At 39.6% G+C, this 135,000-nt stretch overlaps 6 protein-coding genes across 12 annotated transcripts in view; 4 read left to right on the top strand and 2 right to left on the bottom strand.

Annotated features, from left to right (window-relative positions):
• The window catches only part of ndufs1 (NADH:ubiquinone oxidoreductase core subunit S1), a 15,617-nt gene extending 10,116 nt beyond the window's left edge, over positions 1-5,501 (top strand). The window contains exons 13-19 of the mRNA XM_083896974.1: positions 2,831-2,960; positions 3,144-3,304; positions 3,679-3,833; positions 3,932-4,107; positions 4,213-4,347; positions 5,048-5,120; positions 5,207-5,501. Of these exons, the coding sequence (XP_083753100.1) occupies positions 2,831-2,960; positions 3,144-3,304; positions 3,679-3,833; positions 3,932-4,107; positions 4,213-4,347; positions 5,048-5,120; positions 5,207-5,298 (922 nt within the window). The 3' untranslated portion in view covers positions 5,299-5,501. The remainder of the gene's footprint in view (positions 1-2,830; positions 2,961-3,143; positions 3,305-3,678; positions 3,834-3,931; positions 4,108-4,212; positions 4,348-5,047; positions 5,121-5,206) is intronic.
• A 511-nt stretch (positions 5,502-6,012) lies between these two features.
• On the top strand, positions 6,013-9,742 carry LOC310930915 (ras-related and estrogen-regulated growth inhibitor; the record flags this gene model as incomplete). The annotated part of the gene is made up of 7 exons (XM_083893978.1): positions 6,013-6,064; positions 7,208-7,264; positions 7,352-7,425; positions 7,500-7,638; positions 8,483-8,576; positions 8,892-8,963; positions 9,634-9,742. 7 exons carry the CDS (start codon positions 6,013-6,015, stop codon positions 9,740-9,742), a joined length of 597 nt encoding a protein of 198 aa, XP_083750104.1.
• Positions 9,743-15,842: 6,100 nt separating this feature from the next.
• creb3l1 (cAMP responsive element binding protein 3-like 1) lies at positions 15,843-64,571 on the top strand (the record flags this gene model as incomplete). The annotated part of the gene is made up of 13 exons (XM_083897317.1): positions 15,843-16,021; positions 30,801-30,933; positions 38,580-38,666; positions 49,824-49,978; positions 50,076-50,157; positions 50,419-50,612; positions 53,464-53,610; positions 54,365-54,423; positions 57,200-57,268; positions 63,155-63,257; positions 63,938-64,091; positions 64,286-64,445; positions 64,535-64,571. Exons 1-13 carry the CDS (start codon positions 15,911-15,913, stop codon positions 64,569-64,571), a joined length of 1,491 nt encoding a protein of 496 aa, XP_083753443.1. The 5' UTR covers positions 15,843-15,910.
• Positions 64,572-65,946: 1,375 nt separating this feature from the next.
• harbi1 (harbinger transposase derived 1) lies at positions 65,947-73,273 on the bottom strand. Of its 3 annotated transcripts, none has more exons than XM_083886585.1 (7): positions 73,219-73,270; positions 72,307-72,472; positions 71,875-72,077; positions 69,920-70,007; positions 69,607-69,814; positions 67,987-68,162; positions 65,947-67,268 (listed from the first exon to the last, which is right to left on the bottom strand). In XM_083886585.1, the coding sequence occupies exons 2-7, from the start codon at positions 72,469-72,471 to the stop codon at positions 67,068-67,070; spliced, it is 1,041 nt and encodes a 346-aa protein (XP_083742711.1). In that variant the 5' UTR covers position 72,472; positions 73,219-73,270; the 3' UTR covers positions 65,947-67,067. The 3 variants fall into 3 exon arrangements, with proteins under 3 accessions (XP_083742711.1, XP_083742712.1, XP_083742713.1); XM_083886586.1 differs by having other exon boundaries at positions 69,944-70,007; XM_083886587.1 differs by lacking the exon at positions 72,307-72,472 and having other exon boundaries at positions 73,219-73,273.
• A 250-nt stretch (positions 73,274-73,523) lies between these two features.
• atg13 (ATG13 autophagy related 13 homolog) lies at positions 73,524-88,566 on the top strand. 5 transcript variants are annotated; one of them, XM_083893234.1, is made up of 18 exons: positions 73,524-73,670; positions 74,064-74,144; positions 74,547-74,627; positions 74,720-74,839; positions 75,069-75,115; positions 76,851-76,991; positions 77,131-77,171; positions 78,064-78,160; positions 78,291-78,398; positions 79,773-79,866; positions 79,994-80,092; positions 82,608-82,676; positions 83,136-83,245; positions 84,763-84,904; positions 85,019-85,096; positions 86,328-86,435; positions 86,598-86,726; positions 87,479-88,565. In XM_083893234.1, the coding sequence occupies exons 2-18, from the start codon at positions 74,076-74,078 to the stop codon at positions 87,554-87,556; spliced, it is 1,611 nt and encodes a 536-aa protein (XP_083749360.1). In that variant the 5' UTR covers positions 73,524-73,670; positions 74,064-74,075; the 3' UTR covers positions 87,557-88,565. The 5 variants fall into 5 exon arrangements, with proteins under 5 accessions (XP_083749360.1, XP_083749362.1, XP_083749363.1 ...); XM_083893235.1 differs by lacking the exon at positions 73,524-73,670 and adding an exon at positions 73,840-73,976 and having other exon boundaries at positions 87,479-88,566; XM_083893236.1 differs by lacking the exon at positions 82,608-82,676.
• Positions 88,567-88,983: 417 nt separating this feature from the next.
• Positions 88,984-109,969, bottom strand: kpnb3 (karyopherin (importin) beta 3). The gene is made up of 26 exons (XM_083893222.1): positions 109,868-109,969; positions 107,395-107,475; positions 106,638-106,830; positions 106,419-106,521; positions 104,917-105,013; positions 104,653-104,757; positions 102,910-103,032; positions 102,690-102,810; positions 102,520-102,607; positions 101,808-101,914; positions 101,238-101,362; positions 101,033-101,122; positions 100,668-100,841; positions 100,368-100,586; positions 100,174-100,257; positions 99,927-100,059; positions 98,720-98,841; positions 98,548-98,644; positions 97,910-98,082; positions 97,677-97,788; positions 93,989-94,044; positions 93,777-93,899; positions 92,807-93,026; positions 92,489-92,717; positions 92,266-92,407; positions 88,984-89,899 (listed from the first exon to the last, which is right to left on the bottom strand). The coding sequence occupies exons 1-26, from the start codon at positions 109,943-109,945 to the stop codon at positions 89,813-89,815; spliced, it is 3,282 nt and encodes a 1,093-aa protein (XP_083749348.1). The 5' UTR covers positions 109,946-109,969; the 3' UTR covers positions 88,984-89,812.
• Positions 109,970-135,000: the final 25,031 nt, after the last annotated feature.

The following is a 135,000-nucleotide window of genomic DNA, read 5'->3' as shown; positions in this document are numbered from 1 at the left end:
GAGTGCGATAGTAGTTTTGCCAACTTGGCGACTTTCCAACTCCTCCTTGCCACTTTTTTTGTCAAAAGCCACTAGTGACAAATCTAGCGATGTTTGGAAACTCTCACATGAAAGCATGTACCCCCTATCCCTCGGCAGTTACTGTGCTCGACAAGCATATGCAGAAAGTGAGCATATATTTATAAGAAGGAAAAAAAAAGAGAAAAAAGCAATACTGCTGCAGCAGCAAAAGAGCCGGAGCTTGTGGGGCAGAAAATTGCTGACGAGACAATGCGCGAGTATTAAAAAATAAATGTTTTGATTATTCCACTTATTCAACAATTATATTCCATATGTGTGTTTGTGCGCACAGGCACCAAACGAACTTGGCAGCATATGAAGTTGAAATATGAAAATGTAGTTCAAAGAGAAGTACTAAAACAAAATTTAAACATAATAGTCTCTCAAAGATCAAGTCCTCCTTTGTCAAAATGGTAAAGGAAAAGTGTACACTTGCTTGTAAGAATGTAAACAAAATAGTGTCTCCAACTTGAGAACTAAAGTTTGAAAAAAAGGTAAAAGGAAAAAACCTTTTTGGAACCAAAAATAAATAACTCAAAAGAAACAAAACGCCACTTTTATGACTTATTTTCATTTACTTGCTAAACTCCAGCTCTATATGATCTTGAACATGTAACGTGGGTAATACCTCAAAGCAAATGTGTGTTGTGAAAAACATTTTTATTCTGCTAAATTAAATGTAAGCACGAGTCAATGTCTTGACCTTGTTCTGTACTTGGATCAAAATATACTAAGTATTAGTACTTTGTGGCAGAAAGAAGTAAAAAGTATACTAAAGTATAAGCTTTAGTATAAATATAAGTGTAAGTGTAAGTCTTAGTATTAATGTACTTAGTTTTAGACCTATGTTTATACTTTTCAGTACAAGCCAAGTATACTTAATTATACTATTCCTAAGTATATAAATAATAGTATATAAAAAGTAAACTTGAAGTATACTGCCTCAGTTTTAGTATAAAATAAGTATACTCGTAGTTCACTTGAATAAACTACTTTTTTCTCAGGGAGTATCTGCGCCTTGACATCAGCTGGCTCTTGAAGAAAAGGAACCGAACCGTGCATATTGGCCATGTATACTTACGTATATTGGAGTTTAAGTACTGCATTTAACCCATCCGTGAATTAGTGAACACACACAGCTCACAGTGAGGTGAAGCACACGTTAACCCACACACGCTGCCCCATAATGTCTGCCACTGCCTTCAGTTTGCAGGCTTCAACTTAAAAGCAGGACAAACTCAGGGTTAGTTGAAGAAAACCTGCCAGTGAGCAGGTTAGGTTCACAGAGTATGTTTCCAGGATAACTGACTCAGAGATAAGCTGAAATGGCTTTTTGAAACCGAAAAAAACAGTTTCTCTCATCTCAAGGTTAACTAACTCACTTTCTGAAACGGGCCCCCTGTGTGCTAATCAGTTGTTCTTAACTCCTAAATAAAATTAATCTTATCTTACTTATCGTTATCGAGGTGAGCTGCTCAATATTTTGTGATATTGATTTGAGGCCATATCGCCCAGCTCTACTCACAAGGACTCTCTCTGTTGAATTACGATGTGGCGTCAACACGGCATCTTTTATTCTAAAAATGTGGTTGAACCAAGAAAGTGACTATAGCCCGGGCGGAGCCAGCTGGTACGAAAATTCAAATGTAATGGGAGGTGTTTACCAAGAGAACGCAGTACATACACCAATTTTTTGGTGTGTGTCTGCACAATTACCTTGTTTATGAAGCCCTAAAGTTTTGAAAACAAACAGTTCACACTGCTAAGAATGCTGTGTTTTATTGTATTCTCGGGCCCCGCAAGTGATCTGAAACCGGGCACATCCGGTTGCGTACATTGAACCGTAGAAGAAAAAGAACGTCCGTTGTGGAGGTGTTTCAGGAGCGACATTGTCTTCTGACTCTGGGTCTGACTCCGGGTCAAAGTCATAAAAGGGACTGTGGCAGGGAGTCAAGAAGAAGCCATTTTGAAACATTTTTAAAACAATGTTTTGATAATGAGTAGCAGTGCATCCACAGAGGGGGAGCTGTGCTTCTGAGAGCTCATATGCTAATTACGCACCTTCCGGGTACCTGGCCATTCACAAGACTGTTGTGAAAGCTCTTGTTGGCTGGCCAATCACAACACAGTCTGTCTTCTGGGGGTGAGATTTCTGTCTGAAACTTTCATTTGCAGCAACTAGGAGGTTTTTGACCATAAGAAAAATTTAATATATGCAAGTAGACCTTCATAACTCGCATATAATAAATGTGCGATAGGACCACTCTATTGGAGCTTTAAAAGGCAAATAAATAAAGCAGATATTATCTGAAATTAAAACATACAATTCACATCAGAAACAGTAGATATATTATTTTATAATGTATTTACAGCGTATTGTATATACAGAATACGTAATTCAAATACTTTACACAGAACTACCAAGAATTGGACCTGGATAACTAAATAATATTACTAGATAACAATATACACTAGTTTTAACCTAATAAAAAGTGGTTTAGGGGTTTAGTTACTAAATGTTATATAAAAGCTGAAAATAAAATTTCCCATGATGCAGCTCTGTCAGCTTTGGTTCTGTGAACCTCAACTGTGAAACTATGCAGTTTTTTTATGCAAGCTGGAGCCTTTCTTTTTAAATTGATGCTTTGCTCTCTTAAAACCAGTCAATTGCTACATTACATATTTCAACTTGCTTGATGCAGCTAATTGTGAGCAAAGATGATAGATGGCGTTACAGTAACCAGCCTCTTCCCGTCTTTCCCCTCGCCAGCTGGCTTCATAATGAGCTACGTGTCGCTATGGTCGGTCACAACGTCGACCTGAGCTACACATATGACCATCTGGGAGAGGACACTTCAGTCCTGAAGGAGCTGGCTAACGGGACACACCCCTTCTGCCAGGTAACACACACACTTCATTTTGCAATGTGCCATATAAATAAAATGTATTATTATTATAATTATTATTCTTCTTCTTATTATTATTATAATAATAATAATAAAAATAAATAATCATGATCAATTTGAAGATCATTTGTTCAAGATGATTCATTGTTTCTTTGTTTCCCTTTTACCCATCTGAAGGTCCTTTCAGCTGCCAAACGCCCAGTTGTGGTCGTGGGTAGCAGCACCCTGCAGAGAGACGATGGAGCTGCCATTTTGAGTGTCGTCTCCACCATCGCTCAGAATGCCAGAACCAGCAGTGAAGTGGAGGAGGGATGGAAAGTCCTCAATGTCCTGCACAGGTAGAAGCTGTGAAGTCATTTTGAAGTATGACCTACATTTTATGGGTTGTCCAATGTGCCCAATTATTTATTTATTTTCAGTTGCACCTATTTTCTTTCCTTAGTCACCCTGGCTTTCTTCATTCTGTCTGTTTCTGTGATTTTAACATTGTAATGTATACTTATTAGAATAAAACAGTTTGTACAATGCTCAATGTACAAATCTCTGGTTTTAACATAGCAGTGCGACACTGCTGGCGTATGTACTACAGCGTTTACAGCTATTTTTTGGGGTTTCATGTGGATAACGACATTACCCGAAACAATGCCGTGTTTATGGAATAAATTAAAGAAAAAGACATCTGCTCAAACTACTTGTGTTTGTGTGTTCGTAGAGTGGCGAGTCAAGTGGCTGCATTGGATCTGGGCTACAAGGCTGGTGTAGACGCCATCAGGAAGAATCCACCCAAAGTTCTGTTCCTGCTGGGAGCTGACGCCGGGTGCATCACCAGAGCTGACCTCCCCAAAGACAGCCTCATCATTTACCAGGGTACACACGCTGATACTCATATACACACACACACACACACAACACAGCTTCACACATTTAGTAGATGATAAATCCATATGCACCCTCACCCTCACCAGGTCACCATGGTGATGTAGGAGCACCGATGGCAGACATCATCCTACCAGGCGCTGCATACACGGAGAAAAATGCCACCTACGTAAACACTGAAGGAAGGAGCCAGCACACCCGGGTGGCCGTCACTCCTCCTGGAGCAGCCAGAGAGGACTGGAAGATCATCAGAGCTGTGTCTGAAGTACGTTATTCACCAAGCAGAAGACGCTAACGCTCACTCTGCAGTAAAGATATATATATATTTTTTTAAAGATTTGACCAGAGAAATGTGTCCATGTCTTTACAGCTGGCTGGTGTGACTCTTCCCTATGACTCTCTGGACGAGGTGCGGTCCAGACTGGCAGAGGTTTCTCCTCATCTGGTCCGTTATGATGACGTGGAAGAGGCAAACTACTTCAAACAAGCAAATGAACTTGCTGCGGTACATACATAACACACACACAAAAATATGTTCACTAGAGATTTTAACACATTTTTGACCAGTTTGAATGGGTTAAATTAGCATGAGCTCTGTTAGTCTATATGGTGATGTGTCCTTCGGCAAGACACTTAAGACCAATTTGCTCTTGGCGGCTGTGCCGGCAGTGTGTGGGTATTCAATGAGTAGTAAAGTTGTGTGATGGAAAATGCGCTGCTCAGATGAGTTGTGCGAATGTGTGAATGGCAAAAAATGGAGCCTGATTTATTCAAAATTATTTTTAAAAAGTCACATAAAATATGTGTCCATATTTATAGGCAATTTCATATATATGTATATATATGTGTATATATGTATATGTATATGTATATGTATATGTATATATATACATATATATTTATATATATGTATATGTATATATATAATTTAACATTCAAAAGAACTAAGCCAGGTGTATTTACAGTGTTTTGTCACTCTCCCGTGAGAAGTACAAACATTTTATAAGCCATATTGCCCAGCCTTTACCAACACACATTAATTTTTTGGCTTGTAAATAACCATTTTTACAAAAGAAAACATGTTATGTCACTGTATTAGTGCCTTAATGTTCACTCACAACAGTGAGTGTTAAAGTGAAATGTTAACAATTAGAAAAGATTGAATGGTTTTTCAGACTTTTAATTCAGAGTCCTCACTCTCTCAGGCAGTGAACCAGGACCTAATAGCAGCTCCTCTCATCCCACCTCAGCTCACAGTTAAAGACTTCTACATGACAGGTATGTGTTTTATATCAATAGTGAACATACAAGTAAAAAATAAAAAATAAAACTAACGTCTGACTCTTCCTCCTCTCTGTGTCCAGACTCGATCAGCAGGGCATCACAGACGATGGCCAAATGTGTCAAAGCCATCACAGAAGGAGCTGCTGCAGTCGACGAGCCATCAGTTTGCTGAACGCCCATATCCTCGCATATAAACGATAACAAAACTCTTATCGCTGAAAAAAACATACACACTCTGAAACAGCTTGGCGTTGTTCCCTTAAATTAAAGTTCTTGTCCTTGATGCTTGTACACACTTAAATCGTTTTCAGTTTTGTAGAATACATAAAACTGGGAATCGTATATAAAATATAAATAAAATCTTACTGATGTCTGTACTCCAGTTTAGTTGTTTTATCTCATTGTGTTTGTTGTTTGTGTGTATGTTGTTTGGGTGCCCTGCTACTTTTTGGTTTTGGGTGAGCCTTTGTTGTTTCAGATAAGGGTCACTTTTACCCCCATAAAAAGTGTTTATATGTGTTTTGAATGGATCCAGAAGGGGACAGTGGTGTCTGGTGTTGGACATGGCCCCTTCAAACAAATGGCTCCTGTCATGTACTGTTCCCAAAGTAAGAGAGAGAGAAACGCACAGAGCTCTTAAAAGGAAACGCAAGCACAAGAGAAGACGGTCTCATCCCTTCCTTCCACATCTGCTCATTGTCTGACCCTGAACACTCCATAACTGGAATTAATTTCCTCTTTAAGGTCAGTATAAATAGATTCATGGTTTTGCTTTCAGCTCCATACCTCCCATGTACATTTTGATGTAAATATACTGCCACTGATCATCCTCTGCTCTTCGCCGGACAGACCCAGATGGAGGACTGAGAGTGAACGCGGCAGGGAAATGGTTTCAGTCAAGCTCCTCATCCTTGGAGCTCAGAACACTGGGAAAACAGGTGAACTACCACTAAAGGATGTGACGGAAGCCTTTTTGAACCTTTGGAAAATTAACCCACCATAGGATAAGTTAAGGATTAAATTCTGATTGGCTTTATCTGAAAACCTTGTCTTGGTTTGACCTCTAAATGTATGCTGTCACATCCACTCAGGCTCTTTTTTAAGAGCAATCTGATGTAAGCAGGTTAAGGCTGCTTCTCGGATCTAATCTGTTATGACTTTAGTGATTGCAGATTTTTAAATCAAAAACTAAATGCAGTAGAATACTAGATTAATGTTATGTCCATATATACATAGTTGATGGTGGTATCGGAAAGTTTTGCTGCACTGAATGCTCATGAATAATTTTATTTTTGTAGCACCTTTTAAAAACAGAGATTACAAAGTGCTTTCACCGGCCAGATAATAATAATATAATAATAAAAGCCAAACATGACTATAGACAAGAAACAAGCTAAGGTAATAAAAGTACAACGATTAAAATAAATGAAGCAGTTGAGGACGAAGTTTTTTAATGCGTCCTTTTAGTTGATCATAATCGCTGCACTGATCTGCATATGTGTAAAGAGTTTTCATGTAGGGCTGGGTAATATATCGATATTATATCTATATATCCTGGCATGAGATATAAAGATATGGATTTTGGATATTGTGATAAGGTGTCTGTGATTACTTTTCTTGGTTTTAAAGTCTGTTGCATTGATAATCTTATTTATATTGAACTTAGTATATTGAAATTAGTGAAATATGCAAGCTATTATAAATTAAATATTGTTTATTGATTAAATACATAGAATTTACAAAATTGCTATGAAAATGAACATGTTTGATTTTAAGCCTTATTATTTCTCCATATTTGTAGACAATTTAATTGTTTCTAACACATGTAAATATCCTTAACCAGGCTCAGTGAATATACAGTGTCTTCTCACTCTCATTTGAGAAGCACCTCTAGCATGCAGCTTTATATATCGATATATCTTGTATATCAGGACATAGCCTACAAATATTGAGATATTTTTTAGAAGCCATATCGCCCAGCCTTGCTTTCATGTGTTATATAAAATAAGTTTAAGAGTGTCTGTTGTTCTTGTTTTTTTTTTTTTTGGCTCCTGTCTCTTGAGTCTGTTTTCTGTCTCCAGCACTGTGTGTTCGTTTCATAACAAGGCGCTTCATTGGCGAATACGACCATAAAAAGGGTGAGCCCTGAGTGTTGATGACAGTGAATGGTGCAGACATGGAGAAAATAATTGGATTCATGACTTACTCCTGCTTCCCCACCACAGATATCACCTACAGATGTAGTCGGGTTGTGGACCAGGAAGCTGTTGGTCTGGAGATTCTGGACTTGGCTTGTAAAGTAAATGTTAAACACAGAACATATGATTTCCAAGACAGACTATTATTTCACACTTGATACATTAACCTCTCCAGGAGAGTGCTGTGGCTTCTCTGGAGGCATCTATCCGCTGGGCTGATGGCTTCCTGCTGCTCTACTCCATCACACATCGCCTCAGCTTCCTGGAGGTCCCACCACTCAAGAAACTCATCGACCAAACCAAACAGTGTCTGGGTGAGGAGCGTCACTCCCACTTCCAAGTTCTGAAAATGGAACACAACGTATTTCCTTTCGTGTTTGGGAAAGGGAGGGGCAAGATTTGTAGTGGAGTCCTCTTTTTGTTATGTTATGTTATGTTCTGTTATATACTCTGTTTTAGTTCTGTCTATTGTCGTCACACACGTGGTGGAGACCTGCATTCCATCCTCTACATCACGTGTCAAACTCAAGGCCCGGGGGCCAGATGAGGCCCGGGGGCCAGATGTGGCCCGCCACGTCATTTTATGTGGCCCGCGTGTGATTAATTGATCTTAAAAATCTGGGTTAAAATAGGTCTGTGCTGCTTTAAGGCGTGCATTGACCATAAACTACATTTCCCACAATGCATGGTGATTGTGTTACCTGCAAAGTGACAGCACCGCCACTACATCGCAGTGTATCAAATGCATCATGCGACGAGTGAAATTGAATAAGTAATAAATACAGAAAGTTATTTAGCAATATGTTACTGAGTAGTTACCTTTATTTTACATTATATTTGGTTACAATTAGTTACATTTATTCTGTATGACAGTGACATCTGGCCCTTTGAGGGTAACCATTATGTTGATGTGGCCCTCAGTGAAAATGAGTTTGACAGCCCTGCTCTATATCGTTAACATTTCAACATGGCTTCCTTTTTTCTTGGTGTGTGTGTGTGTGTGTGTGTGTGTGTGTGTGTGTGTGTGTGTGTGTGTGTGTGTGTGTGTGTGTGTGTGTGTGTGTGTGTGTGTGTGTGTGTGTGTGTGTGTGTGTGTGTGTGTGTGTGTGTGTGCGTGCGTGCGTGCGTGCGCGCGCGCGCGCGTGCGTGTGCGTGCAGTGGTTCCTACAATGCTCATAGCGAACAAGTTGGATCTGGAAATTGGGCGTGAGGTGACAGCAGAGGAAGGACAGAGCCTTGCCAAGGACTTAAGGTTTGTATACATATGGGTGTGTGTTGTATTCTAAGCGAGTCCCTTTAGCATTATCCTTTAGCACGAACATGTGGCAATAGTAAGTAATATAATCCCTTCAATCGAGTGCCTTAAAGTCCAGAAAATGCCTTCATCCTTTTACAATGTACATATTTCATTAATTAAATCCTGCCAAATGCAACCTGCTTGTTCCTTGGATGATGCAAAGCTGCAAATATATTGTAAAGATGACTGTCTATATTACTGTTTCATTTGTCTTGTATATTTTTTGATCATTAGTCTTTATTCATCTTTGTTTTCTGCTTGTGTTGGAAGATGTGGTTTCGAGGAGCTGTCTGTGGCCGAAGCTGCATCAGCTGTGGAGGCAGCAGTGTTGCACCTCATCAGGCATGTATTATTATTATTAATGTTATTATTTTATTTAAATCTATATTCATATGTAACTTCACACAGACTGTAGAGATGTCGCTGATTGCATGTCAAGGTATGTCCTTGCTACAATAAGCATTTTGCATTGTGAGCCAAAACAAATATCGTGAGCAGACTGGACTGCAATTTATTCAGATAAACACACTGTGATTTAAATATTTAGTAGATTACAATGCAATACTATTTATATACAAATAAAAAGGGGAATTACCACCAAGTATCCACATGCTGGTTAAAATGAGGGACAGTCGATACAATTTAAGAGGAATATATATATATATATAAAAAAAGAACTTTTGTTCATATTTTACTTTTTTTAGGTTTGTCAGTCAAGAGTGTAGAAGTGAGTGTCATAACTTTTTTTCATAACATGCAGTGCACACAATATCACTACACAACTCAATAAGAAGGATTAAACTTTGCAGTTTATTGTTAAAATGTTCAAGAAAATATGAAAAAAAAAAACTAGAAACAATCTAGCATACTTTCTTTTGTTGACACCATAACCATGTTTTTTCACCTTCCTTTTTATTCATGTATACTTATCATATTTACACATAATTTGAGTGTAAAGAGCAACATTGTGCTACAGACAGACAGCGATAATACATTTCTTGTGTCCTGTCAGGCTGGTGTTGGATCAGCAGCGCCCCCTGCCTGACCGCCGCTCCTACATGTTGACCGTCCGCCACGCTCTGACCAGGAAATTGACCAGATCCAAGACCATGCAGTGGTAACTGAAGCAGGCAAACTGCTGCTCAGTCCCAGCAACATTGTTTGTTGTGTTTCATCTTCCAGTAGAGGGCAGCACAATCATTTCATCATTTCATATGACCAAAATGTGGACACTGTGGTCTAGTTTAGCGTGAAAGTGTAAAGCACTGATGAAAAGCCTCCACAGAAGAGTGAATAAGAGATTTTATTAACATGAAGTTATTGTTTTTCAGTGACATCTTTATTCAGAACTATATTTGCTTGTAATGTTATTGTGTGTGCTCACTATTGTCTCTTCTGTCAAGTAAAAAAGAGGATTTTTGGGAAACAAAGAAAGCCAGATTTTCTGTCTGTAATTTCAGAATTATGTCTTTTTTTAATTTGTTTTTCAGAGAATTATGAGTCAGAGATCTAACTGCTACGTTTACAGGTCATACCACTTATGTCATATTTGTTTCACAGTAAATCAGTCATGCGCTAGCCTTTTTTCTTTTTTTTTTAATTTCGCAAACAGAAAGTGGTAAACTTTACTCCAAGTTCCAACTTACAAGTTCCAATGTAAATGGAATGCCATTGCTATATGATTTTTATCCATACATGTTGCTACGCTGTTAGTGTGCACAAAACACCATGTAGAGCAGGTGGCAATGCTAACAATGGCTATGATACATTTGGGTTTTTGACTTTTGCTCGTGTTGCTAGCAAAACACCTGCAGTATAGTTACATTAGAGCTTTAAGGAAGTGACCATTACGTTTCAGAGGCAGTCCTAAATATGGCATCCAGGATTCTCTGATGTAGAAATAATCCTTTATTAATACATTGATAATTCAATAAATAAAAAACAGCAGTTTTCGAGGCAAAGTGACAAGTCACAAGCAGGAACAATTGAAATAGAATATAGTATATAATATAGAATATTACCTATAATGACAGTAATTACAGTTCTGGTGGTGTGAATGCTCATGCTCCTTTTCTACCTTAAAACTGCTGTAGATGCACAGTGAGGACAGCAGAGGAGTGAGTGGTGGCAGTGACATCACAGTGGTCACCATAGCAACAAAAGGTCAGATCCCCATGACATCTTGGTTAAGAATAGGCCAGTGAGTCATAGTTGCATCATCACATCAGCAGCCAATCAGGGAGTGGCTATAGGTTTGTACAAAAATACATCAATACATGAATCACTTGTGTATGTGTTACAATGAAGCAAATGTGTGCTGCTGCCCCTCTACATTATTTTTGTGTCCACAAAGAGGTGAACACAAATGTAAGTTAAAGGTCTGGTGTGAATTATTGCCGACATCTCCCCAAAATCTATGGATACAAACATTGATCTAACAATTGATAGCAATGCTCTACATGCACTCGCAATAACAGAGTAGTATGTCTGCAGTTAAAAATTAAACGGTACTATGTGTGCGACTGATTTAATGTGAAACACGGTTATTATCTGTTAAAATAGCAGCGTTTGTATGATGGCAGCCATCTTGGAATCCTATGGCAGGGATGATGAGGTTGCTCCGATTTTCCAACTTCCAAATTTCAACTACAAATTGAACGCATTATAATCTGCTGCCTCAAAACTTGATGCTCTGGCTGGTTTGCTGTAGAAGAAACATGGTGGTGCAAGATGGCGGCTTCAGTGAAGCAATGCCTTTTCCTTAAGTACATGTAAAAGGTTTATTCTGAAGCTAAAAAAACAGTTTGATTTTATTAATTTATGGATTTTACTTTGCTAGCACTATCACTTAACAGCACTCGACATGGTATTTTGTGCGCACAAAAACAACATAGCAACATGTCTCCAGTTAAAACTGAATATGTATACCACTGATTTAATGAATACAACAGAAGTGCTGTTAATGGAAAAAGTAGCAGTGTTTGTATGATGGCAGCCATTTACTTTTTTATTTACTTACTTTAATAATAATTCCTAATAAAGAATTTCACAATGGTGGACTTCAAAAGTCATTAATTCAATCATGTCAGTTGTGATTAGACTGGTGACACATGTGGCAACAGATCATGTCCGTGTGACAGTTATAGTTTGTATATTTTGTTTTCTTTAAAGGTCCCGTGTGTAAGATTTAGGACGTTTTATTGTCAGAAATGTTTTGAAAGTTTAAGCTCTTTGCACACGTTGCAAATATACAGGACCAAAGGATAATTTGAATGCGAATTACAATGTACCCTCCTATGCACATCAAGCATGATGTCAAGAAACAAATAAATTATGAGGATGAGTTGGGAAAATTCGCATCACAGTCTGTCTACAACCAGAGCAGGACACACATGCTGTTGCTGCTGCAGCTGCAGAGATAGCAGCTCAGAGAGAACGACAGTGAAAACTTAAGCTTGATTTACACAACCTCCCTCCACACATCTTGTAATCGTTTAATAGTTTTGTTTTCTTGTTTATTAATAAGAACAGGGTTTTGGGAAACATACACAATCAAGTGATCCACTACCTTGTTTAATGTTTGAACTGTACGTCACCCACAACACTCATTCGGATTGGTTACGTCACCTGTACATCATCCAGAACACTCGTTCTGATTGTTTAGCAGTGCAGTTGTTGGAAAAAAGAAGCTGGGGAAAATTGACCACCATCTGAAAAATAAGACAAAATGATGCAGCTGCTATCAAAGCTGCATTGATTGGACACGTGTGAAAAATATTTCAAACGTGCAAATAATTTGCCCTGAAGAAAGGTGTCTGGTTTACAAAGGCCTATAGAGTAAACCATGTGATCTTGAGCAGCCATGTTTCTACGGCAGCCTGAATGGACTAACCAGAAAAAGTGTGTATTTTGTATTTTGAAGCAGAAGCTTGATATCCAACCAAAGAAAGACATCATCCTTTCTGGTACATGAAGGCCACCGTAGTTCCCTGAGTCTCACAAATTCAAACACTGGCTCTTTAAGACTTTTGTAAAGACCCTTTCAAAAATAAATCAGCTATGTAAATGTGCTTATTGTGCTATTCTTTGCTTCATCATTATGACTTTAACCATAAATATAAAGAACTGTCCATTGTGTTAGTGATATCGAGTTATAAGAAATCCTTTACTTACAAAGGTGAATTATATTTTATCTGGTGACACCTGTTGTGGTTAGTGGAAGGTCACCAGTTGCACACCAATGTGTGAGAAAACAACAACAACAAATAAACAGAGTCACCCTGTGCCCGAAGTTAGGACGCCTCTGTAAACTGATATTTGAACGGGCAAAAGGAACACACTGCAAAAACAGTCTTATTAAAGTAAGACAAATATTCTTAAATTGTGAAGAATCTATTCAGTAGAATTTGTTTGTATTTGCACACACACCAATTAGTGATAGTGAATTTCAATTCAGTATTTAACACAGGAGAGAAGAGCAGTCTCCCACTTCTCAAAAAGAATCTTGCTGCTCAGTTGGGATTTCATGCAAACCATTGTTAGCTTGTTGAAAGTTGAGGTCACTTGAACTAAGATGTAATATCTTATTAAGACAAAGTTGAATTTTGTTTTCTCATTCAAAAGTTAATGTAATTATGAATTTGAAACTAAATATAGTTACATGAAAGTTTAACATAAATATTTAAAATTGCTTTTTCCCCCCCAATTCTTTAGTGCATGTTGTGCATTTTATATGGATTTTCATATTTTAAAGAAATATATTTCAGCTCTTATTTAAAGGTGCATTATGTAATAAATCTAAAGCAACTGGCCGTAAAATCCTCCTAATATGTCACAGAGACTCAGGAATAATGTTCATGTAACAAACTGAACTCACCAACAACAACAGTACAGACAAAATATTTGCATTAAAAAAAATATTTTACATGTTTTGGCATATGGCGCCACCTACCACGGTATACCAATCATTGCAGTCAATAGAGTCTCAGCTGCCGAGCAACCACGGGTTGCCAGTTACGTCTGAGCTACAGTGGCGGAGAAAAACGGAACCTGAAAGACCTCATTATTTTGAATTTGACTGTAGTACCCGTTTTTGGCCACATTCTTACATATGGCGCCTTTAATGGAACAAAAAACCTCAAACCAATGCCCAATTTACCATTGATAGGTTTTAGTTTCTTTTTATGTGATTGATATGTGTTTCTTTTAGTCCCTTGATTCACACAAATGTTAATATTAAGAGTTTTTTTTGTTTTTTTTAAACAGCTTCAATGCCCTGTGTCACACCTTGATTAAAAATCAATGCAAAATTGTGGAACAAAAACACAAAACAGGAAACACCTCTTTAGTGGGTTATTATATAATGATGTCATCAGTGCAAGTGCCTTTACCTGGGATAGTTTGGCTTAATTTATGTTAAGTGGGATGAAGTGATTATTTTCAGGCTATGGAACACAATAAATATGATGCTAATGCTGAATCCCGTCAGAAATTAGCCAACTATTCTTACATTTTGCTTAGTTAAGATACTAGCATCTACATTAAATGTTTACTTAAAATGAGTCTTTCTTAACTTAATCAAGCTGACTTTGCTGTTAGGGTTTTATGCAAACAAAGTGTTTAGCTTGTTTCTGGTAATTAAAGTCTGAGTTGAAAGATAAGTTTATTTTGTGTTATTTTGTAGTGCAAAACTTGCTTGCCAAGATTAATTTTCTTCATAGACAAAACAAATTTAAATAATGTCCCAGAAAGGCAGCTTATTTTACTTTATTGAGAACATTATGGTTTATAGCATGTGTCAAACTCAAGGCCCGGGGGCCAGATGTGGCCCGCCACGTCAATTTTATGTGGCCCACGAGTGATTAATTGGTCTCAAAAATCTGTGTTAAAACAGGTCTGTGCTGCTTTAAGGCGTGCGTTAACCATAAATTACATTTCCCACAATGCAAGGCGATTGCGCTACCCGCAAAGTGACGGCACCGCCACTACATCGCAGTGTATCATTGTATATGCATCATGCGACGAGTGAAATTTAATAAGTAATAAATACAGAAAGTTATTTAGCAATATGTTACGGAGTAGTTACCTTTGTTTTACATTATATTTGGTTACATTTAGTTACATTTACCCTTTGAGGGTAACCATTACGCTGATGTGGCCCTCAGTGAAAATGAGTTTGACACCCCTGGTTATAGTGTAACTGAAGCAGAAAACGCATAAAAAAGAGAAGCAGGAGGAAATGAGGAGGAAAGAGGCTGCAGAGTAACAGGAGATCATTACATAACAGGTAACAACTAGCGAATTGAATAGGAACATAAAAACAAACACCTGATGGTAATCATTGCCATTCATTATATGAAAAGTAGCTGTGTCTTTTCAGCTGGACCACACCCTCTGTTTGACCCTGTTTGAACAGTGGTCAATCCTCCTCCTCCTTTAGTTTAGTTGAATTAAAAACACTTGATTTCACTTTACATTACAATTTCACCACAATCCAGCCAAAAAATGTTCAGACATTCAAGTCAAAACCACAAATGTCAGCCTCGTGGACGTGCTTAAAAAACCCCACAGGGTTTTCAGGGTCAGTGCTGGTTTAAAAGAAAATGCAAATAAATAAATAAACAGTGAAATCTGTAGCCAATCAAACACACACATGTCACATGAACCATGACAAAATTTCCAGTATTGATTAAAAAAAAAAGATTTCATGCCTAATTATAGCTTTGAAGTAATGCAAATTTCAATGACTCCCTCTCACCTCTAGGGGATAGTATTGCCCACAACTCACATCCCTCTCATTCATAAATAGTATCATCAGCTATTGTCACATTGTTTCTACTGTTTACATTGTATATTGGTATTGTATTCAATACTTACTTGAGTAAAAACTACAATAGTTCCTTCACAAAGTATTCTCAAATGTGTCCTTAATTAGCCTTAATTGCCCATTATTCGACGCGAGGGGGGGCGTGTTTTTCTTAGAATATTCATTATCGCGAGGGGAGACAGCGCACGCGGACAGGGAGACAGGGAGGCAGCAGCTGCACACTCACAGCTGGATGGAGCTCATATTTGAAGTTTGTTACAGAGGACAGAGCAGAGGACAGAGCAGAGGACAGAGCAGCGGGAGAGCAGCGGATCGAGGGGACTCACTTTGCTCCACGTTCAGGTGCGAGGTTAACGGGAGTGCAGCACCGCAGCCGCCGGGGAAAACCGCCTCATATTAATGAGCGGGTTTAAAAAAAGATTTTGAATTCACACAAAGCTACTGAGTCCAGACACACGGAGTCATGATGGAATCTATCTTGGACAGTTTGACAGCGGATAAACTCTATCCGTCTGCAGGAGCCAACCTGTTGGACCTGGAGGAGCTGAGCGACGGAGATTTTCTCACTAATGTGGTGAGTCTTCTTTATGCTAATGACACACAGCTAGCTCTACTTTATTTAGCTTCCGTACACTGCGTCACGTTATGACGCATTTAAAGTGTACAGTCACACTGTTAGTTTGTGTAAGACGTCATTTAAAGTACCTTTAAATCAAACGCACTTCTACTCTGTTCCGCCCGGAGCCGGACCTCGGCAGGGCGGTGTGGTTATTAAGATCCTGACTGACATCCGGGGCTGTGTGTGTGTGTGTGTGTGTGTGTGTATGTCTGTCTGTCTGTGCGCGCGTGTGTGTGTGTGTGTGTGTGTGTGTGTGTGTGTGTGTGTGTGCGCCTATGTTGGAACACACACTGACCTGATGAGGAACAGTAGTCATCGTGGAGACCAGAACCTGGTCCTAATATGGTCGAATCTAATTTCAGAGGAATTAGTTAAGTTTAGAGCTATGGTTTGTATTGTATTGTGGTTAGGTTAAGGTTGGGGTTAGACCTTAACTGGTTATAGTTAATGTTATGGTAAAGGCTGTGGTTAGGTTGTCCAAATGAATGGAACTCAATGCAAACCTTAAAATTGATAGAAATAGGAATGTGTGTGTGTGTGTTCTTGTATGTGTGCTTTGCTAGGACCTAGGACCTGGGTGGTCCTCACATCTCTAAAGGGCCTTTGGGGTTAAGACCTAATTTTAGGTTTAGAATTGGGTTTAGGTTTGGGTAAGGTTAGTGATAACATGGTTAAGGTTAGGGATAGGTTTATAGGATTTTGGTCAGGCTAACCCACAAACCATCTATTACTTTTCAATTCACCACATCTTTGCCACAATGGGTCTTTAATTATATCTAATTAAAGATGAAGTAAGTAGTTTATAGTGCCATCTAGAGGAGAGGCTGAAATTTACAACAAAGAACTGCTCCTCAGCTCACCCCCTCCCTTCCCTGAGTGCTACGGTATCCTCAGCCGGTCAAATGTCGTCCTCGTCGTCTTTCTCCGTGTCAGCAGATGAGGTTTGTGAGGCGAGGGAGAGGGCGAGCTACCACGGCTGTAGCAGACGAAGCGGAGAGAGAGGAGGCGGGGGATTTCCGCTACAAGTAAAGGGAAGCTTGATTTGTTCTGTCACGTTTGTCCTTACAGGCTCCGGTAGAAACATGGCGTCTCGCTGCTAACAGTGTCAATGCAACCGCGGCCCGCGACCATGTTATTTTACATGACTTTTTGAAACAGTACGAAAATGAAACAAAACTATTATACAGCGACTAGACAATGCAGGAGCACATTATATGTATAAAAGAGTGGATTTTGGGTCATATAAACCCATAAATACTACACAGTGTCCCTTTAAGCACTTTAATTGATAAAGCAAAAGTCTTGATTACATTATGCAAGTCTTAACAATATATAACATGTCTCAACAATATTTTAAGTGAAGTAAAATGTAGTAGTTGGCTGACAGAAAAGTATTGAACCGTCATTTTGTTAATAATAAAAAAACAAATCTGTGAATGTCGGGTTGAAATTTAATTGCTTGTCTTTTCAAATTAATAATTAAATTAAATCACTTTAACATAAATAAATGGCTTTCAAATTATTCTTGAACATTCATTGTTGACCCATGAACTTGATTATCTTGAATGTAAGTCTTTTTTAATCTTGGAGGAAACGGAGGGAAGTGTCACCATGCTACAGAATATTAAAATGTTATATAATATAATACAATAATAACTCAATATTAGGGCACACATTTGTTTGATTACAAAATAATTTTCATTTTTATAAAAAATATACAAAACAGAAAAATGTTTCAAGGATTCGAAAGATTAAAATTGTAAAGTGTTAAAATTTCTGAGGTTCCTTGAAAGCATCTCAAAGCTCCTAAGCTCTACATGGCATAGATCCCACACAAGTGAGGAGATTTACTGGGGTGTTTGAATGCATAGCATTAGCCGTCCCTAATAGCGCAACATACTGTGATGCCTGCATCACTGTCACCTGCATGGGTTAGTGGGTTAACCCTGCCTGCATCACTGGAAATCCTGAATCATCAATTAGTATTTTTGCTCGAAACGCCCAGCCCAACTCGACAGCCATACATTGTTCGCACCATGAAAAATCACAGCAATTAAATTTTTTCTGAGCCGCCCCTCAAACCACCTGTTTCCACCTCTCCCAATATCCTCACGCAAAAAACCACAGGGCAACAGCTGCACACATCTCCTCCCACTGCACCTGAGACACTGCGTCTTTTCATTTCAGTGGACAGGGGAAGAACCATGGCTGTAATTAACCACAGGAAGGGGCTCAGCAGTATCATGACTGCTAATCAAGACAATCCTCACATAGGTGGTTGTGACAGGAAACAAATGTTTGTCAGTGATGGGAAATAAAAATGTCATAAGTACAAAATACAAAAGTGCACTCTGAGCATGGCATGCTTGACCCAGCTTTGCACTCGTCGACATCATTAAAGCAGCACAGACACACTGCTGAAGCTGAGTGAATAATATCAGTCACCAAGGGTGTTAGCTCTCTGTCGTTTTCCACTCCGTCTTTCTCTCTGTCCTTTTTTAAAACCGTTTTGTCTGTATTTCAGTGGTTGAGTCAGCCGAGCAGTCTGCCTGTGGTTTATACCCCTCTGTCTCAGTTCTAAATAAAGTAGTCCACTCCGCTGTAAAGCCACCAGGCTGGGTTGTGCCACTGAGGACATGGGAAGGGCCAACTGATTCATTCACATCATGGCTGATCCATACAGCACAACTGCAGATTATAGACTCTTTTAAATCTCCTCATTCCTCCTGTGGCTCTAACTTTGTGTTCATTATTTCTTGTTTGACTTGTATGGAGAAGGAGAAACAATTGTTTATTTGACAAATGCAGAAAGAAAGAATAAGTCAGTTGCACATAATGGGAGTGCTACTAAAGTGATTTAGAACCTGAAGTCAAACAAAGTGAGTTAATAGAAAAAAGACCATTTTTATATAACTTGATCAATACCACCTGCTGAAGACTATTGTTCACTCAGAACACTCGTATTGTCCAAAATTAAAAGGTGTGTTTTGGTCCAAACTTGGAACTTATAATGTTGCAGAAGTTTCAGGTTCATTCAGGTCCAAAAGCCATTGTAACCATGGAAACCGCTGTCCACCATTTTATTAACCGTCTGATAGAAACACCATTTATAATCCACGTGAGGCCTGATATACGAACACTGGCTGTTTTGTCTGTAAAACGTTAGAACACGATAAAAAAATGTGATCTTATAGGACATCTTTAAATTATTTGTTATTGTAATAGCTGTCCAAAACCTACAGAAAAATATGTATTCTATTCTCCTTTCAGACCCTGTACTCCAGCTTTAAAAGACACACCCATCTCATTTCCATGCTTGCCTCCGATTGGCTGCCGAAAAGGAATGTGAGCAGGCATGCAGTGGTGCGTGTGTGTGTGTGTGTGACAGAGAGAGAAAAAGAGTTGGACTTTGTGAGAGAAGGAAAAATACTCTTTTGCCATTTTAAGAGTTACAGCTTAGGTTAATTTACATGCACACACGGGCGTGCACACGCGCGCACACACACACACACACACACACAGAGTAACCTCAAGCTGAAGTGAAGCCAAACCCTCTGCAGCAGCTGCACATCACCACATGAAGACAAACACAGTGGAGAACATTGCCATTCTCTTATCTGTGGTAGGCAGCATTGTAAGATAATGACACCATGTCTTTAAAATTTCATTTTACACTGCAAAAAATTTAGTGTGGTGTCTGAGTGACATTTATTGTCACTCAGTTAAAAAGTGTCACTCAGTTAAAAAGTTTCAAAATACTATTTGAAACTGGTTAAAAAGATTATTTTAAAAATGGATTTATAGGTACGGTGTGTAACATTCATTGGTGAAGTTTCATGTTGCAGCTGTATACTAACATCACTCTTTCCTGCCAAGTGTGTTTGAGAACCTATGTAGTCTTCAGTTGGCATCGAAACTCAAAAGATATTTAGTTTGTCCATTGTGGGTTACTGTAAAATCTAAGGCAGCCGGTGAACACAGAGGTTAAGCGGGCTGCACGTCAGATAAGGCGCCGTAGACTTGAGACTTTTCACCCCACTGCCTCCGGGAGGTGTTACAGGTTTCTCGGCACCCGAACCAGCAGGTTGAGAGTAAGCTTCTTTCCTGCAGACGTCTAGCTCTGCATCTCGGTGACAACCAGTGTGGGGGTAACGAGTTACAAAGTAACGGATTACAGTTACAATATTACTTTTTTGGGGTAACGAAGTAAAGTAACGTATCACACTAAAAATATAGGAAATTACACTACTTTACTTGACTATAGTAACGCGCTTTTCTGCGTTACCCATGCCGTGTTTGCCTGTGTGTAAAGTTCTGATCAGTTTAATTGATGTGTGTGCACGCATGTTGCTTGTCTGTGCTTACCTGGGCACTGTTGTCATAGAGCTCGATTTGAGTGACGTAGCTGCTGGTGCGAAGGAGGGAAATGGAGATGGAAAGGGAGACGCCGGAGAACAGGCTTTTAGCCAGCAGGGCATCCGAAAATAATAAGAAATTAGAGGCCCTACTTTTAGGCAGGACGCCCTAAAGATACCCTATTTTTTCCTCCCCTTTCCCGGGGGAAACGATGTTGTGATGACACACGCAAAAACTGCGACCAGCATGTGCCTGTCTATACCCGCTTAGAGTCTGTCCAAGATCAGTTTGGAACACCAATAAAACGATTCCAACAAGAGGTGAGTACACGGTGAAACAGCACCTATTAAGTGCTTGAAAGTCTTTTTGAGCAAAAGCGAAACTTGGCTGCAAACAGCACAGATTATGAACTTTCCGCGAGAGAACTCTCTTCTCTTTCTCTTTGAACAGTTAACTAAAGAGATCAGCTCATCTGATGCATCTGTTATTCCCTTAATTACAGCGCTAAAGCGTCTTCTGCAAAAAGATTGAGACCACGGAGTGAAAACAATGAAAAGTGCGCTCTTCAGAATCTGTCAACACGTTTTACTAAGATCAACTTGGATCCCCTCCCCCCGCCAGGCTAAGCTTTGCTTGTTTATTTGTTGTAAGTAGATTTTTTTTATACACCACATATTTTTCTAAACCGGGTAACACGTGCCCCCATGTAACCAGCGAGCGCCCCCATGTAACCAGAGAGCGCCCCCTTGTCCAGGTGCTGATTGAAACCCAAGTCACACTCAAATACATCATTGCCAATTATTATTATGGTTACATTGTTCTTGTCAATAAAGATGTTATATTTAGGGATGCACCGATGCATCCGGATGCATCCAAGTGGGAGCCCACTTGGAGACGGATAAGCGCTTGGCGCAGGAGAGGGAGTACAGCGTAGGGGCGGTGTGCAGTAAATAAAGGTCTGTCTGTCTGCACCAGATGAGGGTGCACTACCACTTTTTTATTTATGTTGATTTATTTTACTTTTAAATGTGACCAGCATTGCATGGCTTGTTTTAATATTCACCGGCTGACTACTTAATTAGGATTTAACTTAAGTGAAAACAATTGACAAGTCAGCAGGTTCAAGAAGAAAGTTGCATTTCATTAATGGTCATTTTATTCACTGACACAAAAAGCACACACTCTATGGTGGTAAAGTAAGTGGAAAAGGTAAAAAACGGATTTCATAGGGCCCTAATTAACTCACTCATACAACCACACTTTTAAGTTTATCAATTTTGATGCTTATAATTGTTGTTGAGACAGTAAAATCTTTATGAATTATTTATTTAAACACAAAGGAAGTCCTGCTAACTTGATGGAGCACTCATTGATCTCTGCTTTAATTTGGTTTCTTTGATCTAAATAAACAAGGATCGATTCTGAATAAAAACATAAATTAAATAAAAACTGATATTGTTGAGGGCTTAATCTAATGCTTGTTGCGAACATTGTCTTTTCAGTGTATTTTCCACTGGCATTTTATATGATGTTCTGAAGATTTTTACGATGGTTTCCACCGCAGTGTTCATGCCATAATGACTTACACTGTTTGGCTTGCGTGGCTCTGGTTGTGCTTTCTTTCATCACTGTGTTGTGGAAAGGAAATGTCCCTTCACTGCACTGAGCACCAAAGCAAGCTTCAACACCAAAACCTGGTCCTTTCCTTTTTGTCTCACCTGAACCAGTGAGGCATCCAAATGAAAGGAGAGGAGAAGCAGCCTGTTAATTATAGGCTGCATTTATAATTACTCCTTGTGTCTCTATTGTCTGGCTATTTCACTCTGTGGATTTCATCCCAGGCCCCATCCCCCTAAATGACATACCAGCACTGAAATAAGCCATAAAAACTGTCAGCTGGTTTTTAACACTTCCTAATGTGATTCTTTTCCAGCAAAGAGGGCAGTGTTTCAGGTAATGAAAGGTCCAGACTTTTTGACTGCAGGTGTGCCACTACCAGCTATCTAACTCTGAACCCCTCTGTCCCAGTCTCTATATACTGTACGTCAGATACTCTGACCCAGTGTTTGGGAACCACTGCCGTACATCTCAGTTTATATTCTGTTTCAAATTCTGCTATAACACAAATAATTTGGCTTGAAATTAGGGCCGCAGTTATCAAATATTTTTGTAATCGAGTTTAGGCCCATATTATGGATTACTGACGTCATTGTTGCGTAACATTTATTTTCATTTTACGATCTTTTGTCAATAGCCGGCCGGTGCGGACAAGCGATCGTTTGCTATGGTTTACTTTTCAATAAGCCGTGGTGTGTGGTAACTGTCAGCTGAATATGTCTGTGGTTGTGGTATTTGTATGAGTATCATCTTATAACTAACTGACAACTTAATAACTTGACTGACAAACGGATCGTAATAAATAATCGTGGCGTAAATGTGTTCTTCTTCTTTTCACGTTATTCTGCCCCCTACAGTCTGAAGACGTTTCTTCGACCGACACCGCCTCATAACACAAAAACATACCGTTTTTTCTCCTTGAAGCACAAACATGTACTCACCTTCCCATCTTACTTGAAACTGCCTTCCAAGGTGCATCTTTCTCTTCCTGGACGTTTTGGGATTATTTGTGATGCATTGTGGGAAATGTAGTTTATGGTCAACACACGCCTTAAAGCAGCATAGACCTTGCGGGCCACATTAAATGATATGGCGGGCCACATCTGGCCCCTGGGCCTTGAGTTTGACACATGTGGTGTAGGCAATAATACTCTATTCTCTATTGCTATTCACCATGAATACGTTTATTATTTAAACAATTCAAAGCTTAACATCATATCTAGTCAAATCGCATCTCGAGACACGGCATTACTACAAATACAGTACACGCCAGTAAGCTACATTAAATGAGCTAACATCAATGTTTATTTTAGCGTGTGCTAGTGACTGCATGCTGCAAAGTTTGGTTAAAGCCCATTTCAACAAACAGCAGTAGCACAAGAAGGGACAGCACTGCTGATTGCGAGCGGCAAGCTACCGCTGAATATTGACTGTAATAAAGTCTTTTCTCCGGAGACCTTCGACACAAGGATCAAGCCGAACAGTGCCTAACTGTAGATCATTTAAAATATTTGACAATCCCAAAAACGTGGGTAATCTCCAAAAATTAGGAAATGTCTTAAATCTCAATATTTAACACAGTAGTCTGGTCCGCGACTGGCATCACGCTGTCGTTGTAGTTTAGTCCAGAGACTTTAAAATTATGAAAATATTCCAGAAAAAGTCCCCACACTTTTTGAAACTTTTCTTTGGAGTTACGGATTGAATAGTGTATTTTTTCAAGACATAACATCGCTCAGCTACTGAGCGTTGGTGGGCGGGACAGCATCTTTCCATCACGGCAATATTGCACGCCTAGCCAGAAGGGAGGCGAAAGACAGCGCTCGCCCTTTTAGCTGGGGTCAGGCGCACATCGACCTCACCCATGGTTCCGAAAAGACCGACCAGAGGGTGAATTTGCAAATCTTTAAAACAACACTCTCAGTATCATCATTGATGCTATATATTACTCGCTCTCTTATAAGTCAAGTACAAGTCAAAAATGTGAAAAAATAAAAACACCAGTAGATCAAATAATGTGTACCCTTGCACATGTTAAATATTATTTCTTAGCACTTTCAGCTCATCTCAAGCTCATCCATCTCTCTTTCCTCTCTGGATGACTTCACTTATCTGTCGGCAAGTAATCCACCAGAGGCTGCCAAATATCTAGAAGAAATGTTGTAATTTCCCTTTAACTTAACCTTTAACTTTAAAAAAAATCCTTATCCCTTTGAGTCCAGCCAAACATACACGATTATACAGAAGTCTGGTTCTCTTTACATCCATAACTCTGTTTATGGATAGGAGCCCCAGTATAAACTGGCCTGGTTCTTTACATATCATTTGTTTAAAGATCCCATGACATGCTGCTTTTCGGATGCTTTTATATTGGCCTTATGGCCCCCTAATACTATATCTGAAGTCTCTTTCCAGAAATTCAGCCTCAGTGCAGAATTACAGTCACTACAAGCCAGTCCTTTCCTAAGATGAGTCGTTTTTTGCCTGAAGCTTTAAAGGGAAAATATGTAGTTTTTATGGGTTTATATTACCCAAAATCCACTTTTGTATACATATTATGTGCTCCTGCATTGTCTAGTCGCTGTATAATATTCTTTGTTTCATTTTCGTAGTGTTTCAAAAAGTCATGTAAAATAACATGGTCGCGGGCCGCGGTTGCATAGCCACTGTGAGCAGCGAGACGCCATGTTTCTGCCGGAGCCTGTAAGGACAAACGCGAGAGAACAAATCAAGCGTCTCTTTACTTGTATCGGAAGTCCCGCCTCCACTCTCTCCGCTTCGTCTGCTACGGCCGCGGTAGCTTGCCCTCTCCCTCACCTCACGAACCTCATCTGCTGACACGGAGAAAGACGACGAGGACGACATTTGACCAGCTGCGGATACCGTAGCGCTCAGGGAAGGGAGGGGGTGAGCAGAGCAGCAGGTCTTTGTTGTAAATTTCAGCCTCTCCTCTAGATGTCACTATAAACTACTTACTTCCCCCTTAAATATGCAAATGAGGAGGTGAGTGGCAATTCAAGCTGGAGGGTGGGGGTGGGGGTGTGGCCTTACCCGGCTTGCAGCCACGGTACCATGGGCGCTAATGTTAACATTGGATGTATCGCAGTGGCTCGTAGACTCACAGCGGTTCAACCGTTCCAGTTTGACCCAGAATCTGAAGCAACTGAAGAAGTAGAAACTCAGTGCCGGTGCAATCTGTTTTTCTGTGTGTTTTTAGTAATTGTTATTTTGGTGTGTTTGAGTGCTCATTGTTGCTATTACAAAGCAAAAGTTCAGTGACATTTGTATTTGTGTATGGTATAAAGCAAATACTGATACTGACACAATGGCATGCAACACATTTTCATGAGTCCACAGAAACGACTGTTGTGCAGCTTTATATCCCAATATATCTTGTTCAACGTTCTTGGCACGATATTGGTATCGGCAGATACTGGCTTTGAAATGTATTATCGATTATCAGCAAACATGCAAAGATACGATTACTGTCTAAAAGCTGACCACGCTCCGTATATAATGAAAAACAACAATTAATACAATCAGGTGGTGGTAAAAAAAAAAAAAAATAAAAATAAATAAATAAATTTATCTTCAGTTCTGCTAAATATAATAATAATAATTATATGTATATATATATATATATATATACATATATATATATATATATATATATATAAATTATTATATATATGTATGTATATATATACATATATACATATATATATATATACATATATACATATATATATATATATACATATATATATACATATATATACATATATATGTATATATATACATATATATACATATATATATATATATATATATACATATACATATATATATATATATATACATATGCATATATATATATATATATATACATATATATGCATATATATATATATGCATATATATATATATATATATACATATACATATATATGCATATATATATATATATATATATACATATACATATATATGCATATATATATATATATATATATACATATACATATATATGCATATATATATATATATATATATATATACATATACATATATATGCATATATATATATATATATATACATATACATATATATGCATATATATATATATATATATATACATATACATATATATGCATATATATATATATATATATATATATATACATATACATATATATGCATATATATATATATATATGTATATATGCATATATATATATATATATATATATATGTATATATATATATATGTATATATATGCATGTGTATATATATATACATATATATATATGCATATATATATACATATATATACATACATATATATAATAATTTCACCTACATTTTTCACACTATATATCCACTTCTGCTGTGACACGAGTATGCAAAGTATGATGTTTATTTCACTACTCAAGAGACTAAATTACCTTTGCAGATGGGCACAGGGAAAAATGTCGGTATCAGTTATTGGTCTAAGCACTTCCGATATATCGGCATATAGAAAAGTCCAGTATCGTGCTTCCCTAATATCTCGTAAATTGGGATAATGCCTAAAAATATTGAGCAGCCTTATAGAAATACTGATTTGATTTATATCACTCTCACATCCTCTACTGCTTTATCTTCCACATGAGGATCTCAGCTGACATAGGGCAAAAGGCAGGGTACACTCTGGACAGATCACCAGTCCATTACAGGACTGGAGACAAACAACCATTCACTCTCACGGTCAATTGAGTGTCCAATTTACCTGATCCCCGTAGTGCATGTTTTTGGACAGTGGGAGGAAACAGGAAAATGGTCCGACCGGGTCACAAACCCAGGTCTTCTGGCTGCAAAGGCAAGAGTGCTCACTACTACTGATTTATATCATAATATACATTTCTTATAAACAATTATATATGAGGTACTTTCTTGAGTTGGAAACTCTACTAGGTCCCTAAGTCCAGCAAATTTAGACATCCAGCATTGGTCCAAAATCTAATGAAGCCCAGGCCCTTAAATGTTTACTGAGTAAGGCTAGTCCTCAGAAAGTACCTCTCAGAGAATGAATGATACAGTGTCTTATGTAAGCAGTGGGTGCTGCAGTAGCACAGTGGATTTCTCCGAGCCTCTGCTGCCTGATGTGATCGAAGTATGTGTTGTACAGAGCCAAAACAATGAGCCAGAAGTGGCTAAAGTGCTTCACAGGGCTAAGGGAAAAAAGACTTGAATTGGCAGAGGTCTCTGTCAGTTCACCAGAATTGACCCCTTTTTTTCGCCAACGTCATCCATTTTTTATTAAAAAATAAAATAAAATAAAAAAATGTAGGTCTACATTGACCTGTTATTTCAGCTGTGCCTTTATTGTTGCGACTGGACTGATATAATCTGCTCTGACACTCAAGAATAAAATGTGCAAATCAGTATCTGTATTTGCTGTTAATAAAATCTGATTATTGCTGCGTCCTTGAGACTACACACACACACACGCACACGATTTGATTCAAACCCCTATTTACGTATGTCTGCTTTCTAAGGTGACACATGAAGCAGTGAAAGCAGATCACCATTCAGTCCCAGGCTTCCAGAGCATTTCTCCTTCTCAGTGACTCATTCGTCCAGACTGAGAGGCAGAGTGTTCAGTCCATTGCCTGACTCTCCATGTCTTTAACACATTCTACTAAGCCATGTTTTCACAGAGTGAAACGGTTTTGTACTGTACTGAACTGTACTGTATGGTACGTACAGTGGTGGTTGCTCTAAGACAGCAAGGGAAGCTCAGCTTAATCTAAAATGTGATCAAATGTGTACTGTGTTGTATTTACATTTCGATGCTAAACGTGTGGTAGAACGTGATTAGAACGTGTCACTAGTTCGTTCAGAATCATCAAAATGTTGTATTCCTGGAGCAGCCCCCGCACACAAGCTCAGCTTCAACTGCTCTCTATAGGAAGTCATTTTTCACTTCGGTGAGTTCGACGGTGATTGGACAAATGTGGCAAAAATGTCACTTCCACAGATGCTCAGCTTCAACGACATTGTATGACGTTTTATGATGACTAGAGGAAATGTTTCTGCAAGTACTTTGTTGATTTTGCAAGGGAAGTCTCTAGACAAATAACTGGTTGCTGTGTGTTATTTGCTCAATGAGGTTGCCCATTTCTGTTTGTATTCACAGTAAATAAAATCACTATGTAGCATTACCTTATTTTATGTAATTGACGTGATTCCTCCTTCTAATTGTTAATTTGTTCATCCATTTTTATCAACATGGGTTGAATTTATGTATAAATATCTGTGTCTGAAATTAGCTTCTTCTGTTTCAAAGACCAGTAACACCACTGGGTGCGTATTTTTGCGTTTCCATTAATAGTAGTACCAAAATAACCAGCCCCAACGGTTCCATTCTTTGGCACCCTTCCCTTGGGGTACCATCAGCGATATTTATTTATGTATTTATTTTTTTTAAATGATAATGACACATAGACTTTCTAATAGTATTTCATTTTCAAAAGCAACCCAACCACAATAACTTTCACAGCGCTTATTCAGTCCAATGCTAAAAAAATTTCCTCCGTGACAGTGAAGGGAGGCCACCAAAAGACCGCAGCGAAATCTCTCGGCAAATATGAACCATGCAAAGATACAGAATTACGAGATCATAATTAAAAAGTGACCAAACTACTTGCATGAAAATGAGCTAAACTCAGCTGACCTTCTGTAGCCTGCTACATAGGGACTTAAAGGGATACTTCACCGATTTGAATGTGGCTTTGTATTGCTAGAATAGCAGTAGTATTTTTTAGAAAATGTGCTTCCCTCCCTCAGTTTTTCCCTGACTTGTAAAAAAATCTGTTTTCCATTTTCAAAATGTGCCCTACTGTGATGCAAAACGCATCATTTGACTCACAGTAGGGCACATTTGTATAAGGGAAAACAGATTTTTTTACACTGCTGCTATTCTAGCAATACAAAGCCACATTCAAATCGGTGAAGTATCCCTTTAAGGCCACATTATACTTCTCCGACTGCGTAATGCGTTATCCGACTGCGTAACCACGGAGACCACTCGAGCCTTCATACTTCTCTGTCATGGTGACGGATACGCACTGCAATTTCCCGCCCGGTCAGTGGGGGTCGCTACGCAAGGTTGTTGTGCTTTTGGCTACAGTGAGCAATGGCGTCCGAGAGAGAAAGACTGTTGTTGTTGTTGTTGCAGCGGAATAACATTGAAACAGTGGCCATTTCTCACTTTTCTGTGTCCCGGAACGCAGTTTTAAGATAATTTGAGGCAAGACATTAGCCATTTAGAGTCTAAACATGTGCTGTGTGTATTAAGATATAATGTATTTATAGTTTGGCAGCGACGTTGTCGGCAGTGATCAGCTCCGCCTCTGTGGACGCTCGGTGCGCACTGTGAGCCGGCACAAAGCATCGTTTTCTCGGCCTGTCCTGAGGACCAATCGCAGCTCTTGCCGTCTCCGTTGTCGTTAAAAAATATTTTGTGCAGTCGGTGATGACGCAGAGGCTCCCCGACAGGCTTTCCGTCGACGCAGAAGGCTCTGCGTAACCTATGCAGAGCACTTTACACAGGAGTATAAATTGGGCTTTAAACTTGGTGCTCACTTTAACATCAATCAAATGCATCAAGGGACATGTGGTCAAGGTTCTGTGTCTTGTCTGTTGTTCTGAAGGCTGAAATCGCGCTCTGCTGCCTGTTGTAGCCGTCAACCAACATCTGGTTATAAAAGACTCCAGTCCCATTATTTGCTTTGATTCAAAATCTAAAGCTTGGTGCATGAGATGCATGAGACACCAAGTTATTACTTCCCAGCTGATTCAATTCAGTTCAATTAAATAAATGTATAGCGCAGAATCACAACATACATTATCTTAAGGCACTGTACATAGGCAACATTAATGACATCTCCTGGTCAAAAATAACTCCAAGGTTCCTCACAGTGGAACTGGAGGTCATTACTAACTTTAATTAGTGCTGTTTCTGTGCTATGATGAAGAAGGGGTTTAATAATTGCCTATTTTGGGGAACTTATCCAGTTAATAAGGATGGATTAATTTGATTTAATATAGAGCTGTTAATTAAAGGAAACAAACCTTTAAACAGTTTAGGGGGGATGGGATCTAACTGATAGGTTGAGGGTTTGGATGATGAAATGAATGATGTTAACTCAGGGAGATCTATAGGGGAGAAACTGGTTAACTGTACACCTGGGGTCTGTTTCACAAAGCAGGTTCAACAAACTCTGAGTCTAACCCTGAACTCAGAGTTGATCTAATCTGAGATAGGAAACATTTTCGGTGAGAGATAAAATTTGTACAACTGACTAAAATGTACTCATTTATAAAATGTACTCATTCTCTGTCTGACAGTATATCAAGAGAGATGGAGATCGGGTTGAGCCTTGTTTTTACGGATAACTGAAATAAATTACCTTTAAAAAGTCAAAAAATTAGCATGAAATAACATCAATAAATGACATGTTGGACCAAGTATCACAAGTGGTTGTGGTCACGTAGTTTGAAACCAATGGTCTTCTCATTGGCTGAATTTTAAAAATTAATGTTGTCGGACTATAGACCAAGCACAGTGTGTGTGTTATGTTAATGATGGTTTGATTAATGTAGCGTTTAGTTTATGTAGAGTAAACCCTTGTTTGATTAATATGAAAATGTGTACAAGCTATATTTTAAGTAAAATTGTGGAATTAAAGTATTTTTTTTGTCTCCACACCTTGCAGCCTTTCTCAGGTGACCAGATGGATGACTTCAACAGTGAATTATTCAGCAGTTTCTTTGAAGATCATCTATTAGAGCGACCCCTATTGGCAGACAGACCCTCACTTTTACACATGGACATTGACAGCAGCCCAGGTCAGTTCCTCTATCTTTTATTGTAATTTTTTTTTTTACGTGGATAAATATACTATATGTAATAATACAAACACTGAAGTCCTTTACAAATGATTTCCCTCCTTCTAATTATGATGTATTTCAACTTTTTATCTCTTGGTGCATTCCATTTGTAGTCGAAATTGGGAATTTACAACTTTTCCAACTGTGACCTCACCAACCCCAAAATGGGATTCCAAGATGCCTGACACCATGCAACTGTTATTTTTTACCATTAATAGCGATATCGTATTTGTTTCACAGTAAATCAGTAGTACACATAGGGCCTGATTTACTAACACTTTGCGCATGCAAAAACGTGTGCAAACTGGATTGCACACGCAGATTAACGTTGATGCTGATCTACTAACAAGACGCAACGAGGAGTGCGTCCCTCAGACGGGCAAAATAGCACTCGCAACCCATTTAGCGTTCTTGCCTTAATGCATATGTCATGTGGGGCGTTTACACGCAATTCTGTGTGTGATGGGAGGAGAAAATTTAAATATGTTATTTTAGCAAGCGCAAAGTGATTTATCAAACCTGAAACTGACTGCGGTGCTTATTTTTGAATCTATATTTAGCACGTTTGAAACTTAACTGGCACAGCGGTGCGCACACATGGCTGCGGTTACGCACATATCCTCTGAGAAATCCATAAGTAATAATACTTTTTGTAAATCAGGAAATTACACTTTTCCTGAGCATGTTCAACTACGCGTTCACAGATGACGCACATTCATTTTTTATTTGGTATATCTGAATAAATTAAATATAGATATCCAGAGGAGAAATGTGTGATTGTACTGGTATGGGCTTACCTTGGTCTGCAGTTTGTGGTTCAAGGAGGGGTCGTACCTATGTTCCCCGGTTAAGACCTGAGGAATGGGGAACCCCGCTTTACCTTAACGGGTCCAGCTCTAACCTGGTCTACTCTCGGTGCACGGCGAAGCGCAGGTGACACATTTAAATGCAATAAATAATCACAGCAATCACTATTTAATGTAACTGTCTGAATCAGCTATAGATATATCATCTATATTGATTGTCCCGTCGCCTCTGACGTCAGATCAAAGGCTGTTGGCACGCATAATGGAAACTCAGCCTGAAAAAGCCGTTGTGATGATCTGCTTTATTTATTTATTTATTTATTTACTTATTGACAAGAAAGTCACTCATCCATTGAAAGTAGACCTATGTGTAGTCTTGAGAGAAACAGCAGAACTCGCTCCCTGGCAGCTGTCAGTGAGCTGCAGGTGAGTCAGGAGGAGAGCGCAGCACCTTTTTTTTTTTTTACGGCAACATCCATAGTCCATAGTTTTCTTTGTTTGATACGTCAGGTAATGATGAAGCTGTCCAAAATACCGACGCAGGATTAAAATAATAATAATATAAAAAGGTCCTATGGACCCGGGGAACAAGGACGTCATATATCCCTCGATCCCAGTTATCTGCTCATCGCAGAACGTCGGCTCTACTTTCAGTGGCTTCTAATTTCATTCTGTGCTTCCGTTGAGTCTGCTCTTTCTCCATGTGGACAACTCTTGACTCGCGCAAAATCCTCATTTAAATAGGGCGGTCTTAACCACTTCTGCGCCTGTAGTCAATTGCGGTCGCAATCTTAGTAGTTCACCCGCAAAACGTAATCCAGTAACAGGCGCAGTCTTTCTGCTCGCGCACGCAATTTAGCGCTCTCTATTTGGAATCTTAGTAAATCAGGCCCATAGTACTGCTAATTATTAACCATAGACATGTTGCTACACTGTTTGTGTATAGAGCATTGTTATTGACCGGTATTGCTAACAATGGCTAGCCCTAATAATGTGTTTCCGACATCTCAACTGGAACACTGTGAACTCTGGGTTAACGTCACCCCCACTTCCTATGTAAGGGGCTGTCCATACGAAGTCGAGGTGAATCCACTGGTTTTCTTTTATATTGTATTGGAATTCTATCCTCACAGAAACAGTGTTTTGGGAGCTGTTATAGGAGGACAGGTCCCACAGTGTGAACATCTCAAAACGGCACCCTTGCATTTTCCTGTAGATAACCAATACACTACTTTTGGGAAACAATGATGTCATTGTCCCACCTCTCGCTTGCTGTGGCATTTGCCATTGCTATCTTTGTCGTCGTCATCTTTTGGAGATTGTTTGGTCTGTTTGATTTATGTTAACTAATATTATCTTTCCTGTGTTGCTATGGCTTTCTTCAATCTGATGCTGTTTCTGTCATTGCATTCATTATATTGTATTTTATTTAAAAAAAAACATGCAGCACACGCTTTATGCACATGCAACATCTTCCTCTCTTTTTGGTGTAGCAGAGTTACCGTGCCACATACAGGCCTGGCATATGTACTACAGCATTTAGAGTTGTTTTAGGTTTTTTTTGTGTGGATGAAGACATTTTCTTAAATTATGCCAGGTTTACGGAAAACTTTTTCAAAGCAAAGAAGGAAACAAATCATTTACAATTGCTCTGTTTCTGTCTCAGACCTAAGTTTAATGCAGCATTATGCCCAGCCATTGTCTTGATTTCGTTGCTTTTGAAATTCCTATTATCTTCAGATGTAAATTACCTTCTTGTTTTCTTGAAAAACCTCCCACAATGCACCAGTCACTTGTTGTAGCCGTCAACCAACATCTGGTTATAAAAGATTCCAGTCCCATTATTTGCTTTGATTCAAAATCTAAAGCTTGGTGCATGAGATGCATGAGACACCAAGTTATTACTTCCCAGCTGATTCAATTCAGTTCAATTAAATAAATGTATAGCGCAGAATCACAACATACATTATCTTAAGGCACTGTACATAGGCAACATTAATGACATCTCCTGGTCAAAAATAACTCCAAGGTTCCTCACAGTGGAACTGGAGGTCATTACTAACTTTAATTAGTGCTGTTTCTGTGCTATGATGAAGAAGGGGTTTAATAATTGCCTATTTTGGGGAACTTATCCAGTTAATAAGGATGGATTAATTTGATTTAATATAGAGCTGTTAATTAAAGGAAACACACCTTTAAACAGTTTAGGGGGGATGGGATCTAACTGATAGGTTGATGGTTTGGATGATGAAATGAATGATGTTAACTCAGGGAGATCTATAGGGGAGAAACTTGTTAACTGTACCTGGGGTCTGTTTCACTAACCCTGAACTCAGAGTTGATCTAATCTGAGATAGAGTTTAGATAGGAGGAGATAATCCATTTTTTCTGTAATTGGTATTATTTTAGTCACAAAGAAGTTAATGAAGTTGTCACTGCTCAGTGTTAAAGGAATAGGTGGTTCAGTAGAGCTGTGGCTCTGTTTGTCTGACTACCGTGCTGAAAAGAAACCTGTGATTATTCTTATTTTCTTCAATTAAAGAAGGAGAATAGTAGGCAGCTCTGGCTTTAATTGTACTGTATTGGCTTTCTGCAACAAGTGGAATTCTATGGTCCTGGAGTTTCATTTCTGTTGCCAGAGTCTGGGACTTCCAAAAACAAAATAAAATGTCAAAGCAGCACATATTGGAGGTTTTCTAGAAAAAAGCGAACGTGGAGGGACTAGTGGTAGGTTTGGTGCGGAATGGGGGTTGGATCCTCCTTTTTAGGTGAAAAGGGGGCATTTTAAGTCCCCCTTTAAAGGCCAGTTTATGCAAAAGACAGAGACTTTGTGTTAGTGGCAGTACAGAGTCAATAATAAAATCAATCAGGAAAACAGGATGAAGTATGGTGGCCCAGAAGACCAAAAACAAATGCAAAAGCGACAACACGATATACCCAATATATTAAAATTAAGAAGAGGATTATTACCCAAAAAAAGTACATTTATGATGATAACTTTGTCAATCCTGTTCCGATTTGAACCAAACTTCCTTGGACCGATGACAGTCCAACCCTAAACAAGTCTACATGTAAATATTCACGTTAGAAAACAGCACCCCCTGGTGATAGCAGACATAACTACATTTGGCATTTGAACGAACTTGTCCTAGAGCTTTTGTGCTATCACCTTCAAACTTGGTGAGGTCAATGTGGACAAGTTAAGGATCAAAAGTTAGTGAAGGTTTTTTAAAATGTCGCATGGCGTACGAGATAGGGGGCGCTAAAGTTAGCAAACATTCTGATTTGTAAAAACAGACAACGAAACGCTTATAACTTTGCGATGGAGGGTCCAATGTCCTTCCCTGGATTGATGCCTTGGAGTAGTCTATATAACAATATTCAATGTCTTAACGACGCCCCCTGGTGATGGCAGACTATGCCATCTACTGTGCAACACAAAAGAAACTGGTATAACTTTGTAAATCCTGTTCCAATCTGAACCAAACTTCCTTGGATTGATGACAGTCCAACCCTGAAGAGGTCTATATGAAAATCTTCAATTTATAAAACAGCGCCCCCTGGTTGCTGGATATAACATTACATTTCACACTTCTTTATGCTGCTATAACAGGGATTGTTGTATCCTCCTCATACGTGATATGTGGGACCACAAAACCGCTCCGACCATGTCAGCAACAGACGACTTCCTGACAGGAAGTGGATCCGCCGCAACAGGAAGTAGAATGTAACTTTGCCATACATTGCCCGATCGCCACGAAACATATGTGAGTCAATAGAACTTCCCTGAACATGTTAATGGACACGCCTTTGACCCAACAGGAAGTCAGCCATTTTAAACAGGAAGTGCCCTGTAACTTTACCGTACATTGATCGATCTGCAAGGAACTTGACACGTGAGACCAGGGACCTATACTGAACATGCAAACAGTGTCCTCTCAACAGAAAATGTAACGCACTTAACATGAAATAATATATGACATTACTCCTCAGCCCAACATCCGCACGGACGGCGCCAATTAGAACTACGACAGCAAGCAGCGAATGAGCGAGAGACGAGATCAGGGCGCAAGCGACGAGGTGGGCGCGCATCGAGTCGCTCGCGTCAAGCTCGAACCCGTTAATACCGCTTGCGGTGCTAGTTGTTTTTGTATTCATGTTGTTTTTGCATTTCGTGTTTTTCTTTTTGCATTCATGTTTTTGTTTTTGCATTTGTATTTTTGTATTCATGTTTTTTGGCTTTTGCATTTGTGTTTTTATTTTTGTGTTTTTGTATTTGTATTTTTTTTTTTGTATTCATGTTTTTGTTTTTGCATTTCGTGTTTTTGTTTTTGCATTCATGTTTTTTGTGACTTTTACATTTGTGTTGTGGCTTTTGCATTCCTGTTTTTGCTTTTACATTTGTGTTGTGGCATTTAGTCTTCTGGGCCACCGTAATGAAGAGTCTATATGGGTATTACAAACTTCTTGCCATAGTTCTTTTGTTTAAAAAAAGATAAAATAAAAAATGGTGAGTGACTGCCAGGGTCTCAGGCATTTAGTGGTGTATGTTCCACTGCCGCAAAATCCAGTTGCGTTTCTGTCTATTTTAGATCAAGCAAAATAAACTTTGCTTTTTGGCTGCGCTTTTGGCTGTCCTGCCATGAAAAGAGATATTTAATTTTGAATTAAAGCTATACTTACATACTTACGAATTAAAGCTATACTTTCTTGCACGTCTCACAGCACTTAGTAAAAATTTGAACACGAACACCTCCGCCTCCCTCAAAGTCCCACCCATGGCAGGGGCCATGCGCATGATGCTCGATTCATAAGGAGCCTGGAGGCGGAGTGTTGAGGTTCTCCTCCCTGCTCTGACTGGAGGCTGGGACTGTGGATGCTACTGTGCTTTGGGAGTTGTTCCTGGCAACACACGCTGCTTGTTGAGCTCAATAACTGCAGAGTGATAAGTGCTTTCACGTGAGAGTCTCCAAACACCACAAAAAGTAGGCAGATTTAGCGACAAAGTTGCCATGTTGTTGGCAACACTGCTCTGTCAGATCGGCGAGGCGCGTGATAGATGACGGAGTCGAGGCACACGACAGAAGAGAGACAGGAAGCTCAGCCAATTATTTTATTCGGTCAGAATAATTTCATTGGTCATAATAATATGCGAATAAAATAGTGATGAGTTTCAAAACCAGGTGGGTTTTTCTTACGTTTTAGAGTGCCATACGCTTATTAGGAGCAATTTAAGATTACAAAAGAAAAGTGTAAAAATGCAAGAAAGGTAAGTATAGCTTTAACCTAATTTTAACAGTGGAACTGCCCCATGTGAATGAATACATAATTCAGCTTTCACACAAATGTTGTGTTCAGTTTTATTAGACTGTAACAATGGCATCAACTGAAATAATGCAAATTAATTGTAAAGCAAATTTGACATTGTTCTAAGCTTTATGCGAGTCCTTCTCATTGTGTAGCTGATCTATTTGCTTTCATATTCCACTTAAAATGTTTAATACTGCGATGGAGGAGATGAAGTCATTGGCACATAGCAACAATAACTGCAGTGGGTTGCTGCTGTGTATTAGTAGGATGCTATGACAAATGAAATGACAAAACTATCATTACTGAAAGTTACAGATATCAGGGAATGTGCCGGGAGTTTGAGCACTTGTGCTTTATGGAGAGCCTTCTTCCTCTGCCATCTGTGAGAAATGCCAACACTGGACCATAAATCTGTTGTGAATGAGAATTTTGCTGTCCTCTTACTAACTAGTATTGAACATGTTGAGGGTGGGAATCTTGGAGAAATATTTTTGGCTGGGCAATTCATTTTGGCGATCCTGAGTTTCAATCATGTCATTGAATGAAGTTTTCTCCACCGTGTGAAACGGCACCATACCTGTGACAAAGTAGCGGATCATGGCAGTGGAGCGTTGTTTTGTTTATCATTGGCGGATTTGACGATTGCTATAATTGTTCGCTGGTGAGGACTGGTGACAGTGCTGGTGTCAATTTTCAAGTGGAGCAAACTATGCTGGGTGATGGACTCTGAGGTGAGACTGCATATTACAGAAAAGACATACGGCCTTATGTAAATATGTCAACTCTCTGCAACTCTCTCTTTTAAGTCTGCCATGTTTCTACGTGATGCTTGATGCACTCCAGTTCCGTCTGTATTTCCTTTCTCAATAAAAGTCTGAAAGTGCCTAGCAGCTATTCAGTATATTGTAAAAAAAAAAAACAATATCGCAAATGTGGCGAAATATGATAATAACTAATATCGGCCCAAGCCAACTGCATGTCACTTACAGTAGGATAATGAACAGTTACTCAGTTTAGAAAAAACCCTGCATATGTTCCTGGTGTCTCTGCATAGGCTTTCTGAATGATATAGAGCTACTTTTTTGACTTCTAACTACAAGTCAGACGAATCAGTTGCTATCTCTACATTATCATAGGAAACAGCTTTATTGGAAAATGATGTGAAATACAGATTTAGAAAAGTAACTTGACTGTCATGTCATTCACCTCATCATGTAAATGCAGAGGCAAACTTAAAGGTCGATGAAGTCAAAGTATTGTGTCACTGTCAAACATGGTAACATTTTATGCATTGAATTCCCTCAGATTAATAGAAAGGCCAGAGCAGCAAATTGTTTTATCTAAGCGACGGATGATAAACAAACTTAAAAAAAAAGTATTTTAGCCAGATATAAGTTATGTCATAGCTATCTTCAACATTATGTCTGTAACTTTATTTTAACGTTGTTAAAACACTGTTTGAAACAAAAAGGCTTTTGAATCTAACAGATATTCAAGCAGAGCACAGCTACTCTTTGAGCGAAGACTCCGCCCCCCAGAGCCCAGCCCTGTCAATCAAAATGGATCAAGAGTCTGGTAGGTCACGTGATATTTTCACACGTTCTACTTTTGCTATCTCAGTTTATGCTTCCTGGGAAAATGCACAGCTGATCCAAACTCCCTTGGCCGGCTCAGTTTTCAGTTTGGTGTGACTGTCGGCTGCTCTGTCAAACACTATACACTGTGGTTTGCCTGAATCCACAGTCTGTCTGTATCAATTGTGATTATTGGCTCGACTGTTTGATTGTTTTTTTTTCTTCTTTTTTTTACTGTGGCTGAAGGAGCAGTGCAAAAAAAGACGGTCAATTTGTAAAAGCCTTCGCCTGTTTCAGCCTCTCTCTCACTCAATCTGTGACTCATCTTCCCCATTATCCCCCACTGTCTCCCTGCGTGTTTCTGTCTCTGTCTCCCTGTCTGTCTGTCTGTCTGCATGTCTTTTCTCCATTTGTCCCAGGGATCCTGCTGCTCACAGCAGGATCTCCGATCTGAACAGTTTCCCCTCAGCTAAGCCCCACCCACCTAACACACACACATCCGCAGACTTGCACACAGACTCGTACAATGCTATGACAAGCATATGGTTTTGAGTCTGCAGCTTTAGCCAAGGCCAGCTGAAACTGGCTCTCTCTCTCTGTCAAGTTATCTCTCTCATTCTCTCTCTGTCTGTCAGTGTCTCCCTCGCTGTGACTCTCCTGTTCTAACTTTGTCTTCTTCCGTCTCCCTGAATCCAAAATAAAGTCCACTGTAATGGTTTGAAGATCAGAAAAAAAAAAAAAAATTTAGAAGAGAATAAAATTCACAAATGTTTTGGTCAGAATGTAACATTTTCACCGAAAGGGATTTGATTTGAAACTGTGTACTGTTTCTGTCGTTATATAACTTACAACTCAACCTTAAAAGTGTAACACACACGCTCCCCTTCTCTCACACACACACACATGTGAGAGAAAAGCCTATCACATGTACTGATGTTGAACTTTCTCCCAAGTTTATTTTACAGCTTTTGCATTAATGTTGATGCCTTATTTTTAACAGTTTGACAACAACAGTATCCTTTCTCTCATGATATCGGATGTTACGGTATATGTTTCTGTGAATGGCTGAATGGCTGCCAGTTTCAGTAAACAAAGTCAACAACTCGGACTACGTGCAGGTCAGGAGCCTTTGTAAATGCAGTAACACGGGAGATGTGAAGGCCACCTGTGCTGCTATAAAGGGTAGACTACGTCCGGCTTCTCTGAGTTTGAATTTGATTTTATTAGAATTGGTTATTTATTTTACCAGTGGACACACACAAATTGGGCACAGGAGCAGCAGGCAGCATTTATCTGCACCCAGGGAGCAATGGGAGACCGGTACCCTGCTCAGAGGCACCACAAACCTTGACCTGTCCTCAGATATACACCAGCAACCCTCTGATTAGAAGTCCAATTCCGTTCTACTAGGCCATTGGCTCGCTCTGAGTGACCTGTATGACTGGCAGTCATATTCATTTCTTTCTGAATGCCAGTAGCAGTAAATGCAGCACTCACCTACTGAGATCTGTATCAGTGCAGACTTGCTGATGCTAGTGTGGCCCCAGATTCAATTTAATTCAATATTGTTTGAAAAGTGCTCATTCATAAAATTCATCATCTCTAGGCATTTTACATGGTAAGGTCAAGGCGATTCTACAATTATTGTAGAAAAACCAGGAACACAACAAGATAGTGGCAGAGCCTCTGTTTGCTCCTTGTTCTTTACGTTGTCTTCGTTGTTTAGTTTGGTACAGTATGGTTTGGAATGGTAAAGCCCAGGGTTCAGGCTTGTGTTTTGAATAAGAACAATGTCTTTATGCTGAGATCAGACTTTCACAATGGTCAGTATGTATGACACTGATCGATCATCATTCATGATGCAAGTTCTGGGAGGCGGGGCAAAGAGTTGTCTTCCACTCTTGTGCTTCCACTATTTCTCAACAACATTTTTGTTTTTTAACTTTGCTGTGGAAGCAAAGACATCAAAGAGGCAGGAGTACTGTTGCCAAAGCTCTACCTAACAGTGGGGGTTGGAGAGAAAGACAGTCTGTCACCCAATCAGCTGACTGTCGGTCTAGCTCCACCCTGACCTTACTGTACCATTTTAGGGCCAATTCCTATCTTAACCCTCAAGCTCAACCCTAAATCTTAACTGGCCTCAAAACCAAGTGTTGAGGGTTATTTTGTCACTTAGAAATGGGACACCCCTTAAATGCAGATACGTCTTCAGACTGTGGGGGGCAGAAGAACGCGAAAGCTGCGTCCAGTCTGTCAACTCCAAAAAAGAAGAAGAAGAACACATTTACGTCACGGTTAATTATTTATTATTTTATTTCAGTCAAGTTATTAGGTTGTCAGTTAGTTATAAGATGATACTCATACAAATACCACAACCACGGACATATTCTAGACATAAACGTGGCTTAACAGTTGCTCTGAGGGGCTGTCCACCTGAAAAACAAGTCTAGGTCAACCTTTATTTTAATCTTATCAGCATTTTATCCACAAGGAAGCCCTGGAAATACATTTTATAAAATGTAGAAATCAATGCACTGCTCTAGGAAATAGACTATGTCATAGTCCCACCTCTCTCTTGCTCTTACTTTCGCTGTCGCTTATCCTCGTTGTTGCAGAGTGAATGTAGATCACTGCTGAGTTAGAGGGCTGCGCCCGGAACCTTTGTTAGTGGGTTGGTGTTACCCCGCCCGGTAAAAGAGGCGCACTGTTTTGTGTTACACTTTAGAATGTTCCGCCTGCTGGCTAATGTGTATGTAGCAGTACAAGTCAATAATCTCACCTTCTCTCTCTGTGTCTGTCTCACCTTCTCTCTGTGTGTCTGTCTCACCTTCTCTCTGTGTCTGTCTCACCTTCTCCCGGTCTGTCTCACATTCTATCTGTGTGTCTGTCTCACCTTCTCTCTCTGTGTCTGTCTCACCTTCTGTCTCTGTGTGTCTGTCTCACCTTCTATCTGTGTGTGTCTGTCTCACCTTCTCTCTGTGTGTCTGTCTCACCTTCTCTCTGTGTGTGTCTGTCTCACCTTCTCTCTGTGTGTCTGTCTCACCTTCTGTCTCTGTGTGTCTGTCTCACCTTCTCTCTGTGTGTCTGTCTCACCTTCTCTCTGTGTCTGTCTCACCTTCTCCCGGTCTGTCTCACATTCTATCTGTGTGTCTGTCTCACCTTCTCTCTCTGTGTCTGTCTCACCTTCTGTCTCTGTGTGTCTGTCTCACCTTCTATCTGTGTGTCTGTCTCACCTTCTCTCTCTGTGTGTCTGTCTCACCTTCTCTCTGTGTGTCTGTCTCACCTTCTGTCTCTGTGTGTCTGTCTCACCTTCTCTCTGTGTGTCTGTCTCACCTTCTATCTGTGTGCCTGTCTCACCTTCTCTCTCTGTGTCTGTCTCACCTTCTCTCTCTGTGTGTCTGTCTCACCTTCTCTCTCTGTGTCTGTCTCACCTTCTCTCTCTGTGTCTGTCTCACCTTCTATCTGTGTGTCTGTCTCACCTACTCTCTCTGTGTCTGTCTCACCTTCTCTCTCTGTGTCTGTCTCACCTTCTCTATGTGTGTCTGTCTCACCTTCTCTCTCTGTGTGTCTGTCTCACCTTCTCTCTGTGTGTCTGTCTCACCTTCTCTCTCTGTGTGTCTGTCTCACCTTCTCTCTCTGTGTCTCTCACCTTCTCTCTCTGTGTGTCTGTGTAGACACAGAGAGATTGATTGGAAGATTCTCTCTCTGTCTGTCTGTCTGTCTCACCTTCTCTCACTGTGTGTCTGTCTCACCTTCTATCTCTGTGTCTGTCTCACCTTCTCTCTGTGTGTCTGTCTCACCTTCTCTCTCTGTATGTCTCTCACCTTCTCTCTGTGTGTCTGTCTCACCTTCTCTGTCTGTCTGTCTCACCTTCTCTCTGTGTGTCTGTCTCATCTTCTCTCTGTGTGTCTGTCTCACCTTCTCTCTCTGTCTGTCTGTCTCACCTTCTCTCTGTGTGTCTGTCTCACCTTCTCTCTGTGTGTCTGTCTCACCTTCTCTCTCTGTGTCTGTCTCACCTCCTCTCTTGCGCTCATTCATTTAAAGAGCGCCCGTGTGTTTTACTGCTGCTCCCACTGAGATCAAGGTCTTTCCTCTCTTTAACGCTGTCATAGGTTTTCCTGCACCATGTTACCTTCACAGACTTTCTTTCTTTGTTTCCAGTAAACACACTTTACATTAATCCCACACCTAAAGAGATTTTATTAAATGATTAAATGTATAACTCATTACTATAACCCCCTGCACATAATACACTGTGCGTCACATTGTAAATTGCAATATATCTGTTGTTTTTCTGCAGAGCTTGTATTTTAAGTAAAATTCAATGTTTAAATTGTTAAAATTATACTTAATAGTAATTTGAATGTGGGGAATGTGGACTGCAACTCCCATCACTTTTTCCCCCTCTTTATTTATATAAAAAAGTGCATCTGTCTGATGTGTAGGACATTTGTGCTCCTCACAGGCTAACAGCTCACAACTTCTGCTACTCATTAAAGGATTAGTCGTAGAACACTTCAAATCAATTCATGGCCTAAAGAAGGCAGGAGTTTTAACAAGGCTCAGCAGGTCTGGCCTCATTAGGAGAGACTTCTGAGGATCTTACAGAGAGGATGTAAGGAAACGAGCAATCCCAAAAATTAAATTCAGTGGGTGTATGTAAAATGATTGGCAGTAAATCACAAAATTGAAGAGGTGGCTACTGCAGTTAATATCACACTGTGTACATTGTGTCTCCCCAGCATGTGAATCAGATACTTGACACTGCATGTTATTATTTCATTAAGCTGTTTCATGCTACAGCAGCACTTTAACTAATTTAACATGTGGTTCTGATTTTTTTTTTTTTTTTTTATTTGTCAGAAATTGCAGCAGTTTTGTCTTTTCAGGCTTTTGGCACAGACAGATATTAGCATGGATGTTGCAGGGAAGTTCACCGGTCATTCTTGACAATGCAGCCCTAGCATTGATTTCATGACATTAACAGCGATATTGAGTGAATAATCAGAAACCAATATCATTCAATATCAATATATATCACAATATAAATTAAATCAATATGTCTGTAAGGCTGGGTGAAATGGCTTATGGCTAATATCTGGATATTTTTATGCTATAAAGCTGCACACAAGTTTTCGTTTATATGTTTGTGCCTTTCAAAGGACAATACAGTGACAATACACTGTAAATACACTCTAAAATAAAATATCTGTATTAGATACTTAAAATACAGATAAATAATACCTGGTTTATTTCATTGGCTTCTTAATGTTATAATTAGGCTTAACATTTAAGTGTAACTTTTTAATGTGATTTTGTCAATTGCATGCATTTCTTTGTCAATATATATGATATTTAGTGTGTTTCACTAATTTATTCAACATAATAAATATGATGATTATCACAGATACCTTATCAACCTTATCATTTGGGCATGTGCAAACAAACAATAAGGCAAATAAAAATGCTTACATTTCTTTTAATCATTGCTGCTGTTTGGGCTGCTACTACAAAAGATAAATAAACAATGCTTAAATTAAATTGAGTGGGTGAGGACAGTTGCTCGCTGCGGAGTGCATGGCTGTTTCCTTTGCAGAAAACTATCCAGGTCCTTTCCCTAACCATTTTGGTACTATTCCTATTGGGAACACAACAATTATGTAGCGGATTTTACCGAACCGTTCCACTTGGAAACACAGCTAAAACTGCTTGGTTGTAACTTTAGACTGTGAAGTTGAATAACACACAGTAACATTAATGTTAAATACCAAGACAACTCTGTCTATATATAGCTAGCTAGTTAGTAGGGCTGTAATCAACCAAAGAAACTCTTGGTCAACTAAAGCCCTGAAATTTCGACTAAAAATCGACCAATCGGGGGGCTGTGCTTTGCGGGTGGGGCTCTTTTCAAATTTAAAGAGGAGTCTTCCACCACCAAGAATGGGGAAGTGCAGGAGTATATAAAGAGAAAGAGGTTCGCAAAGAAAACATGGGACACTAAGGAGACTGAAGAGAGCAGACAGAATTGCAGGGCAGCACAAGGTAAAGGTTGAGGTGGCAAAGGCCAAACAAAGGGCGTATGCTGACTTGTATGCTAGGTTGGAAAATAATGAGGGAGAGAATGATTTATACAGGTTGGCAAAACAGAGAGATAGAGATGGGAAGGACGTCCAGCAGGTTCGAGTGATTAAGGATAGAGGGTGACGTGTGTTGACAGGTGCCACAGAAGTAATGGGAAGATGGAAAGAGTATTTTGAAGAGCTGAATGAATACAGGACAATGAACGAGAGCAAACGGTAGAAGAGGTGACTATTGTAGACCATGAAGTAGCAGAGATTAGTAAAGGTGAACTGAGGATGAAGCGTGGAAAGGCAGTTGGTCCTGATGATATCTGTGGGGGTATGGAAGTGTCGAGGAGAGGCAGCAGTAGAGTTTCTGGTTAGACTATTTTTAACAGGCTCTTAAAGAGTGAGAGGATGCCTGAGGAATGGAGAAGTGTGATGGTGCCCATTTTTAAGAATAAGGGAGATGTTCAGAATTGCAGTAACTATAGAGGAATGAAGTTGATGAGCCATACAATGAAGTCATGGGGAAGAGTAGTGGAAACTAGACTGAGAGCAGAAGTCAGCATTTGCTAGCACCAGTATGCAGCTAATTGTCATATACATTTTTGTCTACAGTTGACAAATCATTGCAGCTCTTTTTTAATGTTACTGTTTAATCGGTTACTGCTATGCGAAATATGTCTGTTGTGTTGATTTATTACTCATTTGATCAAAGAGAAAATGACTACGAAGATCTCTGACCATGTTACTAAGAGCAAGTTCATGCTTGTCTATGTATAGTTAACTGGAATTAGTCCAGCTAATACCAATAATCAAATCAATTTGTAACATCGTAAGAAGAACAAGAAAAACTGTTAACATCTCTTTAGGTCTGTGTTTATCTCTGTAATTGATTACAGTGTACGTTTGTAGCTAATAATGAGACAAGCTACCAGCTCTTTGATGGACACACACGTCCACCCCCCTTTGCTTCTGCCCAACACACACACACAGCTTGTAAACTCAGAGCGTTTTACCAGCACGAAGTTGCCCGGAAACCATGGGGTGATAAAAATCATGTTTGCGCACACACACACACACACACACACACACACACACACACACACACACACACACACACGCGCGCCTTGTTAAACTTCCACTGCTCTTGTTCCATACACCATTTTGTTGTGTGTGTTGTCACAGACATCAAAGTGTCTGGTCTCATGTTCGTGTTTATAGAATAATTTTTTTTTTTAACAAAAAAAAAGACACTGTCGCTCGTGAAACACCTCCACAACGGTCATTCTTCTTCTGCGGTTCAATGTACGCAACCGGATGGGCCCGGACTAGTGCCCGGAGCAGGAGGATCTGCTGTTCAGGAGAACAGCTGTTTACGTAACTGGACCAGGTTTTTTCAGAGATCTCTCTGAGCCCGAGATTACAATAAAACACAGCGTTCTCAGCAGTGACTGAACTGTTTGTTTAGAACCTTCAGGGCTTCATAAACAAGGTAATGACGCCGATACACACTAAAAACAGTGTTAATTGGAACTTCCGGTCTATGGGAGCTTTAAAGAGGACCTAGACCGGAAGTTCCAATTAACACAGCCACTGCTGAGAACACTGGGTTTTATTGTATTCTCGGGCTCTGCAAACGGTCTGAAAAAGCCTGGAAATGTTACGTAAGGATCACTGAACAGCGGATCCTCCTGCTTCAGAGTAGTTACAAATACAAGTACATGAGGGCAGGCTGATACCTGATACTGGTATCAGTATCGGTGCATCCCTGAAAGAAACTGACAATTTGACACCTTCAGAAGCTGCTTATGGGGCCTGCTTTATAGGCTGACTCTAGATTCTACATTTACCATTATGCAATTTAGTTGTATTTTTCTTGAGTGGGTTAGTGGTTCACAAACTTTCTGGAGAGGAAAAAATATCACTCCACTCCATGTGGAATATAATAAGTTGTACAATTTGCCCAAACAAGCATATGCAGATATTTGTCAGGAAATACCAGCAAGTCAGTTTGAGTCTTTATCACTGTGTTACTTGCTCCAATGTGACTGCACAGAACTGGGCTGCAGGCTTGATCGTGCCACTCTTTATGCTTGGTTTTGAGTCTAGATCTGTACTTAAGGATGTGGTGAGGGGGAAGGAGCCCTCTGCTCTGTGAGTACATGCTTCCTCTCCACATCAATTGTCTTCAGGGTTGTCATGTCTCTGTTTCCTTCTGGGAAGGTTGTGGGTTTGATTCCCAAATGAGTGCATGGCAAAACTGTAGTGTAAAGCAGTTATGAGGGGTCTAGAAAAGCATCTCTCAAAGGTGAGTTCAACTGTGACCTGCAGCTGCAGAAAACACATTTCCTCAGTGCAGTTTACCGAGCTAACTCTGTCATCCTCTTTGGTGAGAGAACCTTAAGGAGACATGACCGTCTCTCTCCAGTGTTGAGACATTCACTGTGTCCTCCCACAGGAGTGGGATGAATCCTTTCCTGTAACAGGCTTTTCAAGAAGTCCGGTGGTGGTTTGGACATTGGTTACCAAGCTATGTGGGAGTCGAGGCTTTCCTTAAACCCAATGTAGAAATTTGGACTGTACAGTGAAATTCATATATAATAGTAAGTTTTGCAGTAAAACTAAACAATATATACATTACAATACAATATTGTAAATTATCACCGACTGTTAAAGGTAAATAGTTAAAGGACAGGAAAGCAGAAGCAGAATGCCATGGCTTAAATTAAGAGCATGGAATAAAGAAATCAATATATACTATATCTTTTAGTGCTACATTTGCTTGATCTTTAGTTTTTTTAAGATGTCCAAACCAACATATAAGTAATGTGAAAACAAGACACATACTTAATAGAAGCAGAGTATTACATTTTTCAGGTCCTCTCCCTAACCTAACCCTAACCATTTTGGTACTATTCCTATTGGGAACACAACAATTATGTAGCTTGGAAACACAGCTAAAACTGCATGGTTGTAACTTTAGACTGTGAAGTTGAATAACACACAGTAACATTAATGTTAAATACCAAGACAACTCTGTCTATATATAGCTAGCTAGTTAGTAGGGCTGTAATCAACCAAAGAAACTCTTGGTCAACTAAAGCCCTGAAATTTCGACTAAAATTCGACCAATCGGGGGGCTGTGCTTTGCGGGTGGGGCTCTTTTCAAATTTAAAGAGGAGTCTTCCACCACCAAGAATGGGGAAGTGCAGGAGTATATAAAGAGAAAGAGGTTCGCAAAGAAAACATGGGACACTAAGGAGTCCCGTCAAAAAAGGAGACAAGGATTTATTATTATTTTTATTTTTTTTAAAGAAAAAAAAAAGCATATACTATCTAAGAAGTCAATGGGTTTTAAGATTTGAAACACGGATAACTCTATTTATGGCCACTGACTTATATTTCAAGAACAGAATAAAGCATTTGTCGTTATTGTCATTGTACACATACAAAGGAACTGCAGAAGACGAGGTGCATCGCTTGGTGCATGATGAATTGTTTGCATGGCAAATAGAAGTACAAGATGTTAAATAAATCTAGAAGGAAAAAGACATGAAATTGACATGAAAGTGAGTGTGTGGACAGGTAAATTACCTACTCATGTTTTAAGAGACACTGTGAGGGAAATCTGTGAGGGAAATGAATGTATGAATTGGATGTAATTATGACTTGGTCTTGACTTGAGTGAATTTTCAGTCTGATGTTGTTACACATTCAGGTGTATTGACATTAAGCTTTTATATGTGTGTTTTGGAGGAGGCAGAGCTGAATATATAGGAATGAGCATATTCGTGGGGCAGCTCAGGTTGAACAGTTTTGCAAATATAATTACATTGTTGTATTTTTCAAGTTATTAAAAACAAAACCGAATCCATGGCCTGACACACAACAAGCACAAACGCATTTCACTTTATACAAGTGTGACGTGACACATACGTACATACACATACGTGACATGTGCCATAAAGTAGAATCTTATAGTTCTTTTGTGGCACGGACCTAGAACTAGAAGTTACAGTACACAGTGCCACTGCAGGTGATGCAGACCTGCTCAGGTGATGACAGAGGTGACCCTGTTATAAGTTGCTGCACCATTAAAATAATCTTGGAGACATTATTTGAAGGTCGGAATCATACACCGTGTCACTAAGAATACGTTGATGTAATCTTTTTTTGTGTGTTGTTGAAATTTTTGTTATTTTGTCATACAAAATCATGTGTTTTTCTTGTAACTAATGTATTTTCTGTTCAAACATTGTTTGGCATTTATGATGAAGAATTATAATGATGTGACCTCTACACTCTTCACCAGCCTCGTCATCATCTTAGCCACTAAATAGACCAGAATGAGCACTGACTTGTTCCTAAAAATACTCAATGCAGGTCAGAGTAGACCAAACAATGTCAGACCTGTGATGACGCTTTTAGAAATATATTGTCATTGTGTTTTAATGATCCGCCTTCAAAGCTGTACTGTTCTTTAAAAGGCTACAGCAGTTTCTTTTCTCAGGATGAAAACTAGGGATGTGCTGCCGGTTCAACCCATCTTTTTATTTTATTTCAGGGTAGACACATACTCCCTGAAGACTAATTATGTAGCGCAGTTGCCAGAGCACCATCGTCCAGCAGTGTGTAATAACCAGCCTCGTCAGGAAGTGCTCACATGATTTGTGGACGCTCTTTTAAAGTGTGATTTATAAGCATCGAGTTATTTCCCATTGGAAAGACCTACAGCAAAGCCTCCCTGAAGAGGAACACAGTTTTATCTAAAGTTGGTCACCAGTTGTATTTCAGTTATCAAAACTCTGTATCTGTATACAGTGAGGTGTGTGTTTTCATGGCCGTAATGGCAGATGTGTCTTAACATAATTGCTGTATTTTGTGAACAAGACCAAATTCTCAAATAAATATAGCGTTCATAACTGGCTTTGAATGTGCTACAGAGCTGTTTTTTCTCTTTTTCTGTATTTTATTAATCCCCATAGGGAAATTCCTCTCTGCATTTAAACCCATCCCCCTAGAGGACACTGTCCAGGCCTTTTAGCAATAGAGATTCATCATAATATAATTTGGCATTCTGTCTTTCTTTTAAGAGTTTGAATGGAGCTTCAATCAGGACCTGTCGGCCATCTTGGTGAAGCAGGAGGAACCCGATGTGGGTCAAAGATTAGATCCTCCACCTATGGAAGGTCCACCTCTCATATTAAACCCTGCCCCCCCACACAGAGGTTCAACTTGGAAACACACGGTTAGCATATATGAAATAATGAAATATGAAATAATGTTCAAAAGCATTCAAAAGCAGTGTGTTCATCAGTTTCACTGTTTGTGTGTTGTGTTTGCAGGAACACAGTCAAGGTGAAGTGAAGCCTGTGGCAATAAAAGATGAACCCAGGGAGAGTGGACAGTATCTCAGCGTGCCCAGCGGTACATGCAGCATAAACTTTACACTGGTGACACAATTTAAAAGCTCATGATTAAAACATTAAAATGTTTGACAGTCACACATTTAGCAACCTTTTTCTCACATAGATGCTGCACACCCAGGTCAAATGAAATCAAAACTCCTCCTAAAAACAGAGCAATAACAAATATGAATTGCCCGGACTTTAAAGAGCTGACAAACTGTGCATCTACACTATCTCTCTTTTTCACATTTGCCTCACATTGCCCTCTCACCCTCCACAGATGATGCTCTCCAGCTCCCACCCACCCCTCCTAGCAGCAACCACGGTGACAGCGACGGCTCTCTCCCTCCCTCCTCACCTCATCTCCACCTGCCGCCGTCCTCACCTCAGCCACAGCAGAGGCCAGGAGGTCGTGCCTCTTCCTCCTCCTCCTCCTCAGCCATCTCCTCTTCACCACTCCTTACTGCACCACATGTGAGTACAAGAGCAGATTGTAAGGCTGTCAGGGAGTAAATAAAAAAATATCTTATGTCAATGCACAGTTAAGTGGAGCTACTCAGGGTTTAGTCGAACTAACACAATGATTTGCTTTTTTCCCCTATTGTAAATGTCCTTTTCTGTCAAGCTCTCCATTCCTGTGCTGCACACAGGAAGTGATTCATTATGTATGTCAAGACAGATGAAGGCAACAGTAACATTTAGCTAGAAAAGTGAGATGACTGCAAACACAATGAATTGTCCAAAATAAGTTTCAGACAAGATAAATACTTCTTGTCCCCACCTACCCCTGCGCTGCTGCTGTATACACACAAACGCTCCCTCAGTCAGGTCTGATAGTAATGCTTGACGTCATCAACAACAACAAAAAGCAACAAAAGTTACGAACTGCAGCTTTAAACATGATATTTGCAGATTATATGACAGTTCGTGACAGATCGTTACAGACTTTGAGAAAATACTACAAATTTACTGTGTAGAGATGTTGAGAATTACCAGCAACCATTCTGGGGTAAATCAGTCCTATCATTTGTTGAATATATCCAAATTTTTGTGAAAATCTGAATATTCTGTGTTCATATTCTATGTTGTTTTGTTTCAGCAGCTTTCAGTCCTCTAACATGTGACACATATTTATTCTTGCACAATAAGGAAGTTCCTTATGACCATGTTCAATGTCTGCAAAAAAACAGATGTATCTGGAAAATACTAACATCAAATAGCAGAATAAATTTGACAGTCCTGATTTAACAATAACGGCACCATAAGGTTAAGTTGTGACAACCCAAAGGATAAAAAACAGCTGACTCAGGTTTCAGTACTTTTCTCATTAATCTATTTTTTCTTTTACAGTTTTTCTCAATTGTTTACACACAAATACTGGTACTTGAGACACAATGACCACATCAGGTAACTCATGCACCAACCCCATGAACCAACTCTGCTAAACTACAAGCACAATTCCTGCTTTACACTCAAATTGCAGTTGTAAAACAGACTTTTTTCAAAACACTACACACAATTCTCTTCATTTGGCACAATTTTCATGAAGAAAATCTCTTGTTTTCACAAGGAACACACTGTCATTCAAAATTCTAAAGTTAATTTCCCTACTATGCAAACTGACTCATCACATGGGAAAACACCTGTCACACAGGTTTACAATTTGCAATCAGTGCGTTAGCATAAAAGTGTTCTGTTTTGTATGTACACTGTGTACATTGTTTTTGTGGGAAATACATAGGAATAAAATATATGTGTTACTGTGTATTTGTGTGTTTTGAGTATAAAAACAATCCTTCCATTATCTACCACTTCATCCTCCACCGGAGGACATAGGGCGATCAGCGGGGTCACACCCTGGACAGTTCACCAGTCCATCACAGGGCCACATATAGAGACAAACAATCATTCACTCACACTCTCAATTTACTACACCAACTATTACACCAACCGTGGGCCCCCTATAAAAACAATATTCAAAAATATTTTAAACACTTATGTATGTACTGTCTGTAGTAAGTGTAACACTAAACAAAAAAAGGCCTAAGTCATTATGATCAATGGAGAAGAAGTGTTTTCCATTCATCATAGCGTTTTACATTGATCACATCAGTGTTCAACTGGTTCTTATAAATGTCTATTGATATGATGGTTTGTGTGTGTCATTTGAAAACAAAATACCATTTTGAGAAGAAAAAACATTGTTTTGAATGTAAAGTTTCATTTTGCAGGAGAATTGAGGGGTTATGCCCATTGTGTGTGTGTTTTTTGGATTTGTGTGTAGAGTTGTGAGAGCATGAGGCATGCTTTCAGAAAATGTGTGTAAACAATCGAGAAAAACTGTAAAAAGCGTCGGTGTCTTTGAATACACCCCTCATACCTCATACAGTATGTTACCCCAAGACGTGTCAAACTCAAGGCAAGATATGTCTGTCTTTCCTGCTCCTCCATTGACACACTTATTTGTACCACACATCAAGTTACCTCACCCATAAAATAACCCAACAAATTAAATGTAGACTTTGAAAACACAGATCTGAAACCAGAGGGGGGTTGTGAGGAGGCTCAGCCCAGTGAGGAAATCAGCTCAGACAGATCGAAATAGCATTACTATACTGCTGATTTCAATGGAAAATCATTCATAAATGATTTACTTCATAATGCTTGGTACTCCGATTGATGTGTACAACTTTGAAACAGTAGTCCAACGTTGATATTTAGCCCTTCTGAGGCTATTCCATGGGTAAATCAATTCATTTTATTTTATGAAAAAAGTATCTTAACATCTTGATTTTCAAATTTGATATCTGAATTTGTTTCTTCATTTAATCTAATGATAGTTTTTGATTTCAGCCCCTTCCGCAATTGAGTTTGACACGAAGATAAATTATAATACTTCCGTATAATATTTCCATGGTTCTCAAACTGTGGTACATCTTCCACTAGTGGTACACAAGCTTCATCTGGTGGTACTTGAAGAAAATCAGAAATACTGTTCTATTGTACAGGGTATAAAAAAACAACAAAAAAATTATAATAAATTATAAGGTGATCATTAGTCACCTTATTTATCGCTCCATCTTAATATAATTTCAATATACCAGTGTCTGAAGTGTATGTGAGGAAGATGAAATGATCTTATTTGGAATAAATCTGCTTCCTGCGAAAAAAGTATGCAGCTGACTTTGCTCGGCCTATTTGCACCACTGTTTTTTTAACATAGGCAAAAATGGTGTTATTTTAGAGCACTCAATATTTTCTCAGGTGGTACTTGGTATAAAAAGTTTGTGAACCACTGCTCTAATTATTCTGTTGAAATGTGCAGAAGCTGCAGGGTTCAGGACCTCTCATGCTGACAGAAGAAGAGAAAAGGACACTGGTTGCTGAGGGTTACCCAGTACCCAACAAACTGCCTCTCACCAAGAGTGAAGAGAAGGCACTGAAGAGAGTCCGGCGGAAGATTAAAAATAAGGTAAACACTGCACCTTTTCCCTGGGTTCATTTTCACTGATGGACTCATCATCCGAGTCACTGTCCAGAGATGAAAAAGGTGGAACTAAGCTGAATTTCGTTACACCAAAGCACCCGGCAGGTGCATCACACTTATGTATTTAATTGCTTCCATGTGAAAATTAAACCTTTTTAAAACTCAGGAATCATTTTGATCCTGATTTGTCATATCATCAGTTCAAAACCTTCAGATTCTTCATTTACTGTCATTACGTGATGCAATTAAAAACATAAATCTCACCTAGATTTCAGGAAGCACATCAACTTACAGCAACTGCATTTATATAGTGCTTTTCTCGTCTTGATGACCATGACTCATGGCTGCTTTACACTGCACCCATTCACTCATACATTCATACAGCACATTTACAGTATATACAGCGCATTTTCTATCGCTCATCTAGCAGCTGTTATATTTAACTTGCTTGTGAGTACTTTTTACACTTCATTTCTTTTGCGATAGGTGAAGGTTTTTGCCATAGGTATTTAAGACACAGAGTGGCAGCCCATAGACAAGCGGAAAGGGAACTTGGCTTGTGATAGAAGGGTTCCTTCTGTACTACCAGAACTTATTCCAATGTATCCACTTTGTGGAAGCTAATGTGACCCTAATAAAGAATAAAGAATAAAACTGTGAGTAATGAAAGAAAAAGAATAATGTCTGTGATTCTGTATTTAGTTATTAGATATTAATGTTTGTCTGTGTCTTTCTCCAGATCTCAGCTCAGGAGAGTCGGAGGAAGAAGAAAGAGTATGTGGAATGTCTGGAGAAAAAGTAAGGCTTGGAAATACAAAATCTTATCCGCTCCTGGTGGTTAACCTTTGTATCTATCAGTCTTTTTCAAAACGCTTTTAATCTTGTTGGTGTCCCCTTAAATCAGGGGTCTCAGACTCATATAATCTGGGGGCCACATGAGCTTCAAGTCTTTCAAATTAAAATGAGACATGTTACTAGTAAAGAAGTAATACAAACTGGTAATAACTCAAGAAATTATTTGTTTCTGACTTTACAGCTTGTCTGACTTTTTTTCAAGAAAGAACAGAAAAAAATTATCATAGTCATACTGTCACAGTCATAACAAACCATTAAAATCAGTTAAGAATACATAGAAAATAGATTAAAGAAAAAAATAAGTAATTCATATATACCCATACTCACATACGCATGCAGTCCCTTACAGTCTGTGCATAGCAAAGCATGTGATATACAGTGTTTCCCCTACCGTTATATTAGGGGGGCTGGAATAGTTCTCCTGCTCCGGGTCCAAGTACAGAAACATACAAATACTTGTTTAGTTGTTATATTGACTGCTTTCATTAAAAGAAACACATGAACACCATGATTCCTGTAAGTGTTCGTGTCGGTGTCCGTTTGCCCCTGTCTCGACAGTTTTCCTGACTGGATCAGAGCTGAGTGTGGCAGCACATGAGCAAAGCCATGTTTCTGTGAAGTTCACCTCCTCTCTCTACATCTAAAGCATGAAAGAACATCACAAGTCAATAGAATTTGCTGTCTTTTTCTTTCTGATTCTGGCCATTCCTTTCTGTGGAAAATCTCCAATAACCTGCTGAGCACATGGGTCACAGAGATGAAAATGTTGGCCTGTATTTATGTTTCCTTCATCACAAAAATGTAAATCGGCGCAGTCATTTAAAATGTTAGGTACAAATAGAGGTTCCTACTGGTGAAAGCAAAATGCCCTATTAATCCTGTTAGAGTAGAGAAAGAGAAGTGAATCAAGAGAACAGACGTGTGTGCAAACACAAATCCTCCTCTTTATGCTCTCTTTGTGTTTGTGTTTCATCTGTCAATGCAAAGAGTCGAGGACAGAATTACTGAATGACCTTTAAGAAAAGGAAACAGCATGATGACTTTACAAAGGAAATGATTGCCAACCAAAGAATAGATGAGGAGGATTAGAAAGTGAGCAAGGAGAATAGCAAAGATGCTGAATGATAAGTAAGTGAGATCAGTGCGATTAGCAGAGATGACAGACAGCGAGATAAAGAACAAGACTCGCTCTGGATGTATGGTTTTCAGTGGTTAGGAAATACAATTTGGAGAGAGAAATCAATATCTTGACTTAGGTAGCCCATGATCCTAAATTTAAACCACGGACAATTGACACTGTGTACAATGATTGACAGGGGCAAAATTAAAGACTTTCAGAATCTCAATAAGGAATATGGCTTTGAGGATATTGACAAATTTAGGCATCTCCAAGTTTTTTTTCCAAGAAAATTGTTATTACGCACCGCACAGGGAGCATCGATTTACAGCGAGTTATCATACTTTTTCTTTTTAGACCAAAGTGACATGTAAATAAAATGAAATGGGTTTTAATCATGTGGTAAAAAATCCTTTTGTTCCTCCTTGTGTTCCATGTACATTTACTCTCACACAGTGGCATCTACAGTGAAACTTACACCCTGGTGGAATCTCACAAGTGTTATCTTTATTTTGATACCAAGATAATTCACATAGAGCTTGTAACTGCAGAGATTTACTCTATTTAGTTTGGCCATGTCATTTTCGAGCAGGGACTCCAAAAAGACGGTCAGGGAAGAAGAGGTTAAGAGATGCACTGGGCTTGCTCCTGTTGCTCATGATAAAACAGTAATTAGTTTTAAAGTATTTTTATGTTTGTTATGTTCATTTATTACATTTGGGGATTCTTGCGCCATCCCATGCCACCCTGCCAAGACCTCCTGCCCCCGCTTTGCCACCCCATTTAGAATTTTCTAGATCTGCCACTGTGTAAGTCATATAAAAATAACACTGGGAAAGTGATTTCATTATTATATCAAGGCCTAGTAAAGAACAGAGGAACCTCCACATTGTATATTCCAGACAGATGGGTAAAAGAGAGAAGGACACCACTAACAGAAGAGGACTGGTGTAACATATATGCTATACAGCGAACCACCACAAGCTCCAGGATGTGGAAAGAATTCTGCTGGAAAAATATAGTCAGATTCTTTATTACTCCTGAAATTAAGAACAAATCCTTATCCACACAACAAGCATGCTGGAGACTGTGTGGGGAGCAGAAAGCAGGTCATACTCATATTTTCTGGGAATATACTAAGGTAAAAAAAAACTTATGTATGGGTTAAATTGGTGAAAATACTGGGATGCAAACTACCAATGTCATTTGAGGTGTTATATCTATGTAACCTGACAAAGGATAATGTACAGTGTGAGGACAAATATTTTGTCAAAATACTTCTGGCTGCGACCAAGAAGGCGGTCACGAGGAACTGGTGTCGTGAAGGCTCTCCCACTCTGAGGAACTGGTTGGACACAGTCGAGGAGATATACAATATGGAAAAACTCACATATATACCGAGACTCCAACAAATGGAATTCAACACTAAATGGGGCAAATGGTCAACTTATAAATCTCCCTGCAGAGACACCACTGGAGACTCTGAATGTAGTTAAACGCATTGTAATTCCACAACAAAAGGCCTGTAACCCTCTGACACTGCTGTTTCTTTTTTGTTTTGTCTTGTGTTGTTAAAACTGAATGTGTTTGTGTGTACGTCAGGGTGGAGAGCTACACGTCAGAAAACAGTGACCTATGGCGAAAAGTAGAAAATCTGGAGACGGCCAACAGGTGAGGCTCACACAAACACACACACACAAACACACACACACACACACACACACACACACACACACACACACACACACACACACACACACACACACACACACACACACACACACACACACACACACACACACACACACACACACACACACACACGACCTGACTGGAGTCACTGTTTTGGTGATTTGTGACAAGACTTGGACTTGAGAGACGTGAACGTCTCTGGACTTGACATGATGGCTTGCCTTGGTTGACTTGGTTGTTGTTCATTTTATGTTTTCAGTTTAAAGATAAAATATATTATTTGGTATGCAATTGCAAACTGGGAATGGCACTGTCATGATTGCCCCTTGCTCATCTCATGTTTTTTCACAGAGAAACACACCTATTTATGTCAAAAATTGTGAAAGCAGTAAAACATGCTCATGAGCAAATATTACTGCACATGCACAGATATTAACATGCAGCAACCACACGTGCACACTGCATCTGGTTTACACGTGCTCGCAAGTGAAATCTGCTCTCAAAGTTGAAATCTGTTCACATGAGTCGACCAGACTTTTGACAGTTTGGGGGTGGAGTCCAAGGGCACTGGCCGTCTTATGATTGGTCATTTTCAGTGTGATCACACCTACAAGGAACTTCTTGTATTTGATCACTACAAGACATCCAGAGCAGAGAGGAATGTTTGCCTGAAGCACAGAATTTGTAATAGTCATAAAATGGCTCTGACTCCAAATAAACAATTACACAGACTCATGGAGCGGTGCCAAGAGTTGTTACTTTCAGCTTCAAAAACTTCAAATGTGAAGGAAAACTGTGAAGTGCTGAATGCAAGACATGCTCATTAAAGATTTCTGACAGCCAGACACCAAGTTCAAACTTTGCTCGTAATTTGAAGACTCACTCTGGCCTGTGCCTGTAAATTAGCTAACATTAGTAGCCTGTTCTCAAAGGCCTTGTTTAGACTGCAGAGTTTAAGCATATCCAGATTGTATCTAGCTTGATTCTTTTGGTAGTCTGGACAGCTTAAAAAACACGAGATCCAATTTTTCCAATGCTGATTCAAACCACATATGAAGGTGGTATCAAATGCGATATTTACACATCAGTTTCATTTCGGTAGATTTGTAGAGACAGAAGTTATTTGGAGGCCCAACGATCGACACAGTGTAAGACGATAGTTTAAAAAAAACAGAATAAAAGCATGGAAGACAACAACAGACCATGGGCTAACAAGGACATTAAGTGTGTACTGCAGCTCCACATAGGGCTGGGTGATTGATCAATTTTAAATCGAAATGGAATCTGTTTTGACGATGTTAAAAAAATGAAAATAGTCATTTATTTGCACATAGTACCCCATATGAATAATTATCATATAATTATTAACCAAAAAATCTATTAAAATCAAAAATCAGATCTGGTATGAAAAAACCCTACAGCCAGGGTGCAATTTGTAGGGGGGGATCCCCATCTCTGAATTTTGTAAAGGGACTTCCCCCCCTTGATAGGGATGGATGCAACTTAATTGATGGTACATAAACTGTTAGGATCTAACGATCTTCTAACAGGGTCAATCAGAGTAGGCTATTCAATACTGACAGACAGTGAATATGTTTCTGAACTTTAATCTCGTCACGGCAAAAATATTTTTGAGGAGTGACTGTGTGAAATCCATTTTGTAAACACCGCTCAGTGCAATAGTGGAAGTCAGGATACCCTGCTTCGCTCCAAAGCGGACGTTGTGTCACGTCATGTGAAAAGGGTCTATTTGCGTTTGCTGTCACTTGATGATCACGCCCCCAGCGGTGCTCACTCACCCCTCCCTCCCCACTCACTGATAACTCCCTGCCCACTTTTTGAAGATTTTCAAAATCAGGCATTGGGCAGAGTCTGATTCAAAATCCAAGTGGACTTCCACTTAAATATACAGTAGTTAGCTAAAACAATCACATTTTATGTAAATACAGTTGAATATCAATGCTATTCCAGGCACATAGCACACAACTTACTGCAGAGCTATTGAGGCCACACCCCATACATGCACTGTGCTTTCCTCACATGACATCACAGATAATTCTAGAAACCAGAACTATTAAAGTCACACATTTGAGCCCAAATTCTACATAAAGTCAACCAAGGTTTGATGATATGAGATAGAAATGTGATCTATGGTGTAAAAGTTTATGCAGCAACTATTAAATCAAAATGTATTACAGTATATAGCCAGCTGGTAAACCAGATGTGTTAAATGTAAGAGGCTAGCTTACCATGGCTGTTTCTCTACGTTTTATGGTCCTCACAAAGATGTACAAGTACACACATGTGCGTAGCTTCCATTCATTTAGACAACCTAAACAAAACCATATACCTAACCGTAACCATAAACAGTTACCAATGTTTTCTCCTCAGTGAAAAACAGGCTGTAGAGGCTTCAGTGTGATGTGAATATGAATTGTTCTGTACTGCAGCACTGCTGCACTAACTGACTCATTCTTTTTTAATCAGTGCTGAAGCAATAATGATTATATAACTGCAAGAAAGAGCTTCAGCAATGTGGTGTTTCAAAGAACAAAAGCAGCTTTTACATACTAGTATTTATGCTCTGGATGTATAAACAGAAATCTATCTGTAGACTCACCCAGTTTCATTAGTGTACCCCATGTTATTATAACGATATGAAACCAGGCTTTTGTGGAGTGGGTGGGGTGTGGCATGGTTGTGTGTGTGTGTGTGGGGGGGGGGGGGCGGCAGCATCAGTCCTGTTATTAAAGCTGCCAGTTAACAGCAGCTTTCATCCATGGTAAGCAAACCCACCACCCCACCCTCTACCCCCCCACACACACAGAATGAATGTTAAACTGCAGGAACAATGAGTCGGCAAATAAAAAAGTTGGAAGACATGAGTCAGCATGCAGCAGGCTGAGAGTGTGTGGGTCTGTAGAGACAAGCCTCCAAATGGCTGAACTAAATTTAAGATCAGACTTCTTAAAAAAGGCCCAAATGCAGTTATTAGTGGTCATTTTGTTCTCCGTGTTTTTTCCTGTTTGCTTTGCTTTATAAAAAAAAAAAAAAATCTTAACTCCAATTCTATGCCTTGTTACATTTTTTCTTAGTCGCTTTCACTCACGAGGAGGTGTATGAAGTATTAGTTGTAACCAATGACAAGCCACTTGCTCACAGTCACTCAGGGATGAATCCCATGAACTCTCACTTGGCAAGCATATGTGAACCGAGCAGGACATAGTGTGTACCATTTCTACAATTCTGTGACACATGGAAGGTCAGCATCGTGGAAGAGGGGAGAGGATGTGGGGACGAAGGGGATAAAACAGGGGAAGAGGGAGAAGAGACCAAATACAGAGGCAGATTCTTAATGAAATTAGAGCTACAGTTGTGGACCATGTTGTCAGTCATGGCCTCACAATGACTGAGGCTGGTCAGAGGGTGCAACCAAATGTTGGAAGAACCACTGTGAATTTAATCATTAAAACATAGGGAGAACAGGTATGCATAGTATTGGACAGTAATCCAACATCTCTTAATATCTCACTTACTCCCCAAACTACAGTAGTGTGTAACTTTACTGTAGTTTTCAAATGGCTGTACAAGTAGTGTTTAGTGCTGTCTTGAGCATTTCCGGGTAGTGTCAGGTAGGTAGAGTTCTGACCTTTTTTGCGTTGGAAACACTGAGAGAATAAACTGCTGTAATGAAAACATGACAAAGCCATTTGACTTTCTTGTTCATAAACAAACGGTCAAGACTTCTCATGTTGATGACACTGGCAGATTCATTGTGAATACTTGATTTTGAGGAATGAACTATCGATGTTGAGCAAGTGACATGCTTTTGCAGGTTATCCACTAGGTTTTGCAGTTTGCACTAATTGTTTTGACTGCTGTGCAAATGTTAATAGTGATGTGAGAAAAACACCAAAGCGACTGAAAAAACTGTAAATCTTCTTTTTCTTCATTCATTGGATCATCTGCCTCTTGTCCTATTCCTCATGTCCACTTCTTTCAACACCCACTGTCCTCATGTCCTCTTTCACAACATCCATGAACCCAAAATGCAGCGTTAAATACGGGTGTAAGAAAATGTAGATTTGGCTCACACTAGTATTGTTATTTTTGGCATTTAGTCTGAACAGACGCTCAGACAGAGAATCCTGACAGATGTGTATATGCTGTCTCAGCCAGAGACATATGACAAGCTCACAGAGGAGCTAACCATGTATGAATCAGTATCAGGTTTATTGCCCGGTGTAGTTCACACAATACAAGGAATTTGTTCTGGTCGGTGCAAAACGAGAGTAAAAAACAACTAAATCTTAGAGCAAAAGGAAGGTGTTAGCCTATAGCTGACCTAGACGTGGAACTGAATGTTGATTTAATGCACACTCTGAACCACCATAACCTCTGGAAGCTGAGTGTATTTTAAGCAGCAGAAGCAGAAGTAGTAAATTAGTGGTTTTTACATCAAAGTCCTATGTGAGCACAGTGGTGCTGGTTTGTATCAACACATGCTCACTTTATGGCATTTTGCATGAAAATGACCAGCATCAGCCTGACTCACAGCTACACTCATGTCTCACTTCAGTCTCACTGTCTGCTTCTCTGTCACCACTCAGTGGTGAATGTGTGTCACTACAGCCCCTGACAGCTCATACCATCAGAACCCTGCTCTCCAGATCCCACTGATCATCACACACGTGTTTAAACCTGGTTCATGTTTTCAGCTCTGCCACGCTCTGCTCTCCATCTCACTGACTAACAAGACCAATACTATACATACCTGTTTGAATGATTAAATTCACAGTGGTTCTTCCAACATTTGGTTGCACCCTCTGACCAGCCTCAGTCATTGTGAGGCCATGACTGACAACATGGTCCACAACTGTAGCTCTAATTTCATTAAGAATCTGCCTCTGTATTTGGTCTCTTCTTCCTCTTCCCCTGTTTTATCCCCTTCGTCCCCACATCCTCTCCCCTCTTCCACAATGCTGACCTTCCATGTGTCACAGAATTGTAGAAATGGTACACACTATGTCCTGCTCGGTTCACATATGCTTGCCAAGTGAGAGTTCATGGGATTCATCCCTGAGTGACTGTGAACAAGTGGCTTGTCATTGGTTACAACTAATACTTCATACACCTCCTCGTGAGTGAAAGCTGAAGTTCACCTGAGAGCAATTGTTAAATTTAGGAGACATTTCCAGGTAAAAAATATGATAAAGAAAGTTATAAAATTTGCTTTACAGAATTTGATAACTAGTTCAACAATTTTGTATGTAATAACTCTATTATTTTTATTGGTAATGAATATTCAGCATCTATTAGTATAGTTATTCTTTCATGACATAAGCAAATGATAATGTTAGAAAACTGCAGAGAATTGAAATGAAAGCAGCTGATGCATGTCCAAAAGAAGAAGGAGAAATAGTTACTATGATGTGCACAAATGACTAAATGTTGTGGAGATTAAACTAATAGTTATGAGAATTTTCATTCTGATCTGAGAAAAACACCAAAGCTATTGAGGAAAACTGTAACAGAGCTGTGTTATTGTTCAAGTGTAAGGGTACATCACGCTAAATACTTGACACCTGTAGAGGATGTTTTTTGTTTTTTCTGATTTTTTATTTATTTATTTATTTATTTATTTATTTTTAAACAAAAAACTGGATACATATTTTCTGGATGTGTAAAAGTAAAGTTAAATAGAATCCATAGAAAACGTATCCTCTATTGTTGTTATAGCATTGCTAAAACAATAAATCTAATGGTGACCTAGCATTTTCTGTAATGTTTCTGTAATGTTGTTGGAAGTGAAATTGAAAACCAAATTACAGTTTCTTGTATTTCCTCTCGTCTGGTTCTCTGCAGGTCTCTGCTGCAGCAGCTCCAGAAGCTCCAGTCGTTGATTTCAGGGAAAGTCATTCCCCGTTCCTCAAAAATGGTCTCAACTCAGACAGGAACGTGCCTCATGGTAAATAATGTTATTGTCCTGAAGCTCCTTTTTTGTATTTAGGAGAAAACTGTGTTGTCAAGAGAATGTAAATCCGTCATTAACTGAAAGTTTTGGATCTGGAGGCTCTGCATTACGTCCTGGCTGACCTCAGGACTCACATTTCTATTGTTTTACTTCATTCCTCAAACAAAGAAATAACAACAAACACACACACAAAGAAAACCTCAAAACATGAATGAAAAGTAGGGATGACCTCGTACAATACACCGATACTCGGATAGCAGACTGATAAAAATGTAAAATCTGATAGATATGGAATGCTTCACTATGCACAGATTGTAAAAATGTAAATAGAAATCAACAGTGTTTTAGCTGAGTCATGCTGTGGGCAGTTTGTTTCTTCTTTATGGGAGAACAGTATTTGTTACACTGTTGGAGAAGTATGAGAATTAAGGTATAAAATAACTGTATCAGACTGATATTGCTATTGGCAGATACTTGATTTTGTGATATTGTATCTGACATGAAAAGTAATATTGTGTCATCCCAATAGCAGCAAAATAAATAAAAACAATATTTTTACTTTATAACTAATGTGCATTACGTTAACAATTATTAACTAATTTAAATACACAATTGTCCATAATAACATCTTCATAACTGTTTATTTTTTACTTTTTGTTGCTCTTCCTGTGCAGATGATGGCCGTGTGTTTTGTCCTGGTGTTGGGCTCCTTCTCCCCCTGTCTCTCTTCCCTCTCCTTCCTCACCCACACTTCTTCCTCCATCTCCTCCTCCTCGTCCTCTTCCTCTCCTTCTCTGCCGTCGGTGGACTTGTACACCACCAGTGCGGGTAGGTTGTGAAATCATACGCCATTTTTTGAGAGTTGTCTGTCACCCGATGTGAAATTTGGTAAATGGCCACTTGGCCCTTGAAGAAGCAAGAGGTGTCAGAAAATCAAAAATCAGCTTGTTGAAGAATATTGAAACTGCAAATATTACTTCAAATGTGTTTCATAGTCATGATTTGTTTGTTGCATGTTACAGTCCGTTCCCGCAGCCTGCTCTTCTACAACGAAGGCTCCCCATTGGAGGAGAGCTTAGCTACAGAAGGGGAGAGGACACAGTCAGAGGCCCACATCCAGATGAGCCGTTACACTGCTGATGCCCACAGGAACCACACGACCAAACCTGACTTAGACCGCAGGTAAGAACCTGACTCCAGCACTGCTTGATGTTACACACTCTTTTACCAAACTATATTCTGTCATTCACTTCCTCTCTTCTGTCCTTCAGAGAAACAAAACCAGACGGAGTCTCCGAGTTTTTCTGACATTCTCTGTGACCCCTCCCTCCTATGACCTGTCACCTCTGACCCAACAAAACAGCCCCAAAAAGCTCCGGATTCTTGAAATCATCAGGTCCTCAAATCAACATCCACCAGGATGAAAACTGAAAATATCAGCCTTCGTCATCATCATCATCTTCTTCTTCTTTACTTCTCTTTCAACAGTCTGACTTCACTTGATTTTAAAGGGACTCATTATTAGAATTTCCATTTGTATTCATTCAAATATAATGTAAATTTAAAACCCAACCAGTTTTAACAACCATGAAGATTATTATTTTTTTCTCTTTTGGCTTCTGTGGGAACCACAGCAGATTTTCAGAGTGTCCATTGAGCAATGAGCAATGGGGATTGGGGATTGGGTACCCCAGCACTTGACCTGATGGGGACTCAAACCAACAACCCTTTGGTTGCAAGCAACGTTAGCCACTTTTGAAATGTAGCAAGGAGCATCATGGGAAATTATGATTTATTCCTGCCATTGGTTTCAGTTTTATATTCATATGTTGTGCTTGTGTTTTTTAACAAATCACATGACATGTGTTAAGGTGATCAACTCTACTATATATTTATAGATGAAAATATATATATATATAAAAAAAATATAAAATGAAGTATTGAATCAAAGAAAAGTTTTAAGTTAACCTCTACAACGATGATTTTATCGAATAACCATCTGAGTGCTTGAACTCTTTTCTCCACAACAGTGCATTTAAAATGTGTTTGTACCAAAACATAACCAAAGTCGAAACAAACACGTGCCATTTTCAAAGTGCCTTTCACTTAACTTCTCATTAACTTCATTTGAACTTTAAAATCGAGTTTTTGTCACTTCAAAAGTACTCCAGCTGTGTTATTTTTTTCCTATGGTGATCAAATTTCTATTTGAAGAGTGTTGACGTGGGATCCACACACGGAGGTCAGGGTGAGCATGATTTGAAAAATATTTTTATGGAATTATGAAAGAATTGTATTTGTAATATATTTGCAGCATCGAAAAAGAGCATATTTAATTTATGCTACAAAAAAAGGGAACTTTTTTTAAAGCTTAGTTTATGTTATGTCATTTTTTTCTAAATAATGTAATGTAAAACCCCACAAAAATACAACCTATATAATATATTCTGAGCATCAAAAAAAGAGCATATTTATTTTATGCGGAAAAAAAATGAATGTGGTGTTATGGCATTTAGGATGATGTGAAGTTTTAGGAGATGGTGTGTAGTTTACATGATGTTTCATGGTTTTGTAACATGATTGACATGATCTGTTTTGTGTCTTTTAACTGTAATACAGAGTCTCTGTTTCGCTGCTGTCGCATGAAAACTAATTTTTCTTAAAAAATGCCAAAAAATATAAAATTATTATTATATAATAGTTATTATTTCCCCAACAAACTTGTAAAAACATTTAGTACTAAAATATGATTGTTTTTATGGTCTAAACGGATTTTAAAGCCACTAAACAGCTGAGAACATGTCTAAAAACGTGAATATGAAAGAGCTCATGCGACAGCAGTGCATATGTTGTATTTATTCCTGTGTGTAGAAAGTGTGTATATATTGATGAAGCCCATCAGGGGACCAAAAACATTCCAGGAAGTAAAACACAGATTAGTTTTCTCCATTTTGAGGAAACGCCATGACATTTTATTTTTTTTATTTTTTTAATTCATCACCACTTTTCAGAAAATGTGAGAACAAGAATAATAATAATGCTCTGCAAAAAAATGTCATGGTGTTTCTTTCAAATTAAATGTTGTCCTCGTTCAAATCGTTCAATATAAAACAACCAGAAATATTTGTTTTCATCAATTTAATTTTGCGTTTCTCATGCTGTCAATATCATTTGACTGTGACCACTCACTGACCCACTCTGTCATTCTAATCCCTTAAACAGTCTCAGCACATCAGTGTACATAAATAACAACAACCTGTGCAGATGTTGTAAATAAAGGGCCTCGTTTTTCTATTGTGACATAGTCCAAGACTTTAAACCTGTGGAATTGAGAGGGGAACAATTTAGGGGGGAAATGGGGGCTTAAAATTCGGGAGGGTTTAAAAAAAATGACACTCACAAAGAAACCTGGATGACACAGTAGCTTCACACAGTTTGAAGACACTTTGAGGGCACTGGAAAATTCCACAGAGAATAATCCGGGACTTTCTGAGGAGTTCAGTTGTTTGAAATGTGTTTGGATATAATGTCGTCTCGGTTTGTTGTATAGAGCCGTGCATGTTCCTTTATATCTATGTATGTATATATATATATATATATATACATACATATATATGTGTATGTATATGTAATTATACATAAATAGATATAAATATATAAAATTATGTTATCTTAGTGTAGCCAGTAGAATAGAATACAGCAAAATATTAAAAAATTGCATCAGCAACACTTTGTCTGTGGTCTTTCCTCAGTCTTGACCTCCTTTGACCTTGAGCTTATTGATGGGCCAATCCAGTCAGGATTTTAGCTGAAGTGTCCGAGTATGAGTTCTTTTCTCAGCTCCTCTGCCTGGCTGTCTCGCTCCTCAGGTCTCTGCTCTAGGCTCTCGTGCTGTTCGGGAGGGACCGTCCTCGCCAGGGTCCAGGCGTCCAGCCCAGACTGTAGCGAGGCGTTGTGGAGGACACAGCAGGCCAGCAGGATGGACGAACTCCTCTCCGGAGAATACTTCACAAAGAGATAAGGAGAAACTATTTGTATACTGGTATGACATACATACATTCTTCTTTCGGCTTCTCCCTTTAGGGTGCGCCAGAGTAGATCGTCTGACTCCATCTTGCCCTATCCCTCGTCTTCTGTCCTCATACATTATCTACCGCTTTATCCTCCACTGCAGTGTTGCGGGAGGTTGGTTCCTGCTAGCATAACATAAACATGTAGTGTTTGACATCTGAGCTTAGATGTCAAACACTACATTTTTCAGTACGTGATGGACTTCAGTGACCATGTGTTTGATGGCATTGCTTGTATTAACCAACTTTACAAGCAAAACTCTTGTGGCACTTGAGGGAATGACTATCATTCACATCAATGCTGGTGAAATATAACCAGACTTTTTCAAATTAAAAATGTTATAAGTTATCTTTTTCAATGTGATTTTAGATTTAGTTTCTCTAGCTTTTTTGCCATTATATCACTTTAGCGCTAATTTTATTACTTCTGATGTAATCTTTTTAAAATTTGGAAAGCACACATGTTCTTTATAAATGATTTTTAATCTATACTGTATAATTTACCATCTAATGTATCCTTTACTTAATACAGAAATAGTTTTCACATATTTTCATTTTTATGTGATTTACATCAATTGTTATACCTTAACAATTTCAGAGTAAATCTTGGGTTATTTTGAAATTTTTAATTAAATCCTAATAAAGGAGAGTACCTGTAAGTATCCTTTGGTGCTATCTAAACACCTGAATCTGGTCTGGATGGCTCGGAAAGTCCTGTCCACTATCTCAAGAGTGGCAGCGTGGGCCAGATTATACTGGAACTCCTCCGGGGTTTGTGGGCTGGTGACCGGTGTCATTAACCACTTCCTCAGGGGGTATCGACAGTCACCTGTGAAACAGAAAATCCTTTAACTTATCAAGTCTCAAGTCAGTGGTTCTCAAAGTCTGGGTCGGGACCCACAGATGGGTTGTGGGAGAACAACATTTTTTATGCATTCATAAAACTACTCTCATACAATTTTGTGTATCCTCAAGTGAGCGGAAGAAGCGAAAATCTGAAGCACCAACACGATGCACAGAAAATGATTTGCCACTAAATACGAACTATTATTTATTTCAATTAATTTTTGTTACTATACTTTTGCCTGCCTACAAATGTGGTGTTCCATTATAAATTTGTATCTTGTAAGTTGTTGAACATACATGGATTTAAATACCTGGTAATAAAAGCTGAATTGATGATCTCTTGTCTTGTATTCATCTTTTGATGTTTTACAGCAAAAATAAGGGAACTGTTCAGACTGTAAATGTTTTAACAGTGGCAATGGTATCTAATGTTGTATTTTGTTCACAGTCAAAGTGACTATGTACTCGGTACTTATCCGTGCATCACTACACACAATGAAGCCATAATTAATTTACCATACATAAATGTATTCATTCATTCACCCATTATCTACTGCTTTATCCTCCACTGGAGGGTCACGGGGCGTGCTGGGCCAATCTCAGCTGACATAGGGCGATAGGCGGGGTCCATTCACTCTCACTCTCACACCTACAGTCAATTTAGAGTGTCCAATTACCTAATCCCCATATTGCATGTTTTTGAGAGGATACCGGAGAACCTGGGGAAAACCCATGGCTTCCAAATAATTTCTGGATATTTTTAGGCCATAAAGCTGCACACAGGTTGTTTTTCTAGGCTCATGAAAAGTTTTATTTTGAGATGTTTGTGCTGTAAATACTGTAAATACACTTTAATATAAAATATCAACGGTTTAATAAAGTATTCTGATTCTGATTCTGATTCTGATTATTATCTGTATTAAATGCGTAAAATAGAGTTATTACCTTTAATTTCAGATAATAACTGGTTTATTTCTTTGGATTGTTCATACACTAAATGAAGGATATGAAATATGGTATAATTCTGCTATAATACAAATTAATAATTAGGCTTAAAATGAAGGTTACTTTTTAAAAATAATTTTGTCAATTCCATGTATTTTCAAACCTAGTGCATTGCAGAAATATATTTAATATAATAAATATGATGATTATGCAACAGCCTTTAAAACCAGAAAAGGTCATAACAGATACCTTATCACGATATGATGATATCCAAAATCTAATAACATATCTTGTCTCATGTCAACATATAGGTGTAATATTGATATGCCCAGACCTATTAGATGTTACAGACATTAAAGCTATACTTACCTTTCTTGCATTTTTACACTTTTCTTTTGTAATCTTAAATTGCTCCAATTGCATATAGAAAGTGAGGGGAACAACTGGTTTACTGCTGTGTTGGAATTGTTGTGTCCTCTTACCCAGCAACCAGCCTTTCTCATTGTCCTGCAGCTGTTTGTAGATGGCAGATCTTTCCAGTACTTCAAGGTCCTTGAGTCCACCTGGCCAGTGGGTCTCTGCACTGAGTAACAATCCCCGAGTATCACACACAAGCTGGCAGCCCACAGAGTGAAACCCCTTCCTATTTACATATGACGTGTCTTCACTATTTGGAGCTTTGATGGCGACCTGAAGAGAAGGAGCAAAAGAGGAGGAGAGGCAGGGGTCAGTACAGCGCACATACACGTTCCAATTAATTAAAAAAGAAATTGATTACAGTGCCATATAATAAACCTGAACACAGTCCAGCACGCCTACAACTTCTGGAAATCCTGCAACTCTCCGAAACTCCTGGTAGGACAGCTCTCTGCTGGAGGGATCCCTGTGAGGTAAACATCATTATAGTTGTAGGTATTCCTATTATATATATATATAAAAAAATACACACAATAAAATAAAAATATTTAGTTTGTCCACTATAGTAAAAACATGGTGGTCTGAAAGGTCTGCTTCCATGGAGCTGTCCTGGCAACGGATGTTAATATAAAAGGCTCATTCTGGGGTTATGAAAAACAACAATTCATTAATTGTCCATGTATTAATTTACAATTTACAAATGAGAAATGATTTCACCTACATTTTAACACACTGGACCTGTAACAGTGTTCACTGTTTTCACTGTTCTATAGACATTAATATATTTTATATTATCATATTTATATCATGTTAAACTTATTTATTGCAAAGGAACAAGAGGAGGAAGATGTGAAATGGTGGATTTTTCATCACACTAAAAGGTGCAATGCTGCCCTCACTGGCCATCTTCAATAAAAACCTTCTCAAATCCCACTTGTTCAAAAAGGCTTTTCATTATCAGACAGTATCCCAGGTATTCCGTACATTACTTTATATACCTTGCTTTTATTCTGTCCTTTGTTTTGTTTAGTCCATACACATGAGGTCAGGACAGGAAAGAGGACTCCGTCATCTTCAAATCTCTGACCACAACAGCCTTCACTACAGGCTGTGACAAACCCAGTGATCCAGATGATCCTGGCATTTAAAGACTTTTTACTTTTTATTCTTTGTCATTGTGTATTGTATGTTTTTGGGTAACATCTACTGCACGTCTGTCCATCCAGGGAGTGGATCCCTCACCTGTGGTTCTCCCTAAGGTTTCTACCCTTTTCCCTGGTGGTTTTTCCTTACCCTGGTCGAAGGTCTAAGGACAGAGGATGTTACCAACCCTGTGAAGTCCCGTGAGACAAACTATGTTTTGTAAACTGTGGGCTATACAAATAAAGATTGATTGATTGATTGATACACCGCAGTGCAGCCTTGGGTAAGTTGAAAGGTGATATATAGTCCAAATTATTATTTGATTATTATATGAGCCTTAGCAATGAGGTGTTAACAAATTATTTTAAATTTTTTAACAGAAGTAGTGCCATATGGGCAGCTCCAATATGCAGAAAATACATGAAGCATTGGCCAAAATAGGGCTGCAACTTTTTCTTGATTAACAGAATATAAGTTAGGTCCAGAAAATCAGTGTTTCCCAAACCTGAAAATGAGGATGTTCTCAAATGTCTTACTTTATCCACAAACCAAAATAAAAGTTATTTTTGTTATATGGAGAAAATAAACCAGAAAATATTAACATTTAAGAATCAGAGAATTTGTTTTCTTATTTTTAATTTCTAAATGATCAATATTTAACAGAGGAGTCTGGTGTAGCGACCGCACTACCGAAAGCTGGCGATTGTGAGCAGAATGACAACCCCTTCCAGCATATTTCAGTTCAGTGACCATGCCAGGGTGAGTCTGCTCTCCGGTCATGCAGGAAGTACTGAACTAGTCTTTTAAATGAACTGATTCTAATGATTCAGTACACTGAAAACAACTGCTTTACTAGTTTGTTTGCGTGTGTGTGTGTTGCGTATAAAGTAACGTCACAGTAGTTCCATGTAGCTGTGTAGACTCATGCTAGAACTGTTTAGGGGAAAAGTGCCATAAGAGTAGTTGAAGTCTCAGTGAATGATTTTTGTTCAGGCCCAACCTCAGCCTAGTAGTAACCCCACATTTCTCTTATCCTTCTCTCAAGCTTTTTTTTTTTTTTTTTCAGAAACTGAGTCATGAGTCATGATATATACTATTTGGTTGTTGGTGGTGGTATTTTCACTTGGCATCCACAATGTTGCATAAATGACTTCTTCTGGTTTTAATCATTCATTTCCTTGTGTTCATACCTTTTAAATGTGATGAACTGAGGAGCCAGCTTCACCAGGGCTTTGGTCACATTTGACACACATCTTGACATTGAGGCCTGGCTGATCCCCATAGTATCTCCCATATACGTCTGGTATGAGCCTGAAGTGTAAAAACATAAAGCAGCCAACACCTGGACCTCAGAACTGATGGCTCTGGACCGCAGGGTCCGTCGAGAAAGATCCTAATAAGAGACATAGGAGTAGTACACATGTTAAACAGAGTTACTTTCACGAGTGAATATATTGGACAAAAGATGTTGGTGATGGAGCTCCCAGCCTGGAGGAGAAGAGGAAGATTACAGAAAAGGTTCATGAATGTTTTGAAGGGCACGGAGACAGTTTATGTAACAGAAGAGGACAGAATGGAGGGGACAAGATGAGGCAGGTGATCCGCTGTGGTGATCCACTCACATCTCTTAGTAATTCCACTAGATAGAGAATAAACTCTCTAGGGAAGCCAAACTGTGTGAGGAGAACATTGTCTGACACAGAGTCCAAGTCAAAGCGGTCCAGCGTCTTATGACCTCGACCGTATAGAAGTAGGTCACAATCCAAGATGGCTATAGAGATCGCCATGCTGTGGGTAATAACATATTTACATCAGTGCATTATTTGGATTTTTGTTTGTTGTTACATAAATCTCTGCCACATTTTAAAGAAATTGATCATTATCATTTAAAACCAGGGCTGGACAATATGAGCAAAAATATAACATGATATCTGAAAAAGTTTTAAATTAGTTGATATTGCAATGAATGTCACATGACTAAAGACTGAGTTGTACTCCTTTGTGAAACCAGTTGTGTTTTTCAAACTCCTTTATGGTCAGAAAATATTTGTTAAACACAGTCAAACCAATGAATTGATACAAATACATACTGAATCGTTGTTATATTAATATTGAGGAAAATGATATCACAATGTTTTGTTGAATTATTGCAAAGTCCTATTTAAAACATTATTGATACATCCGGATGTTTACAGCATATCCTTGTAAATATAATCTATTGGGTACAGCAATGTGGGAGGCTGTGATTTCGCAGCATTTATTCTTTTATACAGTCTACTGTTATACACATTTATACAGACCTGCTTATGAACTCTCGGTTAATAGGACCACAAAAACGTGTGTTGAGGTTAATCAGTGAGAAGCTAACACATGCTAGCAAGTTACTTTGTGTTTGAGCCAATTCAGCTGTGCTCCTTTCAGCGATCTGCGCTTGCAGACTAAAACTCTTCAAACCCATGCACCCATATTGCTACAAGTTGTTTTAAAAAAGACAACAAATTTGAATACAATTTAAGAAAATGCGCTTACTTTACCTAAGTTATGTAGCATTTGTCAACCAAAACAAAGCCCAGGAACACATAACCGTTGATCCATATTTGCAGATTCGACACAGCGTGACGTCATGTTTATTCCAATTATTTCCGCTTTTATTTTGTTTTTACTTATTTTGAAATATCAGATGTTTCATGTTAGTGTCGTCCAAATTCCATGTATATATTCATGTTATATGTATGTATATACATATATATATATTGTATGTACGCCGTATCATAATATAATATAATGATATATAATCTGCGAAAGTGCCGTAGAGAAAGCGCAGTTATCCAAACACGTCGACATGGAGGAGATAAGCAGTCATGTAAACATCTGACATGGATGAATAAATGTCTGTAGAACGCGGCTTTGAACGTCACATTTGTTAACTTGTTTTTTTTATGGTTGTTGTTTTTGCTGACGCTGCATTTCTAAGGCAAAAGCTGATGTAAGTTGTGTTTTCATCTTGAATGTGAAGTGCGTCGTATTCAGCTAGCTAGCTAACGTTAGCCATTTGGCTGTGCGTCAGTGCCTTGTTTTTTTAGATGACGAGTTAGTCCTGAATACATTGCACGCGTTCGCTTTTCTAATTCAGTAGGCGTACTGTGAAGTGTATAGTGGTTGCCATAGCCCTGTGGTTTAATATTAGCTTCTTATCATAATGTCAATGTAGAGGCCTCGTTTCCTAGCTTGTGACAGAAGCTGTAAAACAAAACAGCTACAAACAACATGCGCCATGTAACTTCTAGAGACGGTTGGTTTGCTTATGTTGCATCTGTCTGTTTGTACTGTATATGTCTTCTGTTCACGACTCTGGGTGTTTTGTCATGCTGCATTACAGGGTCGTGTCAAAATGGACAGTGACCTAAGTCCCCAGGATAAAAAGGACTTGGACAAGTTCATTAAGTTCTTTGCTTTGAAGGTAAAAAAAAGTTGCTGCCAACAAACGCCTAAATAGTCATCGATTAAGCCATTGCTGTAACTCTGCTTTTCTAAAGGGATGGTTCTAAAGGGATGGTTCAAAGTATATCATGTGGACTCCTACTCTTTTATTTAAAAATAACACAAAGCTTATCACTACTTATCAGTAGCACAGAAAGTAAGCATGTCCTGTAAACCTGTGTTTCTCAAAGAACCACAGATGAGTCACAGGAGACATGCAGAAAAAAAAACATTAACCATTTACCAAACATGTTAATGCAAATTTGCTCTGATTGCAGTTTATATTGTGGTTTGGTCGCAATCGTTAAGTGGGTAACTGCATAAAACGTTTGGATAACACTGCTGTAAACAACCTTCTTTTATCACGATGTGTGTGTCTTAGACTGTTCAGGTGATCGTCCAAGCCCGGCTTGGAGAGAAAATCTGCACTCGCTCTTCCTCATCACCTACAGGCTCTGACTGGGTAAACATATTCTGTACCCTTGTTTATCTGTATTTTGTCTGTAACAGAGTTAGTTCAATGTATTTTTTTGTTGTTTTTGTTATGTTCTCCAGTTTAATTTGGCCATCAAAGACATACCTGAGGTTACTCTTGAAGCCAAGAAAGCACTGGCTGGACAACTCCCAGGCATCGGTCGATCCATGTGTGTTGAGATCTCCCTGAAGACATCAGAGGTAAAACCTCCCATTGTATATATATAAATCCCCTTCATAAACATAATAAACTGAAATTCTTTGACATAATCTTAATGAAAATAACCATGCAGTAGATCTATGACTCTGCATGCTGAAAACATGCGTGTGACACTTATATTAGAATTATTGTCATACTAATTTAATAATTTTAATGATGATACAGTTATTTTTATGTTCCTTGATAAACACTTTTTTCTGTCCCATTCAGGGGGATTCAATGGAATTAGAGACATGGTGTCTGGAAATGAATGAAAAGTGAGTGAGCTTTTTTATTTATTCATTTTTTTTTGCCAAAGTGACCAGGAAGGGTGCACGTGCCTTTTATAAATTTAGACATGGTTTTCTGAGTAGTTGCTGCACAACTGATGTGGCAAAGTTCATTTTATTTTAAGGTATACTTAAGGACTTTAAGTACTCCTTTTCCTCCTCCATCTGCTAAAGTACAGCAGTTTAATTACACCAAATCACATACACAAAATTGCTTAACTTGTAACCATTTATTGAATAACACTTATGGGTATGTCTTAATCAATCTACATTTTGTTTCTGCACAGCAACAATGTACTAAAACTCAATATTAAATGCACAAATCAGATCATCATAAAACATTAAATAATAAAGGGCTGATTATTGAAAAACAAACAAAACCACATATAGTATTTATGTATTATATCCAGGGTTCCCACACCTTGGTTGACATTAAATTCAAGGACTTTCCAGGTTCAATTTCCTCAAATTCAAGAACCAGCTGACACAGCTGAAGATGGGAGTGCAACTTGTAAGAGCTGCCTCATCCATGATGTCCTTATCTCGGAATTTGCATTTCCCAGGGATCACGTAATGAGCTCTTGTTTGCGAATGTTAAGCAGGGATCTCTTGCTTAACATTACTCTCTCATTGTTCTGCCTAGAATCTCATGGCAATGGCAGATAGAGACAGTGTACAGTGCCCAAGGCCTAGTCCATGTACATAAAGCAATGCAGGGTGCATTTAACAGTCAGTGATGTTGTAACATACAAGGGCAGGGAGACATTTACCTAAATATGAACTCAACTCACCCCACCCCACCCCAGCGAACCCTGTATATCTTTATTATGTCATAATATTAACGTTCAAGCTTGAATAAGGTAACTAACTGGCTAAAGGAAAAGACAAAAGAGAGTTGACCTTAAAAGGCTGGAGGAGCAACCGTTTTTTTTACATACTAAATCGGGATGAGCCGATCCGTATACTGAATATCAACTAGCAGACAGGTAAAATCTGATGCAATCCATAAATCCTATATAACTGTAAATGTGTAAATACAAATCAGCAGTGTGGGTTGTTTATTTCTTCTTTATGGGAGAAGAATATTTGTTACAGTTGAGTTGGAGATGTATGTTTTTAAATGGCTTAACTATTGTTAACCACTTCATTGTTTAAAAGGTCTAAAATTACAGACTGATATCGGAATCCATACTTGAGTTTGTGATAAAAACAGGGAGCTGTGTTGTCATTCAGTAGAAACCAATTTCATTCCCCCTTTTAGTGGGTAATTAGATAACTTGACCGTCTCTGCTAGTCAGGTTTATGTTGTGTGTGTTATGTGTGTGTTTCTGTGCTGTTTGGTGGCTGATCCAAACCAAACGGTGATGGATGAGTAGAGAATAGACTGATTCATTGCTGTGTAAAAGGTGATCAGCAGCGCCTGTGGCAGGGTGAGCTTCCTGAGCTTGCACAGAAAGTACATCCTCTACTAGGCCTTTTTGGTGATGGTGTATGTTGGATGACCACTTCGGGTCCTATGAGATTGTGGACCCCAGTTCATTTTTAAAAGTTTAACATTTCAAAATATTTAAATTTGAAACTCTGTCTCTTTGTGAAAGTATGAATGAGCAGAAGTGGAGTTAAAAGATGCATGAAAATGTGGACGTTTTGAAAATGAACCTGATAATTTAATTGAGTGTTTGAATGGTTTGATGAGTCGTCATGTTGTCTGTTTCTGCTGCAGGTGCGATAAGGATATCAAGGTGTCATACACCGTCTACAACCGTCTGTCTGTCCTTCTCAAGTCTCTGCTGGCCATCACCAGAGTGACACCAGCCTATAAGCTGTCCAGAAAGCAGGGACACAACTATGTTATATTATACAGGTGTGTGGCAGTACCATGTTAATCTGACTACAGAGTTTCAACAACTTCCATTCTTTTATTTTGTTTTGCTGGTGAATGAATATTCAGTCAAGTCCTATAAAACCTGCCATTTTGTCTTGTTTCTGTCTCCGCTGACAAGGATCTACTTTGGGGAAGTTCAGCTCTGTGGATTAGGAGAAGGTAACTGCAAATCCAGCATACTTACTTTTTCTTCAAATACATTTTATTATGTTTTTTGCCTTCTTCACTAATACTAATAAGAGGAATTTCCGGTAGGCTGTACACTCGGGTGTAATTGCTGCCCTCCGCAGGTCAAAGTTATTTGACTTGATCAATGCTCTGATGCAACATAATGATATTATACATACATGAAAGTAAATCATGCATATAAAGGAGCAGTATGTAAGTCATGAATTAATAAATAGAGTGAAATGACCATGATGTGTCTGTGGTCAGACATTTAGGAAACATGTTAAACTATAATTGCAGAATCTCCATTTGGGGACTGACAGCATGTAGTTCCTGTTTTTAAACTCTAGTTGTATAATTTTTTTTTAAGTGTAGCCCATTTAACTTCTCAGCCATGCATCAGAATACAGTGCAGAGTGGTTTGAATACTTTGATGGAAATCACTACTGTTAACACACTGTTTATATACTATTAAATTAATACTATTAGGCAATATTAGTTTACCGATTACAAACTGCAATTTACATACTTGCATACTGTAAATAGACAGATGGGAGAGTGGTGGCTGGGTTGCTACATATTGTACATTTTGTGTATATGTGTATTTCTTTGGAAAACCTGTAACATTAAACATTACCTGGACCTCAGCAAAACAATTTTAAATTACACTCTTTGACTGTTTATACATGTACATGTATATTAAACAACTAAACAACTTTTTAATGCGTGTTTTTTCTGTTGATGTCATAGTATATTGAAACATAGATAAGATAACAAAGATAAGAACAGCTTAATAAGAATAAATGAAGTAGACGCACAATGAAGTAAACATTATTAAATGATACAAATGCATGTTTATTGATGCTTCCTGTTTTTTGTTCAGGTTTTCAGACAGTGCGTGTCGGTGTTGTCAGCACCCCTGTCGGCACACTCACACTCTCATGTGCCTACCGCACCAACCTGGCATTCATGTCGAACAGGTAAATATCACTCTGTATCTAACCCAACATCATATTCTCGCAAAAGAAGTTGAAAAATGTAGAAAAATCCGAGTTAATGGGAGAGTGGTTTATAGAAATAATCTATCTGTTGACATGTTGCCCTCTGCAGGCAGTTTGATCGATCGGCTCCTATCATGGGAATCATCGTGGATCACTTTGTGGATCCTCCGTGCAGCAGCCAGCGTCCTGCAAACATGGGGCATCCCTGCAACTACAGGTAAGTCCAGGAAGCAATTTCTTAATTTTAAATGAAAATCCTGACATTACATGCCTACAACTCTTTACAGTAGAGCTTTAAAGTGCTTGTCAGTGCTCAGTTTGAACTGGAAACACGGTTTGTTCTGCAAGTGCTCAAAGTATGAATACTTCAGGGTTCCCCCAGAAAATGCAACTTCTGAGAGGACGCACACTGATGTGTACATTATCTGTTATATCAAGGCATAAAGCTATTTCAGCCTGTGTCAGGCCTCGATTTAATAGATATGCAGGGTTCCTGCGTAGTATTGAAAAGTATGGAATTTAATTTGAGTAATTTTCAGGTCTGGATAAGTATGGAAAAAGGGAAAAGATTATGGAAAAATGTTTGTGTTGTTTCCAGACTAATATCTAACTTTCTAAAATTAAATATCAATAAGTACAAATCAAAACAAGTTACTAACGCAACATAGCCTACCGGTAGATGTTATGAAACTATTCAAGCTGGCTGTAGAATGGTGTAGGGTTACCATGGTTAACTGTTCGCTGTACAACTGCGTTTCTCATTTATTTTCATAACTCATCGTCGAGCCAGCCACCTATTGTCGGCAGCGATAGTGTCATGGGTCGATGCAAGTTTTCCAAGGGCTGGCTTCATGTAGAATGAGTGAAGGATTTTAAAACGGAGTCTGGAAATTTGAGTCTGGAAAAGTATGGAATTTTGAAATTGAAAATGTGTAGGAACTCTGGATTTGTGATGCCGTGAGCGATAGTCTCCTGCTCCTGTTTTCACAGGAAAATGAGGAAAACTATAATCCCATTACCACGGGATAACAGAGGAAAATTATCTTGTTATCAGGAGAAAACTTAGGAAAATTATTTCGATATCACGAGAAAACAGAAGAAATAAAATGTATGTACAGTATGTACGACCCTTTAGGGCTTCTGTAATGACAGGTGTGGAACAACTACTAAAACTAAAAATAACACCTGTATTTTATTTTCTAGAGTTAACATTACAGTGAATATAAAAAAAGTGTATTTTGTTTTACAAGAACAACTGTAAGCAATTTTTATTGTCAAACATTATGGCAAAAGGTGTATACAGGAAGTACTACAAAGTAAATAAAAAAATATGTTTTGTCTGCTGGTTCATGCAAGGAGCCTCCACATCTCTGTTGTTTGTCGCATAAAAACGTTTACTATTTCTTCTTTTGAAACTAAAGATAACATAAAAATGCATATTTTATTTTCAAAGAATAACTACTAAAACCAAATATTTCAGTCTGTCAAAAATTATTAGAAGAACGTACCTGCCCCCAGCTTGAATTCCCAGCCTTACTAAGAAATTGAAACAATGCCATCAGTTGAATTCTACTTCTTAATTTTTGTCCAGAGCTCCAGATGAAGAGGACGGAAGTCCATTTGCAGGAGTTCAGGATTCACAGGAGGTCTGCACCACCTCTTTCTCCACATCCCCTCCCTCTCAGGTAGGACAAACTCTTAACACTTATCACTTCTCTTCATTTTCACACCTATTTTTTCATTTCATTTTTTCTCTCTTCTTTCTTTGTCTCCCCTAATGTCCCTTTACTGTGCGTGTCTGCTCTGTCTCAGTGTGTGTGCACACTGAGTCCGTCTCCCTCTAAACTGTCTAAGCCCCTCCCCCTGGACAGTCTGCAGCTTCCATTGGCTCCTGGACTTGTCACTCATACTGTGAGTCTGCTCTGGCCTCTGTGAGAGTGAAACGCGACTAAACAACTTTTTTGTTGTGTGTGTTGCCTGTTGTTGTGTCAGAGAGACTGTTTTTTTCATAATCTGTTTGATTGTGTTTGTTTAATCACTAACTCGTGCTACAACCACTGATCAGAATCCATCTTAGGCCTTATCCACACAGAGACAGAACTTTCTCTTTACAATGTTTTTTTTTTTCATTCTTAAAAGGTTTTCCAAAATATGACATCTTTTCAAGAAACCCCCCAAAATAAGTCTGAATGTTGTAATGTACAGTATATGCCAGGCCTGTACGTGGTTTGTAACACTGTTACAGAAATACACCAAAAGTGGAGAAGAAAACGTGGAAAATGCGCATAAAGAATGCACAATGTGTACAAAAAAAAGAAGTAAAACTTTATTGAACGTCAGTTCCGTGTGGATAAAAAGCAGATACGGTGTGGAAAAAAAGTTGGGGTGTCAAAATCTCGAAACAATCGGATCTTGATCGAAACAATGTCACGATCTCGACTTTCAACAAATTTGGCCGATGTTTGCCCGTTTTTGAAGGATACATTTCACAGTGGGGGCTATCCCAGAAATCTTTGCGTCTCAGCGTCTTTTTGTTGTTGTAAAATGGAGCCTGGTTAATTGTAAACCAAACACAAATGCAAAAAAAGAATAAATAAATAAAATAAACTCCAAAATGATAACATTACAAAATTAAGATGTAATCATGATATAATTATAATTTTTTAAGCTTTTTATCAAAGTAATTTCAGCTGACTCTTCATATTATTTAATTTAATTTTTTTGTGGATTAAAGAGAATTTAACAAGCTTAACCAGTTTTATTGGACCTGGTCAAACTTGTGTTCTAATATTTCATGCCGTGAATAATAAACCCGACGTGGTCACCGTTGCTGATCGCTTCTATTTTAATAATGTGAGCCTTTCCACTGAGAGTGCCGCGGCATGTCTCCGCAGCTTCTCAGAAGTGGCTCACCGTGCCGCAGTGCTATCGATAGGTAGCAGTTCTATTTTTGCTGTTGCTGCTGTTGGCGTTCCACTGCCGTAACGCGCCTGGTGGAAATCCGGGGTAAGGCCTTGTCTAGTCTCTGTGTCGGCAAGTAATTTTGAAAACATAGCTTTTTTTCCTCCACCTTTTATACTCACACAAACTGTGGATTAGGTCTCTGAAACCCATGTCAAGTTCAAGATGTTAATAATCTCTGCTCACAGTGTTTATGTGTCGACATGGAAAACGTGTTGTGTAATGGTGTCTGACACTTGTACTCGTGTCTGTGTTGCTAACTGGACTTTCAATATGCTTCCACACACTAACATTTTATTTTGTATTTTTGTTTGTTTGCCCATCAAAATAGGTTGTGACATTTTCTATCTCTCTTCTGATTGGCCAACAAGGTTGTACACTTACTGTTATGCTGTGGTTACACAGCGCGGCATCATTTGAGTCTATTGTGTGAATTTGCGTGTAGCGTCTACCAGGTAGACCGGCTTCCTAGCTAACTTTATTATTTATTTATTTTTGTTAACTTTTTTCCTTCATCATGAACCAGAGACCATGAGCCAGGGCTGCCAACTCTCATGCCGACACTCTTTTGACTGACTTCACATGCTCTCACGCCATACTTCCGATTTCTCACGCCCACAAAATAAAATCAGTTAAGCCTGGCAAACACCACTCGCGATTGATTAATTATCCTTGTTCTCAGCTGAACTGGCACAAAGTAGAGTATAGAAGCAGTGTTTTTGCTTTGACGAAACATAAATCATGGAATGCTCTTTAGAATGCAAAATTGTGGTCACCCTCACCAAATCTCACTTCAAGGTTTTTGGAAAAGTTGGCAGCCCTGTGAGTCTCGCTGGCTGCCAGACACAGAAGTGATGTCACACGTCATTGTAAAAAAAACGCAAACGCGCTGCATGCTATTCATGGCCAACACAAAACACACATCTACTAGCTTGAAGAATTCACGTCCAGGGAGAAATACTGCCCCCTATTGACATGGCTCACTATGGGCAGAACTTAATAGTGAGTTGTTGTGTTTTTATGTAGAATAATATTTTTTGAGATCGTAGCATGTGTGGACAGGATTAGAACTTTTCAAAACTACTGGTCGTGGAGTGGACTAAACTTAAACTGCATGTTCACATCAAATATTTTCAAGGCTCAATATCATAAGGTAGAGTGGCTGGCAGGTGTATCCAGAGCAGATTTAAATTGTTAAATACACTGTCTTAAATAAAAAGCACAGTAATGTGGATGTAGACATTTTAGCTGCAGTTTGCTGTGATTGCTGCTATTTCATTGTGATAATTTCTTATCATCTCCAGCTCTAGTGTGACAGTAGAAACCCACGGTAATCTTTGAACCATTTCAGGAACACAAAATCTGATATTTTCGCTTCAGCCTGAGTCACTGCATTTGACGAAACCTTTATTTTTATATAACAAATTTACTGATGAATATTTCCTCTTGTTCCTCTTTCTCTTAGCTTTATTCATCCAGATTATACTACCAGCCTTCTGCTGAGCTCTGTCACCCTGCTGCTAATCCAAACCAGGTGATGCTGAAGTCGCTCAACAATCACTTCACTTCCAGATACATAGTTGAGATTGTCAAATCTGTCAGTTCTATATTTTCATTAGGTATTCCTCAATACACTATTTTATTGTCCAATATTGATATTGGTAACTGTCTGTCTCTTTTTCACAACTTAGCTGTGAGTAATACTTTAGTGCTGATACATTTACCACCTAGCTAATAGAGTTCTAACTTTGTAGCAGCTCTCACTCTCATCCTGATCACATAATGGTTGATGCATAGATCTCCATTTACAGCATGTCAGTGTTTATGTAAAGGGTATACACATCAAATCTTATTCTGCTTTGGTCTGTTTTAACTATCTGATCCAGTGATTTTTGCCAGTTCAGTCTGAGACTAGCCCTAATTTTTATATGACTTTTTTTTATCATGAACTACAAACACTTTTCGACAATTTTCTCATGTTTGTGTCCTTCAGGCAGTGCATGCTGTGAAAGACGGTGGGCTTGCGTTGGCCCCTGTCCAGCCTCCACATGGAGCAGATACCCATCTGACAGTGGAACACACCCCCAACACACCTTGCAGCAGGTAAATCTCTCCTCACATCACCACTTTATAATTATGTTATTATTATTATTATTATTCATAATAATAATTTAACTACTACTACTACTATTACTACTACTACTAATAATAATCATCATAATAATTTTACTACTAATAATAATAATAATAATCGGCATAGGCAAGACACAAAAGGAAAACACAAGCACTTATAAGCAGACAAATTTAGAAGATAAAACACAGCTTAAAAAACTATAAAAGCAGTCAAATAAAAAAATATAAAAAACATTACAACATTACACCAGAAAAAGCAGTGGGTGAAGGAGTGAATGGTACATTTCAGGAGCTGAGTCCTAAAATGCTGGAAGGTAACAGGAGTAAACATTGGTGTTACCGATGGAATCACTGATGACAGACAAACGTTTACCAATTGACACTGACATTGGATCGGATTGGATCAAATCTGAAAAATGGGTTGTTCAAAAGGGAAAGAAGGATTCTGAATCATGAAATCCAATCAATTAGCTTTCTTTTAGATGTGACGATTAAGCCCAACTACAAATTAGTCTCTCTCAGCTGACATAGGCAGGGAACACCCTGGACAGTTCGCAAATCCATTGCATGGCCATATATAGAGACAGACAACCATTCACTCACACTCTCACATCTACGGTCAATTTAGAGTGACCAATTCACCTAATCCCCAAATCTGCATGTTTTTGGACAGTGGGAGGAAGCCAGAGAACCTGGAGAAAAAACACACACACACACACACACACACACACACACACACACACACACACACACACACACACACACACACACACACACACACACACACACACACACACACAGAGAACATGCAAACTCCAAGCAGAAAGACCCTTGCTCCAACTGGTGCTTGAATCAGAGTCTAACCATAACCCTGCAAAGGCAAGAGTGCTAACCACTATGCCAACCGTGCGGTCCACATGTTGTTAAATTGACTTTTAATAAAATATTTAAAACTGGCTTGTGAATCTACAGCCACTGTTAGACTGTTATGTTCCTTAAAACGAGGGAAAGACAGGTCCAAAAACAAAGAAACCCCTTTAAGAAATGTTTACTTCCTTTTACTTTAAGAATGTATAGCAAGAATTTCTCATATTTACACGCACACCAATTTGTGATAGTGAATTTTACAAATTGTACCTGCATTTACAGCTAAAAATAAGCTGTAATACCTTATGAAGACAACGTTGGATGTTTTTTTTCCTTAAAATGTGATTATTTTCCAGTGAAAAACTTTGCCAAGATCATTTTTCTTCAGAGAAACAAGGCTTATTGGTTAGTAATGAAAATGGCACAATTTGTACAATTGATTTATTGTGAAACAAATATCATAGAAGGGCTATTAAAAGTAAAAGTAGCAGTGTTTGTGTGGTCGCAGCCATTTTTAAATCCTGTGTTGGGGTTGGTGAGGTTGCTCGGAGTTGGAAATTCCAGGTTCTGACTACAAATGGAATGCATCATCTGTAACCCTGTCTCCTCCCTCTTCACAGCGCTGATGATGATGGTCTGTCACAGAGTGGAGAAGGAAGGAGGGATGAAGGGAGGAGGAGCGATTCACCTTCTGACCCAGTGGAGTCTCTCAATGAGTTCACAAGGAAAGTGGGAGCCTTTGTCAATAAACCCAGTACAGAGGTAAAACAAATGTAGTTCTGTCTATTTCCTGTTTGTCTCGATGTACATCCACTCCTGTATGCATCAATGAAGAGGACATTGAATTTAGTTGTGTATTTGTGTGTCTGTGTGTAGATAACAGCAGCCAGTCTGGACCTGCCATTTGCTGCATTTGCTCCTCGAGGCTTGGTGTCAGAGGAGGATGATCTCATGGTAAAAGTACACATTCTTACTTTAATGCTTTCATAACAATAGAAAACAATATAAAATAGCTGTCTCTTCTTCACGGATGGCCCCGGTACCGGCAGTGACAAAAGCGTCATAAAACCATGTCTAACTTTAACAAACACAGTCATGCTGCACACAAATTTGTCATACACATTTATATCCTTTTGACTCGCTAATGAAATGATTCACATTCATTTGGAGACCAGGCCTGATTCTATGAGTTTAGAGGTTTAAAACGAGCTGTCAATCACCCACATTGACCAAGGTAAGCCAGAGCTATGGCGCTGCGCAACTGAAAATGCTGCACTCGGAGAGTTGTTATTACGCTCCGTACAGGGAGCATCGATTTACAGCTCGTTCTTTTTCGACCAATAGTGACTGAATAAAATTAAATCTCTTTACTAAAACCTCTGTCATTTTACTCTGCTTCACTTCAGCAGCATCAGACTTTGCACAGCTCATGTCCACATGTTGTCACATGACCTCCCATGTGGCAAGAGAAAAAAATCCTACATTTATGCTGTGTTCTGTGTGCATTTACTCTGACAGTGGCATCAACAGTGAAACTTACACCTCTGGTGGAATCTCACAAGTGTTATCTTTATTTTGATACCAAGATAATCCACATAGAGCTTGTAACTGCAGAGATTTACCCTATTTAGTTTGGGCATGTCATTTTTGAGCAGGGACTCCAAAAAGAGGTTCAGGGGAGAAGAGGTCAGTGTGTGTAAAATGAAAAAAACAAGCATTGCGTTATTCAGGACTAAATATTCTACTCCAATCATTGGCTAATTTGTGGTGCATCTATTATCACAAGGTGGCAGCAGGATTGCAGTTGGTGTTAGTAGTGCCATTAGCTCAACATGCAGTGAACCCTGCATCATTTTCACTTGCCCTCATGTACTGGAGCTTAGAATATTCATATATATGGATATTTGAATAGCATTTTAGCTTGACATGCCTGTCCCGACGGCTGACTAATGCGGAGGATAAGGCAGTAGAAAACACACAGGTTCATACGTTCATGCTTTAATGGTGACCAAAGTAGCTGAACATCATTTTTTGTACAGAATATTAACATCAACACTTAAGTGTAACTACTCATTTAAAAATGTTCTCAGCCACTGTTTTCCAACATATACGTATAATGTGCAAAGAGAGAGAATTTCTCCCTTTGCTTTACACATACTTTTTGTCCCTTCTTGTGTGTTTTCAGGTGCATCCGCCAGCCTCCCCTCCCTGTCCGTCCCCGCTGCAGGCCAGCCTTCATTCTCAAGGCTCGGAAGGATCAGGGCAACAGGATGATTTTGTCATGGTGGACTTTGTACGTTATAGTGTATATTCTCACTATATGTGGAAATAAATTGCAACATAAACTATTAAAAGTGGGGGAAAACCCAACTTCCTTTAACTATTTTTGACAAGAATTTTCAGGTTAGTAAAACAAGTTTTTAGACATTTTGTGTCTGTTTTTGTTCCTTTTTAGAAACCTGCCTTTTCTAAAGACGACTTGCTCCCAATGGATCTGGGCACCTTCTACAGAGAGTTTCAGAACCCCCCACAGCTGGCAAGCCTCTCACTACACATCAGCTCCCAGTCCATGGCCGACGACCTGGTAAGTTATTGTTTTTCCAAATACTGTTATTTTATCAAAAAAAATCATTTTGCCAGCAAAAAAGTGTTTAAACAATGCAGCATCCGATTTGGATGTAAATACCCTCAAAATAAAGCTGAATGTCCCAAAATTTATTGGCGGTGACTATGACAGAAGTGCTATTGATGGTAAAAGCAGCAGTGCTTGTATGGAGGCAGCCATCTTGGAATACTAACTCCATGTTTTATTTGGAAATTGGCCACTGAGCTCTGCCATTCCGAGTTCCAACTACAAATGGAACTTACCAAAAGACAGTCAATGACACAATTTGATTGCAGTAGCAGGTGTTTGACCAGAGATACAGCTATTTTTATTTATTTATTTATTACTCACTCATCTTCTGCCACTTTATCCTTCACATGAGAAACATGTATAATTTAGAATTTGTAAGTTTTTGCACACACTATTATTATTGACATTGACCTTTGGATTTAACCCAGCCTTTTTATGCACCAGTAGTAACACACAAGCCAGGCACAGGAGCAGTGTGTAGCACAGGGCTGGGAAGACACCCATAGCAGGATTTTACCCGTCAACCCTCCGATCACAATTCCTTTTGGCCATGGACTGCCCCCAATACTTAACACTAAATTGTGAAGATTTGCACATGGATCATTAACAAATAACACCACTAGATACAAATATACACAAAAAAAGTGGTCTTTATTTAAGTCTTTTTTACGTGTTGTTAATCAAATGTGTTCAATCTGCAGGACTCCCTGCCAGAGAAACTGGCCCTCTACGAGAAAAACATTGATGAGTTTGACGCTTTTGTGGACATGCTCCATTAAGAGAAGGTGGACAGGAGAGTCTTGTGAGAATCACACGCACTACATGACGTTTTAATGTGAACCTCGTCATTTTTTCCCCTTCGCTCACCTTGCTGTACACACCGCCCTTGTCACTGTAAATACTGTACCATGTCCTCTGACACCCTCCCTCAGTCTGATAGTGCTCATTCAAAATGGTGTTATCAGAAAGTCACATTATCATGTTTTTGTTGTTTTTTCAAATTTAGAAAGCCATGCGAATAAAGAGCAGACAGTTTTACGCCATGCTGTACTATAATATCCCTCACTGCTGATGAGTTCCTGTACATCAATCTGTGATTATATTCAAGCTAAAAAAAAAATCAAAACATTGTTTGTGTATCAGTTTTTGTCAGTTTCAGATGAAACGTATAAGGTGTTGTAAGGTGAGCCTCATTTTAAACCCAGCTGGACTGGGGATTCAAACTGCCAACATTTAGGTTAACCAATGGCTGCAGTGGCATTTAAAGGATGTTTACCACAAGTAGGGCTGCAACTGGTGATTATTTTCAGAATCAATTAATTGTTTGGTCCATAAAATGTCAGAAAATGTTATTTGGTGTTTCCCAAATCTTTGTTCTCCAAGGTCTATTCAAAAATGATTTTGTTGTATTTTTTTATACTGATCAAAGATAAACATTCAGTTATTTTAATGAAAAAACAAAATACTCAAACTGATGAATAATCGTTACAGCATTCATGGAGAAAACACTCAGTTACCGTAATTTGTAATTCCCTCAAATATTAGATTATAATTTTCCAGGTTGCTTGACAAATTAAGTACACACTTGATGTATTTAATGCTATTTAAATGGCTCAAATCTTAATGGAGGATTTATTGCTCATGTTTCAGCTTCCTACTTAAGTGTACGTATAGTAGGGATTTTGTAAAAGAACAGTCAGCACAAGGCACCAGGTCTGTCGATTGGTTTGAAAGCTTTAATTTAAACATTTGCCATTGGTTCAGGTGTCCTGCCGAATAAAGCATGGTTATTCTGATGAAACTGGCATCAGATTTATTTATTTAATACAGTATCGATGTCATCTGAACGAATTCATGAACACCATTCTGCTGGAAACTAGTCATGTTGCTCTATGTACACACACACACACACACAACACTGTGCAAAGGTTTCACAGCTGTTCCAGTTTGACTGAATAACCGTTTTCACCCTACAGTGCACCTGAAGAAATGATGCCATTTTAAAAAGCAATGGGTGATCACACCAATTTAAAATAAGCTCACTGTGTTTATCAATTTACATAATGCAATGAGAATTCTTACTGTATAAGAGGCTTTGTGGGAATCTACTTCCTTTTTGAATCACCTTAAGACTTTACCCACCCCCCCCCTTCAAAAAAAAGATAGAAAAATAAAATTCAATCAGAAATTCATTTCTTAGAATCAAATGGAATTTTATTGTTGATAATTTCTGCAATTCCATCACATACCTGCAGGAGGAGTGAAGCCAAGTTTAACGCATTGTACAAAAACTCTTTTCGTTTCGCCAACTTGCTATGTAAGCAGTAACCAACATTGTAACCCTTCACGAACCGTTCAGTTACCACCTATGTCCGTCAGAAATAAAAGGTCAACTTGTCCAGACAATGATGGAAATTTCCTAGCTATTTATATTTTCTAGAGTTAGCCACATGCTGTTTACTTTTGAAACAAACCCTCTTTGAGGCTGCTTCCCCCCAGGTGACACTGAGAACAAAAGAAATAAAATAAGAAAGAAAAAAAAAAAAAGAAAGAAAATTAATTCACAGGAGACGGGCAGTGATTGCCTTTGTGTGCATTTTCACCTCATTCAGTTGCTCAGTCCATTAAAATGTCCTCGTCCCTTCATTTCCTCCGCTGCGGCCGCTCTGAGTCTGACTGTCCAATGACATTTTGTGTTGGGGCTGCATGGACACGACGAGACCAAGTCAAACATCAGGGAATGGCTGGGGAAACAAAAACGTCTGGATAGAAAACGTGGGGACAGTCTTTAAGTCAAAACATCTAATGTCCTCCATTGTCGTCAATGAACATCCAACTTGCTCCCAAAGTCCTTTGGGGATTTTTGGGGTGGTGGTGATGAGGAGGGGGTGAAGCCAGCGTCCATTCACACTACAGATTAGAGCTGGGAGGAAGAAGAAGAGGGAGTTGTATGGAAGAGATCCAGGAGCTCGACTTTTCATCATGGGCTTTTTTGTTTGTTTTTAAAGACCGGGGAGGTGGAGCAAGCGTTGAGCTCAGGCAGTGTTCAGTAGGTCCTGTATAGCTTTCTGCTGCGTCTCGTTCAGCGTCGATACACACTGTGTCCATAGACCTGCCGACACCTGGAAGACACGACACTCCAGTCAGTATCACAGCTTCATCACTATATTTTTTTGTTGGCAATCAAATCAAGGCCTGACTTTGTTGGTGTTTTTTTGCATAGATTTTGGCCAGATGTTTTGAAGTCTGTTCACTCTCCCGCATGAAGTCCATTGAGAAAATCTGTGATTTTACATGACAGCACACAGGAGTTGTTGATTCACTACTGCCTCCAGAAGTGTGTTACTTTTCAACTTCGGTGTTCAAAGTCCTTTGTGTCACTGAGGTGAATCTGAATAAAGTGACCACACGAGCAGGTGACAAGCAGCACCTGTGTCCATGCAAATTTAACATGACAATTTTCTCTATGGATTTTGGTGTGGGGAAAGTGAATTGTTTCTTCAAACTAGGGTTTCGAGTCAGAAAAGGCAATGCCAAATGTTTTCAAATGTGTAGTTTTGACCACAAACAAAAAATTTTACTGGTTGCGTTTCAAAGAAAAGAAAGAAATCAGAAAATATTCATATATAAGAAGCTGAAAAATCTTATAAAAATCTGACTTTGTTTATATATATATATATATATATATATATATATATATATATATATATATATATATATATATATATATATATATATATATATATATATAGCCCCAAAATAAGAGCAAAACAACAACTGACTTTCAAGAAATACAAGCAGAAATATTGTCTTACCTTTGCTTTTTATCAAAACAAAAAGACCCCTTCTAATGAAGAACTACACTTTCCAGCATGCTTTGGGGACAAATCCCGGTCTGATTGATCATGTCAGAGCGACATTAGATCGTTCTGATTAGAGGGCGAATGTCCGCCAAAATGCGTCATATGCATTTATGTCCTTTTGACTCGCTAATGAAGTGATTCACACGCATTTGGAGACCGGGGTCTGATTCTACCGGTTTAGACGTTTAAAACGAGCTGTCAATCACCCTAATTGACCAAGGTAACCCTGGATTTCCACTGGACGCGGAACGACCGCGGAACGGCAGCGGCGCGGTCGCCGTTGCAAATCGCTTCCATTCTAATCAATGAGAGCATTCCCACCGGCCGCGCTGCGGAGCGTCTCAGCAGCGGCCCAGAAGCGGCTCGCCGCGCCGCAGCGCTATCGATAGGAATCAGTTCTATTTTTTCCGTTGCCGCTGCTGAACCTCGTAAATTTCAACGAAGCAGATCGCACCAGACAGGAAAAGCGACACAGAATCAAAGTAAAACATTTCCGCCCCCCTTTCAAAATAAAACGCAATACGCAGGTAATATCGCCTGTCACAACTTCACATCAACAATACGTCGTCACCGCTGCTGCCAGGTAAACAGTCAATTAATCAGAGCGTCTCAGAGAGTCATAATGTACGACAAGAGACTGATTGTTGAAGTGGAGAAACATAAAATCATTTATGACACCAGATCAACAGTTCTTCCACGTCGGAGAATGAAAAGAAGCTGTGTTGTTGTTGTTTACTTTATACACACAGTCTATCGCTGGATCTCGCGAACTCGCGTCCGTTCGAGATTATCGCGCGATCTTCCGTGATTACCGCCGGCTCCCAAGGCTCCGCGCCGCTGCCGTAACGCGCCCGGTGGGGATTGACGCTGGTGAGAGGACGAAGCAGAACCGCGCCGCGGCCGTTCCGCGTCCAGTGGAAATCCAGGGTAAGCCAGAGCTATGGCGCTGCGTAACTGAAGGTGCTGCAGAGCCACAGAGTTGTTATTACGCAGTGCACAGGGAGCATCGATTTAAGGCGAGTTATTATACTTTTTCTTTTTTTTTTTTTTTAAACAAGTTCTTTTTAGACCTGTAGTGACATATAAATAAAATTAAATTGGTTTTTAATATTTGGTACCTAAGAAATCTCAAATGGCACAGATGGTGCCAAGCTGTCACAAAAGTGAGAACGCCCAGACATCTCTTTACTAAAACCGCTGTAATTTTACTCTGCTTTATTTCAGCAGCATCAGACTTTGCACAGCTCATGTCCACGTTACATGACCTCCATGTGTTTTTAAGCTCCTACTGCATATTTTAAAGGTGATATTTGCTTTAAAATGCAATATTTTTTTAGGCGAGAGAAAAAAATCCTTCAGTTATGCTGTGTTCCATGTACATTTACTCTGACAGTGACATCTACAGTGAAACTTACACCTCTGGTGGAATCTCACAAGTGTTATCTTTATTTTGATACCAAGATAATCCACATAGAGCTTGTAACTGCATAGGTTTACTCTATTTAGTTTGGGCATGTCATTTTCGAGCAGGGACTCCAAAAAGAGGGTCAGGGAAGAACAGGTTAAAGCACTTAAAATTGTTGGCAATTAGTTAAGCAATTGTTGCAGTCCTACGTAAAACTCACCTGTACTTGACGGATAACATTTGCAAGTCGTTTGCTGCACGCATCTTCGCTCTTGACCGATTCGTTTGCGACTCCATCTGCAATGATGAGGAAAATTTTGGGGAGGTTGGCATTGTCTGGTCCGAGGACGATGGGGTTGTTGCTATGGAGAGAAAAGGAGGCGTCAGGTGAGGATGGGGAGGACTTTTCAAAAGAGCATACAATCAGGTGGCAGCTGCTCTACCTTTCGATGAGGTCACACAGAAAATCAAATGTGTGGACAGCCTCCTCTTTGTCCTCGAGGAGTGGCAGCCAGCTGAGCCAGTGGGGGAGGATCTCATTGACGTTGGCGCACTCGGGTCGGAACCTCATTACCTTTCCTACGGCAGAGATGCAGTTCTCTGTGGCGTTGACGTTTTCCTTGGCACGAGAGTCTGCCGTCTGGATGACATTGACCAGCAGGGGGAGGGCCTCTGACAAAGAACACAAGGACAACATCTGTGCATCAAAGCTACAAAGAACCCAACAACATCCTCAAATGAAGAGCAGCGTCAGGTCGTACTTGTACAGAACTGGCTGTAGTTCTCTCCTCCGTACTGAGCTGCCACACCGACGCCGTATGCTGCCGCCTGCCGAACCTCAGGACTGTGGTCGCACAGTGACTGCAACATCGCTGGCAGGAAGTGATCGGCGTATTTGAAAGAAGTGGGGCTGCAGTGCTCCAGCACGTCGTCAAAGATGCACAGACCCCATTGTCTGTCTGCCCATGGCCTGCTGGGACACTGAAGACAACACCTCAAGTTAGTTTGTGCTTTTCTTATGCTGCGTTTGTCAGAACTCCGAGCTGGGTGTGATGTCACCTCCTCGTTCACAGCATTCCAGAGAGAAATCAAACCAAACCATTGATGCTGAGCTAGCCATACCAGCCGATAACATAGTACAGTGTCTTGCACACACAAACAAGCACAAATTTAACAGTACCATTACTGATGTAACGTACAATAAATGCATTAGTGCCAGTGGTTTTCCCAATACAGCCCAGCTACTGTAGACAAATGTAGATTTTTATAGATCTGTTAAATGTGTTCTTGTTGATCCACTGCTGCCTCCATCAGTAAGTTAAAATGTGTTACTTTATGGATGCACAAAAAGTGTATCGGCCAATATTGGCTTTGAAAATCATTCATGATATTGGCAAAAAAACAAGATCTACCTAGATGACTACAACAGTAGGCTAAACAGGCCGCTACATCCTTCACTTCTATGCTCACGCACACACATTTTTTCTGTGGACTTTGGTGTCGGAGAGTAAGCAGTTAATACAAACTTCACTTTCTAGTCAGAAAAGGCAGTCCAACACTGAGATCAAGTGGGTTACATAATCTTTCGAGGAAAACGTAAAACTGAAGGACAAAAAGAAAACCATTCGTAGCTGTATCTTGTCAACAAAAAAAAACCCTCAAAATCTATATGGCGAAACCATGCATGGCTTTAATTTTAAAAAAGAAGGAGCATTAGTTGGTCGGACTTACTATTAGCTGGACGATGAGCTGCAGCAGCTGTTCAAACCAGGGCAGCACCTTCTCTTTGTAGCTGCTGAAAACAGAGTGCAGGATGTCCGACACTTTGGTCAGAATGTATACGTCGTTCTCGTCCTGAGAACAGATGGTGACAAGGAGAGGAAAGTGAGGGGAGGCCATTTTAACATTTACTCTGTTGCTTTGACCATCATGGGAATATTTACCTCATCTTGTAACGTTTCCTCCACCTCCTCGTCATAGTCTTCATCTTCTCTCTTAGCTGTAAGAAATAAAGCATTTCTGTGAGGATTTTTATTTCCAGAAAACATCTTGATGAAAAGGGATACAGGGTTTCCCCCAGAAAATCTGCTAAGGCTGGTGGTAGAGCCTCTCGGGCAGCCCACTGGTGGCTCAGTGTTTTTGTAAAAAACTAAAAAAATTATGACCATTATGTCAGAATTGTTAATAAATATCTACACTAACAAATAACTAAAACAAAAATAAAAAAGTGGTAGTGCCCCCTCATATTCCTTATCTGGTGCAAACAGACAGCCCTTTCATTTCTGCGCACCTCCCCTGTTTTGTACTGTACTCCTCTCCTGCGCCGTGTCTCTGTCTCCATGCAGGCTCTCTGTATCCAAGACTGGATCATTTCTCTACATGCAGCTTTATCCCTACATTCAAATAATTATCTTTATGATGAGGATCGAGTACAGTCACAATGAAGTGCAGGTGATCCGAGTAGATCTTAGTAAAACGTGGTGACTGACTATGAAGAGCAGAGCACACTTTTCATTATTTTCACTTTGTGGTCTCAGTCTTTGTGTAGCAGACGCTTTAGCTGTAATTAAGGGAACAACAGATGCATCAGATGAGCGGATGTCCTTAGCCAACTGCTCAAAGAGAGATAATGTTCTCTGGTGTGGAATGAATGTCACGTGGAGTTCATAATCTGCACCGCATGCAGCCAAGTTTCGCTTTTGCGCAAAGAGACTTTCCAGCATTTGATAGGTGCTATTCGGCCGCCAAATTATCGGTGCATCCCTAAATATAAGACCTTTATTGACAAGAACAATGGAACCGTAATAATGACACATTTGATGGTGCGACATGGGTTACATGGGCTCCATACAGCATCTCCTTGTGTAAAGTATGCTGAATAGTTGAACGATGCACAGTGACTGCAGCAAGATGTTGTAGGTCTTTGGAGCTGGTCTGTGGGTTGACTGTGACACCATCCTTCGCCTCACAGGTCGCAGTTTATACTGAGAGCTTAAGGCTGAATCCCAATTCCACCCCTTAGCCCTCCCCCTTCCCCCTTGTTTTTGCGCGTTCATGTGAGGGGTAGGGCTGTCTCATTAGGGTTAAGGGGTAGGGCCAAGCCGTAGGGCTACGTAGCCCTTGAAACGAAGCTTCCTAAGGACCACACTTGAAACGGAGGGCTTTGAGGAATTTCCCAGCTTCCGCCACGTCACCTGTCAGCGAAGTTTGAAAGCTGGCCGTGCAAATGTATTTTCAGTATTTTAATTACGACAGTCATGTGTAATGATTGTATTGCGGTCTTCTTCAATTGTCAACGGTGTTTCTGAATCACTCGTCAAGTTTGTTTTGAATTACTAGCTAGTCGTAGCCGATGCTATCCCGGCGTTCCTTTCGTAAGTGGTTAGCTAGCTGCGATCGCTATTTTTTTTAACATTAACAAATTGTGCCGGAGTGCACAGTTGCGTCTTCAGGACAGAACAGCAGATTCTGTCCCCGCTCTCCTCCGCTCTGTCTGCAAGCAGCTTTCTCCCTCGGCACCGTGTGTGCGTGGCTATGGTAATGTCGCGGGTCTGCAGTCGCTGTAACTGTATGTGAACACTCCTCACGTCAGTGTCGCCGCAGATGTCGTTGGTTAGCAGCTGACAGTCGTAAAAACTGAAAAATAGCCCAGGCAACAAGCATTACTTGTGAGGACGGCATTTTTGGATTGTTACATCAACAAGCATCGCATCGGCTAGTTGATGTAGCAGTCCACGAGCGTCAAGTCCGGACGACGTGATGGAGGTGTGACTCATTTCTTAGGGGAACGTTTGTACCCCTAGCTCCCTCAACTCTGTTTTAGGCCAAGGGGAACTCCGACAAAGGGGTAGGGGGAAGGGGGAGGGCTAAGGGGTGGAATTGGGATTCAGCCTAAATCTCTGCATCTGTATAGATAGCTTTCTGTATCCTACCCCTAAACTATGATGTTGAACAATCATTGTTTTCAGGGGCCTCATGTACAAAGTTGCGTCCCGTTCAGATGTATGAAACCTGAAATGACCGTGGAAATGTGCGGTGCCCACGGCAACTTCATGGCTGGTGTACGCACGTTTCTACAGCTATTGTTCCTTTGGCGACACTTAGTGGTGATGCTGGGAAAATGTTAATAATGTGAAAACAAGTACTCATCAGAGTGATGTGCACATAAGAGACACACTTATGAACAATTAACACCTTGCAAATGGTGCAATCCGACGTGAGCGAGTATTTAGTGAACGCGAGGATTTATTTGCAAAGGATGATAATTGGCTCATAAGCCGATTTCGGTCAGGAGTGTGCCAGTCAACCCTGAGCCGAGCCACGTCAGCTGTGTGGGACGGAATCATCCGAATGTCATCCAGCTTCGTCAAACTCCCATACAATGCTGTTAAACAGGCCAACATTAAAGCGCAATTTTCAGTGAGAGCCGGTTTCCCTAATGTAATCGGAGCTATTAACTGCACACATATTGCCATAAAAGCGCCGTCACAGAATTTGTTTATGTTAATAGGAAACATTTTCATTCCATCAATGTTCAAATCATATGTGATGCGCAAATGCAGCTAACATCGTGTAAGGCATGTGCGCATTCAAATATCATGTTTTTAGGTTTTCTTTATTTTCTGCTGGTGAATTAAGAGCTACAGAGTGTGTGTGTGCGCGCTGCTTTACAGACTCACGCACACGCTCCCACTCGCGTCTTTTTTTGTCAAATTTATCCCCGTTGACAGGGTACCAAACCAAATATTCCTGCGCGTTTTCATTCATTCACTAGAATCTCTTGCTCAGACTGTGTGAAATTCCTTTACTTTCCTTTGTTCAGTGCGTTATTTGATCAAAGATGAACCGCAGGGCCTATTTAAATTGATTTGCATATGTAAATAGGGCATGGACAGGGAGGAGTTTGGCACCTCTGCATGTTTGCTCAATTCCACGTTGATTTGGGATGTACAAAGGGAACGTGCTTGGATCCATGCGTACGCACACTTTGATACATCTGAATTTATTTGTGCGTACGACATTTTCTGGGTTTTGGCGTACGCCAAGATTTAGTAGGAAATCCACGCAAGTCATTGTACATGAGGCCCCAGGTCATTTGAGAGTTGTTTTGTGGTTCCCATATTGCCACTCTTCAGAGAAGATGCAAAGAGGAGAAACACTTACAATTGGCCTCCTTAAATACCCTTTCTCATGATTGGATTCACCTGTGTATGGAGGTCAAGGGCCACTGACGTTACCAAAACAATTTTTAGTTCCAATAATTAGTGCTAAATGTATTGCCAAAGTCAATCAAATGACAAGGGTGCCGAATATACCTCTCAAATATTACTGTGTTTGTCTACTATACGTTATATTTAACTGAAATTTCTTATCCAAACAACCAATGATTTATAAAGGAAACTCACGAAAATGTACAGGGGTGCCCACATTTTTACCACTGTATATTCTATATTTTACCTTGTGTCCTGACTGGTAGCCATGATTTTACTGTGGCTGCCAAGTGCACAGCCATGTACAAAAAAGAAAATCAGCCTGAGATGGACTGAAGTGCCGACTGTATTGATGCTTCAGTAACGTAACCAAAATAGGGAAATAATTATCATCTAAAATGTGCAAAAAAGTGAATTTTACCCTGTCTGAGCCGCTGGTTCTTAAAATGCTCCTCCAGTTTTCCTTTCAAGATGCCACTCAGCTCATCAAAATGGTCTTTGTTCAGACACCCGTCACCCATCAACTCGATACACTAAAAAAAAAAAAAAAAAAAAAAAAACCCCACACACACACACACACACCCCCCAACAGTCAGATCACAAGACAGTGACATCAATTTATTTTCGCCACACAACAAAGTACTCCATAGTTACCTTGGCGAATGAGTGCATGATTTCTGACAAGACGTCAGAGTCCGGCTCAGTGCCGATGGCCTTGATGAGAGCATCGCACATGAAGTGCCACATCTGTGTGAGATACTCTGGCCCTCGAACACGGGCGCACTCTAGCAGCAGGGGCATGGACTCAGCTGCCGCCACCCGCACACGTGACACAGTTATGGAATTATCAGAAATAAGCCTCATTTCCCAAGATCCTATTGACATGCTGCTTTTATATTGGCTATAGGGCCCCCCCAATACTATACCCATCTACTACTAATACTAAAATACAATAATAAATATGGAAAATTTAACTACATGGTTGCATAATGGTTGGTTGTCACTATCACGACGGCTACCCGAGCCGTACAGTGCCTCGTCTGTGAAGCAGATGGCAAAGAGAATTCTTCCAGTCCCCAGATCCTTGGTGTGCTGAGTGGAGGATGATAGCTAGCACTTGCTTTACACATATCACCATTTCTAGCCACTGGAGGATCATAGGCAGGCTAGGGGAACTCATCTTAATGTTAAAAACAAGCTGAAAGTGACATTTTCAAGCCATAGGACCATTAAAACAAAAACATTATTTGTCCAGCATTAAAAAGCCAAAAAGACCATCAAGGAAAGGATATCATCGTGGAAGTAGAACTTGAGGAGAGGCACCATCAGATTCACCACCTGCACCGTGTACTCCACAAAACCCTCTTTCAACTCTTTGGCATAACACACCTGGAAAAAAAGGAATATTTTACTGACTGAACTGTTTTTCCATATCCAACTCATTCATGCATCTCTCAGACTCACCAGCATCTGACAGGCAGTGGCTTTCTCCTCCAGACCGGCCGTCTTGATGCCAAAACTCTGCTGATCTCCCAGGTTGACAAACTCCCAGCCCTCGTCTTCCGATATGTTCTCCATGTCCTGGGCTACAAGATGGTTGGAACACAGTCATCATTTTAAATGAACTGCAAAGGTCTTTTACTGGTTATACTTCTTTTTTTTTATTGCCTTTGACAGACACGGATGTGGGGCTGCAACGATTAGTTTGACGTAATCGTTTACGTTTTTAAACGACATGCCATTGTTGTAGTAGAGCTGTTTAAAGCAAACTGTTGCTTGCAAAGCTTGCATTCCACTTTTTTACCATTATCACTTTTGAAAAATTCTGCCAAACTGCTGGTGTCTTTGACATGGATGCGACAGGAGGACTGACTGTAGCCTAAAATGAAAAGCTCAAAATTCACATCTAATTAATGGCAGCGCTAATTTGTCTGTCTCTCATTAGCCACAGAGAGACAACAACCCACTTGGCTGGACTAAACCAAAATAGTGGAAAACAAGGGTGGGGGGGGGGGGTGTTCTCTGAAGACACACCGTTACCTGTGAAACACAGGTGCTCTAAAACACCCCCATTAGCACTTGGTACTTTCCTCCTAATGAAATTCACCATATATATATATATAAAAAAAAAAAATTGTCAACCAATAACAATTATTTAGGTCGAGCCAGACTGGTCGACCACTTGGACTTTACAGCCCTTATAGATCGGCCGCTATGAATTAGCCCATTGTCAGCGATACCCAAACTAGAATTTTATTAAATATGGGATCGGTGCATCCCTCCTCATAAGGACAGTGACGATACAATATAAATACATTGTAAAATAAAATATAGATAATATCTGGTTAATTTCTTTTAACATTAAATTAAGGATATTTGTGTTAAAACAATGAAATTGTAATAAGAATGAAAAAATTGTGTAAGAATGATGGACTTTAACATAATTTACAACATTTTATGTATTTAATAAATAATATTAAGTGCTTTTCTTTAATATTTTCAATATAATAAATGATGATCAATGCAACAGTCTTCAAAAACCAGGTAGTCATCACAGATATCTTTCACTATGATATGACGATATCCAAAAACACCATATCTTGTCTCATGTCAGGATATATACAGAATTTTGATATATTGCCCAGTCTGAGCTACTTGGTGTTGAGCTTACTGTCAAGGAGAGCCACTTCTGGCTTGATGGAGGCCGTCTTCATCAGAGGGCCCATCACCACTGGCAGATACTGCTGAAACTCCTTCCCCAGGATCTTACACATCCTGGCCCAGGCCGAGATCATGTACGAGATCTAGACAGACGGACACACACAGAGACAGACACGCACACGTGTAACACATCAGAAAGGATGAAGGAGAAACAAAACGTATTGGGAGAATGGGATTGGCTCAAGGGACATTACTACCTGAGGATCATCATCCTCCATGTCATTAAAGTCTGTCTGAGTCTTGAGGAGCAGCTGCATGACAGCAGAGGCATCTGGCATGAACTAATGACAGAAGAGAAAGAAGACAATTCAGATGTGAGAACAGCTCAAGCATCAACATGCACAGAAATTAAAATGCAATTTAAAATCTCTAGACAGTTTGATCATGACACCTTGTCTTTGCCAACGGCCAGGCCGATCAGACTGATGCACTCGATGGTTTTGCCGCGGAGCAGCCGCAGCTCCTTCTGCACTGCGTTTTCCACGATGTGTCGGAGCGATGGCATGAACAGGTCATAGTATGGCACAAATTTCTCCTCTGCCGTGTCAGCCACTGAGGCGATGGATGTCACCACCTGCTCCAGAACCAGTTTGGTGCCTCTCTGGATCAACTGGCAAGAGAGAGACAAGCCATGTGAAGAAAATGCCAGACCAGTTGACCATGGTTTTTGTTCTCTTTGATTTTTTTGTACCTCTTGCAGCTTGGCAACCATAATGACATGAAGGTGCTGAACCAAACTGTCCAGATATGGGACGAGCAGGGATTTGGGACAGTCCTCTGTGAAGTTGATGAGGGCGGCGGCAGCGTGAGCCTGCACTCGGGGGTTACTCTGGTCTTCCATAGTGTGAAGCAGAGCTGAGATCACCTAGAGGAAAACACATACATGGTCAGATGTATACACTTTGCCATAGTGCGTCTTTGCAGGGATTAAAGCAAGAAAAGGTAATTTGACAAAAACCTTTTCAGGTCAAATCATATTCCCCAGTCATCTATGAATCACACCACAAGACGTGCAACTACAAATTGAATGCATCACCAAACTCATATCATTCATACCTTATCGTGGAATTTCTTTTGAAAGGTTGGGGCAAAGTCTGTAGCCATCTGTCCAATAGCATTGCAGGCAGCATAACGGACCCTTGGATGCTGAGGGGGAAGGAAACAACTCAACATCACTCAACACTTAAAACGTGCCATGTACACAAATCCTGTTAACTTCAGGTACAAAAAAACAAAAATCAAACCCCAGCCTATTTCTTACAGGGTCGGAGCAGAAGAGGAGGACAAAGCTGACAATCTCTTGCAGGATGGCTTCCATCTGCTGGTGGCAGCCTTCACCAATGGCAGACAACGCCATCAACCCGGCGTGACGGTACTTCCAGTCAGCTAACAACAAACGCACAGGTTAAACTCATTCTAAACCCCAAGCACAAGAGCTAGTGAAAACCATGCAGGACTCAGTGTTGAACTACAGGGAGCTGCTAACAAGATGCATTCTAAGGCTCAGAATGTCATTCATTCTGCAAACACACATGACGTCCACCAACTGCTGCTGCCACCTTGTGGAAACAGATGAGCCATAAAAGTTATTCTAGTACAAAGATGTTTTTTCTGAACGCAAAAATTGATAAAACATACATTTTGTATGTTTTTAATATTACAAATTGTCACGGTTAATAATTAACATTTTATAATCAAGCAAACAATGGAATACTCATGTCCATTCTTAGTTCACAGTGAACACATTACAACATAATGCATACACTTTAATGCAGCCATTTCAATGGATTCCATTTTTGCTTCCATTTGTTAATGAGTCACTTTTACTTACGGTTCTGCAGCATCTGCATGATATGCTGTTTGATCATAGGCAAAATGATCTTTCCCCCCAGACCACAGGCAATTCTGTCCAGAGCGCTCTCCCCAGCCACAGCGTTACTGATGTGCGAAGAAATGCATCACAATCACACACAAAGTACATGAACACATTTGCCCTCCAAAAATTAAACTCCTTCAATGGACCTTAATACAAAAATGTGGATATTTTGAGACTATAGCCCAATATACGAGATATTGTTTCTCTGGGCTCATGAAAAGCTTTCTTTTGAGACATTTATGCTTCTCAAAAGGACAGCGACAATACAGTGTCCATACACTCCAAAATTAATGAATGAATCTACTTTTCATGATTTGTATTGCATGCTTAAAATACAGTTATTACCTTTCAGATAATACCTGGTTATTTCTTTGGCTTTTTAAATGAAGAATATTTATGCACGTTAAAAACAATGAAATTGCCTATAAATATGAGAAAATTTCAAAACAAATAATTGGACTTAATTTATAAATTGGTGGATTTCCCAAAAAAATTAATATGATCAATGCAAAAGCTTTCAAAACCAGGACAGGTCATCACAGATACCTCATCACAATATAAAAATAAAAATCTTAGACCATATCTTGTCTCATGTCATAGATCTATTGATGAATTTCCCACCCATCCCTAGTACAGAGGATGTACTGATGATAACCCAGGGCTTTACCTGTCAAAGTCATCGTCCTCCAGCTCATCAGCCATGGCCCACTCGTCGTCATCTTCCAGGTCCACCATCATAGCCAACATCTGGGGCACTGAGAACACAACAAAATGTCTGAACCGCTCCACCAAACATCTTTAAGTGGCTTAATATTAGAAGAGACCAAAAATCCTCACCACACTGAGCCACAATGGGAGTGTGTTTCCTCAACATGGCCGCTGCGGTCTCTGATAAGGTGACGATAACTTCCAATGCCAGCTGCCTCTGCATGTTGCTCAGGTTGTTGTCGGCACACAGCTGAGGAGGACACATGAGAAGATATTTTAAAGAATAACAAAAAATTTGATAAAAATCAGTGACGGGGCACATTGTACCATTATGTTCCTCCCAACTCACCTTCAGACAGAGCTGCAGAGTGGCCTCCAGGTTGGGCCTCAGGTATTTCGGTGCTGTGTCTGCAATTTCCACCAAAGACTTGAGCACAGAGTCATCTCCTTGGTAGCAGGACTCGTTTACTGACTGATTGGCAACACAAGATAAGGTTAGGGTTGTAAGTGTATTGATAGCAAGACGATGCTCAATTTGATCCCTAACGATAACTTCACACAGTTTAACGTGAGGTGACGTGGGGCCCCTTTAGGGAGGTTTCCTACTGAGATGTCATTGCAAATCAACCATTGTTGTTTAAGGGGGACGGGGATGCAGCTGCTCACTGATGCATTTAGGGAACAGCCCTCAGGCTCCGAGTGTCGGGGGCCCCCCTATCGGCTCGGGCCTAAATGCATCAGTGAGCAGCCGCATCCCTGTCCCAACAAGGGTTGATTTGCAATGACACCTCAGTAGGAAACCTCCCTAAAGGGGCCCCACGTCTCCTCACGTTAACCCGTGTGAAGCTGAAGGAAAATGAAGAGGAGTTATCAATCAGGAAGTTAGAAGAGGAAGAAAAAAGAAAGAAAGACACAGTTGTAAGTGGCGCTACTGGCGCAGATAATGATATAAGCATAACATTAACAGTCACTGTCTAACTAACGGGGACACAGACAGCAGCTAACATTAGTGTCAGAATGCTAGCTGACGCTAACGCTATCTAAGCGCTTCAAAGGTGCTGATGAGGAATTTCCTGCTGTGGGTTTAGTTCCCGCAAGAAAACTATTTAACTTCTATACTTTATATTTTGTTTATAATGTGAGTTATTTACAGTGCAATGTATAGTTTGTTTTTTTAAAGTTGTTTACAGCATTTTATTTTTCCTATTTATATTGTCTAATGTGTTTTTTTTACAATGTAATTGTTTTTTTTTTTACTAAGTTTGTATAGGTTTTACACGTTATTTACAGTATTTTATTGTTCTTTACATTTATATTTTCACATACTTTATTTATCACTCTGTTCCTACAACAATATAAAGAGAAAGTTTGAATTTTTTGGGCATATTTACGAATGGTAATTAATCCACAGCTACCCTGTGATTAATCTGATTAAAAAATGCTCTCTCTCTCTCTCTCGGCCCCAGCTCCCGGCAGTAGCTCGCTGCACAGTGGAAACTGGCACCATGTTCAGTGGTAGTTTAGTAACCCAAGTAGTACTGTACTGTGTAGGAACCGTGGTGTTTTGGCACCGCGAGTGCCACATTAGTGTGCAACATTAAATTGAAACTTTTTTTTAAATTTAAAGTTTAAATCACGCATTTGGATGGGTCTTCTGTCCGAGAGCACAGACAGTCAAATGACCTTAAATTTGTGGAAGGATATTGTTACCACGTTACAAAAAGACAATGGTTTTTGCCATAGGACGAAAAAAAAAAAAAAAAAAAAAGAGTGATCGCTTTGTGAGGGGCAAAAGACGAGCCGAGATGTTTGTCCCAGTACGTATAACACAGAGACAGACCGTAATTTTGAGACCAATGTAAGCGATATGTGGATATGTTTACTGCTGTTGCTAGGCAGCGGACGTTTATCCAGCAGCACAAGTTGAATATTTTGGTTGTACACCCCCTGCCATTGAGGCGAATACTGCTACGAACAATGCCGCGAGTATAAACGCCTCCGTGCGTGCCTGTAGGGCGCGAACTGTCTGCGTAGCCCTGCGTCACATCACACGCACGAGTATAAACAAGGCTTCGCAGTCCTGGCATCTCACCTGCAGGATTCCTGGCAGCAGATCAGAGAACTGCTTCAGTAGAGCCGAGTTGCTTTCGTTGGACAAGATGAAGGATGCTGTTGCGCGAGCTGCCAAGGTACGAATCTGCAGAACAATTATTGTAGAAATCAGTCGGGTGGACAATATCAGAATCTGAAAACTATTCAATTAATTTTACTTATTTGTATAGCGCCAAATTACAACATACACCATCTTAAGGCACTGTACATAAACTACCTGATCTGCAACCATCTCAGCTCTTACCTGTGGGTTTGCCTGGTCCTGCATGCACTGAACAAGCATGCGTTTAATGACCTCCATGTAATGTTGCTGCTGGTTGCCAAAGATTCCTGGAAAATTCCTAAAAATAAAAAGGACAATAAAATGAAAGACTAAAACATTTAATATACCCACAAACTTTTGCTTGAATGCGGAAGTCGTAGGGGTGTCATGGTCACAATTTGATTCTTGACCTTTTTTGTCTTTTAGTGCCAATTTTAGACAAGGAAGTTCAATTGAGGACGGAAGACTTGCCTGTGTTAACAGCTACACATGAATAACATGGCTTACACCGTGGTTTTCTTTTGGACAAACAATGTAGACGAAACTGGGGGGGGGGGGTTACTATTACTTAGCAGCAGCTTCGGGTTAGCAAGAATAGGTAACTGGTGGTTGTGCTACAACTACACTGTTTATTTTCATCTCTGGCACGCCTGCAGGACGTCACACTGCGGGGTGTGGTTTAGGGTTGGGGCCGATCCGATCCAGTATCGGGTTCCGATACAGACGTAATTGACGGATCGGAAATCTGTACAGTTGGATCGGAAATTTCCGATCCGTGTGTGTGTCTGCTGAAATGTCTCCACACAAGTGATTCCCTGAATGCTCTGTTAGCTGGCTGCAAAAAGTGGAATGGGTTTCCTGAACTGAGGCGTGTCTCGATGAGACGCGGAGTAATGATGCACGACTCCGTTCAGGAAATCCATTCCATAGTTTACAGCCAGCTAGCAGGCAAGCATGATTGACCAGGAGTTAACCAGGAAGTTCAGCTCCGCAACCTGCAGCCGAGCCGACGTAATCCCAGCCGTCCCCGTTTTAAACACCTGCTCGCTGAGGAGAACAGTTCTGACAGCGGCATAAAAGCAATGAAAATCACACTCTTCCAAACCAGGGTTCACGTTAGCTGGTATATATGCCGTTTATGGCTGTTGTCACGTGAATTTAGCTGGCGAAAAAAAATATCGCCGGCCAAAATGTCCGGTGAAATCAATGATTAACACGGAGACGCTATTTATTTATTTAAAACGCCGGCATCGCGTTGTGTTTGGAGATTGAACATTCACGGCTCGTCTGTTCGTGTGTGTCTGTGACTACGTTCGTGTGTGCGCCGCTATACACTCACTGTGTGTGTGTGTGTGTGTCGCCAGGGGTCTGTAAAGTCGCTGTAAACGTTGTAAAAGTCGTACATATCACACTTGGCTGTATAAAGGCGTTTATTAAAGTCTTATAATCAAAATGATGAAATTAAAGCAAACAGAGCATCCATATCGGAATAGTATCGGAGTATCGGCAGCTATCTAAAGTCAGATATCGGGATCGGATCGGAAGTGAAAAAAGGTGGATCGGTGCATCCCTACTGTGGTTAAATCCTCATTTCCACCTTTGCTTTCGAAGGTGGAGATCGTAACCTTGTTCCGATCGACATTCAATTTACAATTGAGATCGTGACACTCCTAGGAATTAGTGAAACCGTTTCTGTGGCTGACCAGAATATATGGAGCGCAGCCTCTCGCAGACCAACGTTGTCTGAATTGACGGAGTCGAACAGAAATTTGAGCACCTCTGGCCACTGGTTAGTCCCATCATCATCTAAATTAAAAGATATCAAAATCAGATTATTGCAGATTGATTGATTAATCAGACAAACAATAAATTGGGGTCATTTAAACATTTCTGCTTGTAAAAAAAAAACCTGTGTTGATTACCAATGAGGTTACGGGACAGCTCAGCTGCAATGTCGCAGATTTTCTTGCGGATGTTTACCGCGGTCTCCAGTTGGATGCAGGTCAGCAGCTCCGTCTTGATGGCCGTCTGCATCTCCAGGGTCAGACCCGGGAAGACCTCCTCAAAAGACGACGACAACAGTCGCCGCAGCAGCACTGCTGCCATCTGTTTGACCTGAGTCAGTGAAATATTTGATTAATCGCCATGATCCCACCGTGAACCCCGACTTAAACCAAGTCTGTGACTGAGATCAATGTCAAATCACAAAATATGCAGCTGCTAAAAGTATAAGGAGGTGGAGTGAAGACCTGCAGCATCTTCGAGAGGCTAAATCAACTCTCGTATGGCCAACCACCTATCCGTCTGCTCCCATTTCAAGAATCTAAAAATATCAGCCTCAAGGAAAAGGAACGAGGGAGCATAAGCAGCTGCTGGACTTGGGGTAAACACAATGGCACTAATGCCAGAATCGCGACTCATGCGTCTTCATGACAGGCTGTGGTACCGGCCTGTGTGTGACACAGTGAGCAGGTTGCAGAAATGCAGGCAGGAGGTGATACTGCATGTACTTTACTTTACTTCACTAGTCCTGTACTTGTCTGACATGAAACATTCTTTGTTCTTGCTGTAATGAAAAGACCATGGATAATGCACAGCAACATGGTTAATGGGTACCGTATACGTTTGACCTCAAACGTCAATTTTAAGCTGAAGTATGGAAAAGCATTTTATACGAACCTCCTCTGCAGCAGATGCATCTCTGACGGCCTGCAGCAAGAATGTGATCTTGTTGGCGCCTGGGATGGTGTCATAGGTTTCCTATAAAAGACAATTGTGGACAATGTTGAGGACAAGATGCAACTGCAGCTTGAACATACGAGCATCTAGGGCTGGGCGATATCGAAAATGTATCGTTTATGCAATAAATTAAAAAAAGAAAGAAAATAAGTCGTTTTTGGCTGTGTGTGTGTAGGTATGCAGGCTACCGGTATGTTCATGTCTGTTTAAGATGCTCGGCTATGTACAGCGTGTGAAGTCGTGCGACTCCATGCCCTCCATTCTGAAACAAAGAGGGAAAGAGACAGCGAGGAAAGACGGCGTGGCTGCTGCTGCGGTAGCAACGTTGCCAACTGGGCGACTTTCCAACTCCTCCTAGCAACTTTTCTTGGTCAAAAAGTGACTAGTGACAAATCTTGTGAGTTTTTCTGGTGTTATTTGAGACTTTTGTGGTGTTTGGGGACTCTCACAAGAAAGCATGTATCCCTCTGCAGTTACTCTGCTCAACAAGTGGCGGTGCTGCAGGGATCCCCGCCCCCTCCCAAAGCACTCACAGGCAGTCAGTCAGAGCAGAGAGGAGACCTTATGGTTCATTTATCTTTATCGAGGTGCGCTGCTCAATATATCGTGATACTGATTTGAGGCCACATCGCCCAGCCCTACGAGCATCACAGATTTACAGCTGTCACCGGTGAAAAATCCTTTTATTGCAGTTGCAGAGAAATTGCATTTTGCCTGTAATACCATGCAATGACATAAGCCGAAATAGATGCTTCAGTTGGACTGTCACCATATATCCATTTAAAATTGAAGTGCATTTTACAGTGAAATCGGTCTTGCTTGTCATACAAATCGGATCCCATCGGCCATGAACTGTACTCATTGGTGAAAGCATAATGTATTCGAAGCCATATAACTGACAGACTTGTTAATGGATATGAAGTATGGATGGCTTAATGCCCCTTTTTCATGTCCGATATGACATCACAATGTTGAGAATCGTTTGATGCTGATCCGATAGCCTTCACAATATCTTTTAAATTAATTGAGTTTATGAAGTAAAGTACTAACCTAGCCAAAACTGCTATTTTAATAACACAATGCCTTAACATCATAGCAATCATTCAGTTCCAAAAGGCAAAGTTAGCAAGTTAAAAACGCTCATTCATCATCATCATCATTTTCACTTTAATATGTTTTTCTGATATTTAGCATTGGCTCATCCCTAATGGATGTTTATATGGTATATAATCAATAAGCAGTCTAAAAATGTAGCAAAGTAAAACATGTGGGTATCAAAACTACTACTCAATAAAATCCCTAATATTTAACGTTACTACTCTTTCACAACATAAGCCACAGTGAGACCAAGACCAGAAATTTCCATGTAAAAAGACACTATGAAACTATGATCATATGAAGTGATTGACCACAATAAACAGCTGTAACAGCGATACATTAACGTTAAGTAATTTATATAATTTTATCATTCAGTATGATAAAAGTTGTTTAAACTACTACATCCCATCTGGACACCCACAGATGTTAATAGGCCTACCAATGGATTAATTCCTTCTCTGTGCGTAAGAAAATGGGCAGAGTTTCTACACAGGATGAATTCCAACGAGATTAGCTGCGCGACAGAAAGTCTGTGTTGGGTAAAAAGGAAACGCTGACTGGCGATGAAAGGAGGTGTGTGGCCTTCGTGTGATAAGATTCATCCAAGTCTGCGGCTAATGGGGGGAGTGGTAACAAACACAAGATTTACAGAGACGAGATGCTAACGAAGGTGGGGTATAAAAAGAAACGAGCGTGTATTATTTAGCCAACATACTTTCACGGTAATTTAAGGCCATTGCCAAAACTGCCAACAACTGTCTTCCGAAGAAGTTGCCCAATTCCGTTGCCATGTTACCGACCACCACTGAAAACAACGTAGCTTTAATTAATATACGCATTTGAACTCTGGTTTATCTTTGAGTCACCCAAACGGGCTATCCAACGCCAGCTCACTGGCTAATGAAACTGGCAACACTTAGCATCTTGCTACTTCCTGTACTCCACTTGCTAGAATACTAGCGTCATGTCAGCTGGGGAAATGAGAGTTGTGCCAGCAATTTCGCTGTCATTCACACTCGTTTCCCTCCCCACAGGCATACTTACACACATATTGTCAAAACTATGCTATTATCAGTGAGGTCTACACACCCTCATAACTACGCAACATGATGGTGGTAGTTAGCGTTAGCCGACTAGTACTCGATGTCAGCCTCACACTGCACGTGGACTCTCTGAGCCTGACGTGAATGCTTACTGCGCTGCGCGCGCGGCCGGGCTGGCTAGCTAACAGTTAGCTTTCGCTAATCAGACTGTATCGTTTCCGACGGTGGCCGACTCTGTGAGCCAAGAAAACAGCAGCGCTTCGTTTTCTTACCTCTGCTTGTTTCCTGATGGTGTTGTCAGGACTCATCAAGTTACCCAGCAAGAGGTAGAACTGCTGCTGCTCCGCCATTGCAGTGAGATCCGAAAAAGACCAGGCGGGTGAAGAAGCGGTGAGACGAGACCGGCTGACCCTGCTGCTTCGGTCACACAATGATGCTGTCGTCCCATTGGTTTGCTTTATTGACTTTACTCACTGTTCATTGGACTAAGGGTCTGGAGCCAACGCATAACATTGGCTCACGTGGATTCCCAGCGGCTATTGGATGAAGTCAACATAGGAAAGTGAATGTGTTGTTGCATTGTAACTAACCAAAGCGCGGGAAATGCAAGGAAGAAGCCATACACAATGTATGGGAGGAAAAAGTAACTAAGTATAATTACCTTTCCCCAGTATTTTATCAAAAGTAAACTTTAATACTCAAATGGTTTTCTATTTCTATATGTGTTACATTTCCTTAAAGGTGCAGTTTGCAAACTTTTGCAACATTTATTCTTGAAATTGCATGTTGCAGCTGAAACATATATAAATATAAAGGCTCATTCTGGGGAAATTTAAAACAACAACTTATACTATCAGGTGATTGTTCACTTATACATATTTTCAAACGATAAGTATTGTACCTTCATTTTCTGTCAAATGAAAATAATTTAATCTATACAGTATGTTATATGCTGGATCTTTAAACATGGTATACTTTTTAACTGCAATTCAGTATTTTGTTATTCTGGACTTGATGTGGCTTTTTATTCTCTAAATATATATTAATGACTTGTATTTTTTATATATTTACACTGTTGTTTTATCCAAGTTTCATTACATTTTATACCACAACACAAACGTAGTATGGTCTCTAAAGGGACATTGGGGCAAAAAAAATCTGTGTCACTGTAGAAATATAATATACAGTTATAAAAATGTGTTTGTGTTTCTGACATATAAAATGCAATACTATTTAAACATACTGGGAATTATTTGACACTCAATGGTAGAAATGAGTGTTAATATTATTGCATAACCGTCAACGATTCCTACAATTCTCTTTTTTATTTATTTTTTTCCAGACTCGTTTGCACCAGTCTTGTCACCAAACCCTTGGATTACGTTTGATGGGGATTAGCCATGATGGGATGTGGAGCATAGTGCCCCACTAGATGGCAGCCAAGCTTTATTTATTGATTTATGTAATCCATCCATTCATCTTTCCATCCATTTTCTATGGCTATCCTCCACATGAGGAGCTGGCATAGGTGGGATCACACCCTGGGCAGGTCGCCAGTCTATTGGAGGGCCAAAATACAGAGATGCAATGTATATTCCCAAGCATAAGCAAACTAAGTGGCTGTCCCAAGTGTCTGATGGTGTGTGGGGAAAAAAACACAAGTTTTTTTAACATGTTTAAATCAAATCAAAATCAAGATATCTTTAGATTGCTAAATAATGTTTATCTTAAGGGATTTGGTTTTTATTTTGTAGCTGAAAATTGCACAAGTATTAGTTCAATATTACCACATAGACCACATCTACTGCACACAGAAATGTCAATAAGTGAAAATGATATTTTTCTTTGCTGTTTTCAAAAAAAATATCCCGTAAAGATGGCATTGTTTCAGGAAATATCTCCATCCACACGTAACCCTTTTTCTTAACAGTGCCACCAGTTGCAGAGCATGGAAGACATGGAAGACATCACCAATGACAGTTTAAAATGTGAGTATAAGACTGAATGTAAAGTACCATTTTGTGACATTCTGTGCTCAAGTAGATACTAAATACAGTATACACTGCCCTCCTATAGTACTGGAAGTATTTCTGCCATAGACTGAAAACATTTGGGTTTGACACCAAAAGATGAATATTTCAGCTTTTACTTCCAGGTATTTACATCTGGATCTGATGCACGACATAGAAGATAGCACCTGTTGTTTGAAGTGAACCAACCCATTTTTCATGTGAGCAAAAGTATAAGAACAGATAGACTTAAAAATGATTAAAAATAAATAAGACTTAACATTTAAATGCAAATACTTTGATTTCAATAACTGCATCAAGCCTGTGACAAACTGACATCAGCAGACTTTTGCATTCTTCTGCTGTGATGCTCTTCCAGACTTTCACCGCAGCCTCTTTCAGTTGTTTGTTTTGGGGGTTTACTCCCTTCAGTCGCTTCCATGTAAAATCCGTGCTCAATACGGTTTAAGTGTGGATTGACTTGGCCTGTCTAAAACCTTCCACTTCTTGCCCCTGATGAACTCCTTTGTGTGTTGCACATAAGCCATGCAAGCCCAATCCATGACATTACCTCCACTGTGTTTTCACAGATGAGCTTGTATGTTTGGGATCATGAGAAGATAATTTCTTTCTCCAAACGTAAGTCTTTCCATCACTTTGGTAAAAGTTAATTTTTGTCTCATCAGTCCACAAAACTTTGTCCCAGAATTTTTGAGGCTTGTCTCTGTACTTTTTGGCAAATCCCAGCCTGGCCTTCCTGTTCTTCTTTCTAATGAGTGGTTTGCATCTGTTGGTGTAGCCTCTGTACGTTTATTCATAAAGTCTTCTGCGAACAGTAGATTGTTGTACCTTCACCCCTGCCCTGTGGAGGTTGTTGCTGCTGTCACTAACAGTTGTTTTAGGGCCTTTCTTTATAGCTCTCACAATGTTTCTGTCATCAACGGCTGATATTTTCCTTGGTCTACCTGTACGGCATCTGTTAGTACACCAGTGGTTTCTTTCTTCTTCAGATGGTTGTACTGGCTATGGCTCTGATTGATTTCCCATCTTCTCTGAAATTCACAATTGCTTGTTTTCCCTAGTTTTCATGTTGGTTCCATGACATGCAGTCTGCACATGCAAAACCCATCTTACCCAATCTAAAACTGAGCGTAGATATTCAGTGCTATTTATTGTTTGAATAAACAATGTAATAAAACACACCTGTCAGTCACATGTTCCAGTAATTTTGGTCACATGAAAATGGGTGGATTCAAACAGAAGGTGCTGTCGTTGTGTATCAGATCCAGATGTAAATACCTGGAAATAAATGCTGAAATGTCCATCCTTTGTCTCATATTCCTCTTTTGATGTCAAACCCAAATGTGTTCAGGCTATGGCAAAAATAAAGGAATTGGCCTCACTGTCCGAATACTATAGGAGGGGCACTGTAGATGGTAATCAGTGTTGATAACAATTATGTTTGTGTGTCAGTTATGCTACAGGAAGATGGCCTTTTGTTCTCACACTTTTCTAATCCAGTCTAGGATTGCTCGTGACTGCAGGAGGGCAACTGAATGGTTGCAGAAAACAGGCACCTGTTTTCAGCAGAGGTCGAGTTGTCTGGTGCAGTCCCATTGGGAGAGGAGAAACAGGCAGAGTCTGCTGCGAGATACTCCAAACTTTGGGAAGATTGTGAGTTGAGTGACATAGAAAAAGAGGACATCCTGGAACATTTTACATTCAAGTTCACAAATATTAAACATAGGTGGATGTTCTGTGAGGAGATGACTGATAAGGAAGGGTATCTAGACCACTGATTACAATATGTTTTTTTGTTGGTGTGTGTGATAAATGGACTGTCATAATTGTCATTTTTTTGTGGATTTGTAATGAAGCATTAACTTATTGTACTATATATAGACATTGACATAGACATGCATGACACCGGTAAATTATATATATCTATATATTTTAAGATAAACAGTTTTAACTATTTCTGCCCTCCACACATGCTGGCATTGCCAAATATTTAAATAGTTAACATTTCTATTGGTTTGTACTGTAAGTCTTCTAAAGAATAATATATGTTATATATAAACTTAAATGGAAACATAGCACACAATTAAATATTGTATTTAATATGATGATATTGTACATTACATGTTGAGGCTATGACAAAGTAGAGGCTAATTATCTTCACAATACTGCAACATGTGTGCTGCGATTTATTCTCATCTCTTCAATAGATTGTCAGGTACAGAAAGTAGACACAACTTCACAAAAATAAATTTTCCATATCAAATTCAGATGATCACACTTACACTACCATTCAGAAGTTTGGGGTCACCTATACATTTTTGTTGTTGTTTTCCATTAAAACTCACACTTTATTAATCAAAAGAGTTGCACAATTAATAGAAAATATATGTGAAGACATTGACAAGATTAGAAACAATGATTTTTATTGAAAATAATAATTTTGCCAAAGAACCAGCAACACTGTTTTCATAATTGCACAAGGGTTTTCTAATCATCCAATAGCCTTCTAACGCGATTAGCAAACACAATGTACCATTAGAACACTGGAGAGATGGTTGCTGGAAATGGGCCTCTATACACCAATATACATATTCCATTAAAAGCCAGGCGTTTGCAGCTCGAATAGTCATTTACCAAATTAACAATGTATAGAGTGTATTTCTGATTAATTTAATGCTATATTCATTGGAAAAAAACATTTCTAAGTGACCCCAAACAAACGATAGTGTATATATTCAGAGGCAAATTATGTAGAGAAGTATGTTTTTCTCTTGAGGTAGAGAGCGATCAATTATGTTTGTCTATGAACTGAAATCTCCTGCTTTGTGCCCTGTTCTATCAGTGTAATGCACCATGAAAAGATACATAATAACCTTTATTATTATTACTGTCACTGGCGAACTGTCCAGGGTGTACCCCGCCTATCGCCCAATGTCTGCTGAGATAGGCACAGCACCCCCGCGACCCTCTGGTGGAGGATAAAGCGGTAGATAATGGATGGATGGATGGATTATTACTGTCAAGAAATACATTGTTTTCCATTTATAATGTTGTTCATCCACGACAGAAGCTTCCACCCTGACTTTTCAGACTTCAGTTCCTGAGCTGAGGTAACAGCTTGACAGCGCCTCTGCTGGTCAAAGGCCAGAATTGCCACCATGATCCACGATCCACTAAGACTGCAGTCTGGACCTCTAATCTGAGAGCTTCCGTGAATCTGCTCCAGCTCTGTCTCTGAAACCGGCGTGTAATGGATCCGCAATTTCACAAAAGTGAAAGGTAAGCTACACATCCAGCTGTATGTTTGTGTTTTAATGGTCAGCTATTAAAGGGCAGTTATTTTTAATCGTCTTTTGTTCCGTTTGAGCGAAAACCGAACCGAACTCCGTCCAATAATTTGCTAAAGAATAAAGTTGTGTTTGAGAGTAAAGTAATATTTTGAATTAAAACATTAATAAAACCTGTTTTCATTGTGTTCTCACCAAGTCGGCGCTATATCTACTGGAGTAATATTTAATGCAAGAAACTAACTTAACTAACTTTTGATGAGTATTTCAAACTGTGATTCAATCAGTGTAGTAACACATCAAATCAAATTTTATTTATATAGCCCACAATTTACAAGGAAAAACTAGGGAACAGGGGAAAAACCCTTATAACAGGGAAAGGGTCTACTTAACTGTTGTTGGCTGCAGTGTAACATCAGCATCAACAAACAGAAACAACTGAAATACGGGAATATTGAACGTACTGTATATTTAAATGTAAAAATATTTAAGTCTAATGCATCAAGTCAAATTCCTCGTACTTGAATTACTTACTCGACAATAAAGCTGTTTCTGATTTAGAAACAGTGTCCACTGCAAGTTTTAAATAAAACTCTCAAATATTTATGTTTGCATCTGTAAAGAATATTCTCAAAACAAACAACCTTTTCATTTATTAAATAATTGTTGTTAACATATTTATACCTTATTTTCCCCCTGCCTTTACTTGTTTCTTAATTACTTCAGTTCACCAATTTAATCCAGAACATTTTGCATTTTGTTTGCTACTTCTAATTTTTAATTTTTTTTTTTAAACAAAATAATTAGAAAAAAACTAAGAATTCCTAACTTGTTTCTCAGAATAATGTCTTTCCCCCACATAATTATTGATTTTTTTTCTCAGAATTCCGAGGAACTAGACTACCATGAGTCTAGTCCACTAGACTGATAGTAGTGGAAATATCTGTAGTGTTTGTTGTTATTTAAAAAGTAAAAGATGATATTTTAGTTATTTTTCAAATAAGATTAAAACAATGGCCAAGTCTTCCCATATAAGGACTTACTGCTGCTAATATATAACCCTTAAATGGAAGGGGCATTAAATGATCAAACTGGACACCCTAACTTTACCCACAGACCTCCACAGTTGCTCATGAGGTCAGACTGAAGTGGAAAAGGAGAGGAAGATGGATGAGGAGGGAAAGAGCAAGTTTAGTGCTAAAGAAACTGACAGACAGGCGGTGTGTGCACAGCATTTATTTATTCATTTATTTAGAGGGAAGTTGTTAGCTTTATATTTTTCCTGGAAAACTTGGTCAAAAGCCACAGTTGTAATATATTCTCTGGAATCTTTCTAACCAGCAACGTTTACATCAGCGGCCTTGACTATTGGTTCAATAAATAGCTCCTACAACCACAATCTCTATTTTCTACATTTCTATTTAAATCAATAAGCAAGATGTGGAAAGTAAATAAGATAAGTATGGAGCTGTCATAGGCTACACCTTTACATACACAACATCAACTGTACATTGTAAAACAGCCCTACTAGAAATAAACCAAATATTCTTACATGTATTTAAATTTTCTTGTTAGAAGAAAAATAATTTGCCAGTTGGGTTAGCACATTTTGCTGAGCTAGAATTCTTAAAAATAGGTTATAAATCTTGTCACTTTCAGATTGTAATGTGCCTAAACACTAAAAAACAGGCCAGAGCAAGAAGGAAGTGCTTATCATCAGCAAGAAGTTCTCCCATGTAAGAAATGTTTACTTAAAATGAGTCTTCTTTTCTGGATTAAGCAGACTTTAAGAACATATTCACTGCAAAAACAATGCAATTGAAAATCTTAAAATTTTAAGAATTGCTTGTAAATTTAGCCACTTACAGACTGTAATGTCCCTTCAAATAATGAAAAAAAATATGTCCAAAATATAGGGAGATAAAACTTGTCACAGGCAAAGAAATTATTTATAACGAGTCTTCCTTTATTCCGTCCTTTAGAATGTATAGCTTAGAATGTCTTATATTTTTGCACACAGACCAATTCTTCAAAGACAAAGACAAAGTTAGATTTCTTTTTCTTAAAATTAGATTATTTTGCTAGTGAAAAACTTGGTTGCCAAAGATTATTTTCCTTTCTAGGCAAAACAATAAGAACAATTCCCCCAAAACAGGATTTTTACTTTATTAAAAATCTGTTTTATGAGTATGCCTCATCCTACATTTCCAAATTGACATACTTCCAATATATTCTAAATCATTTAGAATACATGGTTTTACTTTTTTGTGTTCTCACTAGATGTGAGTCCACTTTTTATTGCTGCAGTAAAAAGGTAAGCCTCAGTGACTGTGGGGTTTTCTAAAATCAACACAGCACCAGGCTTGTTTAGAGCAGAGCGAGCTGAATAGCTGAATAGAGTATTAAAAGTCAATATTTCTTCATGACACAGTTTCACAGTGGACCTACTATTCGCTGGACAAGACATTCATTGAGGGCCATGATGTGAGGGCGTGAATGGGGGTCTGGTGCTGGTTTTGGGGTTAAGAGATGTTGGGTAACCACTGTATCCCTCTTTTTGCAGCTGGTTGTGGTTTAAGGGAAATCATCAGAGATTAATCATCAAGAAATACGGAACATAGATGTAAAATGACAAAGCCTTTATTCTCAGCCTCAATATAATTACATTCCAAAAAAGGATTTGTTCCTAGGGGGCAATTAAAAAAAAATTAAAAAACCAATATGCATCTATGCTATGAAAGCTTTGGAGGAAAAACTGATTTCTTACTTATAGCCTATTAAATATGAACAAGTGCATTTAGAGAACTGAATCTGAAGATATATGGAGTGTTGAATTTGAAAAAATTCCATTTCAAATTATGCTATTAAGATGCAATAATTCAAATTAAAATATAAATGATTCAAATTCAGTGTCTGGTGGCACATATTTCAGCCCATACAAACTCCAGAGAAAACATCAGCTCCTTGGTGGAGGTCAATAAATGTATTCTTTGTTGTAAGTTGATCTATATTTTGTTTTCTTTAATGTTAATAAGCATACAATGTTATGCAGAGGTGTACTTATAACAATTTTATAGACAAACTAGAAAAGCACTCAGAGAGCGCAGACCTCCGCCAAGGCAGCTCAGTGCCTACAAAACACACCCTGCCGGCGTGCAGCGTGTATGGATCACGCCCAAAATGTAATCACTTCCTGGTCCCATTGCGGACATCCAAACATGTCTAATTCAATATGTTCCATATTAAATAGACTTTAAAATTCAAATAAGCAGTTTGCTACTGCAATATTAGCTGTTGTTTTAAAATGGTAAATCTTCTATTTTTCTTGTTTTGTTTGACATTACGTGTGCAGCCATATAACCTACCAGGCCAATAACAGGACAGAGATTTTTTTGAGAAAATGAATAAACAGATATTGCGTAAAATACTTCTGACCAAAGAGTTTTAACTGCAGGACAGTTAGAACTACAGTGTATGAATTAAGACCCTCACCCTGGATTTCCACTGGACGCGTTACAGCCGCGGCACGTCAGCAGCGCGGTCGCCGTTGCAAATCGCTTCCATTCTAATCAATGTGAGCATTTCCACCAGTTAGCAAGAGTAGCTTGGGTTGGGTTTGGAGGGAGAGACTATTTTTTTCATTAGTGTTAGTCTGTATCTGCCATATTTAAAGGTGTAAGTAGTTTATAGTGCCATCTAGAGGAGAGGCTGAAATTTACAACAAAGAACTGCTGCTCTGCTCACCCCCTCCCTTCCCTGAGCGCTACGGTATCTGCAGCTGGTCAAATGTCGTCCTCGTCGTCTTTCTCTGTGTCAGCAGATGAGGTTCGTGAGGCGAGGGAGAGGGCGAGCTACCGCGGCCGTAGCAGACGAAGTGGAGAGAGTGGAGGCGGGACTTCCGCTACAAGTAAAGCGACGCTTGATTTGTTCTCTCGCGTTTGTCCTTACAGGCTCCGGTAGAAACATGGCGTCTCACTGCTAACAGTGGCAATGCAACCGCGGCCCGCGACCATGTTATTTTACATGACTTTTTGAAACACTAGGAAAATTAAACAAAAACAATTATACAGCGACTAGACAATGCAGGAGCACATAATATGTGTCCAGCCATGGCAAAAGCATTCACAAGTCTACTTTGGGACATTTGGAGTTCCGAAAGCATGATTTTTAAGCTTTCCAGCAATGTCAAACACATGTCTATCTGATCATTTTTGAAGAAGATGTGGCCATTTGAATGTAGACACTCCTCAAACTGCTTTAGGGAGAAATTCAGCCTGAAAGATTTCGACCTACTTGAGGAGCCAGGCCAATAGCTGCTCATTTGCATCACATTAACATGGTCACAACCCCCCACCCAGTCTAGCTGTCAGTGACATCTGATGTCTATTAGCCCACAGGACAGTAACAGTGTAGCAGTTTGAAAAAAAAGGAATGAATGTAGTTCATGTCAATGTAGTGTTATTTGCTGTAAGTACTTCAGTGGACTGATAAGAATCAGAATTTACTTTATTGATCCCCAGAGGGAAATTCTTCTGTTACAAAAAGCACTTGAATAAAAATGAGAAACAAGAAAGGTGAAAGATAGATACATACTTCAAATATCAAATAAAATATATCTAAGTGTGTGAAGGAATATTTTCCAGACCATGGACTATATTATCATCTTCAATACCAGTTCCTCCCCCACAATGTGGCTGTACCCACTCTGTCCATCACAGTTGATATGCGGCTAAATGATGACATCACAAGCACACCCTCTTCTGCTTACTCTTCTGTGCTGTAACCTTTGGTGCTGGGCATGTGAAGTATTTTGCCTCATCAGAACAGAAAGGCCTGATTTTTTCCAAAAGATACGTCTGCCTGTCCATGGTCAGTCCAGGTGGGGCCAGGACGGGAAGACTGTCAACAGGGGGCAGAACTCCTGGGATGCGCAGTAGCTGAAACTCGATAGGCTCTGCATCACTGTGAGTTTTAGCAAGCACCACACCTGGGGCCTCATGTACGAAGGTTGCGTACGCACAAAAACGTGGCGTACGTCCTTTTCCACGCTCACGTTTAGATGTATGAAACGTGAAATGACCGTGGAAATGTGCGGTGCTCACGCCAATTTCATGGCTGGCGTACGCCCGTTTCTACAGCTATTGTTCCTTTGGCGACACTTAGTGGTGATGCTGGGAAACTGTTAATAATGTGAAAACATGTAGTCATCAGAGTGATGCGCACATCAGAGACACATTTATGAACAATCTGACGTGAGCGAGTATTTAGGGAACGCGATGATAATTGGCTCATAAGCCGATGCGGTCAGGAGTGAGCCAGTCAACCCTGAGCCGAGCCATGCCAGCTGTGTGGGATGGAATCATCCGAATGTCATCCAGGTACATCACACTCCCATACAATGCTGTTGAACAGTCCAACATTAAAGCGCAATTTTCAGCGAGAGCCGGTTTCCCTCATGTAATCGGAGCTATTGTGCACACACATCGCTATAAAAGCGCCGTCACAGAATGTGTTTACGTTAATAGGAAACATTTTCATTCCATCAATGTTCAAATCATATGTGATGCGCAAATTGAACAGGCTGGAGGCTGGAACAGTGCGCGATGGGTGGCTTCTGGGTGAGTAAATAGTTTATTATTTTAATTGTCCCGTATGATGAAAATCAGCGCCATGCACATTTGGGCATGTGCGCATTCACATATCATGTTTTTGGTTTACTTTGCTTTTTTCTGCTGGTGAAATTAGAGCTACAGCTAACAAGCCCATTATTGTCTCTCTGTGTTCAGTATCCATGTCAGTAAAAGCGGGCGTAAAGTTGGAAATGTCAGCCGCGGCGCACTTCTGCATTCTTTAATTGTGAGAAATAATAAAAAAAATGTTTTTAACATGAGTCAAAGTGTTTAATTTCCTGCCATCTTTACGCATGAGCGATGTGTATTGTCAGTGTATTGTGTGTGTGTGTGTGTGTGTGTGCGTGCGTGCGCGTGTGTGTGTGTGCGCTGCTCTGATCCCACAGACTCACACACACGCTCCCACTCACGTCTTTTTTGTCATATTTATACCTGTTGACAGGGTGTCAAACAAAATCTCCCTGCGCGTTTTCATTCACTTTTTTCATTCACTCTTGAATCTCTTGCTCAGACTGTGTGAAATTCCTTTACTTTTCTCTGTTCAGTGCATTATTTGATCAAAGAGGTGAATCGCAGGGCCTATTTAAATTGATTTGCATTTAGTAAATGGGGCGTGGACAGGCTCACTGTTCACATGGAACACTATTATGTCCATTTGTGATTTTTTTATTCATAAAATGCAGAATTTTGAATATAAATACCTAAAGTGCTGATAACTCTCGATCTGTGGGAGCTTTCGAAAGTAGGGACTCAGATGTGTCTGCCAGTTGATGGTCTTTACTATCACTCTGCCATCTGCCATTCCAACAAGCTGCAGAATATTGAGGCGACTTTCAGGAGAGCTGTGTTCCACTACCTGTTGACAGCAAGAACCACAATGAAAATAATTATTTTACTTTTCCAAAAAAATCACATTTTACACATTACATATTGCAGTCTATATAAGCATTTGGCTATTGTATAGAAATCAATTTATACACATACCAAGAGCCTTAGCCGACCTCATGTATAGACAACACACTGAGGCCTTGGACACATGGGTTGGCAGCAACTTCACATGCCAATCCTTATGCCCAGGATTCTGAAAAAAAAAAAAAAAAACTTGTTTCAGATCATGGTTCATCTTAACAGGCATTTAATCACTGAATCAGTATAGATTGATCAGTAGTATTGCTTGAATTATGTGTGAATGCCACACCTTTATGTGCATGAATTGCACGTGTAATTAACACGTTCATCACACATTGTGTTAATCACATGTGTGATTCATGCATGCAAAGGTTTGGCATTCACACATCATTCAATGCAATGTTATGTTTCGAACAGGGGAGTTTCGTCTCAAAGCATTTCAATCATCAAACTGATCCTGCGGGTGTACAAAATCTCAAAGAGGGCCGTGACATGCTCCTCCTACGGCTTATAATACGCTCATCTGACCGAACAAAAGTTTCGATGTGCGCATCATTCTCATTGTAATAATACAGTACCGAGCTAGCGAGCTAAGCAAGCATAGCTAATAACAATGTAGCCAAACGGCGTTATGAAACGCACAGTGGATTATTAAAAGACAGCGTCCCTATGTGCGTCTGTATGTGACTTTGAATGAACACTAACATAACATAGATAAACAACGTTAATGAAAACTCACCCCATAAGAAACTGAAAGGTATTCCAGCAGACTTCAGTGCCTCCGATCAGATAAGAGGTCCGGGCGTGCTTCCTTTTCGTCGCAGTTTTAAGTCTGTTCGCCTCTAAATGTCCAATTAAATGTTAATTTCGCACTGCACACATACACATACACACACACTGCACACATAAGCGCTGGACATTCGACACACTCTCTCGCTCTCTCTGAGTGAGAGCTGCATATTAATAAGCCATGTGTATTCTCCGTGACCGTCAGCTGATTGGCTGAAAAAACAACAAAAGCTCTGGAATGTGAGATCACCCCACCCAAACTAGGAGTGATTCACAGCGATAAAACAACCTTAATTCAAACACAAAGTGTATGGTTTTAAGACCCACAATACTGTGATTTGAAGCATGTAGTGGCTTCTTCAAAACTTCAACTTGTGTAATTTTGAAAAAAACGGAAATCCCTAATTTTGAAAAAAAAAAACCTTTCCTGTTTTTCTCGTTTTGCGCTCGGCCGACTTGTTCCCGCTTGGTCCGTGGCGGGTCACATATGTATAAAAAAGTGGATTTTGGGTTATATAAACCCATAAATACTACACATTGTCCCTTTAAGTATCCTAGTTAGTAAATCATGTCTTTAAAAATAATGTTTACAATAATTTCTCAGTCTGTAAAGGTTCTCAGAGTGACTTTAACACAGTTAAAGTTGAAGTTTATTGTGCCATCACACTCCGTTGTGTCATGGGTGTGTTGGCCAGAGTTGTTTACATTGCTGCAGCTTGGACTTGCGCTCTCTGCCGTTACTCCATCTTTTACTGTTACCGTACTGCTAATATGTTATTTTCTCAGTCCTTTGTACATATGGTAAAACATTGCTGTGTTATGGGGGCAGCAGCTCCTGAGTTTGAGTGGTTTCTGTTTAATGGAAATGAAAGGCAGGATTTCAGTGTGAAAGCTGACCACAAATGAGTAACCAGAATCCTACTGCTTTGCTCTATTCACGTCCTTTGTGTTGCCTGAAAAGCAGGAATCATGTACATGTGGTCCAGAGGCAGACTCTGTAAGGAAAAGTAATTTCAGATAAATAGCTGATTGGCCCATTCTGTGGACAGATGGAAATGAATAGGGCCAGACCCAATTTACAAGAGCGTGCTGATAGGCCTGGTTGCAGGCTGAAACTGTGCTAAAAGTATAGTAAATATTACGTGTAAATTAATCAAACACATGGATGGACTATTTCCCTGCAAGTTGGCAAAAAAAAATATTTTGTTATGCTCTGAAAATATTTATGTTTTTACAAAATCATACATACTGCAGCATTAAATTATCTTTTTCTAAATTATCTAATTTTAAGATAAAAATAGATTATACAAAAATATTAAAACGGCTCATAACAGCTGCTTAAGTCTTTAAAGAAAGATCTTGAATACAATCACAGGTAACTGAGACTTAAGTCACTCTCCAATAAATTCCATTGCACTTCATTAATCTTACAAAGAGACATAGAGGTTATGATAGTCACTAGATTTAGATGACAGCCTGTTGGCCTTTTATCCTGTCCCTGCAGTCCACTGTCTACAGTTGTGTTCGTAATTGGCTGTTTTGCCTCTGGCTTGAAGCCGGAATGTGTTGTTTGTCTCTTATGCTCTGCTGGGCAAACGGTAAGCTTTCGTATTTCTGTGGATATGATTAATTGGTGCCGTTATTTCACAAATTCAGCGGAATTCAGCACTAGCGGGAGAGGAAGTAGGAAAGGCCGCATAGACATTGCACAGGTTCCACGTGCAAACATTTCCCTCTGTCTCAGAAACAAACATTACGACCTCTCATCATCAAAATAAATTCTGCAAGATTCCGAGTTCTCAGCATCTTGGTTGTCATTTATGAGTCGGTGGAATTTCCTAGCCATGAGTTGGCAGACTTGGGGCCAATTCCAATTCCTATCTCAACCCTCAAGCTCAACCCTTAATCTTAACTGGCCCTCAAAGCCAAGTGTTGAGGGTTATTTTGTCACTTAGCAATGGGACACCCCTTAAATGCGGATACGTCTTCAGACTGTAGGGGGCAGAATGACGCGAAAGCTGCGTCCAGTCTGTCAACTCCAAAAAAGAAGAAGAAGAACACATTTACGTCAGGATTATTTATTATGATTCGTTTGTCAGTCAAGTTATTAGGTTGTCAGTTAGTTATAAGATGATACTCATACAAATACCACAACCACGGACATATTCAGCTGACAGTTACCACACACCATGGCATATTGAAAAGTAAACCATAGCAAACGATCGCGTGTCCGCACCGGCCGGCTATTGAAAAAAGATGGTAAAATAAAAATAAATGTTACGCAACAATGAAGTCAGTAATCCATAATATGGGCCTAAACTAAGATAATACAATGGTTTTCATCATTTTATATCTCTATTAACAAAGAAAAAACTTAATTTGTAGCGTACTCCTTTCGCTGCTTTCCGCGCCATCTTTGTTATGTGAAAACACGCTATGCATTCTGGGTAGCCCTTGCTCCCAAGGGTGGTCTCGGAAAATCTCAATATTGAGGGCGATACAGCTCTTAAACTCGCCCCTCAACTTATTAAATTATATTGAGGTCTGCATATGTTTGTTTATCCCTGTTTGCTAACCAGTAGCCTCCCTTTTCTTTACCGTCACTTCTCCCCAATTATCTATGATAAATAAAGTGCAAATACACCACAAATGTTGAGGATAAAACCGATTTAAATGATTTTACTGAAAATCTAAACCTGGATCTGGCAAGTATGACAATCCACATGCTGACACTCACTCCACTCTCCACTCAGAGAGTTAACAGTTTGCTCTGCACAAACAGGAATGCTTTGCTTCCCCCACCTCTCCCCTCACACATACACCACTTCACTCCCCTCCACCTCTTTGCACACACTGGTCAGCATGCCACTGTGTGCCAATGTGTAACAAGTTCTTTCTTTCTTGTTTTCACCACGTGAAGCATCGGGATCTGAGCCGCTCGTTTGCTTCTCACAGCAATTTGGTGATGCTAAACAGGTATGTTTATTTTCTTGTATATTTCTGTGTACAGTCTGTGTCTCACATGAATGTATCTCTCAAGATGGCTGTGTCTGTGCAATTACTTATTCTTTTGTGTTATTCTTTTGCTCTTTGTGTATAACTCGCTTATTTTTTACGGCCTGTCAGTTACTCCGTTTCCTCTGCACGGGCTCATTTCGTCTTAAATGATCGATAATATGACCCTTCACCTCTCCCTCCTCTTTATTTCACTCCCATCCTCCATTTATGTCACTCTGTCTCTTGCTTTGAAGGCAACGTGTTGCATAAATAGACATGCTAATACTCATTGGGGCTCAGGTAATTCTGTGCTGGATATTCCCTTTGTTGCTTTGTTGACTGAGCCACAAGTGTTTAAATTGGAAAGATGAGGGTGTCGGAGACAGAAGAAAAGTATGTCAAACCTCGATCAATAAGAACCCCATTCTGTATTGTAATATTTTGTGTGAAAGTCATCTAATAAACAATTTGCCTTTTGTCTAGCCTTAGGCAATATTTAAAGTTCCAATTTACTGTGTTTCCAAGAAGCATTTTTTTGGATACTAATGAATATTTCTTACTAAAAGCACTTGGGATCTTAAGGTTACTCCCTCCTTTCCCTGACAGTAAACAGACCTGGCACTTATACACACAATTATATGTCCAATAAGCTCAAGGATGATTTGTAAATCTGAAGTTGATTACTTTTCTGATGGAGGTGTTATGGAATGATCTGTTAGTCATTACTGGATGATAATAGTTGCACCTCTGGCATCGCAGTAATCTTCATAAACATCTTGCCTGTAATATCGCGAGATTCTTCACCACAACAGCTGTGACAATTAAATGTAATGAATAACTCAGTAAATACTTAGACACCTTGTTGGCCAAGACATTCAAAGTCAAAGAGAACCCACATTTTACTCAGGGGTTAGTTTTGAATTTTGTTCAGACAGCATATTTGTCTCAGATTGCTGCTTATTGTTGTGAAGGAAAGTGGCACTGGTCCCACATGCTTAAATGTTCCCTATGTCTCGGGAAAAAAAGTTCTGACCACTCAAAATGGAAAAACTACCAATTCAATACAAATTCTATAAGATTGTGTGTTGAACATTTGATTCCAGTTTTATTGTTTAATTCTGCAATAACGTTTGCATTTTTCTCATTGTGGAAATCATAGGGCTCCAAGTTGGAGTATCCATAATCAGGATAATGTTGTCATGAAGTAAATTTCAATATATCTTTTTATTCCTCTCGTGATTGGCAGTGACTCAGGGCTCCTGACTGTATTTTTATGTTTAGGCAAACCCAATGTTTGTCTGAGCTAATACATTTTCTCTTGACAATTGTTACCGATTCATTTATATTGCTGATGATACTAGCTTCCATACAAATTTAAGACTAACCTCATAACTTTAAGTCTTCTATCTGTCTGTCATGACTGATATTGATGCCGAGTGTGACTTTTGGAGTTAGCACATAGTTCTCAGCATCTCAGTAGCAATTGAGTTGGAATATGAGTTGGTGGAATTTCCTCATTATATCAGCCCAGCACATTAAATTATTTCCCATGTTTCTACAATGTTTATATCCGTGTTTGCTCACCAGTAGTATTTCTTTTCTGTCCAGTCACTGCTCTGACCGATTGAGTGAAAATTACTAATTTATGCTTGTGGTGTATTTTTGTAGCTGCATTCACCAGGACGTAGCTGTATGACATTAGTTCAACCTTAAATCATATGTTTAGCACAGCTACACATGGTGCAATATGTCCATACACAACAGGAGTGTGTAATAATGCATGCAAAATTATAAATTCAAAAATATGATTTAAGGAGAGGTTTCCCAAGACCCCCTCATGCTGAGATAATTGAATGCAAATGCTCAAAAAATATTATTCTGAAACTAATTATTCTGCAACTAATTATTGAAATGACATGCATTGCTTCAATAATTTCTATCAGTTTGCAGTAGCTCCTTGTGGGATGGACAGTATCAGTCAGACATTAATGTACCAAGGTTTAACAAGATCAATCTGAAACACTCTTTTGTGCATCAATCAATCCTCATGCTTAACACCAAAGCAAGTTCTAGATTAAGGAGAAGGTGAAGGGACTTTTATGTTTATGTTTATGTTTATGTCTTCTATGTGTTTATGTGTTTTCTGTCTGTGGTGTGTGATGTAATGCTCTACAATGTACACTATGGACAATTAATGTTACATGTCTGTGTTTAAGTCACAATGGAGCAACTGGACGCAAAACAAAATTCAGACTTGTCTGACAATAAAATATTATCTATCTATCTATCTATCTATCTATCTATCTATCTATCTATCTATCTATCTATCTATCTATCTATCTATCTATCTATCTATCTATCTATCTATCTATCTATCTATCTATCTTGCTTCCAGCCAAATGAACAAAACAGACAAGGGGCTGTCCACACAACACATAACTATGTCATAATCCCACACTTTCATTCACATTTACTGGTGCTTATCGTTTTTTTTGTAGTCTTCCTCTTTTTGTGTTTGGAGATTGTTTTTGTTTTCGTTCCTTTTTCGTATACAATACATTGCTGTATGCGGCTGCTCAAAGTGTTCTTCTCCAGTTTTGATGTAGCAGCACTACACTGGCAGATGTTTTACAGTGCTTATGCAGCTGTTTTCGGGGTTTTTAGATTGTGTGTATGGAAAACCTTTTTTTTTTTTTTAAATGACAGAAAAAGATGTCAACGTTGCATTCTGTTACTGTGTGGATGGGGCCTGAGTGCAGTCTATGTAGTTGCATAGCACATGCAGAAAACACAACCTCCTCTGCTTATCTGACATATTCGGAGAGAGACAAGAGTTAATTCGCTCATAGGGGCAAAGAGGCAGCAGTGGCTAATACCAACCGGGGCTGGGTTACGGATGCAAAAGCAAAGTCCGAGACATAAATTGGAGCACACTGGGTGCACAGCTCAAAAGGGGTATTTATTGGTAAAAGACAAAAAGAGTCAAAAAGGCTCTAAGCTCAAAAACAGCAGTGTAGGCACTAACAAAGCCCCTCAGCATGCTCTATCCCTTCTCCTCTCCCTTCTCTTCTCGAGGAAAGTGTGGTGGGGGAGGCTAAATAGCAGCTAGACAGGTGTTTGCAATTAATTGGGATGCAGGGACAACAGAAACAGTGGCAACAAACAACCAGCAGGGTGAGCCAAACTTAAAACATCTGAAAAGGAAAAAAAACGCCAGGGCCATAACACCCCCCTGCCAAAATGGTGACTCTCGTCTTCATAAATTAAAACTTCAGATTCAACACATGCACCATATTCAGTCTACCATTCTGAACTCAGTATAAAGGACTCATAAGGTTTAACACGTTTACATACAGTTACGAAGGACTACCTGCATTAATGCGCACGTGAAAGTGTCTATCATTCTCTATGTCATTATCAGGGCCATGGACATGCTCGATTCATAGGTCATGGTTGCAGGATTATGCCCCAGCGCATGAGACCCTGGTAAGAATTGTGCATCCTATTAAGGAAGCGCAACGGGTTGTGATCGTCTTAAACAGTGATGGGATGTGAAGAGGAGCCCAAGTAAACTTCAAAGTGCTGAATGGCGAGGACGAGGCTTAAAGCTCCCTTTTCAATCATAGGGTACTGCCACTGATGTTTGTTAAACTTTTTGATCCTCAAGCTCCCGCCCCAACGTCACTCGTGTTGACAGCCTGATGGAAAGTTTTGCTGAAGGCAGGTGCCAACAATACAGGAGCAGCAACCAGCAGGGCCTTTACATTTTCAAATGCCTCTTGGCAGCGATCAGTCCACCCAAAAGGGGTTCTAGGGCTCACAAGGTCAGTGAGCTGTGCAACGGCAGTGGAAAAGTCTTTACAAAAGTTACGGTAGTAACCAACCATCCCCAGGAAACTTCTCAGGCCACGTCGGTCCAATGGAGCCGGGTACTGTGGGATGGCCTAAACTTTTGCATCTACAGGGCCAACTGTCCCACAAACCATGACGCGTCCCAAGTAGATAAGCTTAGCTTTGCGAAACTCGCACTTGGCAAGGTTTAGGGTGAGATTGGCTTCAGACAGTCTTCTGAAAGTTTTCGGGCCACGATTGGCTGTGTAGAACAATGTCATATACACCAACCTTTGAAAAATGGAAGCCGCATTGCGCATTCCGAAAGCCATAACAAGGTAATTCCGTTAGGTTTCAGGAGTTGGTGTCAGAAGTCGAAGGCTGAGATCTCTTTAGCACGACTTGTTTAACAGTATTTTTATTATTTATTATTATACTAACATCACAGCTGATGCCTCAGAGCAGGTTCGGTGGTGATCGCTGGCTTCACGATCGCGGACGGTGGCTCAGTTTTGGACTCATGACTGAAGTAGCGCTTCATATATTTATATGACACAGTCTTGAACTTAGACAGCGCTCAGGCATTTTGATAACGTAATCACGATCAGAAACTCTGTGCTCAACTACATAAGGTCCACTAAAACGAGGACTTAATTTCTTGGCTCACATGTGTGGTGTTTTGCTTTAACATCGTACCTTGTTTTCATTTTAGTCTGGATGCTTTGTAAATGTTGAACGAGTCAGTGTACAGACGAGATCTAATATCGGCCATGTGCTGTGGCGGGCTGCGCGGCAGCGTCTTGTTTAGCCATGCATCTTTGAGAACGGCCAAAGGGTCGCAGGGTGAGTGACAGAATACCAGGTCACCTCACCAGACGCCAGAAGCAACCAGAGAACGCCCTCTTCCCATCTTGCGCCTGTTTGAGGCAATAAGCCCTGAACATCGACTTAAAGGTTTGGTGGAACCTCTCCAATTTGCCCTGGGTCTCATGGAGATGAGCACTGGAGATATTATGCTGGGTTTTGAGCTGCTTTAGAACTTTGGCAAGGACGTGTGACGTAAATTTCATTCCCCTATCACTTTGGATTTCCTTCGGGCCGAACAGTGAGAAGAACTTAATAAGCACCTGTGTTACCACGTTAGTGGTAATTGTTTCGCAAAGGCGGCGCCTCTGGAAAACGGGTGCTAATGGACATCAATGTGAAGAGATACTGGTATCCACTTCGCCAGCGAGGTAGCGGACCTATGCAGTCTGTGACTATGTGCTCAAACGGATCACCAATAACAGGGATCAGGTACAGGGGCACAGGCGGCACTTTCTGGTTTAGTTTGCCTACCAACTGTCAAACATGGCATGTTTTTGCAAAAACTAATTTTTTTTAAGTCCTGGCCAATAGAAATGACGGAGGACTGTCATGAGTTTTGGTGACTCCCAAGTGTCCGGCGGTGGAGTCATGAGCTAACTGAAGAACTTCACCACAATGAAATGGGCACAACGATCTGGCAACAAACTTGGCAGTCAAGAGCACTATGAGGTTGCCATTTCCTCATCAGGACACCATCGCAGAGGAAGTTACCTTGAGGTGATTACAGGTGATCAAGGGACTCACAAGCAGACCTCATAATCTCTTCCTAGACAGTGGAACTTTAGAATTGGTGAACATTGGTGGCCCGTTTTCCTTTTTCTAGCTTTCTACAAGGGTTGCAAAAAATGTGTCCCTTTAATTATCAAAGGAAGTTTGCGAAGTCTGCGAGCACTTCTGCTTTGACATGGCATGGATAACAGCACAAGAGGGGAAAACGTTGGGAAAACATTGAAAACTCTCATCTACATCGGAGGGGAGTGGCATAGATACCACTTCAGGTGGTGCTACCGGCTTCTCCCAGAACACCAAGAGGGTAGCTTTGGATAGTCCACCAGAATGTGTCCAGTGCATTTGCAGTAGAAACATTAAATTTTATTACCGGATTGTTTGAATCCGGGTTTGCGTACAGAGCTGTGTTCTCAACATACTCATCGGCCAACACAGCTGCCTTTTCAAAAGTCAAGGGTTTTTTCTCACTGAGGTCCATAACTACAGAGTCAGGAAGGCAGCTCTTGAAATCCTCAATTTGCATAAGTTCATGAAGCGTGTTTAAATTGTTAGCATTTAGTGACCAACGATCGAAGAGTGTCTCCTTTTCACGAGCGAACTCCACAAAGGTTTGTGTTTCATTTTTACAGAGGCGTCAGAAACGTAACTGGTAAGCTTTGGGTACCAGTTCGTACGATCGTTTTTTTACTATCATGTAATCTGCACTTTGCTCAAGGGACAAGGCAGAATATGACTGTTGAGCCTTGCCAATTAGCACACTCTGCAGCAGGAGAGATCACATGGATTTGGGCCATTTCAAAGACAGAGCAACAGTTTCAAAATGCACAAAATAACGATCAACGACACATTCCCAGAACGGGGGCACAGGTTTGATATTGTGAGCCACAATAAAACATTGCGAGAGAGGAACTGGCAAGCCCACCGTCCTGCTTTGCAGCCAATTGCAGGAATTGAAAAGAGAATGCAGGAGAAAAAACAAACTTTAAATTAAAAATTTCAAAAATCACGCCTTAACAATGAGTTGTTCAAGGCTAGACAGCAGCACTTTTCATAATACTCACACCCTGTTTGCCGTGGTTGATAAGCTTACAAACCCTCCTAATCAGTTAGCCCCAAAAAAGGCAGTGGATTTTCTTGCTTTTTTAATGAAAAGAAAATCTAATACAAAGTCTGTTTTTCTACATTTCAATCAGGTTTCTGACCTCATCACAGTACAGAAGCAGCTCTTATTAGAGTGATAAATGAACATGTTGAACATTGACTTAGGGAAGGTGTCAGTTCTGGTCTCATTGAATCTTAGTGCTGCATGTTGTAATGTGGAGCACACTATACTTTTAAACAGGTTGAAAACACAGACCCAATGGAACATACCTAGATTGGTTCAAATCCTACTTGGAGGTGCAGATTTATTTTGGGAATTTATAGATCTGATTGAATGGTTATGACTTGTGGAGTCCCTCAGTGGTTGATTCCTGGACCCCTTTTGTTTAGCTTGTCCAGTTATAGCTTGTCCAAAGGACTTTACACCATAGAATATACTTTAAAGTTTTGCTGATAGTCTACGAATCACAAAATGGTTTAGGTACAGAATACATTAATGACATATTAAAATAATGTACATCTTAGGGCTCTGTGATCTACCTTTTTTTTCTTTTCTTTTTTTAAATAATTGGGTTCTGTTCAAATTATACATTTTAATGTTTTTAATTTATTTTAAATGTGTTTTGTTTTTATGTAAAGCACATTGAGTTGACTTTATGTATGAACTGTGCTATACATATAAATCGTCTTGCCTTGCCTATTAATGTAGTGTTGAGTGGATTGGCTGATCAGTAATTTTCATACACATCTATTGAAGATATGCAATAGCAGTAGTTACAGGGAGCTTTTGATTTTCCTGTAGTGTCTTTGATTCAAGACAGCAAAAAGAATTGGAGCTCATGATAAGAGTTCAGAGGGAGAAAGAGAGGAGTGAAGAGAGATAGGAGGAAATGGATCAGTGCAGCTGTGCGCCTTTTTAGGATTCCTGCTCTCTACCTCCTCTCACCGGGGCCAAAGCAGCATCATTAGGTTTGGCAAATGCCCCGAGCGGCCATTGTGGTGCAGCCATGGCACATTAGTGTGTCCTTTTTAACTGTGGCTAAACTCAGTCTATTCACTTGTAAAAGAGAGCAGCCATTGGCAGATAGTTGGCAGGTTGCACAGAGAGGCCATTCACCCTGGTAGGAAGGAGCTGAGAATACTGCCTCGGAAATGGTCCTCCCTGAATATTTTGATGGAGAGACTCTGGCTGCCCTCTCAGTGTCCATTTGCTACAACTAACACATCTCCATGAAGTGACTTCATTGGTGTTAAATACTACTTTTCATAAGTGAGGGCTCAGTTATTATGAAGCAAGAGCTGCTATGGTAACAGATTCACTTTTGGTCACAACTGCCTTGTCTAGTTTTTGTTTAAATAAAGGAGAAATGTGCAGTTTGAAATCCCAGGATTCTGTGCGTTAATGATATTTGGATGGAGTCCAAATACTCAGGTGGAGAGCAGCAGAGAGGTGGAGAGTTCGGACAAAAGGCAGAAATGCAGGGGTCAGATGACTCTTATTTTTCCTGCCATGGTGGAACAAATTGCAGGGCCTCTGTATGAAGAGTTTATTGCTCTATTCATTTTTGCAATAAAGAGGAGTTGTCTGGATTTTAATGATGTTCACTCAAGATGTTCACCCATTGTCTTTGTTACATTTGTTTTATAATCCTTGGTGAAACCATTATTTTGTACTCTCATTTGTGCATGGTACGGTTTGGTTTGGTACATTATAGCAGCGGTCCCCAACCACCGGTTGTTTGATACCAGGCCGCACAGAAAGAATAAATAACTTACATTATTTACGTTTTATTATTTATGTTTTATTTTGAAAAATGACCGGATTCCCTATGTTACATCCCTATATGACTCACTCTTGACGCATCCCGAGGGAGATCGCTGGCCAGAGTGTTTGAATTACGAGAGCCGCTGCAGAGATTTCTCTCAGAAAAGAAGTCACCACTGGCAGCACATTTCAGTGACAAGGAGTGAGTCGCAAAACTTGCTTACTTGTGCGACGTATTCAGCCTACACACCTACACAAAAATAAGTAAATGAACTAATGGTCAAGACTGCAGACCTCACTCAGGAGTGCTGATCAATAGTTTTGTGCAAGCAATTTGAGTTCCTGACTCTTGTTCCAAATATGACAGGCTTCATTCAGTGATTGAAACAAATATATCAACGTTTACAGCTGTTTTGTGTATCTTATTTTGAAGGCACGTTTAAGCGTTACCATATCGACCAGAGAGCGCTAGGGGGCCGGTCCGTGAAAATATTTCCTGACATTAAACCGGTCTGTGGAGCAAAAAAGGTTGGCGACCGCTGCTCTATCGTATGATGTGGATCTGGCTTGTGTTTCAACTGAGAACAGTACCTTTGTTTGGTAGGCGGGGAGTGGGCTCGGCCGCACAGCGTGATGTTGTGCTAGCGTGACGACAATGAAAGACGTCATCGAACTTGACACAACAGACAACAATGGAAGACATCCAGCAGCTCTTTTTCCGGTTGGTTTATGGCTGTTTGTCTCAAGAAGACGTCAAGCTTTGTTTGAGAATAGACTGAGCATTTGCCTCAACTTCCATGGGATATTTACACTGATTGCAAGAGAGTGACGTTCTTGCCCAGTCATTTGACTTTTGTGGGTTGAGCCGGTCTAGCTCTATCCTGACCAGACTGAAAACTGTATTTGAATCTGAAAATACTTGAACAAAAAAGAGAGAACTTTCACTCAGTGTTCCTATAATTTTGTGTCCATGCTTTTGCAGTATTTGTGGTTGTGATTCTGTGTACAAAAATGTCACAGCACTTTTGAAAAATGCAGTTAAGTTACTGTCAAAAACCTCCAGACACAAAGAACAACCAGAATTTTTCCCACTCTCTCAACTCCTCAAAACAAAGACATCGTACTTGAATGTGGACAATATCACTTTTTTGGCCATTAGAAAAACTTAAAATTTGTTTTTAAAAATGTTAGTAGAGTTAAGATTAGTTATGTAGAGTAGAGATGCAAAATGATTATGTTAATTATATATAGATAAATAGCTATCAGGTCCATATATATTGGGACATCAACACAATTATCTTCTTTTTGGCTCTATACACCTCTACAATGGATTTGAAATGAAATAAACTAAATGTGCTTAACTGTACACTTTCAACTTTAATTTGAGGGCATTTACATCCAAATCAAGTGAACAGTGTAGGAGTTACAACACTTTCTATATGTGCCTCCCACTTTTTAGGGGACCAAAAG

The sequence above is a fragment of the Microchirus variegatus genome, assembly GCF_963457635.1.
Source record: "Microchirus variegatus genome assembly, chromosome: 1".
Classification (NCBI taxonomy): Eukaryota; Metazoa; Chordata; class Actinopteri; order Pleuronectiformes; family Soleidae; genus Microchirus; species Microchirus variegatus.
Note: the sequence above shows the minus strand (reverse complement) of the source record. Positions and strands in the feature narration are given on the sequence as shown.

Bases quoted from the DNA above. Each gene is read 5' to 3' on its own strand.
- atg13 (XM_083893235.1), top strand. From the start codon at position 74,076: ATGGACAGTGACCTAAGTCCCCAGGATAAAAAGGACTTGGACAAGTTC. The intron at 74,145-74,546 runs GTAAAAAAAAGT...TGTGTGTCTTAG, and splicing joins TTAAGTTCTTTGCTTTGAAG to ACTGTTCAGGTGATCGTCCA. The intron at 85,097-86,327 runs GTAAAAGTACAC...GTGTGTTTTCAG, and splicing joins CAGAGGAGGATGATCTCATG to GTGCATCCGCCAGCCTCCCC.
- kpnb3 (XM_083893222.1), bottom strand. From the start codon at position 109,945: ATGGCGGAGCAGCAGCAGTTCTACCTCTTGCTGGGTAACTTGATGAGT. The intron at 107,476-109,867 runs GTAAGAAAACGA...TGTCTTTTATAG, and splicing joins CCATCAGGAAACAAGCAGAG to GAAACCTATGACACCATCCC. The intron at 100,587-100,667 runs GTACAAAAAAAT...CTCTCTTGCCAG, and splicing joins TGGTTGCCAAGCTGCAAGAG to TTGATCCAGAGAGGCACCAA.
- harbi1 (XM_083886585.1), bottom strand. From the start codon at position 72,471: ATGGCGATCTCTATAGCCATCTTGGATTGTGACCTACTTCTATACGGT. The intron at 68,163-69,606 runs GTAAGAGGACAC...TCTGTTTCACAG, and splicing joins TGAGAAAGGCTGGTTGCTGG to GTGACTGTCGATACCCCCTG. The intron at 67,269-67,986 runs GTACTCTCCTTT...CTCTTTGTGAAG, and splicing joins GCACCAAAGGATACTTACAG to TATTCTCCGGAGAGGAGTTC.